General features: G+C 35.7%; 1 protein-coding gene across 2 annotated transcripts; it reads right to left on the bottom strand.

Moving 5' to 3' along the window:
• Positions 1 to 11,695: 11,695 nt before the first annotated feature.
• SEMA3D (semaphorin 3D) lies at positions 11,696 to 83,792 on the bottom strand. 2 transcript variants are annotated; one of them, XM_053461990.1, is made up of 18 exons: positions 83,451 to 83,792; positions 64,792 to 64,968; positions 55,178 to 55,341; positions 48,627 to 48,689; positions 47,602 to 47,721; positions 46,936 to 47,029; positions 42,883 to 43,011; positions 41,152 to 41,294; positions 32,857 to 32,971; positions 31,576 to 31,645; positions 29,956 to 30,100; positions 21,334 to 21,556; positions 20,094 to 20,182; positions 19,353 to 19,394; positions 18,982 to 19,139; positions 18,081 to 18,145; positions 17,630 to 17,769; positions 11,696 to 13,774 (listed from the first exon to the last, which is right to left on the bottom strand). In XM_053461990.1, exons 2-18 carry the CDS (start codon positions 64,934 to 64,936, stop codon positions 13,349 to 13,351), a joined length of 2,331 nt encoding a protein of 776 aa, XP_053317965.1. In that variant the 5' UTR covers positions 64,937 to 64,968; positions 83,451 to 83,792; the 3' UTR covers positions 11,696 to 13,348. The 2 variants fall into 2 exon arrangements, with proteins under 2 accessions (XP_053317965.1, XP_053317964.1); XM_053461989.1 differs by having other exon boundaries at positions 64,792 to 64,963; positions 83,445 to 83,792.
• Between the last annotated feature and the right edge of the window lie 60,387 nt (positions 83,793 to 144,179).

Genomic DNA, 144,179 nt, shown 5'->3' on the forward strand with positions numbered 1-144,179 from the left:
TTATATATATTCTATTATACTAGTGGTATTATGTTAAATGTATGCATGCATTTCTAAAGCAAAATTATTTACATTTATATATTTTTTTATATATATACAAGAGGTGGAAGTAATTAAAGAATATAATTCTGCATCCCTGATCATTTGCTCAGTGTTGCACGAACACTTTACTAAATTTAAGATATAATATTACGAGAGAAAATTGACAAGAACAATATTACAACATGAAATGCATTTTTCAAAAAGGAAAGTAAAATTTAGTTTTATTTATTATATATAATATATAATGTGTGTGTATATAACAGTATATAAGTATATATATATATATATATATATATATATATATATATAGTTATATTATGTAACTCCACTGGTAATAATACAGCATCTACATACTGTAGCCCTTGAGTCTATAAAAAATATGTCACTATCACTAATAGATATGCAACAGATGGTTGCTCGTTCATGCATTAGAGGCTTGGTCTGGATTTGATTTAAATATATTTAGTTAACCAAATAGTTTAATCACAAATGTACATATTAGAATCTAAAAAATATTTAAAAATATATTAAATTAAATATTAAAACCAAATTGCTACAAGATGTTAAAGAGAAAATTCCAAATGGATGGCCAAAAATGCAAGCATCTTAGCTAGTCCTGGACTGGCCATCAGAAAAAAACTGGGAAAATGCTTGGGTCTGGTGGGCCTGGTGCCCAGGGGAAAACCCACATAGCTTTTTTAAAGCTTGCATAGAAGTACTTGCCCTCTTACAGACATTGATGCCCAACCACTTCACTTTTACTGGTGGATCTAGCCTGTTCTTCCTACTCATTTGTATTGTAAATGATATGCTAATACTACCAAAGAACACATTTTTCCCCTACTCCCCACAATGTACACTCCTATAGTTAGAATCAGTGTTTCATAGGTATTTGTTTATTCAACTTTTTACTTTTACTTAACTATTATAACAGATGCTTCATGGGAAAATCTTTAAATTATTTAAAACATTTTTCAGATGAATGGAAGCCAGTGAATATATTGCTTTCTCTTTCTCGTATTTAGGATATTCTTTGACATGGATTCCTTAGTTTGTTATTATTCATGAGCATAACCATGAGAACAACATTGTTTGCATGAGTAATAGGACACACAATTATTTTTAACACTTTTTTGCATGGGGGAAGAACTTTGTAAATTACTTGATGCCAATTTAGAGGGCCCGTCTTTTGAGGACAAGGTGCAGCTTCAACAGTAAACATAAAAGCTGTTAAAAAAAGATTTCACGGGCTTCAGTTCCCACAGTGTTCTTTCTGCATCAAATTTGATGACCATTAAAAGCCATTAAAAACATTCACTGTAAAATATCCCTTGAGTTTCAGTAGTAGAAAGAATCAATTTTATAGAGGACATTTTGATGCAAGTTGGAATTGTTTCAAATCAATTTTCTGCCACTCTAAGAATCCTGTTTTGTTTAATTTGTGTATTGTGATTTGCTTTTTTGCTCCCTAACTCATCAGTGGTGCCGTTTCAACATTTTAACAGTAACAGAACAGAAATTAAGCTACGGCCTGAATTTCTTTTTACATTTTACATTTCTAAAAATCTATAGCTTTACAGAAAGAAGATCATTGAACTACAGATTATTTAAAGAAAAAACTGTTTTAGAAGCACAAAATTCTTGTCATGTCTTGATTAACCCTCGAAAGTTTTTAAACAATTACAAGTATACGTCTTTGAATATAAAAGCTGGATAATGTTGAGCTAAACAAGTTGCCAAAAGAACAAATAAAACCTATATGTTAATAGCTCAGTCTGTTATAAGTTAAAGCAATACATATATACAATTGTCTTTCTTTCCCATTGTATATTTTAGACGAGAAATTATTACAAAAATTCCTTATTGCATATGGAATCTCAGTATTATGCAAACGAGGAAGAAGAAGGCCATGCATTTGTTAGCCATGTAAGTGCTATCAAGATGTGATGATTTAATTTAGTTAAATATTGGGTTTGTCCAAGTTGTTAGTTGTTTTTGTTGTTTGTGAAAGGTTGATACTGCCTCTGGTGCTATAGAACAAGCATGCACAAAAATCATGCCAATGGTGGCAATATCATTTTAGACACAATGGAACAAAAGGCAAGTAAAACCCTGCTTTGGCAAGCTTACAGTTTGAAGATTGTCAAATAAAGAAATGTAACATCCGATGTTTAGGTTGGTGAAAATATAGCCTAAAATCTTATTTCTATCCATTTAAATTATTTTCTTTGTGTTTAATTTTTGGTAGTAAATCTAACAGTAGTCTTGGCACTGTGAAATCTTTTATGGAATGGGATTACACCAAAACAAAGAGAATTTTATGACTTTCAGCTCTATTAAACAGCAGGAACGCTTTTGATAAATTGGTGAAACAATAAGCTTAATGAGCACGGAATATTTAAAGTGAATGGTATATATTTCAATATATTTTTTTCTTCAACATTAAAGCATTCTATGGCAATATTTTGACAGAGGCAGTGCACCTTTTAGAGGGTATGCATCTTATATCTACTGTGAGCCATATAGGAAAAGGTACTAGTAATCATTATTTATTTATGTTTTTTTAAAGCATTTATTATTTTCATTTATTTCTTCTAACCAATAATACATTGGTTATGTTATTTGCAGTTCATTTCTATATGATCTTAAAAGTCTTAAGGCATTATTGTATCACACAAACTGCTCTACTGTACTACATTACCATTTGAAAGCATTAAACGCATAGCATGTTAATAACACAAAAGAATAAAATGTACATCTGTTATGAACTTTTAACAATGTGTTATAAAATTTTAAAAGCAGGTGTTTTTCCACATTTATTAATATATCCATGTCGTTTTATCTAAAACTTGCCATATGTATAATTTAATTTAATGACAAACCACTTGATGTTATTACTGTAAGGTGTACATTATTTAATTTTCCTTTTCTTCTCATATTTCACATATAGGTTTATATTTGTATATTGGAAACCTCATTACAGTCATGGGAAAATTTCTAAAACATTTGAAATGTAATAATAAAGTATATTGTTCCCTGATATTTGTTTTTAGTAACATTGTTTCACTTGAAGGAGATTATACTGAAGAGTATTGTACAGCACTTATGAAACCGTGTCAGATTGCATTATGCATGTCAGTGTAATCTAGTATAATATAAAACATAACAAATGTAGGCAGTGTTACACAATGTTATGCAATGATAGAACTGATATGTTTTATCATGCAAAATGTAGTTTTGGATATGATGCATTGTGTGATAAACAGAGATCACTAAAAGAGTCTGTATAACAGGCCCGGACTGATAATTAGGCACAATGCTGTTATATAATTTCTACAGAGAATAACTGAAAACAGAATATTAACACCTTCCTCGACAATTAACCCTTTATTTCCCACATGCATTCCAAAATCACTCTATTAACCCTTTCATATAACAATTTTCCACTGGTCACCTGTCAGGCCTCATCCAGGCGGAGCTGCATATCTCTAGTTTCCCCTGTCTGGCTATAGTTCCCCCTTTGCTGTGATCCATTCCTGGATTTCCTTGATCTCTGCTTTTTACTTCTCACACTTTGTTCGAGTTCTGCTCTTAGCTTCAACTCTGCTTCCTATAAGGTGTGCCACACCCATTTGTAATGTTTTTCTCAGTCTGCAGTCTAAAGGTATGTCCTTCTTGTTCTGTGTTTAGAGTCAATGTTTAGTTTCAGCTTATTGTTAATTCAGTAGGCAGGGTTAACGCTAGGACCCACCGAATATTGGAGTACTTTGGCATAGTGGTGGGCTAAGCATACAACGGAATGTGACTATGTTATCACATAGTCTTAGGCTAGTTCCTGTATACATGTTTGTCTATCTACATTTTCTCTCTTTTCCCTGAATCATCTGAGGATCTCAGTTCCTCTCTCCTCATGTCCTAGTTAAGATGTCCTATCCTTGCTTAAAGGAGAAGCGTCCGAGGATTCCGGCTCCTCACTCCAGCTCCTGTGTTCCTTGCCTTGTTCTCTGTCCTCTGTTGTGTCCTGTACCATGTATGTCTTGTCTGGCTATGTTCCTCGCTCGGTCTCCCTGTCCCTTGCTCTCTCTGTCCCTCTTTTTTTTCTGCTGTTACTCTGCTTAGCTTCCCTACTCCCAGCCTGCAGTATCCTGCATATTCATCTGTAGAGCTATGTCTCATGCCTGCTCCAAGGTGCCTGAAGGATATCTTCAAAATCTGCTTTGTTCTGGACTACATCCGCTGCTATGTCAGAGCCCTGGTATGTGTCCGCACAACCCTAGGTGCTCAACACACTGCAGAGTGCAGTCGCCTTGCACCAGGCCTTGTCCATCTTTGGGCACTCTGGGTCATTACAGTTGTCTGTATGGACCCAGTTTGTGACAAGACCCTACTAACATATGTTAAAACATACTGTTTTAGGATGAGAAAGGACCCTGCTCTTGACGAGACATTACAAGAGAATGGATTTGTTTCTTGTGAGAGAAAGTACAGATTCGAGAGATGTTTCTCAGGTGAATGTGGCATGATATGGTGAGTGACTGGATATGAGAGATGAATGAGAGAGCAGAGTTAAGGGTAATATCAAGGTAATGAACTTGGTCTGTTGGGTAGATTGTTGAATTGTCAACAGTGATTGACATGTTACTAAGTATGAGATGACAGAGTCTCAGTCTTGGAAACCAGAAGATTGAAAACTAGTAAATATTGTGCCCATTTACAAAAATAAAAGGTAGTGGGGAGTAATCGGGCATCTAAAATCACATTGAATTTAAGATCAAAATGACAGGTGTTCACTTCAGGAAGATTATATCCAACTAATCTAACTGATTTTTTGATTGGGTGACTAAAATAATCAATGCAGGTGGTGCAGAAGACATTGCCATCCATGCTTGCCTGCTTCAGCAGATACATGTAGTTATATGCACAGCATAATAATGTAAGTTGGCCAACGACCAGCTATTTCCAAAATTTGTTCTATTAATGTAATAGATTTCATATTTAGCAGGACTACATACATAGCTTATTTATAAAGTTTCCATGCACCAGAAACCATATATAACTATAATTACAGAGAGAGGATAAGGGAGAGATATACTGTAAGTGCATGAGGAATATTACATTTTTGCAACAACGTGGGGTCAGAAGCATTTTTTTAAATCTATCAGTGATTTCAGTTGAAAACTTACTGAAGAACAAGCACTTAAATCTTACAGGTTTATCTGAAAAATACATTTTCAGGGAAGCTTGGGTCATTTTATCAGATATGGCATGTGTGATGTATTGCACATTCTAGTCTTGAAAGCTTCATTTGTAGAATTGTGATATATTTATCCATTAAAATATATCACAACATACCAAGTGACTTGTTATGTTCTTCAATGAGATTCTCTTAGAGAGCTGGAAAAAACACAAGGACAATTTATTTTACAGAACAGGCCATAAGAACAGTATAACACGAAATAATATATAGTAAATCAAAGCCTAGATTGCCATATTATATCACTGAACAGACATACTGTAAATTAGCTCTGCACCTTATTCTAGAATAATAGCATCTCAAGGTCATCTACAGTGACTGCAAATCTTATTTTAATGGAGATGTTGCTGCAGATTCATTTTCCAGTAAGACACCATAACTATTGCCATGTGGTGTACACATCCTTTCTACCAGCCTTTCTATGAATATAAAGTATCTTGTGTGTAATAGTAGACATGTTTTCCTGACAAATTATATAATGCAACAATTTATTATACCATTTATTAAATATAGAGACCTTGAATGGAAATTAGCTATGGGTTTTCCCATGCAGTACTCTGAGTACATTTAATTTAAAAAAAGATGGTCTGATATTAAAAAGCTATATTTTTTTTTACAATATATATGTTTGTATATTTTATACCTTCCTGAATGAATTTTGCTTTATAGGAAAATTACATATTAAATTTCCTTCCATCATACAGTGTTTGACAATGGGGACATTGATCAATAAGCCAACACCAATATTATATTTAGATTTTGCTTAAATCCTCGAAATAAAAACATATATATAAAACTCCTTTGTTTTGTTAAGTTGCTTAATATGTGGTTGAGGCAGCCTTTGTTTTAAAGAGGACTGAGAAGATGCAAACAGAGCTCAACTTCTATGAATTAAATATTTAACCAACAATCACAATATATGGGGAGTTACGCTAAAAATGCAAAAGCTATAGTCTTTCTTTACATAGATTACATGAGTCCAGTGGTATAATAAAATATTTATTAACTGCTGATAAGCTATTGTTAATTGAATTTGAGTCAATCAAGAGAGGAGCTTGCAACATTAAGAACATTGAACTTCTTCTTTTGCTCTCTTAGCAGGGAGATATAGTTGAACGTGCCAAAGCTGAAATTGTGGGTTCTACTGTGTATAAAGAAAACTCTTAACTTGAGAATGTAAACCAGCTAATTAATCCTCACATGATTTAGATGATCACCTTATCTTCACAACAACTGTATTGGCAATGCCCATTACAATTAGATATCTAGGTTTAAAGGGGTTAATGAAAACAGTCTGCATAAGCAAATATAAATATATTATACACAATGGATTCAAACAGATGTTTCACTCATAAATTATTACCAGGACTCTGAGATCTTCTCATTGCTTTTCTTGATATTCACAAAATGAAGAAAGGTGAATGGCTTCACCTTTAGAAGAAGCTGGTATAGCTCAAGACTACGTTTGAGAATTTCTGATTCTCAGATATTCGTTGTAGAATTTGACTTGTTAACAATGTAAAAAATGAGTCTACTATGTAAAACAAAGCGGTATAAAATTGATATGTTATCATACCATTCAACATTTCTTTTCTTCACATCTGCAAGCATATGCTTTTGATATTGCGCTGGTATACTGTTTATAACATTTCCTCAACAAAAAAATATCATTAATCTATATTAACTACCTAGCCAAAAATATGTAACATCTACAAACGTTCTGAGAGATTTGCTTTAGGGCAAATGAAAGGGGCCTTTTAGATTTAATTTAGAGAATTCGCAACAATGTCTGGAAAATAGTTTGAATAGAGATTAACTATAATGCAATATGTCTGGTATGTTCCTGTTCTCAAATATTCAGTCTTAGCTGTGTTTATAGGAATTGTAATAGAACCGGTGTAATATTATTTGACAACACTGTAAAATGTAAATTACTTCATCGCTTTAAGCCTTAAAAACCCTTCATATCTTCCGTGGTGGGAAATATAGTTACTAGTAAATTACATCTATCTGAACTGATACAAAATTATTTAAGTTCGGGTTCATTGTGTGTGATGGACATTGATATTAATATAGACATATGTATTTCATGATTGCTTATTGATACTAATATAAACTTATAATACATGATCTATTCATAATACAGGGGAAAATATTCCAAGTGTATTGTGGATCTGATCCTGATGCTACGTTGTTTACAGATTGCATTCTCTGATGTTAACTAAATGGCACCTGTATCTGTCAATATTACAATCCTGTACTTTAATGTTGGCCAATGTCAAGCCCTGCTTGTTCTGAAAAAAACAATATATAATGTGTGTGGGTGCACAAAATAAAAAAGAAGAAAATAAAACAGCAACACTGGAAAAATGTTAAAAAAGCCTTTGTCCCAAAGTGTACTACGAGTAAGAAACAGTCTTGTCATTAAGGGGTTAAAAAAATACATTTGCAGGCATGGGCTCAATTGTAAACTTTAGACTTTTACTGGAACATCAGAATGCACACTAAGTATATACCCATCAGTAAGAAAAGGTCAGGTGTGTAGGGGTTGGAGCACGGCACAGAGAGACACCAGATAAAGTAGCAGATGCAAAACCAGGGTACGGTGCAACAGCAATGCTTTTATTCCACCGAGCAATAAGCGAAAGGCAGAAACAGTACAGCAATCCGTGGTCTGGGGTAGAGAGAATCAGCAGTCCGAAAGCAAGCCAAGGTCAAAGTCCATAGAATCCAAGAAACAAGTATCCAGCGAGGAGGATGGATCAGTGCTAGATGTTTAAATAGTCCACCAAAATCTGACTCCTCCCCCCAGCTTTCAGAGACCCTCCTTCTCCTATAAGTTACAGTCAGTGATGACCTGTCCGTCACTGCTTGCCCCTCCCCCACAGGTCTGCCATCCTGCATTGTCAGACTGCAGGATCTGGCGCGTGCCGTAACAGAGGCCGGGGATGCAGCCTGTTCTTCGTCTGTCAGAGAGAAATTGATGTTTAGCAGAGTATATAGGGACAAGAGCAGATATGTATGGTGGTGTAATTTTGGAAGGTACGGGGAGCCAAAGGAAGCACAGTCATAGTAAGACAGAAAGAGAGAAATAGTATAAAAAATAACCTTGCAGAGTTGTTCAGGGTGGGAAAGGAGAATTGAATAGGGAATTGAAATCACTAATAAATTAAATATCATTTTTAGTATTGTTTTTTTTTTGTGAGGAAAGTCAAATTTAAGATATTTTCTTGGGTTGGTTGGTATATTGTGGAATTCTCAACAGTAATGAGATGGGATTGAGGAGATGGGCTGAGCATGTGCAAGATGTATACATATGAATGATCCCTGCACAAACACAAACTCACTCTAACACCATATATTTACATATATACACATACACTATCTCACTAACCCTAGGCTCACCACCCTCCCTCTTTCCTTTGGAAATACTGTACAGTTGAACCAGGTTTTCCTTTTTTTATGGTACTTATGATTAAATATAAATTTAGGCTATTGAAACTCCATCCAACAGGGCTCTTCATCTGTGTGTGCATTGTAGGTCTACATGTTATATCCCTAAAACTCTTTTTTTTATGAAACACAAGCTTGTGCAAACTGTCATAAAAATCTAAACATGCTTTCTATTTTTTTTTACCACTGGTTTCCAGAACAAAAAAGTATTTAATAGTGGTTGAGTTTATGGAAAGAAGGTTGCATATAAAAGAATTTAGAGCACATCTTTTGACATTATTTAGTTTACAGATACATGGAATCTGAAGATCATTCAGCATTGTAAAGGGGTCAGATGCATGACTCTCATGATCTTCACAGAAATGTCAAGAGTGGAGTGATTGTTCTTTGGAAAAGGCAATGGCATGCAGGGACTCAATTTGTCTCTATATAACACTTGACAAAATGACGCTACCATAAATTTAAAAGTTCATGCAAAAATATTTCTTCATGATAAACTTCCTTTCAGTACATTTAGACTGCTGATGCATTCTCAATGGATCAAAAAAGGCTTAAAGAAACTGTTACACCAGTCTCCCAAATGCAGGTCTTCTGACTTCTGCTCAGCATCAAGACATGATAGAACAGTGGAGTGTTTCCAGAAACCTCAAGCATTTATACTCGATTCCAGTTATGAAACCAAAGTATAAACTGTCAGGTGACAATCAGCAGCAACTGCAGAGTGTTTCATTATGGTGAACCTTGTCTGTGACACCAACTCCTTTACAGAGTAACATTGCATTGCTATAAAAGACACATTGCCCATTCCAATTGTTCATATTAAATACTAGTTTAAAAACTATATGAATGGAGCATTTTATTGAAATATATTCAGGTCTTTTCCCTTTGGCTTATTTATAGTTTATATGGCATTTTAAATGTCCCCCTTTAAACTTAATGGGTATGTGGTATATCTGAAGAAAAGTTAGTAGCTCTTTATGTTTGGTGCCACATCAAAAGAAACTGTATTATGTTTCATATAGTTTATTTACAAATTGTTTGGCATTATTTGTTTATTCTGGAAATTCACCACTCATGGGTCTAATGTGGCCCTACAAACACAATTGTATGCAAAGAACATATTAAACTATTACAACATTTATTATTACATCGCTTCTTGAATATTGGCTGCATTTCAATCACCAATAAGGGCTATATATATGAATCAGCACACACGTTTAATATTAACTTTAAAGACAGTGTAAAAGTAGACACCAGCAAACATTTATTCATTTTAGGGTCTTCATTATATACATAGTCAGTGGAAAATACAAAAAATGCAGCTCCATATAGCATAATTATAGCAGAGATTCTTAAGAACTGCCCCTATTTTTTCAGTACTTGTTAATATGGATTGACTTTACACACAAAATAATCATGATACAAAACATCAAATACATGCTTCTGTTTAATAAAGTGGTAAAAACTGACAATGAACAATGACCCAGATTTTTATGAAAATGTATCTGGAAACAACTGCAAAGTAGAAAAGAGAATCAAATCTGCAAAGAAACGCATGTGTTATTTCCAAAACTGGAATACATACATTTGCACTTTCCACAACTTTCCACTGCCTAAGAATCCATATATTATTCCCTACATCTGCAGTTGGCAAGCAAAAGGTATTTTGAATCTCATCATGTTGACAGTGCCATGATAATACACACCAGCTGAAAGAGTTATGGATGAAATTCCGAACTACTCATCTTAGCACATGGCACTGTGGTCCTACCTTTTAATCATTCAAAATATTCAGAATTCAAGAGCTTTGTTATGGAACATCTGGAGACAATAAAGGATACGTTTGCTGTGTCTTTTTATAAAAAAAAAATCTGCAAACTGAGTCAAACTATTAAACACAAATTTTAATGTAATATGTTCTTATCATAGAAATCTTCTTTACATTTGGGTTGAAGTCAGAAATAGTGCACTAAGAGTAAGGAATGTACCTTATTTCCTTTCAATAATACATCATACAATTTTTTGGCTTCATTTAGGATCAATGAAAGTTTGTGTGTCCGCTTCTTTTATGATGCATAGTTTTATCTATCCCTAGCTAACTCTAAACAGTTAAAGTCAAATATATTTTGAGCACGTTTGGACCACCAGCTTTACATATTACAGATAGTGGATCCACGTAAGAGCCAGGGTGTACTGTCACAAAATATAACAGTTAAGTACACAATACATAGAATGTTCCTTTTTTCTTTTTGTAAAAAAATGTCTCTGTCCTCTATATGTCAAAATGATGTATTAATCTGAATTTCACCTATTGCCAGCACAATGGAGGGCAACTGGTAGCATTAGAGGCACCTTGGCCCAGTAGGCAGGATGTGGGTGTTAATGAAGTCAGGCATGTCTAGCTTACTTAGTAGGCAGTCAAGCATTGTAAGGATGTAAGAAATAACTATTACTACTATCAAGTAGCTATAAGACCACTCTAATCATGATACTGCAACTATTTTAAGTTAAAAACCAATGTCTCTAATTTTTGAATGTGATTCAATTGATGATACCTAACCAGTTTGGTTGCAACTGGATGCAGTTTATTAACGCCTGTCATTTTGTTGTCATTGCAAGTGACTTGTTTGTGGCCGATTCCTTTTATTTTACAAATATGTATATCCTCTCTGCTCATGAAAGCTCTAGTGTATGTATGTTTGTGTGTGTATATATATATATATATATATATATATATATATATAATTATACCTATGTTGACTATTGAGTAAAGGACTGCAAAGTGTGCATAATTTATATGTACCATACATATGGTAAGAGCGTTCAACAGTTAAAGGCTATCTGAATAATAGCAGCTTTATCTGAATGTGTGTCAAACAAAATATGTCAATAATGTTATTTGCAGACTTTTCCAGATCCAGAGCGCTGACATATTGTACATGAGTATTTTGAACTGGTCACTGGTGATTTTTATGCATCATTATAAATCATCCATAGAGTTAACAAAAGCACAGAGTCAGCATGTTAACATTTAATAGCAAGTTATCTATTTACAAACATTAAACCATCCAATTGTTTCCAAACTGTATTAAGACGAACGTAAACAATTCTTTAATTGTTAGGAAATCTTTTCTGTTCTCCTCTACGCAACATTAAAATAACTCAGTGTTTCAAAATGAGTTTAAACACAATTGTACTATTGTTTAGAAACAAAATATAAATTGATTGTCTTCGTAAAACAAAACATACATAGATTTAAAAGCTACCATCATATTTGGTTTGCGTTCTATGCTTTTCCGTAACACAATCATGGCCAATTTTAAAACAGTGCTTGGATTATTACTATTTGAAACTCTATTGAATCATGGCTTATACATTTTAAAAGATGATCCCTAGAATTGATCAATAGTGACCAGTAGGATCTCTTGAACTCCTGCCCCATAATACTTTGGACAGTCCAAAGCTACAATATTAAAAGCCCAAAGGTGGACTACTTGTTAACATGAGATTAGAAGCCGTATAATGTTTCTGGGGCTACATCATTTTTGTAATTTTGTCTCTATAAGAGTAATGTCCTCGTATCTTCGTTACAAAAATACCAGGATAAAAAAATCATTAATAATTTTATATCAATGCAAATTTAAACCCATCCACATATTGTGTGTAGCTTTGTAAACAGGTGTGAATATTTTTATAAAGAAAAGGATATAAGAGAAAAACTGATCACTTGCTAACAATATTACCATATTGACAAGGATACAATACTATGCCATGTTGTACGTCGATAAATTTGAATACTCTCCTTTTATATGTATATGTGATGTGCAACTATTAGATATGACATCTGACCGCTATATTCCATCTTTTGACACGGTAAGAAATGTTTAAATGCAGGCAAATGCCTTACAGTTTATCATAAGACAATGTAAACTTATCAAAAGCTTCTAACTCATTTCTACTACCCCTATTTCATAGCATTTGGAAATGCAACAAAATACACAAGTTGATTTGTGGCATTTAGGTACTATACTTTTTACTATTATCTTGTCCAGGTGTATTGAAATAACTTGTAACAAGTGTTTTAATATTCTGACTCATAAATAAGTTTGGAAATGTTCATTTGCACAAATGGTTGCCAAAGACTTTTTTCCAAATAGAAATTGTGCGCGTTATTCTAGTGTATAAGACTTAGAAATAATAAAAATAAGAAGAAAAAGTTCCAATACCTATTTATAACTTACAAAAAAAGAAATGAATGCAACACCTAAAATAGCTTAGTTTAATAAATAAAAAGAATGACCAATCATTAACTTAACCCAGGTAATGAAACTACATACAAAACATAACACTACACAAAAATAATATGTTTAAACCCCTCGTATCCAAAAGCTGTAATACAAACAAATGTGAACCGGATTCACTTTTTTATGGTATTCTTGGTACTACTTTGTCTTTTGAGTTTTCCACTCACATTTAGTAAAAAGAATTATTAATAGAAGAAGTGTCCAATATGCATATGTCCTTGGCAACAGATAGTCCTGTCTATGTAGATACCCTAGCGTGCTTCCGCCTATGCTTATGCCATGATGTCTTCTCCTTCTATGCAGACAGAATCCTTTCATGTTTTTCCCTTTGCTCATGGTGTCTTCTGTTTCGGTTCTTTTTAATCTCTTGGACATGTTTCCATTTGGCGCCACCTTTATTGCGTTGTCTCTTCTTTTCTTTGTGCCACATCTGCTCACAGTACTCATCCAAGCTGAAAGTGGGACTGCTAAGAAGCTGCAAATAATCTTTGTATCTCAGCCTTGACTCTGTTATTAAATCTTTGCCTTTTCCCTCATCCTCCTCCATTTTCTGTGTATTCTCCATCTGCTCGTTCTCTATCACTTTTACAACAAGCTTTACAATAGTGTGATTGAATGTATGTTCTTGTGCTTTGCAGTAGTATATTCCTGAGTCTTTTTTCTGTAAACTGCGTATCAGGAGTCCATATTCAGTTTTAATGATCCTTTCATCAGGTGTGATCTGCAAGATAAAAAAAACAAACATTAGCACACTCCCAGAAGATCTTGATCTAAAATAACAGAATTCATACAATGCCTGAAAACTGGAAATGTCCTGTGAAATCCAGGACTGTTTCCGAGGCATGTAGAGTTTCTTCTCACATTTGGTACTACAAATACATACCTAATACAACCTGGTAGACGGGGATTTTTTTAACAGCGGTCATTATGTATAAAAAGTAAAGGTTTTGCTATTTAACACCTTAGCAACCATGGATGCAGGAGATGTGTTTTAAAAAAAAAATAAAACATGAGAACCAAGGTCAAAGACCTATCTCCTTCTGCAAAGAATCACGGTGTATGCCGGATAGCGGATGGGCTGTGGCTGACCGCTCAGGGACATGAAGCCAATCTACAGCCAATCAATTTGCCGTACATTGCTCCATTCCTGTAGTTGAAAAAAACCTTGGTCCTTAAGGGGTTAAAAGCAAACAAACCCCATTACATTAGAAAAATATTTTTTCTGTTTTCATCTCCTGTCACTTCTGCTTCCCTGATGCTGTTCCCATTACCCTTGTAATGTTCATAGATTTCACAACAATTTTACTTTAACAGAGATGCTCCAAAAGCTAACTAACTACATTTTTATAACCACTTTTTAAATAATATTACAGGATAAAAATATTTGGTGTAAAGATAACCAACCCATTTTATTTTAAAAAAGCTACAATTATTAGCTTGTATTCATGAAATTGTTTGAAATAACTCAATAAATGATATTAAACCATAAATTAAAATTCCAAGTAGCCATACAAATAGATTTATTTTCTTGAAAGCATTTCAAAATTCTTTTGTGTAAGTAGTATATCTCTACTTCCAAAGTATATTGACCGTGTTGACAAAATATAATTTAATATAGTGAGACAAAAAATAAGGCAGCACATTTTGTTAAGTAAGCATCCAGCTTGCATAACCAAAAGGTCAAATGTTTGGAGTAAATATCTCCAAAGCATAGCTCTTAATCATCTTTAAGAGAATAAAGTTTACAAAGACTGAATGTCCCCCTGGGAAGTTGAAGGCATGTATGACATAACATTGTGATCCATCTGTATTTTTTTAAAGATTGATCCTAAGTCATCTGAGTACAACTGAGATTGTCTAGCTTGTAAGTAAATGTAGCTAAATTGTGCAAATTATAATTATAAATAAGGCATTTATTCACTAAAGAGAGAGTTTGTGGCGAAAATGTAGTTTTACCACCCCACTTCATTATTCATTATGAAGAGCCAATACTGGGAAGTTTCTCCAGAAGGAAGGGCCGAGTTAGCCTTGCATAATGTATGATAGGTAAAGAGACTGATGAAATCTCACTGGTTTTACTATACCTTATACAGGACCTTCACACTTTAGAAGCTCACTGGGGTTGGCTCATCTTATTATATAAGTGACTTCAAAAAGTTGAAACCACAACTCTACCACACAGTCTCCTGTCAACTCTCCCTTTAGTGAATAGACTCGCAATGTTTTGGCAAATTATTAAAATTAATAAATGACTGATGTACTCATTTCCAATTAGGGAAAAACACACTACTCATTATACAATGGCTACCACTATAAACCTAAAAACTATACAATTATAGAATTAGGACATACAGCGTATCCTTTGTCCAAAAAAATCACCTGATATATCACTTCCTGTGTGTTAAGATTATTAGGAAATGCATGGTTTATTTGTAAGTATGATACCAGCAAGTCATTTATTTTAGTAATGATAACTGTCATGCTAAATAATCACACATAGTGGAAGTAGACAAATAGCACAACATGTTCACATGAAACCGCTTACATCTCAGTTTGCTAGTGACCTCAGGGTAGTTCCAGTTCACATGAAGATCCTGACTCACCCACTAGTTCTAGAAATAAAAATAACCTTCTAAGCTTTGACCTTCGAGGTGAAAAGTGGGAGACATCCTGTAGACAGATGCGTTTCCAAGCCTTCCTTTGGTTTGTCTTCTCTAACAGAAAGCCATCCAGCATACTCGCTGCCAGTTCTTTCAACCAACCAAAATAATTATATAGCGTTTTGCCTAAGTTTATACATTTCTACAAAACTGTAAATGTTTATTTAAATTGATAGTCTTTATAAAATATTCTGACATTGAACAGATGGACTGAATTATTGTAATGTCTGCAAGAAATTCTGTGCACATTGAACAAGTAAATATTTTGAATAACTGTAACAAATATTAAAAGATATCCTCTAATGCTATGGTTCTTAGTCTCTTTATCTGTACTGGATGACAATACGTGCCAATTATATGTTTAATAAGTACAGCTTAAAAAAAACCAAACATTTAGAATATTAAATTATTAGTATATATTTATTGGTTGGATTTTAAATGTTTGGAATTGGAGTCTTTAGCTGAAGTTGGTATATTTTTATTCGGCCAATTAAAGAGAAAACCTCTAAGGTATTAAAGGCTTTTGTATTTTTAAATCTTTTTCTGCATTGACCCAATTAAAGTTGTCAGCTTTAACTAAAGACTCCATTTTTGTTATCAAGATACATTTGCTTAGGAGAATATTTAAATAATATGATATTGATTCCCTTGTTTAATTGTAGTTTGGCAATTAACATGTGTCCTGTCTTTTCACAAGTATGAGTAGTCTCCGTTAATGGGACTAATCTTTGCTGAGCATCAGCTGTTTGAATTTTGACACTGATTCAAATATCGATACCAATACATTTGGTGTTCCTACGCGTCTGATATTAAGGCGTAAGTTTAAATGCGTTTGGCATTCCCATGTTTACATTTATAGCAACATCAGGCCACCTCGTCTTTACCATATACTAATTTGAGGGAGTATTCTCAATATTATTAATCAATTTTCTCTTCTTTCATTCAAAATTATGAGGCACTAGGCATTTGTCACATAGCAATTGGAAGTCGGTTTTTAAATGAATTTTCATTGGTTGAAAGGAGGAGTTGGAATGAACTCTCCTCTGTGTGCGATTTCGGAATTCAATCAAACTAGTATGTAAGAAATGTATGTCACATTGTTGTTAGCTTATGACTAAGTAAGCACTAAGTTGCGAAACGCGCCAAGCAATTCTCTTTTGATTTCACGCTGCATGTTTATTTACTCCATGTGGAGTTCCCCCTTCAGTAAGGGATCAGTTACTCCTGTATAATGCACAGTTAGAAAGGCAAGGTGGCATTGCTCACATCCGTAATGCATTAAACAGCACAAGAATTTGTCTTTCATTCCTGACATAGTGCTATTAGAAAGCTGAAATCTTCATCTCTTTAATATTTGTGGCACATAAGGTTACTATATTTTCAACCTAATATTATCTAAAATGATCACATTTCGAAGGGGTTTAGGTCTGGACTTTTTGTAAACTGGTCTTCTCTGAAAGGGGGCAAATACAATTGTGGCCTCTGCCGAAATTAAATGTATGACACTAAGCAGTCAATTAGTACATGCCATATTTTTTTTATAATGATTCAGTGGGTTAAAAACACAGTTGAACAACTAGAGAACATTTCTAAACACGATAGGATAGAAGTTGCACTAAAAAAAAACCCCTAGATTTCCCAAAACCTTATCACAGTGCACAATTTCTCATCAGTTTAATGCCCTGCCAAGTGTTTTACTCCAAAATCAACCTTGTGAACTTGGCAAAAAAAGATATATGACAGGATTTTCCCTGATGTCACAAAATATAAAATAGGAAATCATACAGGATTGGGAGTGCTTTCCTCTCATAAAGATAAGTTTTATCATAACCGCCACAGAACATGGGGGAAAAAAAGGCACTGTAGTGATCTTTACATCTGATTCCTGTTGCGAAAATACTGTCAGGATAGCTTACCTCTTCCTGGTGTTCCTCTCCTGTGTGCTGAATAAACCACCTTATAGATGCTTGTTGGGATTTTGGAATACATTCCAGAAAAGTAGAATTGAACTCAATGCCAAAAATCACTTTTTCCTCTGAAGTTTCCCGGGTTGTACCTACAAACCAAACATTTCATAACTTAGCTTTAATGATCAGATATCAAGCATATTAAGGGGCTACACAAATTCCAATTAATGATAGTCTTAAACGCTTTTGTGAGTATTAAAGTGGAGACGGTGTTATTTGAGTGAAAGGTTTCCTTCCCATATAATGTATGGTATAATGTACATACTAGTACTTTATTAAACTGTGCAATTACATTATATCTGTAGCATAGGTTCTGAAACTTTTAGATACAGAGATGTAGGTAGAAATACTCTCATTCACATCCAAGGTTAAATACAGAGAATTAGGTAGAAACACTTACTGTCATCGACATCCCAGCATTGCGTTGATGGATCTCCATTTTTTACATCCTGTCTTCTTGCACGTCTTTGGAAAACAAAATAACGTATGGTAAGAATAATAAAATTAAGTAATCCTGTGTACCCATAGGTAGAGAAATTATCATTTTAACTAGCAATTTATTACCCTGTTGGGGGACTCTTAAATGATTTCACAAATTGGTAGTGTGCACCAATGGAATATACAACCTATCTGTATTATGCATATGATCAGGCTGGTATGTTTGTAAACTGCTGCCCTCTGTAATGCCAGATGTGTTATTCTCTGTTTTAAATGTTCACATGGAAGAATATTTCCATACCACAGTGAATTAATAATTCCCTTTTTAGGCTTCTTTTATACTTTTTTTCCCCCTAGTATATCAACCCATGCACATAAAAACAAGGCTTCACTATGACAGCATTGATTCAATGTTTGTCTCAAAAAAAAGCCAGAAATATATTCCCTCCTGGGGATCTGTATCCCTTTTTTGCGTATAATCATTTATTTGGCTATGTTGATATTTTTAAGCAAACCTTTAGTATGCAAACCTCTTTAAATTTGTTCAGTGTGCCTCCTTTTTGGTACTATCGTTTGATAAGTGCTATAAAGGTTTGATTAGAATTTGATAAGGGCTTTAAGATCATGGTACATTATGCATTGTGGTTAATTTTGGGTGATGACCATTTAGCTGGGCTGCCCCATGGGAAGAGATATCTCTGCTGGTACTAATAAGCTTAAGTGAAGTATATTTTAGATGTTGTACTGTTTTTCATACAACCTACTTGATCAGATTTGTGTCTGGCCAGAGAAGCAAAAGACTTGCTGGCAGTTAAGTATCATTTGGCCTACTTAGTGTGGCCGTTTTCTACAGACCGAGTTACCTTTTTGATGTTGGTATGTATCTTGAGCAGGCATTTCCATCCCAGGCACAGTATGGGTCTCTTGCAAGGCAGCAGTCTGTACATGCTTTACCATAGGTGTCACAACGGTGCAATGACAGCTGGACTAGGCCTTTCTTTGATGTAATGTATAACTGTTGCTGTAAAACAAAATAAACGTATTACATGCTGATATGCAAATATTGAGGTTTTTTTGCTGTATATATTCATTGTATTTCTAATTATAATTTATTATTAGTGATCATATGTACAACATAATTTGCCTTAATGCTGTATTCTTTCACCAGGGAAAGTCAGCTTTATGATGTGGCTTTTTATTTAATTTTGTAGTAATGTTTTCAATGTCCACTTACCTGTTTAAGTGATAACTCTATGTTTGTAATAGGAGATGGTTGCTGCCAAAAAACAGAAATATGTATTATTTTTTCATGCAGGTAGCCTTATATACAATAACCTAATATACAGGACAATCTGTAATAGTTCTGATTCTTACGTAGTACGAGGGGTAATGAACTTGGATGCACCATATATACTAAATGTATGCTGTTTTCAGGTACATTCCCAGCATATCACTACTATGGTACATAGTGTATGCCTTTTTGATATCATATCTGGGATATTAAAGCATCCCAGTAAAACATCATGGATTTACTGCAATCTTATAGCCAAAATCACTGTATCGGCAAGCCCTCTCTCTCGTAAGGAACGCCAATAACAGTTGCTGGCTGTAAGGCAATTAGTTTGGGTAGTTCTGTAAACATTCAATTGGCCCTTTGATTATGAAGAACGGATTAGAGCTTCCTGTAGCAGAGGATGCAACACCCAACTTATCTGCGTCCATTCGCCCATATTACGTATTATAGTTTAGAATGTGTTTATAAATAGCATGGTTAAAATGAGCTACAACAGACTAGTACACTGGGAAACCAAAAGGACTTAGATTCACAGTTTTTACTAATAAGTGTAAAAGGATAATAAAAGAAAAGAAAAATGCAAAGTAGTTGTATGGCTAAAACTGATCATAGAACCCACTGAAAGGCCCATGCATTTCACTTCAGTATGTCTTTATTTAAAAAAAAAACCACTAAAATTACCATAAATACTTGCAGTTCTTCCAGTAAAACTTCTTCCATGTTCCAAATATCTTTTGTAACACTAATAACTTTAAGGATTGTTCCAATATCTAAAAACACAACAGTGGGACAGGTCAGCATACCAGAATATCCAGAATACCCAAGCGTGAAACACATATGCCATAACTTCACCAGGAGCCGCAAGTCAATAGCACAAGCATGCTGCATACAATCCATCTGCATCCTTTCTATTCATTAAGTATAGAAATCTGTCAGCTCCGTCCAAAATGGAAAAGGCCAGGCACTATAAATAGAGATTCTTATACATTCCTTCCATACCTGGAATCGAAGGAAATTGAACAAAAGCAGGCTTTGGTTCTTTTATAATTTACAAGAACAATCTGGATGACTGCTCATTTAAGTAAAAAAACAAACAATAAACCCCCATGCTGTCAAGGGTTTTTGCTTTTCTGATGAATATCTTTCTATGAATTAAATTTACGAGAATAAAACAGTTTTCATGTGACTCATGCCTCTATGCCACAGAAATGATTACGTTAAATACAATGCTTTGGAAAGCATAATATATTACATGGAAAACATACTGCTCAATTGGCAATACTTAAAAATTACCTAAATGTATTGCTTTGTATTATATGTAAAGGAACAGTCCTTACTAAAGGCTTTGGCTCCCTCTGCTGGTGAGTCTGCAGGTTAGCATCAAAATTCACATACATTTAAATGTAAATTAATTCACAATACAAAAGAAACATCTGACAAAGCCTTTCAGATTGCATATTTATATTGAAAACATTATTTATGATGAGGCTGGTGAGCTGGCATGCACACAGCACAAGGCGACCCAGTTTGAAGCCCAATATCAGGGTTGCTTGGCAAACTGTGTTTGGGATAAACTGGCAAATGAAAGACTAAAATCCTGATGAGAGGAGGACTCCGAGTATTCTCAGATCAGGCTAGTGCTCCTCCTCAATAACCAGGAATAAGCCAAGTATTGTACTCAACCCCAACCTAAGCCAGCTATAATAATTAGGCATGCAACTGACTTGCCCTTTTCCATCTGCTACTAATTTTATATCTGTGTGATTTACTTTAAAAGTGATACAGAAGTTAGGAGTATAAATTCCAAAATGTTTGCCTAAAATAGCCCTATAATAAGAAGTAACAGGACTAAAATATAATACTAGAAAGTACACTGGAAAGGAAATAAGCTTATTGTTTGTGAATCTAAAAACTACTTTACCTGTCCCCAGAAACATAACATCATACTGTCCGTCTTCTGCTGCGACATGGTCAACTGCAATTTGTGTCAGTTTGTAGTCCACATTAAGCCTGGTAAACACAGGCCTACCGTGAAGGGGATATACCGATTTGTACATAAGGGGATGGCTCTTCACGAAACTAATGACGTCATCTGGAAAATCTTTAGTTGATTTTATCACAGGATCATAGGTTTTGCTTGGACACTGAAAGACAGATATATGCACAGTAAGAACCTTGCGGTGGTTTTATTGATAGGAGTATCAAAATGATACATTAGTACATGTACTAGCTGCAACTAAGCTTCTAATTGCTAGATCTTGGAAGGAAACTAAACCTATTCCTAAGATACAGTTGGTAAACCAAGTATTGTTTCAGATGCAAATGGAGAAAGGGTCAGTTCATCATATAAAGATATTCGTAAGGACTGGATCAAAAAGAATAAGGAACTTATGAATGAATTTAATTGGTACCTAGCCAATGCCCGGCTCCATACTTTTGATTTTTGACTCTTCGTTTGTTTTGTATGACAATTATTGAATAAATACTGCCTCTAGATGATCTCCATTCAATATTGACATTATAAGTATTATTGATGATACTAAGATATGTTGTATGATTTAAATATGTTTTTTTGTCTCTTTTGCTTTTTGTGTTTGGATTGTGATGCTTATTTGTATAATTTATGTAGAAAAATAATATAAATATTATTAAAGAAAAAAGATACATTGGACCCTGTAAAATACCTATAAATCATAATTATTAAAATAATAAATAAAACACAACAATACTACATATAATAAAAAGTGAATAATAAAAATCACATATTATTATCATCACTCATGCAGGCTTAGGTTGTTGCCTGTTGCTGAAAAATTAGTCTAACTGGGAAACTAATCTGTAGCAGACACATTCTATGGAAATATGCAGGCATTTGTTTAAGGCTCTACTCTAATTTGTTGTTCTATAAGAAAATACATGAATATATATATATTATATATATGTATATATCGCTAGATGTATATTTATATACTGAAACATTATCAAAGATGGGGTATGTTAATTTTGTATAATATTGCTTGGACTAGTCCTCCATCTAGTGGCCACAAAGTATATTTACAAAATATTTATTTCTACATGTACATGTTCAGACAAAAGTGTATGGGCTCACGTCCTGAAAATGTATTTGACTATGAAGAAATATACGTTTAATGCATTCTTATAATATACTATTTACTCCTAAAAAAATATTTTTAAAACTGAAAAAAATCACATATTTATCAAGTCTAGCTAAATTTTCAAACCATGGAAAAATGCCAGAAAGCTTATCTCCAAATAGCCAATATATTATGTACTAAAAGTATTGTTCTAAAGATATTAAATCCCAGACATTGTATATTGTTATTTGGCAAATATATACTGTAATACAAAATGGGGGCGTATACTACAGATATCCTAAAATTAGCAGATTACAGATTTGTATAAATTAAACATTGTACGCACAGCTATTTTTCTTGGAATCAGATTCCATCTCCTTATTATTTGTTCTTGAGAACATTATAAGCCACTTTAATCCAATTTCAAACAAAAGCCATCATGAAACACGTCCATAAACTCCATTAAACTAATAAAGTGCTTCAGAAAAGTAACAGTTTTTTTTTTTGGTTAGAAAAGAAGAAATTGGATCTTGAGACAAGCCGTCCTGTAAAAGAGAGATTATCAATTTGATAATTTCTCTTCAAAGGGGAGACATTGACATGGAAACACATTATGATGAGATTTTCCTGTGGATAAAATAAATTATAAAGGGGGTACATGCCTAAAAAATATATATAACGACCACTATATATTTAGCCTGGATGCAGTTGATTTTATCATTGAAAATGAAAATAATATAGTTTTTTTTAATTTGGAAATGTCCATAGTGATGTGCATTGCATCTAGAATCCCTCAAAGGCATGTTTGTGTTATAGTGTCTTCTGTAGGCATCACATTGAAATTAACATACCTAGGAGCTACGTGGTGCACAGAAGGAAAATTGTTACATAGTATGATAGATAAATAATTTGATTTATTTTCCCTTTAATTCACCAAGTATCAAGTAAGTAAGCAGCAATGCATTAGTAAAGTCAAATTACCAAAACCAATTAGATTGATATTTTTGGCAAAGTGGGTTCTGTGTTGGTTTATTATACTATATTAATATGTTGAAAGTTGACAGTTGCTGTGGCCTGTTTACTCCATGTTTTGTCTTGTGCTCAATTATGGGAGTTGGCATACCAAAACCAATTAATATTCACTAACAAGGATCCATAGGTGAACATCCCACTATGCATTAAGAGGGGTCAGGCCTGGTAAACTACTTCAGCAAGAGTAGCTGGGTAATCAGTGCACAATGCACAGTAAGATCAGTCAGTTTTTTTATACTGCCAAGGTGAGAAAGGAGGAGGAGGTGAACCGCACTACACAGTCCGTTCTTTTAGACTCAAATCCCTCAGTCCCTCTTAACTGGGAGCTCGGAATCTTTGCTGGGTATGAGCATATTGCAGTGCTCTACAGCCCAAAAAGTCTCAATAATATGTATAGAAACATCGAAAATATATAAAATACATAATATTCTATACAAGTTAGAGAGGAGGGCTGGCAACATTCACCCCAGGGAGCAAGTCCAGCTAAGTGGCCCAGTAATAAAGTGACTAAAACATTCTGACAGACCTGTGTACTATCCAGCCCTGTCCAAAACACATTTCTAGAAAGAAAATGTAGAAAAACTAAATGGGCAGAAAAAGGACCCAGGTATGACAGTACAAATGTAATCTCAATAAAACAATCAGAAAAGCCTAGAGGCCAATACCCCGTGCCAACCATGCACTCCACTAACCACACCACCTACAGCCAAAGTCTCGCTGATTGTGGAAATGAGGTATGTTTCATGGTGCCGGGCGTAAAAACGCTCTACAGGGCATGTGAAGGCAGTGTGAGTCTTTTATATCAAATGTAATAAATGACTCTTTAATGTAATAGATTTTTGGATACAATCTTAACCCACCTCTCTTTCCCACAAGCCAAACAGCAGTGCATATCTTCTAAACATACTGGAAGGATTATATCATATGATAAATGATTTCTGACAAAGCACAGACACTAATGTAAATCATAGCACATATTTACATGAGAGGCTGTTTACTGTTACTGACACAATTCTTTATTGTGTTATAAATTAACATCGCTTATCAGTCCCTTCAGGCTGGCAAAGTGAAAACCCTGTCAATGTCCAGTGCAGCATTAACTATTTATCACTTGAATAGACTATTAACCAATCTAAATTACTGGGCAAGCCTGGATTATATTTGTGTAGTTTCAAAGTACTGATATACCAGTGCTTATACCAGATATATATTTAACCTTTTGAGTACTGTGGTATGTTTAATTTCACGCCCGCTGGCAATTTGAATAACCAACATCAGTTACCTATTCTCTTACTGCCAAAGAGTGATTCAACATATTGAATGGTAAGAATCTGATGCTTTACTCCTCTATGGCACGCAATCACTGGATATTGGCTATGTTTTCAATTCATTGCTATGCTGACCCCGAAAAGGATTGTGTTACAGTCTGTCTGGAATGTTTTATTATTTTTCATATAGGGCCCCCTTTACTTGGCTGAGGAGCATCCCTTGACAATGATTGACATGCAAGTAAGGTCTGCAAGGAGTTGGGTTTTCCCCATCATAATAACAAACAGTTGGGGTTGTAGTGGATGTACATTATTCTCCCTGGCCTGGCACCTGGTATTCAAAGATTATTTGGGAAGGGTGGGTGGCCTAAGTTGAGTTAATTAGAAAAAATAGAGCTAGCTAGAGCTAGATAAAGAATGATTAAAAATAATAATAGTATTGCATAGGATCAGGGGGATGGATTTTTACAATTGCCCCCAAGGGACTGTTAATCTTGGTAACTTCTGATCCAGTGTGAATGTAGCGGGCAAGGGTTTGTTGTACCTCTTGGTGTTATATCAGCAGCTGTATCTTATTCCCCTTCTGTTTTTAATATTTTACATTGAAGTGATCATGCATCACTATCTAGTATGAAAAAAGAAAAAATGAAAATCTCCCAAGCGTCGTTGATTAGGTGAGACACAGAAAACCATTCTTCCTGGACGATTGTGTGACTTGTGTTTGTTTATATTAATGAGTAATGGTGCTAGCTATTAAGTATACTAGCACCAAAAGCACATAATTGCACTATAATTGCTCTACAAAGTAAATGCTTTAAAACTGCCATTTGTGATCTAGCGATAAAATAATTTCCTTAAAGAACAGGGTGGGTACTAATCTCAAGGCAATTAAATTGTATCGCGTTTCTAACAAGCGCAACTGAATTGGTCTACATACCTATACATTACACATGCAGGCTACAAATAAAGACCTTTAAACACTTTCTATTTCTGCTAGTTGAGGCAATGGCACCTCATTGTCTACATAAATCCCAGGGTTTTTGGGTGTTTAATGTCTGTCTGGTTGAGTTGTTGCACAGCTAGTTTCCTTTTGCTTCACCAGTTGATAAGCTCACAGCAACATAAACCATGATGGCAGGTAAGATCCATTTGAGATGAAATGTAAAGCAGATATGTCACTTTTTCCCAAATCCTACATTTTATTTTATTAATATGTTTTATTTATATAGTGTTAACAATTTATGCAGCACTTCTAACAATACATACATCCAAGGGGAATAACAACATTTGTGTTATAAATATATTTTGTGTTGAAGTTGATCTCTTTAGGATTTTTATTCCAAATACTGGTGTCTGGATAAATTAAGCATTAAATCTTGACAACCACAGTATAAATCCTCATACCTGGTTGCTCTCACTTTGTCTAGGCACGGGAGCAGGATTTGACCACCCAGGTAGCAGCAGCCTGTGGCAGAGCCAGTATTATATGGTCAATTTTCTGTCCTAAAGTTGTCACGCTTGCCTACCTTAAAAATGATGCCTAAATTAATCAAGAACAATAGCTGTGAAGTAACATAATAACAGGGAGGAATAATTATGCAGAGATTTACAATATAATTTAAGATAATGTAAATGGTTAATTTCCATGTATTCACCAAAGCACATTATTTTCTATTCCTTATAAATTATTTACTCCCTAAATGTAATGCCCACATTTATTATTGTAACTACCTTCTTCGTGTCTCCTCGTACCGGTTCAAAATAGTTTAGAAAGGGCCCTTCCAACGTGGACCACACTGATCCAGGTCAAATGGGCCCTTTCTAAACTATTTTGAAAAGGCACGATGAGACAGGAGCGTATAGCGGTCACGTGACCCAGTGGTGAAATCAAGGCTGCTTGCACAGTGTGTGAGCAGCCAGATAGCAAGCTGCAGGAGCTATGAGAGGTAAGCGGGGGGGGGGGGGTAGGTGGGATGTATGTATATGCGTTTGTGTGTGTGTATATATATGTATGTAAGCATGGATGTGTACTTGTCTGTGTGTGTGTGAGCATGGATGTGTACTTGTATGTGTGTATGTGTACTTGTGTTGGTGAACATGGACAAGTACTTTTGTGTGTGTGAGCATGGACATGTACTTTTGCGTGTGTGTGAGTATGGATGTGTGACTGTGTGTGTGTGTGAGCATGGATGTGTAACGGTGTGTGTGAGAGCATGAATGTGTACGTGGGGGGAGATGGTCTGAGTGTGTGTTACTGAGTATGAATAAGTGTGTGTAATTTGTGTGTTTACATATGTTGTATTTTGGAAGGGGAGGCAATGGGCAATGATGGCACAGACTAGCTGTTGAAGTTGGGGGCCCGGGGGGAATTTTGACGCCAGGTTTTGCCCCTGAGGAATAAGGTTTTCCCCTAATCACAAATAATAGAGACACTGATTTTTAAAAATAGTATCATGAGTATTATTATTACCCGTTCTGCACCACACAATCGCTGGCAGCACACTGAGGACCTAGTGATACTACGGATTACCAACTAATTCATGTATAACCTTCTAAACCGTAAACAATGGCGTACAAGTTAAAACAAGTTCAAACTAGAGACATTGTCAGAGTTCGCTTTCGACCTGAGGGTCATCTGAGGGACATGTCACTTGTAACCTAGTCAGTCAAATGATAGAGGAAGCCAGCACTTTGTATATTTATAGAGACAGAAAAAAAATGTTCCCAACTTGTTCTTTGCCTGTAACAGACATTTAGAAGAAATTAACCCTATAATTTATTAAACGCATTATAAGCTAGACTGTTTATTTTAACTTATTTATTTTAATTTACGTGTATATGGAGGATTAATTTAGAAAAAATAAACATCTTAATGTCCATATAAGTAACATTGAAGGTACATTGGGTCATCATCAATTCTTAACTATATTTATAACCAACGTTCTTATTTAAATAGATTAATTCTTATAAACACATTTAGATTGTCTGCTTGTTTGATTGAAATCATTAGCCGATTGCCCAGAAGAATTATTGCACTTAGGTTAATAGATTTAACTACTGTGTTCAAAGTTTTAGAAATTGTTTTAATGTATTATCTAAGGCCAACAGGATTTTTTATACCTCTATGGTTTACCTAGCTATAATGATCCTTAAGTCTTTCTATGTTTTGGTTTTTTTCCCACAATGTTTAACAGTTTATACGCAAATTTAATAACTGAGTGATTTGTTTTTTCTGTGCATTGCTTTCCCAAATCTTTGCCCTTCATTAAAAAAGCAGGATGTCAAGGAGCTCTTCACTATTACATTCACGGTTCATCCTTTGACCTTCCTTATTATTGTCAATAGCCATAGAAGTATGGTGGTGGATAGCTGCCTTTCCTATCTACTCTCATCATTTCAGTTCCTGTTATAAGATCTGGCCTTATGTATTCATATGGCCCCTCTTTATTACATTATAGACAATAAAAGTAATACACACCAATGTCCATATACATTTCATCGACTAAGTTATGTTAAGAATACTTTGTTGACTTTATTTTGTAATTTATTGTTATTTTAATATAACTTAAACTATTCTTAACTACAGAAAATCCCTTGTTCTAGCCTCCACATTTGTGAAAATCTTTAAACTATTTATTTAGAACTTGAACTTTATTCAAGGCAGAGATAATCAGAGATAGGTTATGCTAAGAATGGTGTTATGAAAAATACCAACTATTTTCATTTTTTCTATATCATTCCTAGTTTGTTTTGATGTCATCATAGTCACGTCAAATAATTTAATAATGTACACAACTTTTCAAAGAGTTTATGAGATGGTCTATCTGAGTAGATATGTTCCAATGCAGAAGACTTCATAATATACGCCAGCAGCCTCTTTAAATCATTTTTTAGTCATTGATTAGTTTACAAATTTGCAGAGGAAAGTGATTATGCAAAGGGTATGCTCCAGCTTGCCAAAGTCTTTGATACCTATTCAGTCTTACTCCCTACACCTGGCAAAGGGACTTCTTAAAAGTTAAATCTTAAGCAGCTGTCTCAATATTAACTCTCTTGGGCATTCAGATCCAGGCACAAATTGCTAGGGTCTCCAAATAATACACTCTAAACACTTAATGAGCTCTAAATACTTATATTTGAAAGTGATAAAATGATGAAAAGGATTTTGGAAGCCAGTTCTGAAGTCCTGACAGACATAACATAAACTGGTTGGACCGATAGGTAAAAGGTAATATAAAACAACAGATTATAGCATTTTGGGTTGATTTCTGTTGCTTACATATTGTCCTTGTATAACCTCAGAGCTCAAATTTACCAATTTAACACTTAAAGCGCCTGGTTGATAGGGGCCCCGAGATACATTAACAACAACACAATTTTTTTATTTATTTAATTTTTTTTAGGTAGAATTTCAATTTATTCAGAAATACAGAGATCTCTGTGTTTTCAGTGCCAAACTCAGCTCTCCTAAAACTAGGCACTGATCTGCAGGCTGGCAATATTTCAAAGTTCTGCACATTATTAAGACAGTGCAAGTAAAAAATGATACCAGGAATTAAAAGTGCTTACTTGGTGGTTAAAATTGAATAAATCCAATTAATCTATGAACCAATTGTACTATACCGTATTAAAATTATTCAATAAATTATACATTTATATATTGTGTGCAGTAATGTCACCTTATATTTTACCGTTTTACACTCGAATGCATAGAGAAATTCAGAAAAACCCTCTTCTTTTTTCCTGTGCCCAGTCTCTTGTATTGCGTTCTCCCAAATGCACCACCTGCATACCGGAGCTCATGTCCGATATATTCACTGCAAGCTGACTCCAATAAGAGTTCTAGGGGGTCTATTGAGACCACCCATCATGCATGTGCAGAAAACACCCCAATGCTTTCAGTGGGAGTGGGAGTGCTTTAGTGACTGGCTGCGTCTAGCCTTGGAGCATGTTTAACAGGTAAATCTATTCTATACATGCTGTACATATATATATATTTACACAAGCACAGGACTCATGTTAAAGTGTTTACCAAGTACTTTGCATTCTTCTTTGATGGGGCTATATGGGGTATTGAGGTATTTAATGCCAATTCACTTCTGCATATGAAAACAGATTTATGAAAAATATTCAAAAAAAGATACATACTGTACCAGGCCGTGGATAAGGCATCCGTCCTTCATATTGTACCCATCTATGATCTGGACTTTCCTTATGAGCATATGGACCATTGAACACACCTCTTATATCAGCCATACTATAGACACATACAGCAGATGCTTTAAATATTGAGCTAAAACAAAAAAAAAGAAAAAAAAAGTGTTTCCAGATGTTGACAAAGATTTTATAGAATTCAGAAAATATTCCTCCATATGTGTCTGCTGGTTAGGCTGGGAGAGAGATCAGTAGTCAGTGTAGGAGTTCAGTGGTAGAAGAGATAATAAATAATTCCCTCTACTGCGACTTAAAAATAAAAAGGATAATCATGCCCTACAGAAACAAATGGAAAATCCAGTTCATAAACACAACTGAGAAATCTTTGTTTTAGCATGTGGTCAGCCCTGTCAAGCATCAGGCTGAAAAAACATGAAGTAATAACTCAATTACGCTACTACCTGATGTTATAAAACGGTGGCCTATACCACAATGCCACTTTATTAAACCAAATGATTTCATTCCACATGAAAAGCATTTTGGTCTAGTCATCATAGGGGATTTGGGCCATATGCTAAGGCAATAATCCTGTATATTATTTAAAGGTCAGTTAAAATAAGTCAACTATTACCATTAACTATAGTTATCTTCTAATTATTTCCTAGTCTGGGTACCATTTTGTTGTGTATAAATGAAGGACAATTTCTGGTATGGAACCGTTTTGGAAATTTTGGCATTAGGACACAATTTCATGAACTGGACTAGGTAGTAAAACTATGCAGTATTTTATGAATCCCAAAACTACTTAAAATATACACAAATAGAGATAAATAAACTTAACAATCAGCATCTGAGCCGACTGGTTGCACTAGTTCTACTTGCTACAGAATACGAATGTAAATAGCACCTGCAATGGCAATGACCAATCCAGACAACAAATAATAGCTTGGCAAATATAAGTTAAGAGTTAATAGACCTGATTGTTCTGGTTCATCTGTTAAGGCAACATATTTGATGAATTTCTAATGAATGTTTTTTGTGGGACTACTAATGGGATCTTGATAGAATAGTGAATTACCAACTTCAAATAAGGCATTTTTTTCTGTAAGAACTATAATTATTTTTTTTTGTTTCACAATCGTCAGTGATAATTCTTAGTGGGGCAGAATGCTACATTAGACTATGGCTATAGACATCTTGTCTCTGCTGGTTCAATGGTACAATACAGTGGAGGTCAGTTCAGTTATAAAATGTTTTTAATGTAATTAGCAGGTTAGGTTAGGTTAGGTAAGTGCACCAATCTGCTAAATTGTTGGAATTTTGCTCAGCTTCGCTATAAAAAAAAGTTGAAAACTCTTATCTTGTCTCACTTGGAAGTATCACAATTTAAACTAAAAATGAATTAATTTAGGTTTGTTTTCTGTTAATGGTTTAAGTTGATTTGGTTTCCCCAGAACTCTTAAAAATGTAATTAGATGTAATAGGGGAACACGTGTAGAAGGGGATGCGTATCACAGCTGCCTCTAAGCTTACCCCTGAAAATCTGTAAATATGTTTGCAATGTACACATATGCACTACACTAACTGACCATTTGCACATAAGTGAAGTAATACCTTGTAGTAGTGAAGATGCCATAGACAACTGGGTTTCTTTCATCTTTAGTGGGAAGCAAGAATACATCTTCTGTAAAAAGTAAAATTAAACAATTTGAGAACTATACATGACAAACGGACCTCTTAAAACTTTTCTTTTGTTTAAAATTATCTAGGGGGCATAGTACTCTACAAGGGGTGGGTGCACAGCGGGGTCCCTAAGGACCCCTGCGAATGTATTCAGTGAGATTGGTTATGTTAGCCTTTTAACGCAAGGTTAATGGTGGTGAAATGATATTTTAAATCACATCTACAACTCGCCACAACCCAGCCCCACGGAGCATGTAATCTGTAATGGTTGTGCCCATCACAATTGTATATTAATCGTTTCTGTTCAAGTGGTTTTACTGTTCCATTAATCTATGGGATGTTTTCATGCACTCAGATAAGGAAAATATTTGAGTTTGTTCCGTCCCATCCCATCCCTGATACATAGAACTGCCAAAAGATTAAAAAAAAATTATTTGTAAAGAGGTTTCTGTCTTAAGTAGCTGGATCAACCTCAAATCTCTGATATCAGTTCAACAAAATAGTTGGCTTATTCCACATATTAACCATATTTCTAATGACAAATTACCAGTATGACTTTTGGAAGCTACTAAGATGGAAACATATATAGTAAATAATATAGTAAATAACTAATAGTAAATCTAACATAGTTTGAAGGAAATAAAACACTCTACCACTAAGTCAGCTATATTTAATGATCAGCAATGATTGCTTATTACCTTTTCACCTATTACCGTATATAAAGAAGGCTTAATTCTGGGGATACCGCTAGACTGTTTTTGTATGTAATCCACACCAGTAATTGGTCTTGTTTTAGTAAACATTCTAAAAGGAAGGCAAAAACTCAGTAGGCCGTGGTCTTGTATAGTTCACTTTGTACACCAATCAGTCTGTAATCCCCCTTACCATCTGTCTGTTCAGTGTATAGACAGGCAGTTATGTTAGCTATGCCTTGGGTCTAAGCACATGAAATATGTTTGTGCCGGAATCACATCATACAAATTCATTGCGTGCTTGATTTATTGGCTAGCTAGACTCCAAACAAAGTAAATGTGTTTTCGGGCAATTAATAAAATGCTTCTATGACAGTGTTTTATTGATATCAGCCTAAAGGGTTCTTCCCTTAAGCATCATACATTATTTTTATAGTGGCTGCTGCTGAAGAATCAGGTTGATGGAATCCAGTTTCATCTATACGTTCAACCTACGAAGGCATGATTGCAATCAACTTACGCAGTTCATCAAAATATGTGTCTCCTCCATCTGGTCCAGGAATTGAGCACACCAAACGCGCTTTAAGAAATGTCGTCCATTTATTAATCAAACTGCGCTGGCCTCCAATGTCATTCTGTTAAAAAAAAAAAAAGAAAGAAACAGGTTTTTATTGATTTAGTGCATTTTGACATTCCCTCTAGTAATTCTACTACATATATAAACAGCTAAGTTTTTTAGAGCCACATGTTTTAGTCTAAATGAGTATGATACAATGACAAAACTAAACATACATTGACTAAAACAATCTTTAAAAAGACTGTGTAATTTATATTTGTATGTATTTATCTTTTTTATAAGAAATATCAATTAAATATTTGTCAAAAAATATTAGGACTGTTGAAACTAAATATTTCATTTAAAATGTTGTTAATGTACTTTCATTATATATTTTAGGTGACCAGTACACCAATTAGCCTTGTCAACCATACACATGCTGTCACCTGTTACTCTAAGCAATCATATTGTACATTTCTATATTCAAAATAAAGCTTTACCCTGTAAAATCATCTAAACTAATGCATATCTTTAAGTGTCTATATTACGTGATTGTCCAGGGTGGAAGGCGTTTAGTGCAAATAATTAATATATTTTTTTTTAAAGATAACATAGATATGTCTTACTTGTAATTGCTATAATAAAACTATATATATATATATATATAATTTAAACTATTGATTTAGAAATGAAAAATAATTTCTAACATTTTTACTTAAATGTAAGCAAAAGAGGTTCATTTAATGGAGACAATATAAAATATATTATTATCTTGTTTGGCTTTAAAACGTCTTGCTCTGATATGTAAGAGAAATGTGGTTTTTTTTAGCTATAAGAATATGATTACTATGAGATCTTTGAGTGTGTCAAAGTTTTGACTTAAAACATTAGCTTTAACGATCCAATATATATGTTTATCTGTATTTCTCTCTGTTGCGCAAAGTTCCACATTCTGGGCAAGAAATGATAAGTCAAAGAAAGAAAGATTCTTGGGTGGGGATTTAAAGATATAATTCCACACATGCAGCAAGTAACAGATAAGGAACAGCTGCTAAAACCACTTTTTCAGAGTGTCATTCTTTAGGAAGCCTCGTGTAAAAACAGGTGACTTTCTATAAATATTTTCCTAACCAAAAAGAAAAAGTTAATGACATAAAATGTGTCAGCAATCAACTTATACTAAAGAGAAAGGCATCACTTCTTCTATAGTGATCATTGTCCGCCGCCAGAGGGGTAATAGAGCAATACATAGACATTAATAATATATTGGATTTTTATATTATTTAAAAAATGTGAGACCGCAAAGGTTTACTCAATCCTGGTGGTCCAAAGAAGTATGTGATACCTAAAGTCAAAGAATAGGATGCAGGGTAACATAAGCTTTGAAAGCCTCAGGGTCCCTTCTTCAAATGTAATCATCATGGAATGCAGCCTGTACTAGGAAACAATAGGGGTATTTACAATTGAAGAAGAAACCTATGAGGTCTTGAACGCTTATGCAACTCTTACTCTGTTAATACTGGTCCACCGAAAGTTATCTCAAACATCTTTCAACTATGCTCTTTAGGAATGATACATCAATATCTAGTTTTTGTCCCCTTTTTCAAAGTATGGCATCAATTTCAAGGCATTTTTTCTCCATAAGTATGTGAATGGTTCCATTTATTCCATCACTTTTGCCTATGATTCATAAGTGGATAACCATTTAATTATTTTCAGAACATCTAACACACAAACTTATAATGGAAGCAAACAGGACTAGGAGTATTTTTTTTTTCTGTGGTGATCAATCATAAGGCGTCTTTCAAAACATATTTAATGATTTCCAGAACAAATAATATATAAATTATACAAAATGTTACATTTTATTTCCCTAACACATAATACGTTGTTTCCTCTTCCTAGCTATAAGACTATTTGGCTCACTGGCCAGACATTGGCTTTATGGGAAAAATGAGCATGGTTAAGTGGAATAACTTGGCAGTATAAATATAAACTCGACTTGAGCACTAAGTGTACTTAGGCTTCACATTACAGAGGCATAATAACTATATAATTAAAATGGGTATTACCAAAATAAATGCATCTTTAGCAATAACAAATGCATCATAACATCATAAGTAAAATCCTTAGCAGTGGTATACAGCTGGCGTGGAGAAAAAGCAAGGGGAAAAGTTGGCAATTGATCTATAGTAGATTTCCAAGGTACAGTACAAAAAACTATGTACTGGTGCCTTGCAATAAAAGCTATTTATAATTCATAACTATTTGGGGGGGGCACTAACTATATGACTGATATGCATGTGTGTTACAGCACTTTAGGCCTTCTTTCTATAAACAGCATGGGACCTCAGAAAACCCCCTTATAATCATATCCACACTTAAATACGTGTGTTAAGGTAACCCTGATGAAGTTTGAATCAATATACAAGATTTTACTCTCCTTATGTTATATAATATATAAAAGACGTTCAGCCAAATGACTGCCTGAACTTGTCTGGAAAGTTGGGGCGGAGGGTTCTTATTGTCTCCTTTATAGATGTATGGCAGACAAAATAAGTTCTTACAGGTAACATCAAGAGCAGTATGGCATTAAAAGAATACAGATAGTTACATTTGCTACAACACTGATCTAAAATTCATTACAAACCTCTATGATAGATTCACTTTGGTGAAATGCTGATAGGATAAATCATAGCTCAAGGGTAAAGACATATTTCTGAGATGTATCATTGTTGTTGAACCACCATATCTGATCTTTTAGTTATCTGCATTGACTTTAGAGCCCCGAGGACATGTAACTCGGTCACATAAAATTTCCTAGTTTTACCGCAGATATTGAGCCAAAATAAGATAACTGGTTTTGAAAGCAATGTGTGGATATTAGGCCTCTCCCTTTTTATTTTTTTTTTTAGGAGGTTTTAAGATTTCTTAGTCCCGCTTTATTTGCATAATCCACGGCAGTCCACAGATGCCCATAATTGGTTTTCTTAAGCTTTCTCCTTAAATATGTCCCCTTGTGAGCTCATGGACAGCTTCAATAACAATTATTAAAATAAACATAGACGTGCAATTTTTGTTACAGCCGATTATTGTTAATCTATCATTTGCATGTTTTAATCCCTTGATATTATTAGTCCCCAGCCGCCTCCTTTTTTCTTTCTATAAAAAAAAGGGCCTTCCTAATAAACCACCCACTATGTTTATTGGCTCACGTCCTTTGTTGTTTAAAATGCCTCCAATACACAAAAAAGAGGAGATCTTTCTTAAGGTGAAATGTGCCAATCATGTACATAATTTAGACATCTAGCTATAAACTCCACTAAAATTTCTCCAAACCTTTGCTAGGCTAACACACAAACACACAGTAAATGGTTGGCAAAAATTAAGAGTTGTCCACCTAATTTCTCCACAAGCTTGGGTGGCAGGATACAGCAACATTTCAGATGATGACAGGCAGCTGGCAAATTCAATTTCCATCCCTGCTGTTAGTTCATTTTGAATTATGCTATGAAAACACACTGCAAAAACACTTCCCATGTTTTTTGTTTTCACAGTACTTTACAATATACTTCAATAGCATATTTTTATTCTTACTGAATACACGCGTGTGGTATAAATATAAATATGCATTGCAATCTCATAGGGCGTACAGGGTAGCATATTACATCTGCAGAAAAAAGAAACACAAACCTCATTCAATAGACTCCATTATGTCTGTATTTTTCCCCTTTTTGTGAATACACAGTTCAAGTATTATTTTTAGTGTGCCATGCTCTTCAAACGCACCCAGCTACCCCCCAGCCACCTACGTTGCCTGTTGCCTGGGGCTAAGAAAGAGCGGGAAGTCTGGTTTCTTCTGCCAAGTAAAACCTAGGAAGTGCAGAAACCAAGATTTTAACTCTAAGATCTCTAAATACTTTCCCATTTGGGTATCACTCCTCTGAATAATACGTACTGTATATGTTATAAAACTAGACTATCAATCTATGAGGCATAACAATAAACATAAAAGGGTGAGAATCAGGTTTAAGTACAAGTGTTTAGGTTTTTGTGACATGTGCTTTCATTCCTATAACTTATGAATCTCTATTGAAAAGGAATGAAAAAAAAGGAATGTTTACAGCAAGGACTAACCATGCCTTTAAAATGTACAATGAATACTTATTGCGGAATGGCTTGTTTTGTTATAAAGGAAATGTGTCATGGGTAATATGGTTATGTACCCTTTAATACAATACATGTGGTCCAATGCTAAACTTTCCCCTTCATTTTTAATGGAAAAAGTAGCAAGTAAGCATATATTCCCAGGGCTGTATATATCTGCCCCCTTTCTCATTCACTCGGTGTTTTTTAAAGGCTATACATGCACTTATTGCTTATTCTCAATTCTAGTCAAAGCTATGCTTCTTTGTGGATAATCAGTAACAGCTCTGTTTTTTCATTAATTTAGAATACAAGTTTACTTGTAATGCCTCTAAATCTAGTTTAAACAGTATATTTCCAAGCATAAGATAGCTGACCCTTGGTAATAAAAATAAACTTGGGTTATGAGCTAATATTTGCAGAATATATATATATATATATATATATATATATATATATATATATATATATATATATATATATCTACATCTATATATATATATATATATATATATATATATATATATATATATATCTATATATATATCTACATCTATATATATATATCTACATCTATATATATATATATATATATATATATATATATATATATATATATATATATATATATATATATAGTTCATTGTTGGTGCATGGATCATTGTTGTGCAATAGTTCATTGTTGGAATGGATACAGCTACAAAGACAATGTTTCCTCTTGGTAATTACTAGATACAATATTTTGATTTTCAGGATAAATTTCAGCATACAATATATTGTTTAATTTAGCTTTGGATTTGACTTTACGATGATTCAATTTACTTTTAAAGGATTTGCCACGAGTACACACAGTGCCTCTAATCATCTTCCAGTCTGAAGAGTATGTACACTCTAGGCTTATCTAGGACATCCAGATGTGTTTTTCTAGAAGATTAAGTGGTAGTTTTTCATGTTTAGTAGTTGGAGACTTGAGGAAAATAAATCAACAGCATTTATAGTTAGAAAAGTCATGCAAGAGAAAAAAACAAAAGCAAGACGTATTAGGTGCATTCAAAGTTTACAAACATATAAGATTTTCTGAACTTTAAATGGAAATTGTACAAATTTCCATTTATAATTCCATATTTTATATAAAATATTACACCAAAAAAGTCATACTGTGCTTCATACTTACTAAGTGCTACAGATTTATTGAGTATCAAAAAACATTTTAAACCTTGAAATAGTGAAATAACGTCACTCTATAAAAAGGCATACAAATTAAAACATTTTAATACTAAGTGAACAAACCAGAGATTAAAATTGGCCCACCAGAAACGAGAAGGAAATGATGTACTAAGAAAAGTCAAAGATTATCGTCCCTTTTGAAATGTTTGAGGACTTGGCTTAAAAAAAATCAAATCTAATTAAAAAGTTTATTTCACAAATAAACATACAAGGTCAAAAATGAGACATTGTTTGATTGTAAAAACACACTGATGAACTTTTTTCATGCATTTTAAAAGTACAAAGGAAGTTGTGTACTAAATATCTGCTTTAAGACTATTTAATGTTCTGGGTGGAGGTTTTCAACATAATAGGCCCAAAGTAATTGTGATACATTAGCAGCTACTTTTCAGGAAAATGCAGTCCCTTTAGTTAAATATTTACATTACGTAAATACTGAACAATTTTCACATTTTTAACAACCACAAGCAGCTTTTTTTTGTCTGATGTCTTCAAGCACAAACACCCATAGACCATAATATTGAAAAAAGAATAAAATAAATTATATTTAAAATGTAAAGTGAACCTACTGGTTTACCCATAGTCTTACTAATGTTCTCAGGTACAAAGTATCTCTCAATGATGAGTTTTCCAATTTGTATGGGATATATAGGAAAAATATATGTGATACTGGGCTGTGTTACAAAAAATAAAAGATGAATAACTTCAGGACATTTTCTTTAGTTACATGACATCGAATGTCAAAATAATTCACTGCTTTTAATACAATATATTTTCTCTTGGGTCTATTGCAAAGAGAAAAGAAGATCTTCAATTATCCTTTGTATTAAAGACATTTTATAGCTAAAGAATATATGTGAAGATGATTTTGTACAGGATACAACTCTTCAATAGAACATCTAACAGATGTTTGTCTCTAGGCAAATTATTGCAGCTACAATTTCTATAATTTTTAGGCCTTAAACCAAAAAGGAAGCAGACTATTTTATGCAACAGCTGTCCCCTTAGGGAATGGGATCAGAAGAACAGAAAACTGGGCCAGTATATACTGGTAGAGACATCACTGTAATATAGGATTAAAGGTTACATAAATAATCTTTCCATACTTTTGCTGTTGTGGAATGAAGATTCGGTTAATCTTTGTGTCACAGTAAATTGTGTGGTGACCTAAATATTAAAAAGGTTAAGCACACAATATGTGCTGTATTATATCAATTATATATAAACCACCCACAATCCAGTTTCCAGTAACATATCTGATATTAAGAAATATAAGATTTTCAAAGGGGATTATAAAGAACAGTTCCATTGTCCTTGTTTGCTGCAGATTATAGATTATATTTTAATGTAGATGATATTAAATTATATTTAATCTAACAGGATTACGCTCTCGGAATGTCTCCCTACCTTCTCTGCCAACCACATATTTTGCAACTCCACTTATTCAGTAGCATCTCCTTCATCTTGTTCTTCCCTCTTCTGTCTTCCATCTTTTTTTCACATCTCTGCAGACTTGGCCTCCAAGTAAACGTCCTAAAAAATTACGACGCTTCCAGTCACATCCTCCCCCATGATGGGAGGATCAGGAGAGAGAGAGTGTGGCCGGAAGCTCCACCATTTTGCCCAAAGATAAGCTCCTGTGAACCTCCGCAAAAATGGCATTGCTTCCTTTGACATCCTTCCCCGATTGAATGATCTTGGGAGGGGGTGTTCCCAGAAGCTCTGCCATTTCGCCTGAAGATAACTTCCAGTGGACTTCTACAAAAATGGCAAAGCTTCTGGTGACATCCTCTCCCTGACTGGAGCATGTCACCAGAAGCGCCACCATTTTTGCTGAAGTTCACCATGAGCTCATGTCCATGCTAGACAAAGAAGCTGTCAGCGGAGAACGAACGGAGACATAATGTGTAAGAGTGAATGTGGGCCATGGACAATGAATTTTGAACGATTGTCTTTTTTTCTTGACTTTGTATTTGCTTTAATTGCAAGTTTCATTGACATGTTATGACTGTTATGTTTGAGATAAAACACATCTTTCTTGTAGCATTTGCATTGTTTGATTTCCATTTAAATGGCTTGAAATGCTAAATCCTAACCACACTTAAATTCCAATAAAAGTCTAAATAGATTCTAAAATACGTTTTCATAAATAGACTGGATGAAAAGGCCTTAACCAAGTTACATACATTATGCGTATAACTCTGTAGCACACATTACATTAATAACAAATAACAAAATAATAATAATAATTAAGAAATAAGGGGAAAGATCTATGTACTTTACACTTCCAGAGACGTAAATATATTTGTTAGGCGAATGTAGTCCTATAGAAACCAAAGTCATATTTTGGTCTTCTTAACATAATGCGCTTTCCACAAATGTACTTTTGTATATTACTCTGGTGTTTGCATTAGGTTGGTATCAAACTATTTTTTTAAAGTTCATGTTTAGTGATGATCTTATTTTTTAAGTGCCAATCCACATACTATTTAAAGCTGTATTGATATGACATAATCACAAATTATTATTTAATGTTTGCAAACATATTGACCAAGGAAACGTGCCAGGGGAGCTTCAAGACGAACATTATCTGGTCTCCCCAATGATAATGGCCTACTGTATTGAACAGTATTAATGGGATTTTTTGTCTGTACTACATCATTTCAAAATTGAATTTCTACACATGACACAGTTGGGGGAATTATAACTTTAAATTACTTTATATTATAAATATACTATAAACAAGTATATCATTTCCCTTGTATGTACTGGAAAATTAGGTCAGGACAAATAAAATTACACTGCTGGAATGTATAACAAATTTAAGTTTGGTTATTTTGATGAACCGTATTGTATTATTCAGCAATCTATTACTGTTGTTTTTACCTTACAGACTCTTCCGACTCGAGAAAATATTGTTTTTTCAGAAGAACTGCCCTCAGGAGACACTTCTCGGAAAAAGAAGTATATCTTGTCGTCATCTGGATTGTATGTGTCAGGAATAGAATAGGCCCCAAAGAACTTTGCCCCTTAAACAGAAATTAAAATAATAAGAGTATGCAGGCACTGATAAATAAATTGTTATAACTACATTAGGTTTATTAATATGTTTCTGCATTATAAAGTACATATTATTTTGTTTATATAGCAATGTATTACATTATTACGTAATAAAATATGTTTCCTTAGATATAGTAAGAATCTTAGTCTGTGCTTCATGCACTCCACGTTCCCCAAAGTACCACTATCGGTTTGTTTAGTTGACTGTTTACCTATGTTTTACATAGAAACTGATGAGCGAACTGCAACTGAACTATTACATCAGAGAGAGAATAATCATAAACATAACAAAATGTTGTAGCTATGCTGATGCACCATAAAAAATCAATGACTTGATTGCATCCAAATACGTCTCATAAAGGCCACTGCAAAAATCATTACATGTTAGGAGATATAAATACTTAATTCAGGCACTTGGACTCAAAAGCATTGATTTGGGATGCTTCGGTATAATTAACTATGCGTAGACTATGAAGGAGTTAGCTCCAGAATTTGTGACCCCTAAAATCTGCCTGAGGAGCAAAATGAAAAAAAAAAATGTTTTATGTTTCAAGCTATGCTACACAGACTACAAAGAATCTCTTTGATAAAGGCTGGATTAAAGTGACAATTAGTCCCCAGTATATATGTTCGCAATGTAGGATTCAATTTGATTTTTTTTATCGAATATCACAAATTTGGGTTGTCTTATTAACATCTACTGGAGTTCAGTTGGGGAAGTGTTCATACACAGATCTAGCACTGGAATAGGTTAATTTTACTTAATTCATATAGCCGATTTCGAAACTAGTCACTTTGTCAGTGCCAACAGAGTGCTCAAATATATGAGGGCACTAACCTACAGTGAATAACACTGGTAATCTTGTTATCATGGCACCTGTCAGTGAGTGGGATATTTTAGGCAGCAAGTGAACATTTTGTCCTCAAAGTGATCAAAATTGGTCCAAAGGGCTGGTTCTGATAGAATGGTGTCAGAACACACAATGCATCACAATTTGTAGCGTATTGGGCTGACCCCTGTCCACTGGTGAAAGTGCCACCAAAGGTCACGTGAGAATAAAAACTGGACTATGGAGCAGTGGAAGAAGGTGGCCTGGTGGATCACATGGATGGCCGGGTGCGTTGCTTATCTGGAGAACACATGGCACCAGAATGCATCCATGGAGGCCCTAGCTCGCAGTGTACAGGACTTAAAGGATTTGCTGCTAACATCTTGGTTCTGGATACCACAGCACCCCTTCAAGGGTCTAGTGGAGTCTCGATGGGTCAGGGATGTTCTGGGTGCAAAATGGGGACCTACACAATATTAGCCAGGCGGTCATAATGTTATGGCTGATCAGGGTAAAGTCTTTTTCAACTGAAAAAAGTATTTGATGCTTTTCAGAAACTTATACTTCCACCATGCACCCCAAAGCCTATCCATTTTATATGACCTGTATCCAGGATTGCGAAGAATCACTAGAGGCCCCTATTTCAAATTGATCAAAGCAAAATACTTTTTAGTTAACACCAGTTACATAAGGTACTGCAGTAGAAATGTTTAGTGTAACTACCTACCATTAAGCCAATAGTGATCAGAGATATCTGTTCTGATGAAGTGATGGTGATGCGGTGGTCCTAAGGAACGAGTGAATGTTGTTTCTTTTCCAAGGAAATCTGAAGACGTTCCAGCAAACAGATATTCATCTGCAAACAGTCAAGAATAGGTCTATAATTATCATGTTTTTTGTGAATAAGCATGTATGTATATTGTGAATGATAACATACATGTATACATAAAATGTATACATAAACAAAGGTACTCTGTACCTATACTTTTAATGCAGAGATTGTTATGAATTTAATTTCAGTATTATTTGATCTCTCATAGACACACCTAGATTTTTTTTAATTCCATAGTATGGTGCAGCATATTAATTGATGCCTTGTTAAAATACCTATTACCTTTCGCAAACACATTTACCATTAGTAACTCCCTCAAAGGATATTCAGAGGTAAAGAATTTTAATAATTACGTCCATTAGAAAACTTAGAGCTGTTGAATAAGGATCAGCTGTCAAGGTATGAAAAGTAAATGTCACAGTGAAGAATTGGTGATGTTTGTTTTAGCCAGATTAGAAGATCTCGTGGCTGTAGCTCGGTCATTGACTAACCTTTGTTGACATGGGAGTTCTCGAGACATCAACTGTGCAACATGACACAATGATACATTTGTATCCATTCAGAGCACATACTGCTTCAACTATTTTATCTGGTTTATCTTTCACCTAATCACTTTATCAAGTGCACATGTAGCATAACATTGTTGTTTGTATTGCATTCATCTTACTTCAATTGTTATCTTTGGTGACTGTGAACTTTCCACTTCATGGAATTATATAGAAAAACAATTAGTTAAGTTTGTTTTACAAATCAATATCTTTCCACAGAACCTCAGTTTTCCATGGATGAAAGTAGACGTTCACCCAGAATGTCCTCCTTCACATATGTTGCTGTCAAAACTGATGTCAAATAAATATTCATGTTTCTTGCTTAAGAAGCTACTTTATCTTTATAATATCGAAATGGTACCCAATAATTCACAAGGTAGGTTTCCGACCGCACCCTTGCCCTTGCATTGTACAACCTAGGTAAAACTCCTTGAAGGATAGGTTTGGCATTTAAGAAATGTCACAATGTCACTCATTGAACCTTGATGTATGTTCAGTAGATACTTTGTGATGTTCAATATAATTAAACCTGTCATAACAGGGAGTATATGATTTCACATTCTGCATTTGCCTGCACAGAAAGGTCAAGGGATATCCCACACCAAACTGCACTAGCCAAGTATGAGACACCCACTGTCTCAACAGCATACATGGGAAATTGATAGCGACATTTTTTCAGTGTTTTATTTAACTCTATCCACATGTTCAATAAGTATAGTAACAATAATTTATAGATGAAGCACTAATTTCAGTTACCATATGAACAACTGCTGAATGTTTCATGAATTCAGACATTGCAAAAACTTTCCTAAAATTAGAACTGCATTCTGTTTAGCTTTATTCTAATTGCTGTATATCATTAGGTAGTATATTTGCTGGTTACCAAAGAACTGAAACATACAAAAACATACTGGTGACAAAAGAGGCTTTCACCATTCTTTTAGTAGAAGGGTCAAATAGATCTTGAATGTCACCAGATGCGAGACCACACAAGTCAGCTTATGGGGCATATATACAACAAGCCTTCTTATGGAAGAAATAGTACCTATATCAGGTGCTCTTTAACAAGGAAAAGGCAGATAATTTTATTGTGATTACCAATCATCTACACATTCAAGTAATTCATAACCTTCTTAAATTGAACCAAGATGTGTTTTCCTAACAAGTCCTTTATCTGTATCCTATGCATGAGTGACATTGAACATTTATATAATTAATGCCATGTAACATATGTTTTAGAGTACTGAAGTATACTTGATGTAGCAAGTGACCATACACAATATCTTTATTTACTAAGTGTTACTATATTGTTGGGTCAAGTATTGGCAACAAAGTCTTGTTGGCCAGCCTTCCCAAGTTCTTATCTGCCAATATGCACAATAATGAAACTTTTTATGTTACCAACGTATTAAGGAGACCTTTCCTGAACTCATTAATCCCATCTATAATTGATTATTTATACGAAAAGGCATGCCCATTGTCACTCGATATATGACAGAGCCAAATATCTTGGGAAATAGCTCTATTTTGGCATATTACTCCTATGTTTGTATATACATGTGCCATTATGGTACAAAACCTATCTTACGTGTTTCAGGGTTTGCTACAATGAAATCTCAATTTCCTATCACTCATGAATTTTACATTTGGATTCACGTATTTGATTTCAATAATAAATAGTTAATAATATTGAATGACTTTTTGGCATCTACATATTGAGTATATTCAAACAGAAATCCATATTTGGAATGGATTAGAGGTTCAAACAAACAAAAATTGTTAACATATGTATTCATATTATTAAACAGTTTATGTACAGAAAATTACTTTAAAAAATGTTAAGTAAAAACAAAGGTTAGATATGCCAATGATTCGATTCAGCTCATAAATTCCAAACCCTTAAAGGAAAATGTAATTGTATTTAATATAGAGGCAGAACTGTTGAACAAACAAATGTTGATAAATCTATGCACGTTGCTCTACCTTTATGTTAGATGACTTGGTATTGAAGACAATACTAGGCATGCATGGATCTTAAATCATGCCAGGGAACTTAAAAGAGTTGTGTAACACCATCAATAGACCTTTGTTAGGTATTAGCTGTTGAAGAACTACAAATACCAATTGCTCAACTGCATTTCACCAAGTATAGGAGTACAATAATTATGGAATATGAGCATATGTACCATCTCTACATGGTATTGTATTTCTCCATTACATGGAGATACTTGTGATGCAAAGACAAGATCCCCTTTTCTGAAACTCCTCTCATTCTTTCCTATATCCAAAATAGCTATTTGCCTTTTTTTTAAGTTTTTCATGTACGTTATATCCTCTTTCTGTATTTTTTGCAGAAGCTGCAGAAAATGTACTAGATAAACATATGGCAAGTCTTATTTAATTAAGATAATTGCTGTGTAAGATACCACAAATCCTTACTTTATAGTCAAATTTTTGTTGGAATCATATAGCATTCATTGGCCTGCAGTATAAGATATTCTGCACCAACGAAAATGTCCTCATAAAATGAAATATTACTTTTATTGAAGACTTCCATAAAAAGCCAGGGAATATCAATTTTAATCTGATTTTAAAATACAGAGTTGTTGTATTCTTGGAAGTCTTAAGTGTGTCTTAAACATCTGACTTATCCTTCTGTTTTTTTTTTGTTATATTTTATGTGATATATAATGCTTTGTGTCTATGCTGTAAAAGTGTGTTTTTTATAGATGGTGAAGATATGTTTAAGAGATTAACTCATGTTGATGTTCATAAGATTGGGTTTGGGAAGTAATACTTATTCACACCAAATGTCTCTAAAACAATTATATAGTTATTGAAAAAAGTCAATGTAATTATGTTTGTACGGGTAAGTGATGTAGCTCAAGTCTGATTTTGGAAGTTGTGCTGAATTTGCCCTACGGTTAAAAACTGCATCTATCCACGTATAAGAGTATAACATAATTTGTTCCAAGCTAGAAGTAAATTTCAACATCTCCGAAGAACTTTCAACCCAGAAGGAATAAAGAAACCTCTTCAAAGTGCCATTAGTTGCATACACAATAAGCTACTATTGTTTAAAATAAACTGTAGATCAATTAAAATCATATAGGCATTGTGTAACACTTGATCATTAATTACAAAACACATTTTGATGTTGCATACAATGAAACTTTAACAAGAAATATGAATTATGAAATGGATTATAAATACAAAGTAAATTCCTCTGTGTCCAAGAAACCGTCATCAATCGTTGCTTTCATATCTCCATGTAAGAGGCACATTCTTTATCTAGTCCTTATTGAAAACTTCATGCTGTGAATGGATCTGTTGTTTTTTTTTTGGTTCTCTAAACTAAATAAGGTGTTTCATGTTCTCTGGTGTGTCAGTTTTTTTTTACCTGTCATTATTGAAGCGAATGGTGGTTCAGGATCAAAGGGACATTTCAGCCTTCCAGACTCCAGGTATTGCGTGTCTAGCTTGAAGATTATTTCCTGTGTATAGATTTTCATGTTAAAATGTAAAAATATTTTTTTCGATCTGAAAGATGGACTTAAAATCAATCAATATAGATTGGAGGACTACAATAGTCATTTTATTCAACGACAGGTGACCAATACTACACATATTAACCGCTTATATTAACCTATGGATCATTAATACAAATATATAAAATACAAAATCTGGTTGTCTTTATAGTTTTGCAGATATTTTCAACAAAACATTTCACATCCAATGGGTTGTGTGCTTAAAACAAAATCAACATCCCCCTGACCTCATCCTGCTCACTCTTTCACAGAAGGCATAATTAAAATAGAAGCCCTTCTTAAATAACACCATATTAATCTTCTTTCCCTGCCTCACACTTGGTTAAAGGTGCTGATGGCCCATAAAGTGTGAAACATCTATATGTGAAATGTGTGAACAAATGTATTTCTACGTTTTTTTTCTAATACACTTGACATGTTGATTCATCATATGCCAAAGCATTTTTTTTAAAAAACCAAAATATAATGAACCGCATGATGGATGATGTTATGCCGTTTCATGTTGCAGATAATATTACCTCTTTAGGACTTCCAAGCTCAACAAATCCACACAGAGGGTGAAACGCTCCAGTACCACAAGTATAAGCATGTGTCCTGTTATAGTGATGAAGTACTTTGATGAAATTTGCACATTCTGTCTAAAATGAGAAAAACAGAAGTTGGAATAGTATAATAATGAATCAGAATGTCAGTACCTTTAAAATATTCAGTCTTTAGCTTTTGGTATTAAAAATGTACTTTAGGTTGCAATCCTACTCCATGCTTTAGGTATCCAAGTGATCATTTGACTCTTCAGTCTAGTGCATTCAACATTGACTCATTTGGTGTTGGTTGCTTAATGTTGAACTATCAATTCATGATTCTTTTTTTACAGAATAAAATAAATGTATATGTATTCTGAACCACGTTACATTTATATAGCCTTTGAAGCAACAATGTTACCTTTGTATGGTTATTTATTTCTATAACGTTCCTAATTTTCCCCACCGTTTGGGGTAAAATAGCCCCTTACTTAAACCATATATAACTTAAATCATTGAAATAATTAAACAGTTACACTGTTAGGCAGTTTTGAAAAAAATAATAATTTAGCTATGTTAAAAGTGACAGGTCTCCTTTAAGAATGGTGTATTATTATTATTATTATTATTATTATTATTATTATTATTATTATTATGCATTGTTTTATATAGCACCATCACCTTCTGTAGCACTGTACAATGGGTACTAATCAAGCAAGAAAATATAATCATGTGTACTTTGGCTTTACTCAGGAACATAATCCCAGGATTACTTGTATGGAATTGCAAGAACTATTTTTTATAGACCACCTGCTTACCCTAGGTACATACAAAACAAGCTAAAATATACCTACCCATAGACATTCTAGATGATTATTTTAGTTTCCCAATTGCAAATTATAATTTGTATTTATAAGATAGATAGATAGATAGATAGATAGATAGATAGATAGATAGACAGTCTTTCATTAATACAAATAGTTATAATGCAACAGCAATGAAAAAACCCCTTTCCTACTTACATTGACATCTTTCCCAGCAAGTTTGCAAAATTCTACTCTTTCTTTAGCGGCAGGCCAGTAAATCTGAAAAAGATTTAGAATTGTTATTATTGTTGAAGCACAGTTAAAATGAATTGCATTGGCTTGCTAACATATGAAGAATGTAACTAAATACACACCTTTCCTTTATAAATCTTGGTAACTCAACACGGGACTGCATTTTGCTTCTTAATTAACACCAGTTTAAGATAGTTTTCTGCATTGCTAGCAGGTGGCATGGGGGTTTGATGGCTTCAGAGGAAAATATGTAATCTAAACTAATTAATTCCTACTGATGGGAATAACTGATTTCTTTACATACAAATTAAGCAATGCAATGCACATATGTTTAAAAGTGTAATAAATCTGTGTGACACCAGCATAAGTATCGCTACTCTCGAAACTACATTCTATCATGCGTGCCTAGTCAGCAATGCATGTGCAGTACAGATCGGTAAGTAGTTAACCCCTTAATGACAAAGCCCATACATGTACGGGCTCAAAATTCATTGTTTTCAATGGGTTTAGGGACCGCCCATTGTCCTTAAGGGGTTAAAAGGGAAAGAGCATTTTAACAAAGAGAAAAAATATCCCAGACATAAAATCCACTGACATAAAATGCTGTGAGATTCTAGCTATACATTAGGATCATAAACACAGTCTTAGTGTGGAATTAATATACTGGTCAAAGTTAATACAGCCCCTCTCAGGGGGTCCCTCACTTCATCAGATCTGAATGAGCCCTACTTAAAATTCCGCAACCACAATGCTCCCTTGAGTTGCGATAGCGTTTCATCCTAATTTGGGGATTTTTATTTAAATTTACAGAAGTTAGTTTAGCCTAAGCTTCCATGAAGATAATTATGCCATGCGAATTTTTAAAAAAATATCAGTAATTGTAGATTATTAAATTAACGTAAAGCCTTGCACAATGTCTCTATATGACGTGCCATTGTTATTCAAATTAAATTTGCTGACGTTACTTGCATTCCCTGAGCTAAACATCATTAGCGATTTCTTTTTGTCTGCTCATAATGAAGAACATCTGTTTCCTGATCTAGTTATGCCAATGTTAACTTATCAATGCGAGGACACCGTTATTAAAAAGTAATCCATCTATCTGTTTTTCGACCAATAAAGGCTTTATTTTTCTTGTTGTGGAGCAATAACATAGTAATATGGATTGCTTAAGGATGCTTAAGTGAAAGAAGACACTGGGTCAAACCAGTTCAGTCATTTTCTCATGTAAGGTTTCTGTCATTATGAAGATAATTCAGAGAAAGGTTACCCTTCTCCAGCAGCCCACCAATATAGAAAAACGTCTTTACGAGATGGACTCTTCAGATATGTGAAGTGCCCTTTTATTAAACTATTCTGGAAAACAAACATTCTCTTCATTTATTGGATCAGAATATGCAAGTAAAAACAATATTGTAAAGCCCTGCAAAATGATGAATACCAGCAATAAATAAATAAAAGGGGTAGCGAAATTTGTTCCAATGCTGGCAAATATAATTTAATTAAGAAAGGATTTTAATAAGAAGAAATGTATATACAATGTTTACAATTTGTATACAAATGCTATATTTTTTAATTATTACCATCTACTTAGGATATTGTGCTATTCAGTTAGTAGAAATATTAACATACTTTATAAGATGCAGAAAATTAATAATAATATTATTTGGGAGCGCTGGTGTTGTTATGACAATTTCTGAAGCATCACTAACAAATTAGATGGTTTTATTTGTATAGAACATCATAGATTACACAATGAATAAAAGCTTTGTCTGGTACTCAGTAAATAGTTGTGTCTGTTTATTAAGCAACTTGTAAATTACGTCATATACGCGCTTTACAACCACAGAGTTGGAATATTTACTCTAAGATCAATGGACGGTTGACACTAAAATAAACATTTCCATTTAAAACAAAATCATTGAGTGTGTTCTTTTTTTTTTTCTACAAATGACGGTGTTTATATGCAATGCGAACCTCAGAATAAAACATTAAATATTTATCCTTTAAACACACTTTCACCTTTACCAAACAAATCAAATTTGTAGTGTAATATATTAGTCAGAGGGCACACCAGCCAATGGGTAGCAAACACAGCAAGTAAAAGGATATTTATGATAAAACAAAGACAATATATACACTGCACATATAGCCTTTGAAAGTGTCTTAACAACATCAGCTGCAAGTCAAAGTTGAAATATATGCTGGAATTAACATGGCATAAATTAACATGCCAGGTGTTAAAATGTTTCCATGTAGCATGTAAAAAAAATAGTGCATATATACTATATGGACAAAAGTATTGGGACATTTGACCATTATACCACCAAATACATAGACATTAATATGTAGTTGGTGCTCCCTTTGCAGGTTCCACTCTTCTGGGAAGGCTTTCCACAGGTTTTTGAAGTGTTTCAATAATTAAGAGGTGTGTCCCAATACTTTTGTTCATATAGTGGTCCATAAAGACATGGTTGGATGAATTTGGTGTGGAAGAACTTGACTACCTTGCACAGAGCCCTGACCTAAACTCCATCGAACACCTTTTGGGATGAACTGCAACAAAGATTGTGGGCCTTCTTATTCAACATTAGTGCCTGACCTCACAAATGTTCTACTGGATGAATGGGCAAAAAGTTCCACAGAAACACTCCAAAATCTTATGGAATGGCTTCCCAGAAGAATGGAAGATGTTATAGCTGAAAAGGGGGGACCAACTTCATATTAAGATCTATATTCTAAGAGTGCAATGTCATCAAAGTCCCTGTTGGCATAATGGTCAGGTGTCCCATTACTTTTGTCCATAGAAGATATTGGCCTGTGGGATCTGCAGGATCTAGTGGTGGCTGCTACAGGAAGGTCCCACTACACATCTTTGCCATGGGCCCTACATGGCACCAGTCCACTTCTGGTATAAGTCTTAGGTTACCAAGCTTTGCCAACTATACCGACTGGATACATTTTGTTAGCATAACATCAGGCTCTGATTTTTTTTTGTGGAAACACCATTCCTATTGTTCTCTGTTTGAGCTCCAACATTAACTCCTCTAGATCAAATTACTTGAGCTAGAAATGTAATTAAATTGCGCTCACTCATCAGTAGTGTATACCTAAGGCTTTGGTTGATCATATACCTATATGGATAATCTGATGACAAAATGGCTGGTTTATTGACAGGTTTCCATATATATTATTTAATTATTGATGGTTCAGCCAAAACATGCTTGTGGTACTTAAAGGCGGTGTTCCATTTTATTAACTGCAATTTCAAGTATGATAATAAGATAAACCTTAGCAGGTCTATAATTTTATTATTTCCCCTGAAGGTTTATCATTTAACAACACATCAACTTTGACAAATGTATTTCTTTATATAGCAATGTGTTATATATATGAATAAGGTATCATTTTACAATTTAAAAATTATATGTGAGAACGGTTTGGGTATTCAACAGTACTAGGACTTATTTTTTTTGAGTTATAATAAATTATTTAAATGTATTCTAAAGGGATACTCTAGACAACATATGCACTCCAGTGTCATTTCAACTTGCATGGCATTCCCCCTACAATTTGCCATCCCTCTCATCCCCATGTTGCCCTGACACATGATTAAAATCCATTGCAAATTTATCTGAAAAGCGAAGTTATGGAAATTAAATTGTACTTAATCCTGATATTCCATGTTTACATGGCCATTTTGTGTGAGTTGTTAGAATTAAATAACTTGGTTATCACCCTCCTTGGTTCTCCACTTGTGAAGGATACATAATTACAGGATTTATACCAGATTTAGACCAAGAGATAGGTACAGAGATGGCCATTTAACGTTAATTTACAGTATGTAAAAAATCTTTTTTACTGCAAATATTCAGGTATAAGTGGAATTTCATTTTTGTAAGTAATAAAGATTATATGTGTACTACATGCACTCATGCACTGTATTCAATAATTAAATACTGTATGAAAAACATGATTTTATAATCCTTATTATAATTAATATTACTGAAAATATGTAGGCATCGATAACAATGTTATATCCAGACACTTGCATTGTTCCAGAATAACAAATTCCCTGATTGTTCATTGAAATGTGGGAAGGAATAGAACCATAAGGAGTTGTCCAGAGGGCCAGCAATAGTTTTAGCCAGCAATAGTTTTAGCAATTAGATTTAAGTATTATAATATTAGTTTTGCTATAGGGCAAAACAAGGTAAATATATATATATATATATATATATATATATATATATACACACACATATAAGGTTTGTCATTTTAGAATTACTATGTTGCTATGTATTAGTTTGTTAGAAAGAAGAAAGTTTCTTTCACATACTTAATCATACCATAACAGACACAGCAAAGTCACATTTGAAAGATTTTCTGTTTTTTTTCACGTGCGTCAAGTTGCAAATGGCTTCTGATTTACCATCTTTGAAAATATAACATTGACGTCACTTCTACATGTATAAAAAAAAGTGATTTGAGGAATGATGGCACTAGGCCAACATAAACACTATAGACTAGATATTGTGACAGAAATGGGTTCATTCTGCCACGGTCTGTTACCTTTTGGCATGAGCATCTTTTAAGTCATCTTGATGTGTTTATACATGTAAATATGTCATGACAAACCATGTTAAATTCGGAGAAAGTGATGTAATCCAGACTCTTACCTAACAAAATTGTAAGAAGATACTAGTGTGTATCCCTTTTAAAAAAAATTAAGGTTCATCTATTAGAATATAAAAGTAACTCTTCAGTCCAATGAACTTAAAAGACAATAAAACATCAGGTCTCATCAGACTATTAATATAGCTAAGGCTGAATCAAAGAAAATACTTTCAAAATGATATGCAGATAGTAACTTTGGATGACCATTTTCACACATGTGTCAATGGACAAGAGACCTGCTTAGCTTTCAGTAATTAAACAATAGATCTTTATATGATTGTTTCTTTACCTTTAATCAATGGATGCCTTAGTGAATAAACCCTCTTATGAATGGAGTTTGACAGCCATACCAAAAGCTGGAAACATTCTCTGAGCATTTTGGGAGTGCCCTGGTGAGTGAGTTGGTTCTTTGAGTTGCCATAATATGCAACACAAGAAGTCCACCATCATATTTTCCTTTGTGGTAGATGAAGAGACAGCTATATAATAAGACATCTGGTACCATACCCATTGATACTAATAGGAAAAAAGACGGTGCTCTTTAAAAGGTAACTAAGTCTCTAGACAGCAAACAATGGATCACTGAAGGTCTCCTAAATCTATATTACCTAGATGCTAGACTAGTCTGGTCATAAAGAAATGCTAGGGAATATGTGTTCTATAACTATTGTTAGAGCAGAACAACTTAACATAGCTTTATGAAGATGTAATGCCAGACTTACTATATAGAATAAACTATTGAGTGTTTCCCACTGACAAATGCAGTAAAGCAGTGTTTGGTGCTCTGCCTATTGTATAAACGAGAGGAATTATTTCTGACTCACTGACATTTACAAGATTTTGTGATCAGCATGATGTCGTCAAACAGCTCTGACATGGTTTATAGCCACTGCTAAAACTGACATACTTATAAAACAAATTACCCTAGCGTGTAAGAATGTAATGCACATTTACAATGTATATTTGTAGCAGAAGCTTCCTAAATGCAATGCGCATCATATGGCTTTATAATAATTATCCACTGACATCACAGTCAAGAACATTATACACATTGTATACAATAGAAGCTTGGAAGACAGGATTGTCTGTACCATCACGTAAATAAGTGGCACTCCATACATGACCATATAATTCATTTTGTACATATGTGTTGATAGATAAGCAAAGTTCTCATTTTCAAGTAATGTTGCCCATGACCCCATGCTTAGAAAAAGAGTAAAGAAGAAAGCTGGGATATGATAAAAAATCCAAGCACTTAGCTCCTCTCAGATCTACAAATATCGTAGACGTAAGGAAGAGTGGGAGCCCTGCCTATCCCTTCCTAAGGACCAAAGAGCTTTGTAAGTTCTTCTTGCACCGGGCACCTTAAATCCTAAAGTAACCCTGAATATATATCAGTCATTAGGCATTGGTACACAAAACAAATCTGTGTAAAATGCTTAGTTTAGAATTAACAGCCCCTGGGGATATTTTATATGAATGTGATAGATCTGGGAAATATATTTGGAGCACTTGGTTAGAACAAAGCACAATTAAGTAAGCTCTGATTCATACATATTACATAAGAAAATGTTGTGTTTTCTAAAAACATATGACTTATTTTTTTGCTTGGAGAAAAATGCCTTGCATTCCAAATGTATCTAAGTAGCTGGCAAATTAATTGCTTCTCTGCTTTTTAAATTTAGTCACATCCTACTTTTAAAAAAGTGATAAGCAATTCATAGCTAATGTTACATAGACCAGTAACCAGGAAAGTGTTAAATGTGAAGTCATAACATGCTGCAACCAATGCTTACAAGTCATTTATCATAAAGACCAATGGCTTAAAACTAACTGACCTTCCTTATATTTTTGTTTAAATCAACCAGATTGAGTAGATAGATGTGATCTTTAGCTCCAACTAGCAGCCTTCCCCTCTCTTCATCAAGCAGCAAAGTTTGTGACTCCAGACCTTCGGTGGCAGAATCCACCAATGGAATACAGCTGTTGGACAGGAGTAGATCTGTGGGAAAATGAAGACACTCTTTAGAATGAAAAATGTTTACTTATGAGTCACTTGTGTCTTTTGCAAATATGTTAAGCCAGCATGAAGACTGTAGTTCAACTAGCGCAGCATATCACAAAATCTTAAAGCAGCCATGGATTTATAAACAATGAAAATTTCAGTTAATATAAGCGGAATTGAACCATGATAGAACATGCAATTTTTTATGTTTTGTTTTGCATCTTTAAAAATCATTCTAACAACAATGTTTGTAGAAAGTATACAAATACAATACACACATAAAGTTGTGTGTGGTTTTTTATGTTGTTTGATAGTTGGGGTGCACTGCAATCATTACAATCTCCAATGGCGTGTTACCAATGAATATTTCTAAACCAAAAACTAAATAAAGACCTTATAAATAATTCCCTATTTTTTGTTAAGTTCATATTAAATTTATTTAGCAGTGCCTTCTTTTTTGTCACATTTGTGTCAAATATGCAGGAGACAAACTTTTACATGGTTAAAGAATTATATTGTACAGTATTTAGTCACAAAAGTGTTACATTCAGCAAGAAAAAGAAAAATACAATCAACTCGACTTGTATGTATCAGATAAATAAAATACTTATACTCTATGCACCAAATGCAAAGCAATTAAAATATACTGTTTTCCAAATGTATTTTTGTAAAATAACATCACGTAATGTAGCATGTCAAAATTCAATAAATACTTTTAAACCAATGGAAACTTCTGCAAGCTCTCCGACAAGTCATAAATAAATAACTTGCATGAGAACATTGCTTGAATAAGCCACAACTAAATCAATGAAATAAATTTTAGTTTGATAGCAAAACATTCACATACGTAGAAAAACCGAAGCTTGAGCAGTGATGGTTGGCTGTATATCAAGTCATACTACTGAACACAGTAACCTAAAGCACGTTTATTAAACCATTTTTAACAAAACAATGACGCAATATGCTAGGTTACTGGTCCATTTCTAGAGTTAAGTGGACCTGAGAACTGGACTTGCACTGAAAAGGTTACCAAATATCATAATAAAATAGCACAGAATATATATATATATATATATATATATATATATATATATATATATATATAATATTACACGAATATGAACCTAGAGTAATAATTTTTTATGTTGTTTTACACCATGTATACCCAGTATATATTATTCTATATGTAAAATGTTTGTAAAATGTTTATTTCCTTGAGCATAGAATACAGAGTTGTATATAAAAAATGTAGGTTAGCATTCGTAGAAAACTGTTTGTATTTCATTTTGGTCCAATAAACTTTCTTAATCTGTGAACTTGATATTTTGGGTGGTCTAAAATTACATTGAGCTGATTCTATGGCAATGTGAGTTAAGTCAAATTGTTTCCTCCGTAGACTTTCATTTTAATATTTAAAAAATATTTGTGAATTATTCCACATATAAATAATTGTTCTCCAACGTGATGTGCAAATATCTAACAGATACTCAAATGGTTACTATAGTGAAATAATTGAAACCTGCGGGTGGTACAGCTATGAAGCTGTGTCACATTTACTGGATTAAATATAATTTTCCTTTTTAACTGTGTATTTTCTTAGTTCTTGTGGAAGGCAGGATTAAGTCAAGCATTCCATTCTCCCATTCTTAGTGCTCCTGTGTCCTGTAATCAGCTATTTATATGAAGTTGAGATCTCAGCGTTGTCCTTTTGGGACTTCCCATATGGACTTCTGGCAGCTGTTCAGTAGCGTCACAGACAAACCTCAACACTCCCACTTTTACAAACCCAAAAGTAAAGGAAAAAGGTGCAGCTACAATCTAGGTTATATGGGTCTCTCCCAAAATTATCTCTGATTAAATGCCCCATGCATCTATACTTGCAATGGAAAATAAAAATATTTAAAACTAAATGTTATTGTGTGTATGTGTGTATATATATATATATACAGATAGATATAGATATATACACACACACACACACACAAAGAATGCTAGCATTATTACATGTGTGTTTGAACCTGTCTAAGGTAAATTTGAACTGGTATCAAATGAAGTTACTTATTTGTATATCAGTAAAGACCATTAATTACATGAATGTGTGATCTCTCTCTATAAGTGGAAAATACAAGAAAAAATGTTTACTTGAGGGTTTAGTAGATAAGAGGCAACCGCAGATATGATTAAATACTATGGGAGAAATAAACACTCTACAGAGCAAAGGGCGGCTGGGGTTAATGATAGATCCTATATAAAGAACAGAAAATAACATCATCACTTATGTCAGTAGTTCCTAAAAAAGCTTGCAATGTGTTCCTGAGCCTAATGTCTGTATTCAAGTGCTGGCAAACTTTATCAAGTTTTATCAAGTGTTCCTACCCTGCATAATTGCAGATTAGTCCAATTTCTCCATTATCCCAGATATCTGATTCAAATTGGATGTGTTGTTTAACATTTGTAAAGTTAAAATTACAGATCTTTCCAAGTAATTTTTCTGACCATGAGGTATTTATTAGGTTACGGACAGCACGTTCCTATTGGGGTTTTAGACATCAAGCTGTACTTTGTTAGCACCATCAAATCAATAAGTCAAAAAGTCTTTCCGAGCAATGCATATGAATTATTTTATTTCATTCACACTTTTAAGTATATATTAAACATTTTATACAATGATCAAAGTCAGAATTAAACTGACTAATAAGATTACTTGTCATAAAAAGTAGAGACAACCATGACTTTATTTTTAAATGATTTTATATTCAATATCAGTTAATTATCCCAAATGCTTTCCTTACAGAGCTAAACCAAATAAATGTACTCAATTTAGATGCAATGATATGGTGTATGTTAAATAATAAGCATATCTGAGATCTCGTTGGATTTGACCAGGTGTCCCCAGGTAAAGCTCTGCTTCTCTGGGTCTCTGGGTCATTTTATTTATTTTTCGGGGAGCAGCATTTCCTAACTGCATTTGGCCTACTCCCCATCCACTTTTCTTGGCTCCCTGTCCAGTTCCCTCGTACTACCACGGAAATTACCACAACCTTACAGTAACACAAGTTAGATAATAAGTACCACAGAATGCGTTCCAAAACTTGGAATGCAAACCAACTAATTACAGTTACTCCTAAGGGATCCCTAAACACTTCCTAATGGCCTTGCTGGTTATGTAAATATAATTTGAGGAAATATTCTATAATTTTATTTTCCTGTGCTCCCTACCATCTAATAAACAAGTTGGTTAAAAATAATGATACCCAGCAATTTGATGGTTCCTTGCTATGCTTTCATAGCTGAAACACAAAAAAATACTCTGCCTCCTGAAACAATCATCAATAAGGTCAGTAGTCTAACTGAGTAGAGACAACATAAAATCGCAACCTAATTCCAATTAAGTTAACACAGCTTATAAGGAAAATAATTACCTTTAATGTTTCACTAGATATACATGTTACATAACCAATCTGATTGTTATTTAGACCAATGTGGAAGTCAGCTGGACAATTTTGAAGGACTGTTTTCCCTTAGCTTCTTTCCATAAGGTAACAATTTTAACCTACTCTGGTTGCAGCCTCAGGGGTCATTCTCTTAAGATCTGTATGCGATAGAAATTTGATGTGGTTGGCCCTGGGTAATTCGTAGTTTCAACTCTTTTATACTTTTTCCATTTGGGAATAAACTATGTATCACATTATATTGGTATCTAGCAATTCTGTATTAAACAATTAAACCTGTGACATAGTACCTACGTTTAAGAACTGTAGATATCCTGTAGTAGCAGGACCTTAATAATATTTGACCCCTGGCAAGCATATCTAACTGTCCCACTCCAAGACCAGTTGTGCCTGCCACAGTATCATGTAGTTGGAGGACTGTGCAGCAGCTGGTACAGACCTCTAACATAACTGCTTCTTCACAATCTGTGAGGTACCTGGTTCCTGGGCCTCAGAACACTATGCCATATCAGGGTGTTCTCCACACACAGTTAGGTAATTCTTACACTGTTATTGGGAATTGCTACATAGACCTTAACCTGCACCAAAGTATTACCACATCCCTTGTGGCTGTTGACGGGACCCAAAGGGACATCTCTAATTGCATTCTATTACAGATGTATCAAACAGTATACATTTCTTGGTGTGAAGCATTAAGCTAATCAACTATTTTAATTAAAGGAGTAACATAGCAACTTTTCACACAGTTTGTCTTATCCAGATGTGTTGAACTGGTTAACAGCTGCTTAAACATCAGCTTAGACATGATAGTTTAATATTTATTTAGTTATAGTTAGCGTTTATAAAAATGTTTCTCATTCTGTGACACTACCAAAAGCTTTTTTGGTTTATTTTACTTGTCTACATCAACAGTGATGTTATGTAACATTTACTTGTGTTTTTTTTGAGCAACTTTTATGGAACCTCTATTCTATGCTGGCCATTTTAACGGTTTCAAGTAGAATCTCTTATATGGGCCATCTGGTTAGGTTTCTCCAGATGATGCCGGCCCTACCTTAAGTTGAGTCCTCATGAAGTTATTCACTTGTCATCCCACTACATTGTTCATGCATTAGAGGAACATAAAGCATTGTACAAAATGTCTTGGTATGCTGAAAAGGACATACCAAGACATTTTGGAAAATGCTATGCTTCCAACTTTGTGGGGACAGTTTGGAGAAAGCCCTTTTCTGTTCCAGCATTACTGTGCCCCAGCGCACAAAGCAAGGTCCATAAAGACATGGTAGGAAGAGTTTGGTGTGGAAGAACTTGACTGGCCCGCACAGAGCCCTGACCTCAACCTCATTGAACACATTTGGGATGAACTGGAACAGAGATTGCGAGCCAGGCCTTCTCGTCCAACATGAGTGCCTGACCTCACAAACGGATGAATGGGCAAAAATCCCCACAAAAAACACTGTAAAATCTTGCGGAAAGCCTCTCCAGATGAGTGAAAGCTGTTATAGCTGCAAAGGGAGGACCAAGCAACAATGGTGCGAAACTCGTAAAACGCTTAGCCTGGTCCTTTTGCAATGTGAATAAAGGATGTGAATAAAGTCTATTTGCTTTTATATGCACATTGTTTCATCTCTTCATTTCAGAGTTCAAGCTGGCGTTTTCTGTGCGCTACCACACATTTAACCCTACAAAGAAGTCATTAGACAATGCTTTATTTAGCAATCTGATTAAGCCCCCCAGCATTTGTGGAATTTCCCTGATTTTGCTTCTTCCTGTAATTAAATTATTTCATCAGGAAGATTTTTCTTTAATCTGCCTTGCATGGAAATTATATTTAGCTTTGTTATGTGAATGACATACAACAAAGGCAATTAAATGTTTTGATACATAATTTAATATACCGAAATAGCTGCAATGTTACGCATGTATGAAATATAAAAAAATAAAATCTGTAAGGCTCAGCATTTTAGTTTTTAAACCCAACAGATCAAAAAAAGTTTTTTGGAGAGGCAAAATTATAAATCTTGATCTGCAGAAAACATTTTTGAAGTCACTATGTTTAAATATATGCACAATATGCTCTTATAAGAGCAATAGGAATTATGTTGTTGCAACATTAGAGCACCCCTGGTTCCATTTATGTAAAAGTGACAACTGTAACACCTTTGAAAATAGCGAGAAATACAATTTTAAAAAAGTAGAGAGAAAAATAGCGATGCGCACTGTGGTGGCAAGGACACATTGCATTCTCGATTGCTATAGCCTTTTTAAAGTAGGACAGATTCAGAAATTAAATAACAAGGTCTTTGAATGTTAACATTGGTATCTGTGTGTGTTGTTAAAGTGTGTTAGCGTCCAGTTGCGTTAATGTGTTTGCGTGAGTGTCTGTGTGTCTGAGTATGTTAGTGTGTGTGGGTGTGTGTGCATGTTAGTGTGAGTGTCTTGATGTGTGTGTTAGTGTGAATTTCTGGATGAGTGTGTTAGCATTCTATTTGCGTATTTCTGTATGCATGTGTGTTAGTGTGGGTGTCTGGGTGTGGCCGTTAGTATCTGTGTGTGCTAATGTGGGTGACACATAATGTATGTAGATGTAGTTTTGGTGGGCATGGTTTTGTTGGGGGGGGCAGCATTTAATTCTTGGGCACAGGCCGAATAATGTCTTTGACCGGCGTTGGCATTTGGTAACAATACTTTTTTCGAGAAGGAGGTGCTGAGGGAGGGAAAGCACACTTCCCTTGAATTTGATATCATGGTTTTATCATCTTTGCAAAACTGAAATAAAATCCAGTAATGGACAGCTGCTTTAAATGCCTAGATTATCACAAAGTGATATCACAAAGCACAGATGCATGTACAGTGTTTGACTAAATCTGTAACATGTTTTTAGATTGTACAATATTTTTTGTTTATCCCATAAAAATAGTTTAAAAAGATTTTAGTCTTACAAAGGGATTTTGAACAAGTCTTGGTCATAATAAATGATGCATCGGTTCTAGTGTGCATTAAAATCAAACAAATCACACAAAAATGTTGATTTCAGAGATCTTTACGATTTTATTTTAATATATATAGCAGTGCCTCACAAAACTATTGCATCATTTATTTGGATTCTTGCATTGTAAAAGCACGCTTTGAGGAAACATTCCATGCTCGTAAAATCCTAATTGACCTTTTGCAATAGGAACACAAGGAATTGGAACACGAGAAAATGCTTCATCTACGAATTGTAACTGAACTTTGCCATTCTGGGAAGATCAACAAAATAAACTGAAATTTGAACACAATGAAAAGTGGACTCAATACATAAAGCATATGGTGTCATTTTTTTTTACAAAAAAAATGTGCCACAATCTACTTTTTTATTTCACTGTGCTCCTTGTTTTTTCCCCTTTGTTTGCATGTATGCATTGTTATATTTTGTCCTCCACTCCATATTAAATTGTACACTGACTGCACTGGTAAGAGAGCTACTGAAGGAAGACATATGATTAATACATCCTGTGCTGACCACTTTACAGCACAAAGCTATGTAGATAAAGAGATAATCAAGGTTACATCAGCCTACACAAGCATGAGGAAAGGAAATCACGGATCAGGAAAATCTATGATTTATGGTGAACGAAGAGGTGGGGTGGAGAAATATGAGAAACAAAGATAATGAAAATGTATTAGTTTATTTTCTTAATATATATATACAGCCCACGAAACATATGCAAAGTAATAAGAGAACACATTTGTAATAATTGCAAATAAGGGTGATGACACCAATCATAGGGTGTTGTCCTGTTACCACAGTATGAGCATGTTAAACCTATTCCTTTTGGACATTCTAAGTTCAAACAATGAACTTTCAGTGATTATTACATATGTCCAGGAAACGACATATCCTTCAGTTCCAGATCAAACATTTAATAGTTCAACTTTGTCTGTTTTTCACACATTTTTGCTGGATGACTCAGTGCCTCGCATGCTAAACAATCAATTCACAGTTTTATGGGTGTAACTTTTTATGTTTATTCACCTACACATTCTTTTCAGTTTACTATAAAATTCTGGCTTACTTTCAGAAAACCTCAAAACTACCTCATTCTATCACATATATGACTGTGTTTGTTGGTGAATAAAAATATGTTCATAATGTTTTAACTATTCCTGTAACGTCCTCATAGAATGAACACTGATGATACGTTAAAACGTAGCCTTACGGTGAATGTAAACATTTGCATCAGTTTCTCATTTAACAAAATTATGTTTTCATTGTTTATAATTGTTAAAGTGCCCTAAAAAAACTCTTGAGGGAATAAAGCGACTTTACTCGTCACATAAGAATTAACTGAAAGTAAATGGATTAAATGAAGCAATATGGCAGATATCAATGGGGCAGCCTGGATCAATGGGAAAGGGGGATATGACTGCTGGCCTATACAGGAATGTTGTGTCCTTCTCCTTCATTGGTCATATTTACAATTTTATATCAAGCAGGAATACCAGGATCAGACAGGGAGAAGATCTTGAACTTTCTTACCCTCCCGCTTGCAATAGATTGCTAAGAAGACTAACTGGCAACAGAAGAAACTGGAAGCGGACGAGCCAGTGGTGGCCAATGCAACTGGCTGGAAGCTCTTGGTGTATAAGATGGGTGTATTTTCCTGATGTGCTGACATGGTTGTCAGCTGGCAGTGGTTAATTGCCCACATATTTGTGTCTGGTGCCTTATTGGGGAAGAGTAAAGGTATTCTACTGATATGTAAGGGTACAATTGGCCTAAGCAGTCATGTGTTTACTGGGTAAATTATTTCATATTCTACTACCATAGTAGAAATAGCTTCAGATAACGTTCTATTATTAAGCCAGGCCAGGTTTGTCACTTTGTGTAGCATAACAAAGATGTTATCACAAGGATTTAGCGAAGACACATATAGACATAATGATGAAATTTCACGGCAGGATAAGGTATACAAGGAATACACCCACATTATTCAGAGGGAACCCTAGGGAGGTGCAATCCCAAATATTTTTGCCAGATTTATGCAAAATGTATATTCTTAAAATGTAAAATGAAAACAATAGGTCTACATTAGCATTGTTCTTCAAGTATACAGGGACTGAAAATAAGGGATAGTATACAGATGCTTAGAATCTTTTGTTGATGTCATGAATAGAGTTGAGTTCCACCTCATGGAAACTCTCATGAGAGAAATCTTGTTCTCGCATTGTGTCAACCAGCATACATGTTACAACCATTGTTATGTATATGTTACATTGAGTTTTAGGAAATGTCATATGTCTATTTCTGCCAACTTACTTGCTTATCAATGTTTTCTGCAGCCTGCTTTTCATTGTAACTTCAGCAAACTAATTTCATTACTATGCCCAGTTGAAGCCATGAAATCACCTTTCTATTCACCGAAGCAGCTTCAGACATAAGTGATGCATCTCTTTTCTAATACACTTCATAGACTTCACTTCATAGACTTCATAGACTTCACACATTTAAATGCTTACTTTTTTAAGCACATCATAATTATTATAATCCCACAGAGGCAGACTGGAGGCAAGTCTATTACATCCCTCAAAACAGTCTATGCCCTAAATACAATTTTTATTAAAAAAGCCATGTTCTCCTTGAGTATGTCATAACACAAAATATGAAACGAGCCATGTATGTATCTACAATGCTGCTGCCAATTTTTGTAAAATAATCTGCTCTGGTACCTTCAAGTACCAGCCACAAAATAATGACATATTTGGTATAAAGGCAATGTCCTTTAATTTATACTTAAAAAAAAATTTTGCAGTGTTAAGACAAAGTACTCCATTATGTCATTACACATCATAATCGGTATGCAGACATTCAGGTAAATAATACTTTTTACAGAACGCCTTATGGGGGAAAATGTTTGCAGTGCAAGATCTCTTGATACCACAGTAAATAAAGACATTATAAATTCCAACAAGGCCCATGAAATGTATCGTGCATTTGTGAAAGACTTTTTACCTTTGTAGGAGAGCTTAAGTCGCGGAATATTCTGTTTCAAGCTGTCAGTTGCTGGCAGGAGCATTAGTAAAAGCACTGATAGCATTGCGGAAGAATGCTGTGGTTTAACCCATCTGCCGGGACATTTGTGATGTTTCCCTTTCATGGTAGGTTATATGGCACTTTCTTGAAACTTCCCTATAAGCAAAAATATAAGTATATTATAATACATTTAAGGAAGATGATACAAAGCAGTTAGAGTAATTCTAAATACTCCTAAAATTCTTAAAACAGTTTTATCATATGTCCAAAACATTGATCACAAAAAGTAGAAACATAACATTTATTTGTTGTATGTTGTTTTTCATCCTTATTAGCATTTTATCTATAAACATCCTGAATTATACATAAATATCAATTATGAAATGCATTACAGCGCCAAGTAGAGCTTTTATGTCATATGTTCTCCTGCATTGGAATATTGGGAGTTGTAACATAACCAAAACAAGAAACAGTAAATAATGCAAATATACCATAGCAGACTCATTTGACATTGTGAAGTCGGTTGAGTATTCTAAGAAACTAAACATTGCACTTACCAATGCATTATCCACATTTCCAAGAAAAAAACCCAGTGGTTAATTAAATGCAGCAAAACCATATGCTCTCACTAAAACACAATGCGTAGCTTCTTGGACTCCAGCTGAGAACTCAGATTTTTTCTGTGCAATAGTCATAAACACATTTTTGGGAGCAAATATAGATGTGTGGGTACTGTGTGTCCAAGAAAGCTCCCTAATTATATAAGAGAATCTTATTTGAATGTTTCCGTTAAACTTCAGTTGAAGGCAAGTTTGTTTTTTTTACTGCCCAATTTATTAGCGTGTAAAATGTTTCTTTATTGGTATGAGAAAATAGACATTTCACATTTCAGTGAATTTTTCAGGGGGCTTCTTTCACTTGAAGGCTATCAAGGTAGGGGAGGGGTAGGAGACAATTGCCCCTCTGTTGTACATATTTAAAGATTCTTGTAGGAGAGTTTGGGTTTTTTACTCTCTCTCTCTCTTCACTAATGAAGGGCTAACAATGGCAAGTTTCTCTAATGTGAAGGGTTGTACTGGCCCTGCACAATGCATAATTCAATGTGTAAGAAGCCCTTTAAGAAATCTTAGTGATTTCACTACACAATTTACAAGGCCAGCCAAGTTCAATGTAAAGTGAAGTCAATGAAACACAACTGTCCTGACAACTCTCCCATTGGTGACAGACCCCAATAACTTTGGTCACCATTTACTTACTACCTGTATTCTTTCTGGTTATGGATTTTTATATGTTTTGGACAGGACTGGAAAGTGCACAATGTGTTTTGGAGCTGCTTTATAACTTGGCCACTTGGCTGAGTGAACTGCTTTATAACTCACCCTGTTATAAGGCAGTTATGGAGTGAATGCATTCCTGTAGGAGCTGACATCTGCTAGACCTGGGCTCTGGTGGTGGCTACCCTGAAAGCAATTGGATTAGTTGATTTTAATTATACCAATGCATTGCTGCTTATAGACATATCTATGCAACAGGTGACTTTTAAAGTTAAAAAATGTAGGTGACAAATATTTTGTTATGGAACCACATGCCAATAAGTGTATTACAATTATACTTTACAGAACGGCATAGAATTTCAGTTCTTAGGTGGGATCTTTTGATGTAAAACACAGCTTAATGCTCAGAATCCCATAGCAATCCCTCCCAGCTGCTTCTATCTGCAGCTGCATTTCAAAGGCCAGTGTCATCAGTGTAATTTACATTCCCACAAGAATTAAATGTTCCTTAAAAAAAACTTTCACTTTCTACATTTTGTTTTGCATAAAGGACAGCAAAGGCTTGTGTGTACTAAAAAAAAAAACATAGAATGATATTACTTATCTGCTTATTTTCCAGTGAACAACACTAACACTTGGATTGTTCTTATAAAATATCCCTAGAATGCTGACCTAAAGCCAATTTCATTTGTTGAACCGTGATGTTATAAATACAAGCACTTTTATAAGGAATGGTTCTGATTATAACTAAGTATTCAACAATAAGATGACATAAAACAGTCAAACTTCTCAAATAAATGCCATACATGGTAGAATTTGGAGTACATGGAGAGTGACTGTTATGCATTGTTAATTGTGTTGTGCAATCAAAAAGCCTTAACTTTCAGACCGAACTCTCATTTTTGTTTACTTTCTCTCTCATGCTCTCAAAATGTTTGCCTTCCTCCTCTGCTGATCATTTCTGCTTCTGATGACCACTTCTGCTACCCCATCATCTTCTTCATCTACTATGTTTTATGAAAAAAAATATAGCTGAGACAGAACCAAAGAAACTCTTAATGACTCTGAAATGAAGAGTATTAAAGAACTATAATTTGAGATGGTGTTCTGAGCTACTGGGGAAAGGTGAATTTATCCAATATGTGTACATCGGATGACTGGTATAAACTGTGATACAACATGGATTAGAACGGAGTGTCATGTCCATTTTTTTCAGAAGTCTACATAGAGGTGTTCCTTGGCTGGAAGCTGTCCTATGTTTGACATAAAGCAACACCCCAGCAGCCACCACCAATTACCTCTGAGGCTGCAATGCCAGTGCACTGCATCTTAAGCATGTGTGACTAGGCACGTAGTGTTTATGGGTTGATTACAAAAGGAGATCTCTGATCAGAGAGAGGAGCTCCTAACAGGCTGAACGTGGCATCCTAGGCCTAAGACAGAACATGCCACTGAGTCTAGGTACTGCAAAACTCTCCAGAATAACACCTTAGTAGATGTGTCAATGTATCCCTCGATACATGCTTATGCTTATACATTTTATATTTTACAGAAATGTAGCAACCTTTTTTCTTACTTCACTTACTTCATCAACAACAAAGAAGCATTTTGTTTAAGGGAACCCAAACACCATATGTAAAGTGTATGTTTTAAATCCATTTTTACAATATTATTTCTTTATCATGTTTCAGTAAAATATGCAAGCGGACTTAAGTCAATGCTTATAAATTTTTAAGAAAACGTGTGATTTTGCAATTAAACTTGCTCATGGAACAAAGGCGTACTTGTAACGCGCACAGCAGTAAAACTTTGGTTATAGTAGGAAAGCCAATCCGCTGAAAGTTCACAGACTTTTTACACTGAGCCTGTATAACCTGGAATAGTTGAAACATTGTCAGGCTGATTTTGGCATGCGCTCTCTATTGTAGATCTTGGGACAAATGCTTGGCAGTAACGGCAGCATAGGAAGGACATTCTATGTATACTCTAATACTAATCTACCACAGATCTAATTTCAGGTATAACCCATAACTATTTTCAGTTGTCACTTGTTTGTGCAACTACCTAATGATACAGTTGTTTTGGCAAGTTGCTACCATCTGCTAGAAAATAATAAAGATGCTGTATTTGTAATAAAATATATTCTAGTCACTGTCCATATACCTTTTATGCAACCTAATTCACATTAATATTTAGCTCCTCAAACAAAATGCCAGTGATGCAATCAGTCCTAGATGACTCAAAGTGAAAGCTGGTAAAACTAAAACTATGAACATGAAAAAAAATGGATTGGTTGATTCTTTTCTGATGTCTGTCCATCATCCATTGTTCTTTTTTTGCATGGTTTTTATTATTTTACTGTATTTTGCAACATAAGACTTTAGTAAATAACACCCTCAGGGGTCAGGTCAATGAACTTCCTAAAGAAACCCGAGTCACAGATGGAAAGGAAAAAGGAAACACTGCTAACAATATAACAGTAAGGAAGGGATAGCATATCCCCAGTGCATGTAGTTACTCCTTCTTATATTAAAAAGATGATAGATAGATAGATAGATAGATAGATAGATAGATGGAACATGGAACCTAAAGTGTAGTTTTTATGTAATCATTTAAATTAATATCAATTGACCAACATATGAGTCAAACAAAAAACACACATAATATAATAATAGAATAATAAAACAGGAAATAGTGGACAAAATAGTACCTTGGTCCAGAATTCCCTTTGGGATTCTAACTGTGTATTGTTATAGTTGCATATGTGTGCTATTAAATATACATGTGCATATGTGCCATTTTCTAGAAATATCCACTAAATGTATCAGTCTTGTAGTTAGTGAGTTGGATGATGGAAGGTATGTTCAAGCTTCATGACCCATCTTGGGGAAAGCACTAAATAATGACCCTTTATGTCATGGCTATATATATATATATATATATATATATATATATATATATATATATATATATATATATATATATATATATATATATATTTACGCATGCTTAGGTTTGATGGCTTCTGCATTTAAAAAGCAAACTAATATATGGTTATTTGTCTTTTAATCTTTTCTTCTAAGTTTCATGTTACCGCCTTCCAAAATTACAAATCATTTATAAAAAAAAAAACAGCAAGCCATGAAACTAAGCTTTTACATTAATTCTGCATTTTACATTAATTCTACAACGATGAATGCTTCATTGGTTAGTTTGTCATTTTGTTAAGCTAAATATTGATTCAACTAGCCTTGGATTTATAGATATGGAATCGGCATATTCCCAATGGACAAGTGAAAGTAGACTAGACTATTAATTATTCATGAATACGGATGCTGAGCTCAACAGGCCAGGGTCTCAATATACACTGCAATGCCAAGACTTTTACTAGCAAAACCATAGCACAGTATTTGTTTAAGATATAAATGTGCTTTATTTTAGACACAAATGTAATCTCATTGAACCTAGTGTGGTTGTAAGGTCCATTGAAAATATCATAACATTCTGTTTATAATATCCGGAATTATCAGAGATTTGGGGCAAAAATGAAAACATTGTTTCTTATAACTATTAATTCGGTAAGACCAGAATACAGTGCAGCTCAGTATAATAATGCATAAAGTAATACATTTTATATAGGCTGTACTATGTGACTGGAGAAGGTATGGGTTGAGAACAGGGATAGGAAACAGAGGTTAGAGGGCATATAACCATTGTAACTTGTATGATGTACTGCTGAGCTTATGAGCACGTAGATTGGGTGTAGCATCTATAGTTAACAGTTTCTAAAAGTGTAATGAAATTACTAACCATATGGGCTTGCCTTGTCAATAAGTCATTGACCTTCTATTTAACTGTAGCTAAGATTGAAAGATGACCAATGTGATTTATTTCCATTACTATGCAGGTTGCAACCCCTATGATTACCCCTTTAAAAGCCGCTAGCTGTGGGTAACATCTGCATTAAGCGGCGCAGAGAGTGTAGATATTAAATAATCATGAATCTCCTTGCTTGTCCCTTAGTATAGTTTATACCATTGTCCAGTCTATTCATACACAACCAGTGGGCCTGAAAGGATAACGCCCAGATTAAAACCCAAACCATAAATTTAAGTGTTTATCAATGCAAGTTAGGGTGCATTACACGTGGCCTCATCCAAGTAGGTATATTGCATTACTACTATTTATTTGGCTGGACTAATGGGCAACTATTATCAGACATTATCTGATATTGCCCATGCAGCTGACGTCTAGACATTTACTTTCTTTAGTGAAATTGTTTCTGGTTAAATATCCACAGATATAATCTTTCACTTGTTTACTCAATGGAATAACATTTCCAGTCTAAAATCGTAAAACAATTTGTATTATTCAAACAATACATACTTCATTTGGAGACAGTTTAAGCACTAGATAATTAAAGAATTGCATGCTTATTGTAAATCATGTAATTTGTTTTTCATCATATAAGCTAAATACTTTCTAATAAATGTAACATACACTACAAAAAGCACTCTGTATCATTTTTGGAAAGGTAACTACAGCAGAATTTGTCCCATTCCTTTATTTATTGAAGGCCTCAGTCAAAGTAATGTACAATTTTAGTATATTTTGGAGTGAGGTGGCCAGAAGGTAGTTCTCTCTATGTATGACCACATTACATCTCTTATCCCAGCATCTTACATCTCCTATGTCAACAGCTGCTTGCATCGGTTTTAGATATTTGTGTATCAAACAAGCAAAAGAGAAACACAATAAATTTTCTCTATTTAATATATGTAATATGAATTAAGATTCTGGCATTCTAATAAGGGCTTTAATGTAATAATAATATTAATAATAAAACATCATGGGATCAAAAGTAGTCTAAGTGTATATTATTAGATAGGGATATATATGCATATGATTTGAGGTAAAACAGTCAAAAATATCTATGTAAATGTTAAATGTAAAAGACCCTGGAGGTAGGGACTTGAGGACTAAGATAGATGGAGGAGGGAGCTCAGCCATATCAGGGTAAAGAAAAAGCATACGGTGACATTTGCAGCAAGTTATCATTAATTAAATGTGATCACCAAAAATGTTACAAACTTATTTTTTTCTGTTTTTGTGTATATTTGATTATGATATTCCACCAGAACAAGATACACTTATGCTCATGCAGGCATGATTTATTAATAAGCATTAAGGGCCGGATTATATGGGATATAATTATTGATTTTAGAAATATACATGTTTGTATCTGAGCAGCCATGATTACCCCATTATCTCTTACTGATGTAGATTGTCTGCTACATTATTTAGAAACAAAGGATAAATATTGCATGTGATGTGCATAATATACCATTCTGTTCACTTTTTCAACATGGAAGTGTTTCTCAAAAAGGTTTGGAGCCCTAGGTTTGAAACTCAACAAGTTTCAACTGTATCTAGTTACTGAAATAAATATTAATATTAATTGTGTTTTGCTTAGTAATAAACTAAAGCTATACTCTTTGTACCAAAAAAAACAACAACCTGCCATTCTGATAATTATAGTGTCAAGTCTTATGTCTGTGTTGTCAGTTGTGCTTTTAAAGATGATTTGCAGAATGGTATACATAATAACACATATCAAAGGACTGACACTTCTTAATATGTATAGCTTCGAGCTGAGAGTGGATATTACATAACCTGCTAATATATTGTGTCATTTAAAACAGGTACAGACTAGAACAAGGGGGCATGCTATGAAGGTTGAGTAGAAGTGTTCATAAATTTGCTTAGGAAAATATGCTGTGGATTCGTGGAATGGTGCACCAGCAGAGGTGTGAGGAACTATTACAATGGAGATATTTCATGTCACACACACTAAATATTAACACTTGTAGAATCCATGATACAGCAGAGTGAAATCTGCTCTTAATTTGTATTGGAAAATCACTGCCATTTCTTTTGTGGTGAGATTCTCCCCAACACAGCAAGTCAGCAGTCATTCAGAATAGAACTCAGATACAACCGTATATGTTTAAATGTGACGCACTCTGCGGACTGATGATATGTTAACATGCTAACATGATATTGGCATGGATGGGTTCTGGCAGAGCTAAGGGACAATGCGTTAGGAATGTGCCATTGCCTAACCAACCCACAGCTATCCAGAAACAATGGCGTGTGGGGATTTTGTAATGGGACAGGGAGTACATTACAGGAAAGATGGATGGATTAAGAACATGCAACAAAAAAAAAGTATCAAGAGTATGTATGTATAAGTGTAATATACATACACACACACACACACATATATATATATATATATATATATATATATATATATATATATATGCTCTGTTCAGATAAATAATATATACATACTGGATGCTCCGACACTAACATTTGGCTTAACTTAAACCACATACCAGACTAAGTCAATTTCTTCCAGATCTATGGAAAACTTTAACGAATGACGGTGAGGTCACACTTAGCAATTCAAATAATAAATGTGTGCACATCTCTGAGCTGAAAGGCTAAAAAATGGTTGCAGCTGATTTGATCAAATCTTCCAGTAATAATGTGGAAAACAGGACGTGTTTTTTTTTTACTTTTTATTATGATCTCTTTGCTTCTTTTGGAGCGGCTACTGTTTCAGTTTTCCATTTCTAAATCCTGAGGCAGTTTGGAATATTTGAACGTTGCACTCTGGGTCATTCTCTATGGAATCATGAGCAGGGAGGCTTAGTAATTATACATCGCAATTGCTGCACAGGCAACACCCATGCGCCGTGAATCATGCATTTAATAAACACATAAACATAGTGTAGGTCGGTTGTGCTTTGCATATGCTATACCATGTGTTCTATCATGTTCCAAAGAATATATAAACCCAGAGAAAATTGCATTGGCTCAGCCCAGCTTGGGTGGAGGAGTGTACAAGCTAAGGTTGTGTCAGTTCAAAGTCTTCTTTAGTATTTTGGTATGGATGCTAGTGAGGAATTTCCCTAAGCCTGAGCTGGCTCGTCCATCTCTAATAAGTATATATTATATACTGTATATTGCATACATAAATATACCCACAAACAAATGCAAATGTTCTTTCCAGAAAGGGTTAACAACTTCTTCATTAATGTTTATCCTCCCTGTTAAATTTCTCTTGGTATCAGGACGCAAGGGGTTTATAGTACTTGTGCAGATACATCTTCTTACCAGACTTGTAAAGAACCTTAAGTGTTTCTTTGAGAGATGAAACAAGCCACAATCTGGGGAAGGGTGAAGATTTAAAAACTCAATAGTAACTTGCAGTTCATCTTAGCAGTAGATAGGGGGTGAGAGACAGAGAAAAGAGAAAAACAAACACATTTCGCACTACAAGCTTTTTAAGTGTGTTATAAAACAAAGCTAAACATCCAATAGTCTCACATTGTTAGCACGAGGTACACAAAGACATCATACATTTTGCATGAGACAGTGCTTAATGAGAGGCATGTTTTTGGTATATATATATTTAACGATAGAGTGTGTGTAAGTGTAGTTAGATGTGTGGCCGGGCGGAGTTTAACTGATACTTTTTGGGGGATTTTATTGGACATTTATGTGAGTGCAGCTTTAAGAAGAAAGGGGTCTTTTATTTACACATTTTAATTTATTGCTATACACATCATTGTGAATTTCAGGCTGTAAAACCCTGTGATACCGTCACATGTGGCAGACATTCTGAATTCTTAGAAAACAAGCACGTCAGAGGACTAAAAAGGGGTAGAGGAATTTGGGTCACCAAGGGGGACCGCTTACACATAGATAAGGTGAAGGCTGGAGCATAGGTGGAAGGGTAGCATAACCTGGCATGGGTAGAAGTCCCAACTCACTGTGTTGGGTGGCTTACAGCCGGTAGTATTTGGTGGGGTACTGACACATTACTGTTTGTGGGTGTTTCAGAATCAATGATTACCTTACCCTTACTTCATCCACTACCATATGGAGGTAGTGATTTGAACTGTTTTATTCTATGTTATATTATGGTTATTGTAACAATCTTATATTTGCCTTGTACACTATATCACAGTGTTTTAGCATGGGCAAATTTGTTACTCTGAAATATTATTCAATCACTTTTTTACTTCAAAACCTAGATAAATGGAGATACATCCAATAAAAATGCAGCTGCTGTGGACAGATTTTAACAAATTATCTCCCTTTCACAAGTCTGCTGTTCTCTTTAAATGATATTTGATACAGGATGTTGATTACCTTCTTTGAAGTCAGATGAAAGATGTAACGGCGGTTAAACCCATTTTAATTAATCCTAGTTTGACCACGGATAAATGGGGGATTAAAGTAAAATGCATACCAACGGTAGAGGTTGTATATCTCCTTGTGTATTTATATGCTACAATTTAAAAATGGCTGTCGAATCAAGCGAGGGATTATATAATTCATGAACACAATAAACCTCCAAAACAAAAGAGAGTGAGGGTTTAATTAAATAAATATATGAGATTAGACACGATTGAGAGTCAAATGTATAGAAACATTGATACGGCTGTATTTGTTTCCTTACACTGGCCTAATCCCTTTTTTTTCCTATGCATTGTGGTCTACAATTCACTTTTTTAATTTTTTATATTTACACTAACTGTAAACACACAATGTATTTCCTTGTGAGTTGTAATAAATCTTACCTCGGTGTTTAGCTAAGCATTTGATCTGGCCATGTGGTCAGCATGGACTATATTTCTATTTCCCAATCATATAAACCACTGTTATTCAGTCAGACCAGAATTAAGGAAGCAAAATTATTTTAAAAAGGCAAATAACTAAACTTGCTGGCACGCAAACCTGTGTAGGTACATGAAAAAAATGAATATATTCCATCTGGCAAACAGTGCAAGTGAGAAAAATAGTAATTTGTGATTCTTGCTTCAAATGTCAGGTTACCCGAATAGGAGTGTGTTGATTTTGGCAGTAAGGATTATCGTGCTTTGCTTAAAAACGATATATTTTAACAGTTGTGCTTCATTAGTGCTTTTTCTGTTTAGGCTGCTAATGAATTTCATCATTAAAATATTATACATTTTCAAGGGTATTTATATATAATTACTCGACCTTTTAAATGGTTGTGTATTACAGTTTGTAGTGTCAATATGGAAAACTGACTGTAAGGAAACAAGCCAGAATCGCCAGACATGGTGTAAATGAATACTTTCACATTTATTAAACATTATGTATTTGGGTGAGTCATCCAGACATTAAATTCAGAGCGCTAATCAACTGAGCCCAGAGACTAAGCTCACTGATGGAATGTACACTCATTTCCCTTATAACTGATCCAGAAAAAAAAGGCGCTGAACACATTTTAGTGATAAATAGCATATAAGATTCCTTTTTATAACATTGGCTTGATAAGATAATGTGGTGACTTGTTGAAATTAATCTTACATTTTTATTTTTATTATTATTAGTTATTGTTTTACATAGCGCCATCAAATTCCGGAGCATCAATAAGCTATTATTCTTTCATGCAATGTTAGCAGTATGGACACAACAGCTTTATAATAAAAAATAAAGGAATGTTCTGGTTGCAAAACCCCCGCATTTCTTTAAATATCAATTCCTACTGAAGGGAATAGAAATGTATCTCTAGGTGTCCAAAAATTGTTGAGCAAGTACACAAAAGATACTTCCCAGAAAAAAAGCCTTCCATTGATATGCTTTGGAACAATTATTGTCACAGGGCCGCTGTGAACATCAACACCTGCTTTTTTTTATATTCCCACTTTGATCCCAGTTTTGTGACAAAGAAGGCCAGATCAAAATGACAGTATCGCTATATATTTTTTTTCTATTTTTATTATTTATCTATTTTTACATTTTCTCTTGAACAGATTCCCTTCGCAATTGTATCATATATTCATTTAGCAGACATGTGTAAACAAATCATGCTTTAAGAAGCAACAATTGCCAGGAGCCTCAACAGATCAAAATATGGTCATATATATATATATATATATATATATATGTCAGCAAGGTATTTAAGAGTCAATATGAATTCATATATGGAAAGATAGTTCTCACCGTTGCCCAGAGGCGCTAACAATTCTCTACCTAGCCCGATTATTCCTTTTTTTATTTTCTCAAACCACTTTGTTTGAACCTTTGCCAATGATTCTTCTTGCATAAGCCAATCAAAATGAAGCCACTATTCTTTTTTAAGAGGTTTATTGAGACATTTGCTGACGATGCTTTTACCTTTGTGGAAACTTTATAGACTGTTAAAGTGCTCCAACCTTATCTCTGTAAATATTCCTGTCTAATAACCAATACGAATGATACGGAAACGAGTGCAGGATTTTTATGATTTCCCTTTCAATGCTACACAACTCAAACCTTTGAAACACTAATGACAGGAATGTTATATTGTGCGAAGGTGAATATATCTTCATTTTAGACACTTCAAAGCTATTTTCAAAATAGGACAGCTCTGATCTTGCATTTTGATCATAAGATGACCTTAAATTCTCTTCAGGTCAATGTGATGGATATGGTCTAGCAAAAAATATGTAAAAAAATAAATAAAATAGAATGCTATGGAAAGAAAGAAATTACATTTACACACCCATTTACTAAAAACTGTTAAAATAAAATAATTAAAAAATAACTTGAAACGCGTAAAGGCAAATGACGTGCAATCTAAACAGTTATACAAAAAATATTTAAAGAAGAATACCAGATCACAAATTATATTCCATAGAAATGTACTACAAAAAGTCACCTGTTAATTTAGCAGAACACACTTTAAGCCAAGTTTTTACTTTCCATATTTTCTACTTTGAGGTCATGCATGTGGAAAGTTATATCTTGTTAATGTTTTACAAATAGTAAATCAGTCACCAACATAATTGTTTTTAAGAAACTCCCTGTCTGAAGACAGGGATATTCTAACAACCGTCCCTTTTATTGACATATGGGTGCTGAGAAAAACCCTTGGATTATGATTCACTCTATAGCCCTTTGAAGTCATAATAACCTGTACATCGTGTTATCACTTTTACTTATGTGTATTATTTGTTCACTTATCTATTTGAAGACAAACGCTACGTTATTACGTGTAGGATTTTTATCTGATAAAGGGAATCTCATTAACGATTATTTTTTTGATAATGAGTCGTAAGTACAAACTATGTAATGGCACAATAAAGCAATTAACAATATATTCCAGTAGTGATAATAAGCTAACATGAGATTCTCCTTCAAAACGATGCAATGAGAAACAGGGGCACTGCGCATGGTAAAAAGAGAGGAGATATAACATGGAAGAGCAACAAAAACATGTGTTGTGAATGGATCTGTCTGTGATGGGAAACATGCACCTACGTCTCAGCATGGAGCATTGGAAACCATTAGTAAATATCTAAATCATTTTATCAGATCAAAAACAGTTTAATGCAAATTCTTAAATACAAGCAGATGTTTACAACAGTTCCAGGAAAATGACAATTCATTAAATAATAGAATTATTCAAACTTTCTTGATTTGTTATTTTAAATAAATTAGTGATCCCTTAATCTTAGTGGAATTCCATCCTGTAATATATTGAATGACATCAATAAAATACAAAAATAATGCTTTCTTATCTGATAATTAAGATAAATGCTGTCTCCATTGTAATTAGCAGGTTCAAGCTTTTTTTGGATGATATGCTTTTCATTCCAAGCCGCTAAGTCAATGGACTTTTATAGTGACTCATTTAAAGTGTTATCTGTCTTTCATAAACATCATGTTGTCTCCGCTGCCTTTGTTCCATCTCGCCCAGGAATGAATCCCCTCTGGCTACTTCCTCATGTTCTTCGTCTACGTCTATTGTGATTTGAATTGAAAATGGCATGACTCTTTTATGATAGACTTGTGTCCTTTGAAAAGGAATTTGACAGGATCATAGTTCGATGGTATACAACAGCAATTATACACGGCTTTCTAAAAACCAGATATGCTTATATAAGAGTCTTTGCAAACTGAAAGGAGGGGTTTAACGCAAATCATTGGCAGTCATCTGCTGCTACAACCTAAAAGGATTCCGTTTGTGCCTTCACATACAAAACAAGGATGTCTACTAAGTTGCACATATGGAGAAGATAACAGATACAATTATTACATATAATAAATCTAATAATCACTTATTGATTTCACGGACTAGGAGCCACAGTGTTAGAAGAATAAGCCTATATGTTTTAAACGATTCTCACGACTTATTTTTGTCATGGAGTTGCCATGGAAATGCAACCAAGATTGTATTGCACAAAGACCACCAACACATTGTACCATATTGACTTTCACTACTAGCACTAAACCATTGGGGTAGAGATGGGAGGGCATTAAAATGATACGAGATGATTGTTTTGTTGAGACATTTACAAAACAATCCTTGGTTAAAGTTATAATAAAAAAAAATAACTAATCTTATACTTGTTATGTTTGCGTATAATTATACAAAAAGGGGCTTATTAACTAGGCTTTCAAGCAAAACTTTACTATGTGTTATAGGTGGGCAGGGGGCACAAATAGAATATGCTGAATGATACTACAAGACGCTGCAAATATACGCTACACATACTAAAATGCTCACATGATATTTTCCATGGAATTTCCAATGAGCCATTACATTCTAGAGGACTGTGCTCCCTAGCGTTCCATAGGTATTTAAAGGTTTCTGTCATGTCTTTTCTCTCACATCATCCATCATATTACTTTTGTGTGCGATAATATACATATACCCTCAATAAAATGTACGGCCATAATCCTTTAAAGTTAAAGCAGTAACCTCCCACACTAATTTTATAATGTGATGTTTGAGTCAAAGTCATTAATGTTCCACTTTATTCATCTTTGACCGATGGGGGCAAGAGATTACATATAGCTACATGTATGAAGGAGTAGATAATATATTGCAATTCCAAAATGTGTAGGAGGCTGTATTAACAACTCTTTGGATGATCAGATTATAAAATAAGACCATATAATGATCTATTGTTTAGGGAAAGGCGTTAACACTTTCTCCAGATGCATCAATGTTCAATAATTAGGATTCATTCTTAAATTACAGTTTAATGTTATGATAACATAACTATGTTTGCAAGAAGGGCTGGGTTGGCCCTGCATATATAGTTACAGAGATGGAAGGAAACATTACAAAAAAAAACGTACTATGCGTCATACAAGGACAACTTGGTCTTTTATTGCAGAAGAAGAGTCAGGGTTGGCTCTTCATGATATATAGTTAAGTCAGCGAATTGAAATGTTGCAAACAACATTTACCACATAGAGGGAAACTTTACCCGCAATTTAATGCATCAATACTTATTTTTTTGAAACTCTACCTTGTTAAGACCATCTGCATGTCATATAAAAAGGTCAATCTCAGTGAGAATAAAGTGTTTCACAATAGCAATACAACTGCAACTAATTTACATTCAAATGTTTGTTCATGCTACAAATATGAAGCATCCCTATGAGTCTGCCAGAAATTATCAGAGGGTTTTCTCAGAAGGGACAAACTATTGACATATTTGAAGCACAGATATGAAGTAAGTAGATTTTACTTTATAGAGAGGGTGGTAGATGCGTGGAACTGCCTCTCAGCAGAAGTGGTAGCGGCGAAGACAAGGAGGGACTTTAAACATTTTTAAAATAAAGAAAAACTTGAGAAAATGGGCCGAATGGTTCTTTTCTGCCATTAAATTCAGCTTCTGTTTTGCCCCAAAGTTAGTGGGGTGACTTTAGCCTCCTACAGTTACCACTATAAATTATTTAGAGAATCAGTAAATTGGATAATTTGTCTGCATTTTGTGCTTTGTGTAACTGTGCTTTCGCCCTGACAGTTATTGGTCTTCGAACTCTGATTCTATGCGGCAGGCCTGACATAATACACACCTGCATTTTGTCTCATTGTTCCCTGCTGTGCAACAACTCAACAGGTCTTCTGGCACAATTTCAGTAGTAATCAACGACCACTATAGGAATTTAAGGAATAAGTGAACCGCTCTGTGAAAAGCCAGCACCACTTGCCTGAGTTAGTGATCCTGTCCTTTGTAGTACATATTGGAGATGGGTGAGGTTACGGTTAAGTAGATAACATTATCTTTCTGCAAATTGTGCATTACCTATTTAAAAATGCTGGGGCGTTGATGGAGTTGTGTGATAAATATACAGGCCAAAGTGACTAGAGAAAGTTTCTTCTGGCCAGCATTAATATGCTTCCTGATATTTCTGTTATAAGCCCTCCAGCCCTCACATGCACTTAAATGCAAGTGATAGCCAAGTGTAACCTTCAAATTAGCATTTTTAATGCAAAATGTAAATGCATACAGATATACACCAGAATCCCCTCTATGGATTTGCTCTTTTCATTCCATACTTTACTTTCCAATGTTGCGTTCCTCTGCAGGACTCCCTATTGGCTTATAGGAGCGTTCCATCGGGTCTAATAAGACCCGCAACCCACTCATGCACAGAAAGCGCTCTCATTGATTTCAATGGGGCTCTTTCCTGACAGCAATTTACTGTGCGAACTGTGGAACACAGAAGAGGCTTTATGATGCAGCATCTTCAAAAGGTATGTCATAAATGTATTAATATTATTATCTTTTATTTATATAGGAAACAATTTACACAGCTCTTCTTACAATACATATTTTCAAGCGGAATGAAACAATTAGAATTAACAGACTAAGACAAACCGATACGCTACGTAAAGATGGACCTGCCCGCAAGCTTACATTCCTGAGGATATTACAATTATGCATATTAAATAGTAAACTAAGTATTTTAATATGCATTTATGTTTTGTGAAGCTGTGTGGAGCATTAAACTGCCCCTTTAAGAATACCTAATACACAGAAGGTTGCTCTAACAAATGAAATCTTTGAACTGGTCCACTGGTGTAACATGTTATTACAAGAATTGAAAGCAGAGAACAATTGTTGTTTGTTAACTTCTGTGTGAAGGCTGCATGAAGATGATAAGGAAGCATTAGAACAGCAGGGACCGTAAAAGTGTTGCGAAAATAATCTACACTACTGGAATGAATAAGGTAATGCTGGAAGATATAAATGCATGTGTTTTTACTGCCCCTCTGTTACTAAACCCTTTAATGCCAGAGAAGTGGAGTTTCATACCAAACACCATGGCTAAAGGGTTAATTTTTCTCTGGAACTGTTGTGTTATATGGTTACAAACAAGGATACTTAGTAAAACATCACAAATCCCTTTGGAAGGAAGCAGCTCTGTTATAGATCAAATCTCATGAATTGTTTATAAAAAGTAACACCAAAAGCAAGGCCATATTTTTCAAGACTCTTCCTCAAATTACTAGCAAATCTCCAAGAGATTAAAATGTGTCTGAAGTGAGAATGGAGTATGGGCCTTAGAAGAAGTGAAATCTCACAGATATCAAACCTATCACTAAATGGCAATGTGTCACAAACATCTTATGCAGCAGGTACACTTAGTAAATATAAGAATAAAAAAATAACAAAAAAAATCATCAATATATCATAAACATGAAATGTCCAAAGTATAGGTTTACTGTTGTTTTTGTGGCCGGCTGTCATCACCATACTCACACTTGTATTAAACAGAACCCCATAGTGGTATTACTGTTGCAAGCATTACAGATCTGTTGTAGCTTGTCAACCTAACACACCAAGTGTGTGAACGCAACTTTTTAAATAAACAGGTGTCTAGTTCTTGTGTATTAGCACAGTAAAGCGATGACATAAGACAGAAACTGAAGAATCCCATCTAACTAACAAGCAATATCCTGTTTGAGCTTTACCTGACTTCCAGGATTCAAGCTATGTTTGTGAAAGCAACACAGTCCCACATAGATTGCCATTGGTATTACTATAATGTGGATGTGTATTCTCATAAACCATAGTAAACTGCATTAAATATGTTCTTTAACAGAATATAGAATGGAACCCACAGGATACACAGAGAAGGCAAAAGTGCTTCCCTTGCACTATAAAGCAGATATTTGTTAAACATACCAATATACTGAGGATTACAATTATCACACCTTAAGTAATAGCATTACAGTTTATAGGGGTAATAAAAAGGTGCAAATCATTGTATTAATCTTAAAACAGAACAAGTGTTTTCCAGGTTTAAACATAAAACTGATTCAAGTAATAACTGTGTCCAGATAAAACTTGATGACCCCCCTTTAAATGAAGGGCAGTTGGCAGTAATGCTAAATTACAATTAAATGTTATTAAAATTCCTTTCTTGTTATGTTTTCACTAGCCTGTTGAAAATATTATCACATGTTACAACCAAAGTTAAAAGTGTTAAAATTCAGACTATTCACCATGGTCATCAATTATAACTGGCTGCCAATCCTACTGAATCATCAGAGAATGTTTCCAGGGACATAAATAAATGCATAGATTGTACTAAAATATTCATGGTATACAATTAAAGACTATGCTTCTCCAAAAACTGAGGAAGTCTGGAGTGACATTAAGCAGTGTATAAAATAACAGCAAGATACTTTAAAGATATTTTCCCCAGGAGGCTATTACAGTACTTTCCAAACCACCAGTCTTGTATATACTTGTCTATAATACATTTCAGAATAAAAATATGGGCTGCTAAAGGTTTAGACAGACAGACAGACAGACAGACAGATAGATAGATAGATAGATAGATAGATAGATAGATAGATAGATAGATAGATAGATAGATCAGTGCCTACACATAAATAACACTTTGATATATATATATATATATATATAGTTAAAGTAACATGTTTAAAGTCAACTGGCACAAACTTTTAGGAAGCTGAATACATTACTGTCCCATTGGGATTAAAACTACAAATAAGTTTAAATTCTAAGTATATACTATTGGTATAGTGTAATTATAGGGTGTGTGTCTCATTACAGTAATTTATAACATATATGTAGTATACACGTTAACATTGTACCTCTCAAAGGAAACTGGCACAGGACAAGAAACCAAAGACAGGACAAGTTGCTGTTGTATTGAAGGTTGTGCAATCCCAAAGATTTAGTATCGGTAGAAACCCCCTCGTCCTTAATAAATATCATAGTATTTCCTATTGCCAGGATCATTGCATCATATCCAACAATCCCTGAGCAGATGGTTGCTTTCAATGTAGCAATGCTAATAAGATTGTGAGTTTAGGTAATACTCATATCCCTCGCATATATAATAATATAGAAATAGCGATGTAAAAGGCTATTGTGCAGGTGTACGCTACTCACTCAATCCATTACACTGTCTGCAGGCATCCAGTTCTAAAATTACTTTTTCTATCATCATTATTCTAGTAGCCTGATGACTGTTAAGGAAACTGTAAGAAAATACACTAACCTGTTATGTCAGCTGAAAATGAAATCAAGGGAGACAAAAGTTGTCTTCTAGATAAGAAGAGGAGTCGTCCAGTACACATCCAGGAGATGATCAGCAGCTCTGTAGAAAGCTATGAGTGTTATGGCATTACAGACAGGGAGTGCTGTCACGCCTGATCAATCCCATCCAATGATCCCCGGGATGGACCTGCTAAGTTAAAAGGTCCTGTGGAGGTGTATGAAGTGCCGTGTCGTCTACAAGGCATCCAGCACTGTCTTCTTCCGATAGTAGGAGTTCATTCACTCATGTCTACACTTTGTCAACAAAATGATCCACGGCTCAGAGTGTACAACTGTACCGAGCAGCAGAGTGGGAGGAGTGAGCCAGACCCACACACGCATACACACACACACACACTCCCCCACACACGCATACACACACACACACTCCCCCACACACACAGACAGACGCACACTCACCACTTGCTCCACTGGCAGAGCTTCTGACAGCCCCGGCTCCCAAAAGCTTAATAGAATGGTTTTAAAAGCCACACCGTGAGCCGGGGAGTTGAACACTGGCTGATTGTGCACGGCACTTGTCGGTCACACAGTTCTCTTAAAGAGTAATGGCTGTAATGTTATCCCCGCTGACCCATTTGCATCAGCGTTCACATCACAAACCGTTAACAGCCTTAAGTGGACTTTAAGTCTGGTTAGAAGACTGATCTGCACTACTTGGAAACATACAATTGTACCGCGGATGAGAACCATTAAGCCCATCTAGTCTGCCCTTTTTTGCTGTTGTAAAAACTGAGAGTTTAATCCTTGGTCTTCTCTTAGATTCTGGATAGCATTATGCTTTAAATTCCAACACTGAATTAGTCTCTACCACTTCCGCAGGGAGATGGCTCCACGTATCTAATACCCTCTTAGTAAAGTAAAACTCCCTTACATTACATCCAAGACTCTAGTTTTAGATTAAACAAACAGAAGATTTCATAAAGGAAGACTTCCGAAAGTATGTGTTTGTGTGTGTCTCTGTCTGTTTTCCATACGTTACATGGAATTACTATCTTAACAGAAGGTGTATTAATTATAAATTCATACTAGTCTGCAACAAATGCATCTAGTGTTCTTTTTTTGGTGCTGAACTAGTTAAATCTGTTGGCTGATCTCTTGTCCCTTGGGGAGTTCTTCAGGACTAAATGCCATGACCCCTTGGTGACAGACTCTCCTAGCATGTTTATGCAATAGCTGAGTTCGATTTCACTTGCAGTGAAAGAGTTACCCTCATCCTTGCATTAATGTAATACTGAATATTTAACTAAACCCCCACTGCATGCTATGATATGCATTGTTTTGTGATTATTATTATACGCTTGTAGAATTCCTATGTCATTAAACATATTCTATACAAATGTTACAATAAATTATACATACTCAAGTTTTCATTACAAAGCAGTACTTAAAATAAGACTTTTGATTAATTTCATTACAGATGCAGCTTCCTGCTGGCTGTGCATTGTAACCCTTTCCTCTCACCAGCAATGCTCTACCTCTCTATATATCTCTCTCTCTATAAATACAGAGTATGCGGTGATACCTTTTTTTAATGGACTAACATAATATTTAAAAGACAGGCTTTCGAAATGTATCCTCTCTTCATCAGGTCTGAAGCAATACAATATCTATCATCTATCTATCTATCTATCTATCTATCTATCTATCTATCTATCTATCTATCTATCTATTTATCTATCTATTATATATATATATATATATATATATAACATAGATAAATATATAAATATAATAGATATATAATATAAATTATATATATATTTATCTGATATACAGACAGACACAGACAGACAGACAGACAGACAGATAGATAGATAGATAGATAGATAGATAGATATAGATATAGATATAGATATAGATATAGATATATAGCAGTTAGCACCAGACCAACATGCATTTCAGCCGAAACCTGCCATTTTTGTTTAGCACCAGCAGGAGTGCTGTGTGATTTGGCAATTCTATTTATGTGGCTGTGCTAGCCCAAATTACACACTAATCCCTTGGTGACAGGAACTGTTTCTCCTTTTTTCTCTTGTCATGAAAAGCACTGAGACCTCAATCCTTTGATAGTATATTTTATTGTGTGGTATATAATTTGTCTCTTCATGGTTCAGGTGCTAACAAAAACACTTTGATTTATTGTGCTGTGTTCAAAACACAGAAATTCTTTTCTATACCAGGCAGTTCCTTTTTTTTGGCTGCAATTGACTTAAAGAATGTAAGGAGTTACTCATCATAAACTAGTTGGTGCCATTCACTTGAAGCTCTGTTATCTTTAATTACAGCTTCACTACACGTCTGTATTCATCACCCCCCCCCCTTTTTAGACCTCATGTAAACTACCAAACAAGAGGAAACACACCTGATGTATCTGGGACCTCCAGGTTCAAAAAAGTCATTGTTCAAAATATTTCTTAGACTTTCAAATGTAAAGCGTATGTGCTGTTATTTGTATATCAAAATGTCTCTAATTAGCACGTATAATATATGTATATACAATCATTAAATATAAATATACACAAGTACTCCCGTTCAAAAGTTTGGGGTCGCTAAGCTGTGCTAACATAATTGCAAAAGGGGTTTCTAATGATTACCCCTTTAAACTTCGATTAGCCAACACAACTTGTCATTGTAACACATTAGTGATGGTTGCTGATAAATGGCTTTTATGAGTGGTTGTGCTACCCCATAAACAGATTCAGCAGGTACTTTGGGCCATTTAATATAATTTTGAGATCCTTGTTTATATGTGAATAATGTTGTTGTGACTTTTGTTAAGATTAGGGCCCTTATAAGCTGCAGCAACCTCCGATCTTGCTTTATTTTATTAGATGAAATAACGGACCTCTTTTTGATGTTCTACAGGCAACAAGAGGCCTGGTAATTTTGAGCCGGTTCTGCAAAACAACCAATTTTAATTATTGTTAGCAAAACTAACTTGGACTTTATGTCAACAGATGCCCAAGCTTTCCAGTTTCACCATGTCCAGTAAATGTGGTTTACTTACAAAGGCGTTTGGATTTCTTGGTTTATGTGCAATATGCTTTAGTAAGAAGTTATCAGTCTATAGAATCGTAGGTTTAATAAAGACTTTAATGGATGGATTCCATTTCAGATTTCCTTTACTTAAATGAAAAATGCTTCGCGAAATCTAAATCTTTTAGCATACCATTTGTCTGTTAAATCTAGATTCACACTTTTAAATGCGATCATGTGAATTTTGAATGCCTACCTCTGGCACCTTTTTAATTAGCATAACATTTATATTTAGATATTTTCTAATCTTGGGTACATGTTTTTGCATGCACTTGTAACAGCTTTTGTATGGTGTTCCCTTTTTGAAAGAGGATACAATAGATGGCTTTGCCAACTTGCTGTTAATGATGTCATCATGAATTAATCATAATTTGGTAAATCTTGCTTTTTGTTTGTGGTGGCACACCTCTCTTTTCCTCCCTCATGTAGTTTAGGTATAGAGGAAAGAGACTCTGGGGGTGATGGGGGAAGGGCCCAGCCGTGGGTGGCCTCCACAGGGTGCCTGAACACCTAAAGCCACCCTGATCATGACTTGCACCATTTCTGAGTGTTTGGCGTGATTGCTTTCTAGGGAGCAGGGGGGATTAATCTTAAATACAGCCTGCTTTCTTTAATTACCTCTTTAATGACATCCTCTACATCTTTAACCCTTTCCTCATTTCTCCTCTTTTTGCCCCCCCCCTTCTCCATAACATTTTCTACCTCTCACTCATATGTGGTCCTCTGTTCAGTTCCATAGTCAATTAAGGCTTTATTCACATTAAAATGATGATATCCCTATATCCTCAAGTTCACGTTTGGATCCCTTCCCACTCTTTTGGGCCTAAGGCTCAGCATTGACTGCACGAAAACTAGAAAAGTGAAACATTCTGGTTTTTTGTTTTTTTTAAGTTACAGTTTTTTTAAAGTTTCCAATGCACTGGATTGCTGTTTTGCTGATGGATACAGTTGCTAAATGGATAAAATGTGCTGCTTAACCTTAGAATCTGCCATGCTATTTCGGTACGGTGGTAGGGATCTTTTCACCTCACATGCCCTACATCAACAGTTTCACATTCACTTAAATTACACAATCACAAGCACAAAATACAGAAGAGATATACTTGAGATTTCCATGCTAATGAACTAGGTATCATGCCCTTGCTATGCATACGTAATTCTTCGAACATCTAACTAGTAATTCCACATCTTGCTTGTGAATTTTAGTTCATGTAGGTCACAGGGAGATAAACAGACTGTCTGTTCTATAAGTGTTGAGATGTGGGTTCAACTAGAAGACACGCAAAAAGAATCAGCAGCTTTCTTATTTTATAAAGTTGCCAAAAGTCCACTTTATTTAGCAATCAATTAAAAAAACACACTGATTTGTCAGCTGCACATAGCATATTTAGGTTTACATAAAACCCCTCTCTCTAGATCTCCCTTCTATGTGAGCAGGTGCTTTATATACCTGGCTCCAGACAGACAATGTCCTTAAAGACCTAGGCTTATGCAAAAAACACTTTTAAACAAAATAAACAACTTTATAATCACATTAAACAAACAATTGTTATACATAACATGTTCCGCCTTAAGGATTTTGCAATTAGCAAGAGGGTAAAATACACATAAATGCTGAAATATTATTTCAAGCATAACTAGCTAAAAAAGTGTGCGCCTGTCCCAATATGATAAGTTTAGGCTTTTTAGCTCAGCCACACTCCTGGTTCTACAACAAATGCATATACAGTACCAGGGGAGGGCTAGCAGCCTAAGGCCTGGGGGGCAAGTCAAGTGAAGTGGCTCCGCCCCCTCGCACTCGCCTTTCACCCCTCACGCTGCTCCTATCACTATGCGGCCATCAGGCTGCTGGAAAACTTATCTAAACGTCCGCTGGATGCTGATGCCACCGGCCGGAGCTACTTTAATCCTTTTTTTTATTTATTTAATATGCCGGATCGGCTTGCCATGGGTGCTGATGCCGCCGGCCGGCGCTGCTTTAATACTATTTTTTTTTTCATTTAATAGCCGATCCGACTTTCCATATTAAATTTTTTTTAAAAAAGTATTAAAGTAGCGCCGGCCGGCGGCATCAGCACCCAACGGCTGTTTAGATTAGATTTCGGACGGCCTGGGGGGCAATTGCCCCCCTGCCCCCCGGCCCAGCCCGCCCCTGTACAGTACACATACTGGAGTTTTTCAAACAATAATTATTAACCATGTCCTCACAACAAGCCATTTAGATTAGACATCCTCTATAGCCACAAAGTTATCTGTGATTAATTATCACGGTAATAACAATTTAAAAAAATAATACAAAAATGTAATTGTATGTTCCATTTTCAAAAAAACTCCTGGGCAAAATAACATGGTGGAACAATCAGCGCACTTTATTGGGAAAAATAAATACGAAAACTTGTGGAAATATAGAAGGACTTCAAAGCGGGGGAAGGAACAGATTTATCAGATTTGATCTTGGCCTTGCAAGACATGGGAGTTGCAGTTTGACAACAGCTGTTGTCCGCCCTAGCCTAACAGACTATAAGGGAAATGATTCTCTGTTTTCCTCCCTCCCATAGAGCCATACCATTAGCCTTGCTCTTCTCTGCCATTTACCCTCTCTTTATTCTGAACAGCCGTAACACCATTAAGTCTCTTTGCTTCACTGGTGTTAGGTGACCCAGTTAGATTCTCTCCTATTTACAATAGCCTCAAGCCATTTGGTCTCCCACTTTGGAAACATATCCAACTATTCAGGAGGTAAAACTACCCAAAGCAAGCAAAAAAAAAATACTGTTGTTTATGTTGTCCTGTGGATATCTTCTACTGTCTTCAATATTTTGTTAACACAAGCTTCCTGAATGGGAACAAAAACACTTCCTCAGATCTCTAGAAATTCCAGTGACTCTAACCCCTTCATTGTAAAAGGTTTCAGATGTCTAAGTGAGTTGGAAGAATGGCTCATTTTACAATAAAGTGACAAATATTCACAAATTCCATTTTTTTTAACTAAATTTTAAACTTTGAGTGTTTCACCTTTTTTTAACCCTTTATGAATGAGCTCTATATTGAATTATAAAAGTTGTATTCCTGACCACATTTAGAAGTTCTATTGGAGGTTTGGTATAGTCATCATTGGGCTATGAAAAATACCAACGATAAAAACATATGAATTAAAGTTTGATTGCTTCTTTATTGAAAACAATAGTAAGTTAAAAAAAAGGGGAAACTGTTTAATTGCTGTTCTTAAAAGACAGAATACATACACAAGTGTTTTGAAGTGGCTGATCCATATTGTTTTAGAAAAATAATTTTACACAACCACTTCTGATTAAGAGTAAACATACAAGCTTAAATACGGAAACACTTGGCTTCTGAATCAGGCTTGACAGGTGTATGCTTTGTCTTTTTTATGTTTCAGACATCTAAATACTAGATCAAAGAGGACAGGAACAATTATTGTAAGCAGAGTTGTACTAAAAAAAACAAAGCGGGGGTTTTGGCATTACAAACACAAAGCGGTAACAGTGAGGACTTGTTTCTTAGATCAAATTGTGCTAATGGAATTGACTTAGAAATTAATTTAGATGTTAGGAACTGATATGTCTATTGCCATTTTGTCTCACATGGTTTAGAACTTTTAGATGTCTTTTAAAGTGGGAGGTTTGAACTTTTTTTTTAAAAGATAAACCAGATAGTCACACAACATTACTCTAAGTGCCCAGACGTCATGGTTGATGTTTGATCATGATGTTAGGCAGTTGTGGAGATAGAGCACTTTTAAAATTTATGTTTTATACATGGATTAAAACAATTAAGATGTGCAAACATTTTCTGAGTAATTAGCTGGGTTTTCAGCTTGGGAAATTATGGTTCAAGAAAGACATTGCAAAAAAAAATGAACATTGCTTTTGTCCTGATGTTGCCTTTGTTAACGAGCAAGTGCATGATTTAGTAAAGTGCTTAAGACATAGTTCACCAAGAGAGCTAGAAACTGTTAGGCCAACCATGACCACAGTGAGAAGGTTAGGCACAGTTCTAAACTTTAGGTTTCACTATATATTTCTGCTTTAACATTCATGGAATTATTTCTTGTTCAAAGTTTACTTCCCTAAACTTTAATCACTACGGAAAAGGGCACCATTCTTATAATTTTCCATAAAACTCTATTATGTGTAGTGAGAGGCAGTAAGATCTTTTTTCACTGAGACAGTAAATTGACTCTAAATACTCTGTTATATTCATTTGGAGCTCATCTTGTTCTTCCCATATGTTCTTGTTATATTGTAATCACAATTGTTATGTGTGATTCTGCATGAACATAGCTAAATACTCTGGCATTCATATTGTTAAGTAGCATATTGAAAAAAACAATAGCTTGCAAACAAAGAATTTGAGATTTTAAAAAATAATAATTATGAAACAATTTCTTGTTTCCTGATATTTCTTGCTTTATATTTCAATTACTGTTAACTTTCACAGTTATATAACTTGACAGAGATGATATATTTCTTGTGATGTGGTTCTGCAAGGTATATACTTGTGGAAGTAAAAGGTTAAGATAAAACCAAAATAAAGTTAATAAAATTGCTGTTCGGTGCATTGTCTAAGCAAAGACAAATTCCTTTAAATGTTACTGACCTTGTGTAACAATGTGATATAGGATATCAAATATTTCATACAATTGTTTCAATCTGTTTATACTGTGGCAACATAAACTATTTCCTTAAGTTAGCTGTTTTCATTTTGTTCTTTTCTTTTTTTTGATCACTCAGAATTTTTCCCTCACTTGCATTTAAAGAACACGTGTAGGGTTTGGACATGTGTTCAAATGAGACGTGTGGGTGCGCCTGCAATGTCAAACAGCCAAAAATTGGGATTAAGCTCTGAACACTTGCAGAATATAATGAATGTTGTTTGAAGAAGCAGGATGTTTCTTTCCTGTATTGACGATCTTTAGACTTAGAAATAATTCTTGCTGGTCTGATGACGAACATAAAACACTATACAGGGAATATTAGAGGAAATTGGTTTTGTTACGGATCAAGGTTGTTTTTTTTTTTAATCTTTTTGAGGTAACCAAAAAAGATTTCCATCTAATTTTCCATCCCACAGTTTAAATAGCCCAATCATTACTCCACTCCTTTCCCCATGTCAGGGCATGCTAACAGTAAAACAAAAATACTTCTGTAATAGGAATCTATATATTTAAGTAATTATTCAAGATTTTGTTTTCTATGCACCTAAGTTGGCCCCAACAAGTCCAAACTCATTCACATTCTAATTCTCATTCTAATTAAGATTCTGTAAACTAATAGGAAGGGTACATGATGAGGTCAATATAGGTATGGCCTTGTAGACAGGATACCATGTCCATGATTATACAACATAAGGAAACAAAAAAGCACTTTGTAGCCACTACTAGGTCTACCCAGCATTTCCCTGCTGTGCCAAATAACCTGGTAGAAATTCAAATCCAGGAACAAGTAATTTACTGTAACTGTGACCTTCCACCTATAGTATTGAGTGTGTGTAGGTTTATGGTTGCTATGGTTCTAGAAAACTTATGTTGTTTCCAAGTAATCCAGCTATACAAAAATGCCTATTATTATGTTTCCTGAAAATCACATTTGGCCTTGAGCTTTTGCTACAGGATTAATGCACGTCAGCAGTGACTGTCACACCAACCGGTGTAGTACGTACACGGACTGGCTACCCGGTAGAGATGGCACAGCCAATTTCAGTATGTGAGGGGTTAATTCGATTGTATAGGCATGTGGCGCCAAAAGGTCTTTTTAGATAAATTGGTCTTTTGAAGCTGGGACTCCAACCAAGGCCCTCTGCAAGGTGTGAAATTTCACAGGGAGGCAGTGCCTTTAAGTCTGCTAGCCGAGTCCTTCACCATATGCCTGTATCCCCTCATATATAATGGATTCTTTGATATGCTAAGTGACCACTAGCAGTCAGGAAAACCATTTCATATCCAGGTCATAACAAACACATATCAATAATAACTTATATATTCATTATCATACCTCCTTGTGTGCATACCTAGAACGGGGAAAGCGCACCCTACAAAAAGAGTACAAACATGGCAGGGCCACTTAACCAGTTTGGAAGGAATTGTGAAGTCTATGATGGTCAGTCATAAGTAGCTAGTGTGACATATCTATGGACTTCACAATTTACAGGAAATTCATAAATGTATGAATTATGGCTGTGGCGAGCACAGGAGGGACGATAAAATGAATATAAGTTATTTGGACTGATATGTTTCCACCACACAAGGGGGAGGTCACTTATGGTACACCTTCCCTCCGCTTATACCACCTCTGGGCCGGCTTGGAAACTCGAGATGAACTGGGAAAGTGTATAAAATTAACGAGCGAAGATGGGTCATTGTGCTTACTAGGGGCCAAGATCTAATTTTGAGTAAGTCGCCATCTTTCCTTGCCGGAGCCCTACGGACAGAAAAACTGTTACTTGACCATTCAGTGAGTAGGTTTTCTGTAATTTTCTCCTTTTTATTTTATCTGTTTGGTGTAAATCTGTTTATCATCTTTTTTGTATGCACTGTGATTTTTTTTGTTCATAATAAATATTCCTTTATTAAGTTCTGCCTTTGTCTGGTAAAGACTCACGTTACCTGAAGAGACCGTTTTATTGGTAATTTTAAATCACATAATTATTGTGTTAAAATATACTGTGTGGGTTTTTTTAGTCTGGTTCGCTTGGGGTACCAAGGCACCCCATTTCTAAATTGTCTTGGTGGTGGCAGCGTTATTTTGATATTTGTTATATCATTATAGTTAAGTGCGGGTGGTAGTAAGGGTGGATATTTGTATTTTTATCACTATTTTCGGTCTAGTGCAGACAGATAGTGAATTTTTAACCCTTTTACCACCAAAACTAAGTCACGCGCACGCTTGGAGTAGAGTGCGTTCGTGACAAATTGGTGGCATAGCGGTGGGATAGTTAAAGATTTTTTCCATCTTTTTCGGTACCAGATTTCAGTGTTGCTGGATTTGCTAATCCAGACACTAAAAAGAAATTGTCTCTCAATTTCCAAAGGCTGAACTCAGTGCATACTTAGTATATTTACACCTCAACAGTCCCCCCCCCCTTTTTGTTTTCTTTTCTTTTGCTATCATTTGTTTGGGCTGGTGTGATAAATGGAATACCAAACACAGTCCAAGAGTGCTCTGGAGCAACGTTGCCGTGAGCAATGTATTCCCATCCGGGGAAAATCAAAGGACGAACTTATTCAAGCGCTTGTGGACTATGATATGCAACGGGCAGCGCAAAGTGATGCCGCAAACGCTTCTGAGGGAGGCATGGTCATACGGGAGATACCTGCAGCTGATGTCGGTGACGTGCCAAGATCTGGAGATCCCTTGGACTCTTATCTACAAACTGTTTTCAAATACGTGGACCCAGCAGATGCAAACCTCAGACTGCAGCTTATCCTTAAATATCAAGAGAGGGAAGCTGCAGAACGCCAGGCTGAGAGAGAGACTGCAGAGCGCCTGGCCGAGAGAGAGAGGGAAGCTGCAGAGCGCCAGGCGGCAAGAGAGCATGAACTAAAACTGGCAGAGTTGGAGAGGTTAAGTGCCTCACCTATCAGTGTGGTTTCAAGAGACTCTTCTGCACCCAAACCACGTGCAGAGAATTTTCCCACTTTGGACAAAGATGGGGATCTGGATGTTTTTCTGCGCAGTTTTGAAAAGGTTTGCAGGCAGTACCAATTGCCAAAGGACCAGTGGGCAAAGTACCTCACCCCTGGTCTCCGAGGTCCTGCGCTGGAAGCATTTGCAGAGCTACCAGCAGAATCTGACCAGGACTATGAGGCAATTAAGGCTGCACTGCAGAGACGGTACAACCTTACCCCTGAGGTGTACCGAAAGAAATTCCGGACTTTGCAAAAGCGTTCCACCGAGAGCTACACTGCAGTTGTGGGACACCTGACGACGGCATTCCGGCAGTGGATTAGAGGGCTGGAGATTACAACCTTAGAAAGCTTGGAAGATCTGATCATCAAGGAACAGTTTTTGCAGCTGTGCCCAGCCAATGTACAAGAATGGCTGCTTGACCGGAAGCCCAAAACAGCATTGGAAGCGGGTGAGCTGGCTGATTTCCACACCGCCAACCGAGCACAATCGGACCGGAGCAGAGGTCTTACTACGGGAGCATCCAGCTGGAAGACCACTACACCACGGCTTCCCACCACCCAGTCTACAATACCCTCTTCTGCGCCGGCTTCTACCTCAGGGAGAGGGGGAGCTAATGTCACTTCTACGCGTGGGGATATCCGCAGATGTTTCATTTGTAACAAAGTGGGGCACCTTAGTAATACGTGTCCTGATAAGAGGAAGCCTGCATCCCCATCTGGAGGGAGTCGCCCCTCGGGGTCACCATCTTCGGTGTTGTTCGTCTCCAGTACTGAGAACATCTCCAATGTGAATCTGCAACCTGTCACTGTGGGAAACAAGGTAACTGTGGGGCTCAGAGACACAGGGGCAGAGGTGACTCTTGTGCGTCCAGAGCTAGTGAGCTCTGAGGACTTTATTCCTGGCAAGACCTTAACAGTGCGGGGAATTGGGGGAGTACGTCCGGCGGTGCCAATGGCACGAGTATTTTTGGATTGGGGAGCAGGGAAGGGTGTAAGAGATGTGGGGGTATCAGATAACATTCCTACTAATGTGTTACTGGGTACTGATTTGGGTAGGCTGTTGTCAAAATATATGCCGGAGGATGATACTTGTGATTTATCCAGATCTTCTAGGAGCCCTACCATAGAAAGGGCAGTGTGTAACAATATAGCAGCGCAACCTCATGGGGAGAGTGGGCAGAAGGGTTGTGTGTGTCCGTCTGTGCTAGAACCCGGAATGTCTGAGGTGTTGTGTGAAAATGTGAGAGGGCCACCTGGCAGTGAAGAAGGGCAGAGAGCGAGTGAATGTCTGTCTGTGTCAGAAACCAGGTCCCAGAATCCAGCATGTTTGTGGGCAAAGAGTGGGAGTGCGACAGATGGAGTAACTGTAGCCGTGGTAACCCGTCAACAGTCTGCCCAAAATAAAGGACAGGAGCTGACTCAGCCTGCGGAACCAGAAGGGATGTCCGCAGGGGCTCCTCACCCCTCTTTACACTCCTCCCTAGTAGCTCTGGAGCCGGAGTCTGAATCGGAGCCCATTATTGGCTCTGAGGGACAGACCCTGGAATTCCAGCAGGCCCAGCAGACAGATCCCACATTAGAGAAACTGAGGGACCGTGCTATGCAGCCGCCCACAGACCTTAATAAGGAGCTGGTGTACTGGGATAAAGGGAGGTTATATAGGGAAACTATTCCCGCAGAAGGGCAAGAGCCCTTGGAAACAGAAAGACAGCTGGTGGTGCCCCAGAGGTATAGGGACCAGCTGCTGAAGGTGGCTCATGCCATCCCCATGGCTGGGCACCTGGGTGTGCTGCGGACTAAGTCGCGCTTGTCTCATCATTTTTATTGGCCTGGTATGGGCACGAATGTGGCAAATTACTGCCGCTCCTGCCCTGAGTGTCAGAGGGTAGGAAAGCCTGGGGAGGTGGGTAAGGCTCCCTTAATTCCTCTTCCCATAGTTGGGGAACCGTTTGAGAGGATAGCTGTTGATATTGTGGGACCCCTTGCTATTCCCAGTAGTTCAGGCAAGCAGTATATTCTAACCGTAGTAGATTATGCCACTCGCTACCCAGAGGCTGTAGCGCTGTCGTCTATCAGGGCTGACAAGGTGGCCGATGCTCTGTTAGGCATATTCTCCCGTGTGGGATTTCCCAGAGAAATGCTGACCGATCAGGGCCCCCAGTTCACTTCTGATCTGATGCAGTCTCTCTGTAAGAGGGTGCAAGTAGAGCATTTAATGACCAGCCCCTACCACCCCCAGACGAATGGCGTGTGAAAGGTTTAATGGGACCCTAAAACAGATGCTGAGGACATTTGTAGAGTCACAGGGGAGGGATTGGGAGCGATACCTGCCACATCTCCTGTTTGCTTATAGGGAGGTGCCGCAGGAATCCACAGGCTTTTCCCCATTTGAGCTCCTCTATGGACGTAGAGTGCGCGGTCCCCTAGCTCTGATTCGCGAGGGATGGGAAGGAGACTTGGGGGCCCCAACGACATCTGTTGTGGACTACGTAATGCGGTTTAGGGAAAAAATGCAGACCTTAATGGGGGAGGTGTGTGAGAATCTGAGGGCTGCCCAATCCAAGCAGAAGCACTGGTATGATCGTAATGCCAGAGAAAGAGTGTATGAAGTGGGGCAAAAGGTGCTTGTACTGATACCCACGAGGCAGAACAAGTTGCAGGCGGCATGGGAAGGTCCGTTTACTGTGCTACAGCGGGTCAATGATGTAAACTATGTGGTGTCTTTGGATGAGAGGGGGAAAAGGAAAAAGGTATACCACGTAAACATGATGAAAGCATATTATGACCGGGAGCCTACTGTGTTAACTGTATGTAGTTTGCCTGCAGATGAGCAAGAACCTGACCCCCTTGTTGATTTGTTGGCTTCAACCAGGGATTTAGAGGGCATTGAGATAGCCCAGGTTAATACCCACCTAACAGAGACTCAGAAAGGTCAGCTACATGAGGCACTTAGACCTTACCATAAGGTCTTCACGGGGAAGCCTGGCAGGACACACCTAGTGTCACATCATGTTGACACCGGGGATCACCACCCCCTCAGACAGGCTGCCTACAGAGTATCCTTGGAGGTGAAGGCTGACATTAGGAGGGAGATCGAGGAAATGCTGGAGCTGGGTGTAATTCGGAAGTCTCACAGCCCCTGGGCCTCCCCAGTAGTATTAGTCCCCAAGAAGGATAAGACCACAAGATTCTGTGTGGACTACCGGCGGTTGAATCTGGTAACTGCATTTGATGCTTATCCTATGCCTCGCATTGATGCGTTATTAGACCAACTAGCTGGGGCCAAATTCCTGAGTATTATGGATCTCAGCCGCGGGTACTGGCAGATCCCACTGACCCCTGAAGCCCAAGAGAGGTCTGCCTTTATCACCCCTTTTGGGTTATATGAGTTCCAGGTGATGCCCTTTGGGATGAAAAATGCCCCTGCCACATTTCAGCGGCTCGTTAATCACCTGCTAGAGGGGCAGGAGGGGCATGCGGTAGCATATCTGGATGACATTGCGGTGTTCAGTGATACTTGGGAGGAACATTTGATTCATTTAACAAAGGTTCTAGACCGCATAGCAGTGGCTGGGCTCACTATAAAACCAGATAAGTGCCAGCTGGGCATGGCAGAAGTTCAGTACCTGGGGCACAGAGTAGGAGGAGGGATCCTACGCCCAGAGCCCAGTAAAATAGAGGCTATAATGGCCTGGCCTGTCCCACAGACTAAAAAGCAGGTGATGTCATTCCTGGGTACTGCAGGATATTACAGGAAATTCGTACCACATTATAGTACCCTGGCCAAACCCCTAACCGATCTCACTAAGAAGGCACTTCCGCGAGTGATTAAGTGGACCCCGGAGTGTGAAGGGGCCTTCAATGCCTTAAAACAGGTCCTTACCGACTCCCCTGTACTACAGGCCCCTAATTTTCACAGACGGTTCCTAGTACAGACCGATGCCTCTAATTATGGGCTGGGAGCTGTGTTGAGTCAGGTGGATGAGAAGGGGGATGAGCACCCGGTGGTATATCTCAGTAGGAAGCTGCTGCCAAGGGAAGTGGCCTATGCCACCGTAGAAAAGGAGTGTCTTGCTATCGTTTGGGCCTTGCAAAAACTACAGCCATACCTATATGGACGCCAGTTTACTGTGATTACTGATCATAACCCCCTACACTGGTTACACAGGGTGGCTGGGACAAATGGGAAACTTCTCAGATGGAGCCTAGTTCTCCAGCAATATGAGTTTACAATACAGCACAAAAAGGGGAGTACACATGGTAACGCCGATGGTCTGTCACGCCAAGGGGAGGATCCCACCTAATACGCAAGGTAGAGGCATGTGAGCCTCCTCCCACTGCGTCTCTTATTTGGGGGAGGTGTCACACCAACCGGTGTAGTACGTACACGGACTGGCTACCCGGTAGAGATGGCACAGCCAATTTCAGTATGTGAGGGGTTAATTCGATTGTATAGGCATGTGGCGCCAAAAGGTCTTTTTAGATAAATTGGTCTTTTGAAGCTGGGACTCCAACCAAGGCCCTCTGCAAGGTGTGAAATTTCACAGGGAGGCAGTGCCTTTAAGTCTGCTAGCCGAGTCCTTCACCATATGCCTGTATCCCCTCATATATAATGGATTCTTTGATATGCTAAGTGACCACTAGCAGTCAGGAAAACCATTTCATATCCAGGTCATAACAAACACATATCAATAATAACTTATATATTCATTATCATACCTCCTTGTGTGCATACCTAGAACGGGGAAAGCGCACCCTACAAAAAGAGTACAAACATGGCAGGGCCACTTAACCAGTTTGGAAGGAATTGTGAAGTCTATGATGGTCAGTCATAAGTAGCTAGTGTGACATATCTATGGACTTCACAATTTACAGGAAATTCATAAATGTATGAATTATGGCTGTGGCGAGCACAGGAGGGACGATAAAATGAATATAAGTTATTTGGACTGATATGTTTCCACCACACAAGGGGGAGGTCACTTATGGTACACCTTCCCTCCGCTTATACCACCTCTGGGCCGGCTTGGAAACTCGAGATGAACTGGGAAAGTGTATAAAATTAACGAGCGAAGATGGGTCATTGTGCTTACTAGGGGCCAAGATCTAATTTTGAGTAAGTCGCCATCTTTCCTTGCCGGAGCCCTACGGACAGAAAAACTGTTACTTGACCATTCAGTGAGTAGGTTTTCTGTAATTTTCTCCTTTTTATTTTATCTGTTTGGTGTAAATCTGTTTATCATCTTTTTTGTATGCACTGTGATTTTTTTTGTTCATAATAAATATTCCTTTATTAAGTTCTGCCTTTGTCTGGTAAAGACTCACGTTACCTGAAGAGACCGTTTTATTGGTAATTTTAAATCACATAATTATTGTGTTAAAATATACTGTGTGGGTTTTTTTAGTCTGGTTCGCTTGGGGTACCAAGGCACCCCATTTCTAAATTGTCTTGGTGGTGGCAGCGTTATTTTGATATTTGTTATATCATTATAGTTAAGTGCGGGTGGTAGTAAGGGTGGATATTTGTATTTTTATCACTATTTTCGGTCTAGTGCAGACAGATAGTGAATTTTTAACCCTTTTACCACCAAAACTAAGTCACGCGCACGCTTGGAGTAGAGTGCGTTCGTGACAGTGACATCTAAAAAAAGAACAAAAATAGAAGGACTAATAAGCCTGATAAAGGTATGGGATCTCCATAAAATTACAGTTTGAATTACGCAACATTACACGTGCACAGTCTGTAAACACTGCCACAGTTGCAACATTTTGGATTTAAAATAATTTGCTTACCATTAATATGTTAATATATGGCAAAAGGGAAACACACATGTTTAAAATTAATAAAAATGATAGGTAAATAAGTAGATAAGTAATTCCAATTTCAGACACATAATTCTAACAATATGTAAAATTAGATCTTACATTTCATTTTAGACAGAGCAGCTTAGCGGATAGACTTTTCCTCTTTACAAGTATGATTTGTTTAATCTTAAATTCAGAATAGTTGCAGCACATCTAATGCAAGATAATTTAGGTTGCCATGTATGATGGGCTTAAAGCTTGTGTTATCCAAGTTATGCACATGACTTGATTATTTTTCCACATGTATTCTACTTGGAGGTCATTACAGATGAGGGACAATAATTCAAAATTATTTTACTGGACAACACAATCAAGGTCATGTACTGAGAACAGAGTCTTACTATATGAGATGAAATAATCTATATAATATAACGTTCTTAGCTGCACATTAGAAATCTGAGGGACTTAAAACAATATTTTTTTTAAATATATATAGTTTTTAAATATGCGCTCTCCTAGGTATCTATTTACTATTTCCTTTAAAAATCCTGTTGCAGAAGATTAATTGCAGTACAATATTAATGCCACTAGTTAAGGAAATCTGTAATGCTCTGTTGTTTCCTGTTAAGAAACTAAATCTACAAGCAGTATAAAAAGTGTCTCTGCCCAGAGCCAAACCACTGTTTGTTAGAGACCTACTGTCTTCTTTGTATGGACCTCTGACTATTTGGGATATCAATCACATTGAGCAGGACAGGTACAAATATATATAAGAAATAACCTATAATAACATATAATGTAGTTGCGTCTATAGCTCCATTGTATAATTAAATATATTAACTTAAATTAGATTTTTCTTGCAAAACACACTTTTACCTTTGTAGTTTTTACAGCAAGGGGGAATACGTGTTCTAACTTTTCTGGAATGGTGCAAACTAGAAAATGTCACATTTTTCTAAAGAAAAATGTATATTTATAGTGACAACACAAGTTCAACAAAGCCATATAATCTGAAAAGCCAGAAAATTACTTATGGTTGCATAACACTTCTTTGACCTGGAGCAAGTCTAGGAGCTCACTGGCACCTACTGTAACTAAACCCAATGTTTCAGCTTTTATAAAAATCAATCATGCGGAAGTGAACCATACACTGCAGCTTACATTTTAGTAGGACATGTTGACTAGGATACAAATTAATACTGATTATTTCCTAGGGCTTACTCATTTAAATGGTAATAAGTATTTTAAAAAGTTAATTGGAAAATCATATATTCCTTGATTTGGGAAAAAGAATGTTTCTTACATAACTAACTTTCATTATGTGTTCGGTTGTTTTTAAATATATGTTTGTCAGTACAAGCAAAGCCAATTATACATGCTTGTCTTATTTTCAGGAAAGGAACAAATAATGTCAAAGTTCATTGCTTAAGGTAGATGTGCAAGAAGTTAAAACGAAATCAGAGAATTTAACAGCAGGGCTGAACTGGTGATCATGGAGCAGCATGGTTGGGCATATCCAGGCACTGGCTGCATGCTGCAGATGGCTGTAGATGAGGTGAGTATGTATACTTTAGTCCCAGAGTCTCCATTCGGGGCTATGGACCTGTTGAGGAGATCATAGATCTCCCTATAACCGGCTCTTAATAAAGAGAGTACGAGGTCTGTCTCTATACTGACCTCTGTCTCCATGCTCCCACTTGAAGCACCGGCTATTAAGGCAGAGCGCAGGGATATTATGTCATATGCCAGTGTTCATTACCAGTGGTGTGCATGGGGGGTTCCCCCGGGTGCCCCAATTGCCTCCCATGCCGGTCCAAAGCAAATTTGTATGGACTTGTATGTGTGTATGTGTGGGCACAAATGTGTGTGTGCGTGAGCACAGGCATCATGTATGTGCGGGTGAGCATGACTGTGTATGTGTAACTGCGTGTTAGTGAGTATGAGTGCACGTGTGTAGGCGTGAGTGTGTAAGCAAATGTGAGCATGTGTGTAAAAAAAAAGAGACAAATAGGGAGAAATAAGAGTGGCAATGAGACGGAGGAAAAATTAAGACAAAGGGGATGAGATAAAGAAAAAAGATATATTGAGATAAAGAGGAGGAGAAAGATAATGAACGATGAGGAGAAAGGAGAGATGGAGAGAAAGGAAGTGATAATGAGGAGGAGAAGGGATAATAGAAAGGGGAGGGAGAAAAGGGAGATATAAGTAAAATAGGAAGAGTGAAATATAAAGAAAAAAAGAAAAAGCAGAGGAGAGATAGAGAGCAAAGGGAGAGCTGAGATAAAAAGAAATAGAAAGGGAGGGTAAAAAAGAAAGGGAACAATAAAGTGGGGTAACGAGAAAGGGAAGAGATAATGAGAGAAGGGAGAGAGAAAAAGTATGTTCGTGTTTAGAAAGTGTTTATATGTGTGTGCATGCAAGGCCGAGTGTAAGCCGGGATATTTATGTGTAAAGGCAATCATGAATGTGCATGTGTTTATGCATGTGCTTATGGGCAAGTAAGTGTGTTTATGGGCACACATTTGTAAGAATAGAGTATATGTATGTATTTTGATATAGTCCATCTATTAGTGTTTTGGGCCTATGGGATATAGAATGTATAAATGTTGCGCCTGAGTCAGACTGAGAGGAGCCCTGACTAAGAGCGCACCTGAAACTCTGATAGGAGACCACCGTGGGTGCAATCTGGGTGTGGGGTAAGTCCTGTGGATACAATCAGGGAAAGTCATGTGGGTGCAATCTGGGTGTGGGGTAAGTCCTGTTGATACAATCAGGGCAAGTCACGTGAAAGCAATCTGGGTGCTGGGGCAAATCCCATTGAATGCAATTTGGGTGTTGGGGGAAGTCCTTATGTACATATAATAGTTATAAGTAGTTAAAATGGAGTGTCTAAAGCAGGTAGACTTGATTGCATATTTCACAGAATTTCATTAATTTGAAAATGCCTCGCAGATATTTGTATGTATGTATATCTATCTATCTATCTATCTATGTATGTATGTATGTATGTATGTATGTATGAACAGTTTGCGCACCACACCCAAGTCTTTTGGAGACCTAGCAATGACCCTGGTTACTTGTATTTCCTGATCAATCACACCTTGATGGGTCAATGCACAATGCCTCTCACCATCATTTACTCAAGTGTGCTTGGTAGACATTCATGAAGACCCTATGACTTTTGTACAGATTATTGAATAGCTGCTGCATAACATCTCCTTAAGGGCTTTGGGTATTAGGATAAGAGAATGTTAATACTTTTAAGCCTTGTTTGTCAATATTCTTTCAGGGTTATCTGACCATAAATGGATATTTAAACACGGGAAATACTATATATATAATGAGGCAGACATGCTAATAGCACACCTAAGATTAATGTATGTGCTGTTCACTATATATATATATATATATATATATATATATATATATATATATATATATATATATATATATATAAAACGCTATATATATATATATATATAAAACGCTTTCTCAGCATTCATTATGTTTTGCTATATTGGACTTTTTTCAGTTATCTGCTTATGTAAAAGGATATTGCACTCTTGTTTTAGCAGACTTGTTGTATAACAAAATGTTTCTTAGAGGACTCATAAGTATAAAAATAGAAGACTGTGTCAAAAGACACATCCTGATGACATCAATTTTTAAATGGGTCACTGTTTTTCTCAAATACAGATCTTTCACATTACTACTTCCTTGCTTTCTACCATTGTTCTTTTCCAAGACCAGGGTAATAGAAGGTAAAAGGCATTCTCTACGAAACATTCCAGTGTGGTGCTTTGTCAACCGTATTGAAACAATATAATAAAATGAAACCACAAATGTTACAATTTCTTTTGTAATAAGAAGTTCAGCTTTTATGTTTGTTCAGAAATCATGATGTAAAGGAAGTATTTACAAAGCTATACTTAAATGATATCACTGTTAAAATTCTTACATTTTATGTAAAGGACTTAATATCTAACAAAATCAACAAAACTGACTGCTTTAAAAAAAATGAAACCTATTTTGCACAGTTTTGATTATGTTGCATTTTTGAGTTTTATTTCCTAAAATGAATTTACTTTGCTTCTATTATCATATCTATTTGCATAGATACTTCAAAGAATCAAACTGAAAGAATTAAAAGTTCAGAAATTTTTTTATAAATTGAAAATATTTTGAGCATTTAGGCATCAGCCGCCATGTGGAATGACTGAAACATGTTTTTCCTAGTAGCTTGGTTGTCACTTTTAAGCAGAAGAAAATTGCTTTAATCTTTTCGATGCCTTAAACCCTTGACCTTTGCTTTGAGATATCAGTTTATGTCTACCACACTAACTGCAAAAAATTGGGACAATGCCAGCTTTATTTTTAAACGTTGGTCTTGCATACTTTGCAAATTAACCTAAAAATTGTCAAGTATGCCGGACTACTTCCTTAACCAAATCCACATGTTATTGCTGTCTTATATAATGAGTAACTTGCTTTGCTTAATAAAAGAATGCATTGCAGATGAATCACATTGCGGTGTATAAAATGAAATCAGAACCTGCCAAGTTTTCTAGTATTTGCCAACAAACCAGTATGTTTTGTATTTGCGAGGATTCTTTTTATTTATTACTGACTATAAATGTTCCAGTTTTCATATCACACTATGAAGTGTTGAGATGAATTTGCAGGTGCAGGCTCTAATAACATTGATTTTATGCAATTGCGCAAAAAACGATGGAAGAAAAGTATGGAGAAATGAATTACACTTACTTGCATATATAAATCATGTGTTTGTATGAAAATATACATATACACATCGGTGTGTATGTAAATATATAGATATAATACTTTTAACAATGAATTGATTAGCATCACCCTTGTACAGTCCAGTGGGAAAAGGAGATAAAAGAACCAGAAATATATTGGCTCTGATTAATTAACTGGAATAAAATGTTTTAGCGCTTTTATGTCAATCTTTGGGAGGTTGGGACTGCTTTTCCAAATACAGTGAATGCAGACCCATAACTTGGATGAGGATAAAACCAGATGGGGTAAATGGTAGAAGACGATCTCTGATGGTATTGCTTTTCGCCTAGTCTTTTCACACCATATTCATGACATTCAGCCATCGCGTTTCATGGATTTACTTATCTATACCAGATGTTAACTAATATTACAACATCTTTTTAAACTACTGTAAGCACATTGTACACCATGGACATCTTTATCACATTAATTAGCATGCAATATTTGATGGTACTTTACAGCTTTTTACAGAATGTTTAATTGTGAGGATCTGATCCTATTAATTTTTACTCAAATATAAAGATGTCTACCTTTTCAGTACTTCCTCTCAAAGCACGTGCTTGCAGTGTGGACCTGTGGATGATAGATCTTGGGCCATGCTCTGGATACATTTGCTTAGACTTTTTAGAGAGGATGTATATTTGCTGCTGCGGTTCCTATAACTTTGTGAACTGTAAAAGAGAAACCTGTGAAAAAGGAGGTTATCGAGGTGGGCAATTGCTGTGGTGACTGGTTGTTGTTGCACCATCTGGAACCCATAGTAAACCAGTAGTATAAAACAGATATACTATATTTGGGTTTGTTCACTAAAGGTCGAGTGAAAGCATGCTGGAAGATGCAGACGTGCACAAGTTGTACTAAAAGTCCAACTTAAACATTTAAATTTAAACTCACAGTACAGGGAGAATTGTTGAGTTTCAAAAACTGAAATGTTGTAGTGTCTGCTAAATATTGAAATATTAACTACAAAAATAATATGGTGAAGTCTTTTAAGAAGAGATGTCAAAGGACTTGGTAAGCAGCTTGTTAGCTGCTAGATGGCATATTTAACACAATTATGTTAGATGGCACATATAACACAATTATAGGAGAACCTGAGCATCTGTATTTTGCAAGCAAACCAACAATTAGCAGAAAGCTAGACAGTAAACACAGGGGTCATTTTACACCATTTCTAAGTTCAAATTTGCGAAACAGACAATATGTTATGCAAGGCAGAGCCGTGGCTTGATAAATCTAATTAGTATGTTTTCTTTTTGAGAAAGCAACAGGTATCAGTAACATGCATTGCATCAAAAGAAAAAGGAAAAAAGTCGTGGAACATGTGGACTTTAGATAAGCAGTCGTTTCAAAAAGTTCTTGCTCATATGATCCTGCAATAGAAATATATATATATATATATATATATATATATATATATATATATATATATATATATATATAAAACTAAGTTTATATCAGTTACTGTGAAGATCAAGTTTGCCCTGTGGCATTGTCAGTCCTAGGATACCTGATCTTAGCTATTAAATGAAATGGAATAACTGCTTATATAATAAATTTGGGTCTGGATTCCATTACCTGTAATGCATCTATCACTGGTTTTATCTCCAAAATTGTCTATGATAGAAATCTTCAAGATGAAAACCAGATACACTTTTTCAGGTAATAGAATCCAGCCCTGGGGTGTATTGTTTATCAGGCGGGACACTTTGATACATAACCTCATCACTTTTAAATACATGTATGCATGGAATCCACGTAAGGCTAATAAATAAGCTCAAGCCAAATGCTCACATGGACAATATGGTCTGCCATGTAGTTAGAAGATCCCACAATTTCTTTCACAGATGGTACTTTCACTATTGTAAATAAGGGTAGTCTTTTAATGAGTGTACCTTTTGCCAAACGTCGCCTAGTTAAAATCTTGCTCCTTTAAAAAATATTTAGAACTACAGTGATTTTAAATGTATCTATTTGCCAGAGGTCACACACAGACAAGTCATAAATTAGCTGCATGTTTCAAGACAAAGTTTGCATGGGCTTGTTCTGCTTGTTCACATTTAACTATTTAATAGCATGTGCTCTCACGCCTATACCTTTTTATAAGAACAAGCTTGCTAAACATGAAGATTCTTTGCGTCACATAAGTGAATGTTTTGGTGTATATTTTATATTGCATTATTTTCTACCTACTAATTGTTATCTTGTGAGATAATTTTATGTTTGTTTTCTTCTTGTTTTAAATTGATATCAAATAAACATTGTAATATTAACTATAATACCAACACTATCAATGTCACATTAACTAGAGGGTTACCCCCTCAGGTATAGCCCTAATATTTAATTAGTCACTTCTCAATTATCTAGATGATTATTATTAGACAGAAGCAAGGTCAAATTTTATAGGGAAAGACACTTTATTTATTGCTTGAATAGTGCAAAATAGGTATAGCATTCATGGAAACCAATATTCAGATTTTGTTTATATTTGGGAGAAACCTACAACAGATGCCTATTAAAATTAAATCAAATACTTTATAATACTCAAGGGTTACTTAAGAAACAGCTAATTCAGCAAACTGTGTTGTCGAATATGGCTCCATATCCACATGTCAGTTTGATTGGTATAACTATACCTTTGTTTCTGGGTACTATAGAACTTTTACATGCATTTGTTTAGCATGGGGCCACTCTGGTAGAAGGGCTATCTCTAGAACGTGGACACCATTATCATGAATGCATGTGCATCTGACTTCCTCCAGGTTTTAGTGCTAAGCAGTAAGCACCTATATTTGGTGTTAGGGCTTAATAATTTACAATATAGATAAAGTATGTATTTAGCTATCACCACATTACAATCGTCTAGACAGCCTTGATGTCTTGATATGAGTTGTGTGCTTTTGTGACCTGGTTGGTAAATGGTCTCAAAGATAGTATTGCATTTGAAAGATATTCATGAGAAACATGCATATAACTTAGCCCATTGTTTGGTTAAAGATTACCATTTTATAGGCATATAGTCATCTTAGTTTACTTTGGTATCCTGTGTTCAGTTGATATATAGCTGTGGTTTCACTTTGACCTGTATAAATAATGTTAGTGGTTCCTATATGACAGTTCGAACATATTATGGATCTACACTTTTCTTTAAATTATGCTTTCATGGAAGATATCATTAGGAATCTCATTCGTAATAGTACCCGAGACCGTAATAGCTGCTTATGTTAAAGGCAATTTGCTGTCAAGGCATGGGTGTAAACTCAATGAAAAAGAGCAAGATGGGGGAGCGACCTGTTCAAATGTCAGAACCAAATGCATCTCATACTACTAGAAAGAAGCAGGTGTGTTCCAAGTGGGGAAGAGCGAACAGGGACCATGGTTCCTAAATTTTTGTGTGGCTATCTGTATGGATCAAAATGTGTATTAAGCGTTAAATTAAGCGTTAAAGTCCTTCTTTGAGCTGAAGGAGTCTTTTCAGTGCCATGCGATTAATCTTTTTGCTGATGTGAGGATACAAAGGACCAGCTTCCAAGTATGTGATTTGAAGCCCTTGGAAAGCATGTCTAATAAAGCCACTGTGAGAGAGGGTTGGAGGGGAGTCTCTAAGAAAGAAGTGATGAGACTAAATCTGTCCGTAATGAGCTTTGACAAGGGCAGCACCACCAAATGTGGCCCATGATGCCCACATCCTCTGAACATCTTCAACAGAGGTTGCTGCAGCAAGGGAATATTGCTGCCAGTTTAGATGGAAACATGTATCATCTAAAGAGGACCTTCGGTAATTACTGCATTTGGAGGCTCCCAAGCAGTCCAGATAATTCAGAGGCAAGTTCATTGTTTGTTGTGAGTGATCAAGGCTTCCTTGCATGTAGAGATAGATGTACTAGGGGATCTGTAGATTTGTCAAAACCTTATAGGGTTGCATGGAGTTTGTATAGTTGAGCATAGTATTTGGCAAAGTGTTTTGCAATGTGTTTGTGGTTTCTGACTAAATCACCAGTATCTGAGGTAAGGTACGGAATCCTTTACCACATTGTTTGTGACTGAATTGCCTCAGTTGGGGACGGAGTGTGGAAGTTTGATGGTAATTGAGGCATGGTCCGAACAAGTGATTAGTCCTGTTGTGGATTCCAAAATTAGTCTGTCCATTAAGAAAAGGTTGATTCTAGTGTATACGTTATGTACGGATGAGTGAAAAGTTAAGTCTTTATCGTTTTGATGTTGGATTCTCCATGTATTGTATGAGTCAACTTCTCATATATTTAGGTTCCTGTCAGGTGGGAGGTTGAGGTCACCACAGATGAATAGTTTTCCTATTTTCATGGCGCAGTACTTTTCTAGACTTTTCCTCAGTAAAGTGCTGAGTTGGGGTGCATAACCGTGATAGGTTCACCATTAAGGGAGCTAGAAATAATTAGTAGTCTGGCGTTCAGGACTAAATATTTTGTGAAGCACCAAATGAGCAGTCGCTGCTTATTAAGATAGGAACACCCTTAGTTTTGGTTTCTGTCATCACAGAGTAGGGTATGAAGTATGGCTTAGAATAAAAGTTCAGTACTTTCAATTTTGCAAAGTGTGTTTCCTGGAAACAGACAAACATGGCCTTGGATCTCACTGCCTCCTGTAGAGCTAATCTCCTCTTATGGGGTGACTTCAGCCCCTTGACATTGAGTGATAAAATAGTTATTGACATTGAGGTTTGGCCGGGGTAGCTGCTGGCCAGTTAAAGTGTGTGAGAAAGTGGATTCGTAGGTACAGATGGGCCTACCTTCTTGTTGTGTTCATCTGTTAAATTACCAGTCTTGGTAATAAGGTTAAGTAGATGATGGTTAGCGTTTGTGAAGACTCCGGACTTTGAGGTTCTAAGGCAGTGTAATATGTCTGTCATAATGCTTCCTAACTGGAGGCATGGTGGGTTCCTCCTTCAATCATCTTCTCTCCACAAAGTTTGATTTGGTTTGAGGCACTGGGTCCCCTTCTCTTCTCTAGAATGACCACATGGACGAAAGTCTCATTTGATTTTAGAAAACAGAGAATTCCTCAGATGGACAGGCTTCATCCAGGTGACTGCAGAACCATGTTACTGTTGTGATGATTTGGATCTATTCATTTGGATTAAAAGTTTGGTGGGCAATCCCCAACAGTAGACTATGTTGACTGGTCTGGGAACAGATGTAATCAGCTGCAGTGCTTTTCTCTTGGAAAGTGTGTAAGCAGAAAGGTATGTCCTTTTTCGGCTGCAGAAAGGTATGTCCTGTTTCGGCTGCAGACGTGATCTTTCTTTTTTTGGAAAAAGAGGATTGGTGTAATCATTGCACGCAGTATGTGGAAGGGGGTTCTTTGGCTTGCGGATTCTAAGGGTGCGATCTAGGGTAAGCTTCTAGTCAGAGAGGTCCAGGACCAGGGCTTTGAAGTAGGTTAGAAGGAATTCTGGCAGTTGTAGGGTACCAATGGAGTCTTCAATAGCTCTGGCATGCAGGTTATTGGAGCGATTACAACTCTTTCATGGATGCAAACTTTGCTTTAAGTTTTTCGTGATCTTCTTGGAGGGCCTTCTTGCAGTCCATTTGATTGTTGTGGGCCTCACTGAATTTGTCCATTTTATCTTTGAGGATTACAGTGCATTCTCCCAGCTTTTGAATGTACCTTCTAATTTCTTTAGCAAGTTCCTTAAAGTATTTCAATCTCTTCTCTTTTACAGGTGGAGCAGAATTGTCCTCCTCCATTAGCTGGTCGGATGCTGGTGGAGAGCCTCAAAATCTAGACACTTACCACGCTTTTTCTGCCATCTTGTTTCGCAAGGTTGAAGAAGGCATCTGTCCTCTTCTGTCTCTGGGCCTCTCTTAGACTCCGTCTTGGATCTACAATGCATCCCAGGTAAAGTACACGGTTATTATCGTGTTGTAGGGATATTTTTTGTCCCACAAAGTTTTGGACGTTTATTATTATTATCTTTTATATAGCGCCAACAGTTTACGCAGCGCTTAATACAATACATATATTCAAGGGATATGACAAGACAAGAATTGACAGACTAAGACAAACCGATACATTCGGTGGAGAGAGCCCTGCTTGCAAGTTTACAATCTAGAGGGAATATGTGGCGGAGCTACTCTAACATGCGAGCATATGCAATCGCTGCTAGACCACGCCCTCCCACTCCACACTATTTGATGGTTATCTCCAGAAATTTACTTTGTTCTAAAGTCTTTTTATTGATATTTGATTATTTATTCAATAAAGAATTAATAAATTACAAAACACTTTTACATTTTCTCACATAGATAAGAATAAAATATACATTTTTATCTGAATGAACCAAGTGAGAGGATAAAACTTTGGAGGTTTTCTGTATAAATAAAAATGTTAATATTTTGAATTTCACAAAGTCTTTTGTTTTATCAACTGCTGTTTCACCTCATGGCTGTCATCTTCAAATCTTTGTAAACAACTCCTCACCTGTTGTTTCTGTAAGTTAAATTGTTATGTTACATACTACTTGTTATGTCCTGTCTACCCATTGTACAGCGCTATGAAATTTGATGGTGCTATTTAAAACAATAAATAATAATGACAATGTGGGTTTATTTGATAGATCTAGGTTAGCTATTGTCTTTATCTTTTGCTTGAATTCTTAGGTAATGTTCCTTTATATATGTTTTATTCTACAGTCAGACTTTGTTCCCTGTTTTATTTATTGTGTTCAGCTCCTGTTAGACAAAGCATTTCTTAGTTATTATAGATTTTCCTTCAATACCTTGCCTTGTGCTTTTATGTGCCTCTGTGACCTGATCTTTTGACCTCTGACCCCTGTTTTGTCCATTGTATTCTGTTTGACTGCAGACTGCCTCAAGCTTTGGTCTCCTTTCACATGTATCCTTCAGTATCCACCTAATTATAAGCATGTCCTTCTCTACCCAGGTTCTTTTCTTGGACAACTGAAAATGATCATACAGAATCATATTTCTCTAACAACTCAATATCAGTATTCTAAATTATTTTGCCTTGTTAGGATACAAAATCTCTGTAACTGTTTTGCATGTATGTTAAGGTGCTCCCTGCTTTAGCCGTTTTGACACGTCTCCTTAACTGCAATGAGAAAAATTCCTTAAACACTACACTATAAACATATGGTAAAGCTTTAATGAAAATATATAGGAAATAATTTTTTGTAGCTCCCAAGCTCCCCATATAGAATGCTGGACACATCCATATTGCATAAAATATCGATCAGATGCTCATCCCTATCTGTATGTGGCGGCTCCCGGGTGAGCGGTGAGCTAACACATGCACACAAGACACAGCATCTTTGGTTGCCTCTGACCAATATTTTATGCAATATGGATGCACCCAGCATGCTAGATGGGGAATGTTGGAGTTGAAAAAAGCTATTTCCTACAATAATGTAATTATTAGCATTTATGGAATTTATAGAAGCATTTTTTCTCACTATGTTTGTCCTTTAAAAGTAGCTTTTTTGTAACTATTATTTAATATTATGTAATTAATAAGCAGTGATGATGTAAGTAGGTTAGATTATCCATTTAATCTACCAAAACATGATAAACCAGACTAACAACACAATGACCAGCCCTCCTTTGTGGAAAGCGGGCAGAGAGTCGCATTGACACCGGTGTGGATGGGAGGTGGTTCAGGAATTCCTGCAACCCCAGAGTTTTCTGGTGGGACCCGGAGAGACCTAGAGAACTGGGGCTTCTCCCAGAGTCTCCAGGTGAAACTCAGAAAGTTCCCAGGTATGTTCACGTGTAATCCTGTGTAATCATAAACATGCATGAAACAGCCAACCTAAGGCTATGTAGTGATGGTAGCCCAAGATAATAAACATAAAAAATAAAGTTAATTTGGTGTGGTTGACATGGAGTTCATACCCCAGTACAGGGGTACTATCCTACGTCTACCCTTAAATCATATATGATAAGCAATACACTTGCCATAATGCCACATTATATATACATTCTAACATTGCATTTTGGACCTGTCATATACATGAAAAACCATGCAGTTCTTAAGCAAAATTTAAATAAACTAATTTAACAAATTATATTGATTTCAGTGGATATTTTACTATTAATATTATTATAACTATATTTTATTTATGTAGTTCTTCTAACACACTAGTCAATATGTGTCACCAGGTACATTTAAATCTTGTGCGGAGTGAATAATGGTGGTTAATTATTTTGTATACATACTGAGAAGGGTTATCTGATTGTCATTGCTGCTAGAATAAAAAAAATGGACCTGCAGTCAGGAGGAATGTCCTAATTGACCTAGTAGATATGGTGCATATCCTTTGTAATTTCAGCTGTCTGAAAGTGATTTGAACTGCGTGTCTCTTTGAGTATCTCTTTTTTTCTTTGTGTACCTCTGTTTTCATAGTTTGCACCTGTGTTATGTTTGGCACCACTTTCCTCATTACCACCCGAATCCTTACACACTAGAATTATATATATATATATATATATATATGGCACTTGTACATTTTAAACAACTTTTCCATAATGACACTGATAAATAAATGTAAAGCTGTGAAAAAAGGAACATTTTATCGCAGAGTAGATTTAAGAATTGTTTTTTTTAAGTTTATTTACTACAAATGTGAGACAGAAATAAATAACATAAATACTCCAGATTCCTTGATTGCTATGATGTCCTCTACCATCAGATTCAACCAGACCTGGACCAGTCAGGCAGACCAGGGAAATGTCTAATGGGACAGTGCTCAATAAACCTTCCCACCCCTCCAATACCTTGGAGGCCACTCACATTGTGAAAGTAATGTTGTAGCATCTGTCTATATGTCTTTATCATCTGTTGGCCCTAAAGTGCCCTGGGTGATTTGTGGTCCCTGTCTTGTCATTAGTGTAACCAAGGACGTGGATGCTTGCTTCTTTGAGACATGCTCTCATTAACTTTCTTCCTCCTTGATAAATGGTCAAGGTTTTTCACCTTAATTTTTAAGGTATAAATGTTTACCGATCTCATTGAAGACCCAAGATATTAGAAACCCCTTTAAATGTGGTGTTTATATTTGTAAAAGTAAAGACGCAATATATAATTGTGTATTGATGCATTTTTTTTATTTTTTTTTATTTTTTATATGCAGCGTGTCCTTAACTTGATTTGTTAGACTGGTAAGTTAAACTACTTTAAAAATTGAATGCAAACATTAGCCTCAGAGTTTGGTTAAGTTAATTCCTGTGTTTGCCGTCTAAACAAATACAGTTCATTTGGACGACTTATTTTGCTTTTGCTTTTTTGTAAACTGATTATGAAAGATTTTTCTGTTCAGACGTCGATGCCAATGGTGTCCTGTAACTGGCCAGACATTGTTCTGAAATGCCATTTGACTTGAACTGGCCTAACAAATGCAAAGATAAAACCACTTAAAAGCTACAAAATTCTTCAGACGGCTTAAAATGTTTAAACAAACTGTGATTTAAAAGTAACAGTAATTTTAGAAAAGAATGTTTACCTTCTTCTTAGCTTTCTTAAAACAGTTTTAGCCCAGGGATTTCCATTTCTATTAATGAATTGCAATTTGAGCCATCTTGATTTTGCTCAAAGGTTACACGCTAATTCAAAACAACTATTTGCAGAGAGAATTATTATGTTTAAGCCCTGTGTCTGTTTTTTATTCTTAAACAATTAGTAGATTTCAATGCTTGTAGTTGGGTAAAGCTTAATCAGTTTTTAATGTATTTTAACAAACTCATTTAATGAAAAATAATTAATTAAATAAAAATTATAATAAAACTCAATAGTACGTTAGTTGATATTATATAGTAATTTTGGATAATATTTCCAAAATTGTATCCTGCTAATAGTGCTAATTTGTTCATTCCTTCCCTTTGTCAAATAAATAAGCCAAATAAAACACAACATTAAATCAAGAAAGAAAAAAGCAGTGATTAGAACACGGATTCTGGAAACCCTAGTTTCTTTTTATATATCTATTTTTATAATTTTAACATTTTACATATTGATGTGCTTTGTTTTTTACGGCAAGTTGAGCTGTTTGTGCCAACTCATGCTGTATTCATATAAAAAAAATAATAATATGGTCTACACATGATCACATAGATCTGAGTGTGATGCCACGTTAAAGTAAAATCCGTTATAACTGGTTTTATCCAATGTAGGAGTTATTAATTCGTATGAAGTGCACTTGTAAACAGTCCAAAATAAAACTGGCAGGATCAGAAGCCCAAGTAATCATTCTTAGAATGAGATAAGAATTTGCTTTGCATGTTCTGAAACCAGTGTTGGTTGACATGGTTCAATAGGAACGGAGAAAACAAAAATGGTGTCCAAAATGACACTGAATAAAATAAAATACTTATCATCATGGTTCATCCCTGGAATGCTTGATCATAGCCTTGTTAACACCATAAGGTATGGTATAAAGTATATTGGTGACACTGCCTGCTAAAGGTTTTCTACCTCAGTTAACTTAGGGAAAAAATTTGGTTTGTTCCACATAGCTCTGTACCAAGAAAATGTCCTAAATGTTATCATGTAACTGCACAAAGCAAGCAAATCCTATGTAAGCACACTGGAGCAGTTTTTCGAACATTTCTTACAAAACATATTGTTAGGCAGGGTCCATGATCCATGAGCTCTGTCTTTATTAATTGGCATAACACAACTTCTCTTTTTGCCATATTTTTATAATAATATTTGACTCCGACGAATTAAGTAATTTGCTTCCATTGAACATACATAATTTCACATACACCCATCCATGAAAACGCAACAAAATGTCATGTAGAGAATAAAAGATAATCTAACAAAAAAAAAAGAATTAAAAAAATAAAATTATTTCTATTTTGGATTTAATCCCAGAAATATCTGAGACGCCAGGGGACAATTAATCTTATTTTCATGGCTATAATGTAACTCAGCACATATTTGAATTTGAGATATTTCTTGCATTAGCTAATCTATTCTTACTTAAAGTTCATATATCAATGAAGAATGATGATATATATTCAAACGATAGCTTATAAAAAAATCTATTTTATAAACAGATATAAATTTAATGAATTATGAATTCTTTATTTTACATGTCCACTAAACATGCATGCTTTTTCCAATAAATCTGTTTTGTTTGCAAGGATGAATTAAGATTTCCCAGGAGTCTTTATGTAAACGGAATTATGCACTAATATATGGGAACAGGTCTCTATTTGTCTTAAATAACACAAAGGGGGTTTGGTAAGTGATTAATTTGTTTTGGCAAAGGCTGCTTCAGTAAAAACTTGATTTACTGGCAGAGGAAAAAAGACACACCAAATAACAATGAAAGATAATTCTGTTAATTAACACATATGGAAACAAAGGATTTTTTATAAAGATACAGTCAGTCTAACGACCACAGTATTCCTACATGACCTGTCTTTAAAAAAATCCTTTGTTAATGAATCTTGCCAAAACAACAGTTTTTCACTGGGAATAGGAATGAATAATAAAAAGAACATTCTCCCAGGGTGTGCTCTGGAAATCAGTATATGCACATCCACAGTTCAGGTGCAGTACCATTAGTAATCAGATAGCTCTAGTTTTCATATGTTCTTGTACATGCTACATAGCAAATACTGATAAAAGGAACACTCCAGTTAAGGCCGAATGTTTTGATACACCTAGGGTAAAGACATTTAAACTCACGTTTTTACAACGCCACAAATAGAGGGGGGTCCGATAGAGGTGGTGTCAAAATATAGATACTGCCCCGGGTGCCATATACTCTAGGTATGCCCCTGGTTGGAGGCATCAGTTAACAGATTATCTACATACACCATTAAGAGACTCCTAGAACACCATGGCCTGAAAGGCTGTCACATCATTTGTACAAGCTTTAGCATGAGGAAAATGAATGCACGATAAAGATGCACTCATTTGAGTTTTCAAGATAAGAAGAAGAAGAAGATCTTGAATGTTTGTGAAACTATGCGTTATCACATTATATTTAGAGATCAAAACCCTGATGACTAGATAAAATAGGACATTTTTGGTACTTTCTCCCCTTATGAGACAGGAAATCTGTAAACACTTATGCTTTATACTGAGATAAACTAGATATCACTTTCTTGGGAGGCTAGTTAAATGTTTTTAAAACTAAACAAATGTATGCAACCCAATTCTAGTTATTCATTAGCTGACTTATTTTAGTAAACTGCCTGTAGATGATTATGGCCATGTGTGTCACAAAAAAGTAAAAAATAAAAAACCTTTCCATGGTCAAATTGAATAATGATGTGCTGTTTTAGGGGGTTCCAAATTCCCATTCTCTCTTATTTTGAATCTTTACAATTAACTCCTAAACCAAGCGAAAAGAAGGGTGACTAGATTTTCCTCTAGATTGCTCCTAAATTGACTTTCATGGCTGGAAAAATGAAATATATTTCTTAACTTTAAAACTTCTGAGCCACTGTGAAAATTAACAAAGCATTGTTGTTTTTTTTCTACTATTCCTTAAAATAATGTTTTGCCACCAGATCTGATTAAATAGGGGGTCTGGTCTTAATTTTGTATAAATTGACTTTTTATACATGCCAAATTATAACTTTGTTGAATGAGTAGCATTCATTGTTAGCAATTGGTGTTTACTGCAGGGCAGAAATTCTCCATTTATGTTAATTATTCATTTTACATTAAACATTGTATGGGGGGCTTTGTAAAAGGGCAATCAGCTGTGGAATATTTCCTTCATTAACAGCTTACCAGGTTCATTTCTAAAATCTGTACAAGAATACCAGAGCTGACTACAGCAATTATGGTGACCATTTTCCCGGTCTATAATCCACCTTACTCCGCACAAAAGACTACACACAGTCCTAGCTCCCAGTTTCTGTGGGGACACCATTCAATTAGTGAATCCCTCTTACAATCAAGTGAGGTAATGGCTACATTGCTTTAGCAGTTTACGGATTATATGCAATTGAGGGTATCGTTTTTATGGCCACATGAACAAATCTGCAAAGGTCATGGTTAATGAGCACAGCGACAGTACCATTAGTTAAGAAACCACACACAGTTTGAGAGAAGGTTTTCATTTTCTCCTTTATACGTATCATGTGTGGAGAGTTTCTCATAATGTTTATAGGGAAAAAAAGTATTTTGTCTACATATTTCATCACTTTTTGAATAAACAGATGAACATCTCTCTAGTGCTTTTTCAATATTGAATTCATTTACCTTTCATCAAGTTGGAAAGCAGCACTATAATGAATATATGTATATAAGATAAATGATTGAGAAGGGCTTTTTAAAATGTAAAAACTTAGATATATTTTTCTGTGGCACAATCTTTAAGTATTGAATACTTTCTACAGGTTTCTATTACTTCCAAGCTTCTAACCTAGAATGTATATTGCATTCACTAATTTTTCCAAATGCAGATTTAGAGGGAAACTCAAAATTGTATTTCTATTATTATGTGAAAAGTATTTTTTTTTGTTAAACTTTGTGGTGTTTTGTGTTTTAAAATAATTCTGGTTTTTGCATGATATCCTGTACTGTTTTTCTAACTTCTAAACAAACAAGCTACCTTCTCATCAACCCCCCCTATAGTAAAGAATAGCTCAGAGTTTTTTTTAACTTGAACCCACTGACTCATGAATAGAGCAAAGGACGTAATTAGTATTAATGGTGACCTTCCAAGCCTACAATTAAAGTTTATTGAAACAAAATTATATAACATATATCTCCTTCAGTGCTAACCATTACTATTTTTGAATGGCTTAGGCAGTGGCTGAGTGACAGATAACAGAGGGTTGTTGTCAATGGCGTATATTCGAAGCAAGGTCTTGCTACCAGTGTGGTACTGCAGGGATCTGTACTTGGACCCATTCTCTTTAATATTTTCATTAGAAATATTGCAGAAGGTCTTGATGGTAAGGTATGTCGTTTTGCTGATGACACAAAGATTTGCAACAGGGTTGATGTTCCTGGAGGGAGAAGCCAAATGGCAAATGATTTAGGTAAACTGGAAAACTGACATTTAATGTGGATAAATGCAAAGTAATGCATCTAGGGCAGAGTATAGAATATTTGATACTGTCCTAACCTCAACGTGTGAGGAAATTATTTCAGAAGGTTTAAAGGTTTAAAGGTAGGTAGACAATGCAATAGAGCAGCAGGTAATGCTAGCAGAATGCTTGGTTGTATAATGCTTGGAGGTATTAGCAGTAGAAAGAGGGAAGTGCTCATGCCGTTGTACAGATCACTGGTGAGACCTCACTTGGAGTATTGCGTACAGTACTGGAGACGCTATCTCCAGAAGGATATAGATATGTTGGAGAAAGTCCAGAGAGGGGCTTCGAAAATAGTTCATATAACTTGCCAGGAAATGTTAGAGGATCTTCACATATATAGCCTGGAAGAGAGATGTGAGAGGGGGATATGATAGAATAATTTACATATGTAAAGGGAGCTAGAGGGGCAAATGTTTAAAAGCAACATCAGGAAATATTACTTTACTGAAGGGGTAGTGGATACATGGAATAGCATGTAAAGCAAACATGGGATAGGCATAAGGGTAAGCTAGATGTAAGATAAGGCCAAGGACTAAGCAATGTATTCAGAGGTTGGGCAGACCGGATGGGCCAAATGGTTCTCATCTGCCGTCACTTTCTATGTTTCTATATGCATCAGTATATTTAATGTTCAAAGAAAAACATTTTGTTCTATGGCATACTGCTTACCAATATGCATGTGCATTAACACCCAGCAAGCAACAGTACTGGCTTGTGAAAAATTAGTGCTTTTTTACGTAGGTAAACAATTAATTCTGAAGTAGTTACAAAGTACTTTAATGTGCATTACTCATCGGCAAGGCTGTATTGAACGTTGAAGTTTTAACATTTAACATTAGTCACTGTAAACGCTTATATTTATAATTATTATTTTTATAAGACAAATACTCTCACTATGTGTTTCAATTTGATTTTATTTTTTCTTCTTAATACTCACTAGTGCATTAATTTTTGAGTATTGCATTCATATCTGGTGCTTTAACTTGCACTATGTACACAATAAGTCCATTTCATCATAAGCTTGTGACCCTATCACTGCTCCCATTTAAAACATAGAATGGATCTCTGGGGAAAACAAAACACTCATTATTGCCATAAGACTTTCCTAAATTGCATGCTCACCATTTAAATACCCTGGAAAAAAAATAAAAATACATTGACCCAAGCTAAATTAACTTCTGCCTCACTGGAGTGAGCTAATTATACCCACATAACACTCTGTAATAATTTTTAGGCAAAGATGCTTGCCTGAGGAGAACTGAAAGTATAACTAATTAAAACACTATCCATTTACAATAACACTAGCTATACAAAGTATAATAAGTAACACCGAGAAGGACAGATTAGTGGTAGCTTAGTCAAATCTCAAGTTCCCATCACTATACCAGAAACACTGGTATAAATTTGCACTGAAAAGCAATGTCAATAAGTTTCCATTGCCATGATGCTTTTTCAGCATGGACAATAATATGCTTCCAACTTTGTGGGAACAGTTTGGGGAAGGCTCTTTCTATTTAAGCATGACTGTGCCCCAGTGCACAAATCAAAGTCCATAAAGACAAAGTTGGATACGTTTGGTGACTGGCCTGCACAGAGCCCCGATCGCAACCCATTTGAAAACCTTTGGTATGAACTGGAACAGAGATTGCAAGCCAGGTCTTTTTGTCCAACATCAGTTCCTGACCTCACAAATATTCTACTGGATGAATGGGCAGAAATTCCCACAGAAACACTCCTGTGTAAAGCCTTCCCAGAATAATTGAAGCTATTACAGCTACATAAGGGTGGACCAACTACATATGAATGTCTATGTATTTAAAATGCAAAAGTCCCTGTTGGTATAATGGCCAGGTGTCCCAATAGTATTCTCCATATAGTGTATATTACTATGAAAACAATAAAATAAAAATGTAATCAGGGCCTACTTATCATACACAAAGTGTATATTATTTAAAAAAAATGGGCAGATTTGCTAGTTTAACTATCAGGCAACCCAAAAAGCATAAGTTATAAGAATCTACTAATATAAAATACAACTTACATAAAAAGTCCATATCGGTTAAGATATTTCTACAAATAACTCAATACAAATTAAAGAGTGATCATATAGCATTTACAATGTATATTTGGAACTACTTCTAATTGTTGGTACAGATAATGCAAAAAACAGTGATTTTAGCACATTAAAATAGCGATGCTTTTTTGCCTTTATTAGGTTTTTACATTTCAGTTTAAATATTACCCTCCAGGTTACTCTGTCTCTTAATCCATAATATAATATGATGGGCTTTTTGATGAAAAGTCATTTTAATTTTCTTAAAATTCTGATACTTTGTTTCTATCTTGACATTTGCTTCCCAAGACTTAAACTGCTGATGTGTCTCTAATGTTCTTTGCACCTTGTGCTAGAATACCTGAGGGCTTTTCTTTCATCATATTAGATTATCTGTCACCAACCTTGTTCTGAACAAGTAGACTATGATGCATGTTTTACCGAATGATTTACATTCATTTTTTTGGATTGGAAGAAAATAAAGAGCATGTTAAAATTGGTTAATTAGACTTAGTTACATGTTTTTGTTTTTGTAGTTGCAGAATCCATAATATATTTCCACAGGAAAGAGTGGTTAAAACATTGTAAATTGAAAAGGTTACTATAAAAGAAAATAATTTGCTTAGTAAAACAAACCTCCCAAGTGTTACTATTTTTTGAGAAATAGACTCATCTTGGTACCAGACAATATGTCCCTCTCTCTTTCCAGGTAGTTTATTTTCTCCCTGAGCTCAAGATGTTGGTATGCATGCACGAATCACAACAATCATCTTAGTAAGAATGTTTATTTAAACTAGAGAAAATGCGTTTATAAATTATGCCATATAATCACAATACTATGATTGTGTTCAGATTGACTCACATATTTATGTAAATAAATAACTATATGTAGGTAATTAAGTCTCAACTGTTACATAGGGCAATTTTTGATGGGACATTTTTGGATTAACCCTTGGCTTGATATTTGGATTGAATATCTGGTCTGACTCCTGGCTTGTTCCTGGTTTACAGCTCGGTCTACTAATCTGTTTGTGGCTACCCTGTTGGTCTGAGCTGGTCTCCTTTCCACTGTCTCTGCCTCCTGTATTGGTTCCTCTGTTCATATCTGACTTCATGAGGCTGGTAAATTCTGCAAATGTTGTAAAGCAGGGTATTACTAGGGGTGGACTAAGGGGGCTGAAGCCTTGAGTGTTTTGGTGGGAAGCTCTAAAATGGAAGTTTGAGGTCTAATTTTACACGGATCTCTGGAGCTCCCCAGTGATTCCTCCTCCAGCCCACTTATAGGCACCTGTGATCCCACCTGGTCAGCTGTCAGAGTCCCAGCGGGTAATAAGGGTGCCCAGCATGGTCAAGCAACACATGTTACATGACCCCGCAGTAGTGGGAATGGCAGCTTGCTTAGAGACTTCGAGTTGCACTGAAGACAGGGCTACACACAAGGTAACTGGAAAAGGAAGATAAGCTGTGAGAGTGGATTGTGAGTGGGTGTAAATACTGTATGTGTTAGAATCCGTGACCATATGGTGTTAATGTGTGCATGTTACTATATGTAATTAGTGTATAGTGTGTGCGTGCATGTTACTGTATAGCGTTAGAGTGTATGTGTGTTAGTATACAGTGTTAGCTTGAGTTTTTGTTTGTCTACACATGCTGTTATAACATGTACATGTTAGTGTATGGTGTTGGTATGAGTGCTATTTAAAAACATAACCATCTCAAGTATAAATATTGGTGTGACGGGACCGACCTGTACCCTGACTGGGTACTTCCGCCAATCGTTGCTTCCTCCTGCCGGGACACCAGAGATTAACCCCCTCACCGCCTGTGACTAGCGAAGCTGAGCTACACAGGGTGGCTATTGTCCTGAAAAGGACAATAAGTGATCATAGCAGAGGACACAGCTCTTTGGGAACCTAGGCAGCACCGTAGTATACAGAAGTATAGCAATACAGCACTCTACCGCCCTGATAAACGGCAGCGCCGAGGCTTACCTCAATAACAAGACAGGACTCGTAGTGATGTAAAACAGGGACTCTTTATTTGGGAAACACATTGGCTTATGTACAGGTTAGGTGATAAAAAAGGTCATAAATCAGGGACAAATCTTCCCGCCCTGCCCAGACAGTCCAGCCCCACACTTAGGCCACCGAGCCCCACAATGTCCATATACTTTGGTCATCATTCTCGGGGTGATCCCGAAAGAAGCGGTGGCAATCTCTGGGGGTGCTGAGGGGGCACTCGGGGTCCAGGAACATCTGGTCCAAAAAGCGACGTGATCGGTCGAAGGGACCCCAAGCGCCAGTAATTCAAAGTTCCGCCCAAACGAGCCCCAAGGTAGCCGGGCATGTGCTCCAAAACCACGCGGGCTAACCCCTGCTCTCCTGGAACTCCCATCGGCTGGGAATCTACAAGCGGCTCCGTCCCCGGACCACGCCTGGTCGGCACCCCCACCACCGTGGGGTATCTCCATATGATAGTGCTATGGTCGGGCCGATGGTGTCTGGGTTATACAGGGTTAGGGGTCTGGGGGCAGGACATGTGGCTCATGGACAGGGTAGCACATGAAGGGAACAAAAACACACACAATAATTACAACATATACTGGGAAATGCAGGTATCACAAACAATAACTATTATAGACGACACCGATTAACCCAGGGCCGTCACAGTGGCACCCCTTACCAGGGCCCATAGTCTGTAGGGAAGAGGCTGGCACTAAGGCCCCTCCAGCAGCCCATGGCACGGAGGCTTCTGTGACAATTGGGGATTCAGTTTATGGGCATATATTGCTTACCTCCCAGCATGTGAAAGTACTTACTACTTTGGAGATAAATAAGTGATACTCGATTACCTTTAAACCTACTGAGACTCTGCTGCAAAATATAACTCTCCTTCAATTCCATTAATAAGGCACTTATGTGCAAAACATTTAAGCATGCAACTAGAGATTTTGTCATGCTGCTGAAATGACCAATATGTACATCCAGCAAACATGGAATCAATTCTATGCTCATTGCCACCTACAGTGCCAAACTCTGTTCATCTTCAGACAATTGAAATGTTAAAATATATATTAACATATACATAATAAACATATGTTCCTTACCTATTTTATTATTTTTCCATGTCACACTGGTGACAAAAATGTATCCCTTTCAACATATAGTTTACTAATGTAACTGGCAAGAATACATGCGACTGTTACATAGATCAAATATTGTTCTACTTTTTAGCCCCATTTGTTCATTATGTGAAATTTAGCCACCAAGCACAATTTGCCTTTATGGCACGAGAAAATACATCCTTATGCTGAGCATTTTTTTCTAAGCTTACTTGTACATATCTGTTATTTAAAACTTAGTCCATTAGATTACCTTTTCCATTACACTGACTCTTATTTCATGAAAGAGTCCAGAATTATGCAAAACAAAAACTAATGTTCTTGTAGGTGCAGTCAATTTAGGGTTAGACAACAAATGATACAATACACATCCAATGTATTCTTTACAGAATGACTTTTACCATGTGTCTCAAACTTGACTCTTTATGTCCTGGAAAATAGAAGTGGAGAAGGGGCTCAGCGGGATCACGTAATGTGATGTCAGTGTCTGGCTGCATGTGAGTGTGTGTTTAGTTCCTAGGTATGTCTGCGTTACTGTATGTTAGTGTGAGTGTCAAGGTATGTAGTGGTGTCAGTGCCAGTGGCTGACTGTGTGTGACTGTCAGTGTCTGTTGGTGTGAATGTCTCGGTGTTTGAATGTCTGGGTGTGTGGGTTAGTCGCTGGGTTTGTGTGTTTGTGTGTGAGTGTCAGGGTACAGTTGCATATCTGCATATTAGTGTAAGTGAGTGTTAGTGTAAGTATTTGTATGCCTGTCATAGTGTGAGTGTCAGGCATGTTTGTAGGTTGGTGTGTCAGTGTTTATTAGTGTCAGTGTTTGTGTCTTAGCATCAGCGGAATCCACAACACTCATGCTGATTTCCTCAGCTGTTAGACTATCCTCCCGGGAGAATGGAGTTTTTTCCTATGTTTGCAGGAACTACAGTTGTGGATGTGATGGTCACCAAGGGGAATGTCAAAGCAGACAGTTTTTTTCTCCCTATCCCCTTGAGACAATCTCTCAGGAATAGATGCCTTCACGAGAGCTTGGGACTTGGTCCAAGCATTATTTTATTCCCATCTCCTTCATTACAAAGGTTTTCAGAAAAACCAAGGAGGATCAAACATCTGTCATTTTGGTTACTTCGGAGTGGCTAAGAAGGATGTGGTTTTTCCGACCTTCTCCAACTAGCTTCGGACCGCATCAGGTTATCCTTATGAGACGATCTTCATCAGGGACCAATCTTGTATCCCAGTCACTAAGATGGAGACTGGAGACTGAGCACAGACTACTTCAGGCCAAGGGTCTTACCTCCCTGAAATATATGAAGACATGGAAACATTTTTCCCCTTAGTGGAGGATTCCTGCCTGATTTGTGCCTCCTGGCTAGCATATTGGGCTTTTTTAGCACACGACCCTAAGACCTTATTGATCAGAATCAATGGCCTACTGAGCATGTACCAGAATTACTGACAAATGCTTAGTATTGGCAGCTGGGGAGTAGTTATATGAGTAGTTTCATTTTCTAGCTTCTGTAACAAAAGAATGCACTGGAGTTAATGCAAAATGGATTTCAATATGTGTTTAACATAAAAATAGGGCTGGAGGGCACCTTTAGATGGTTGGCGTACTGTAAGAAATTGCTCCCTAAATATAGTCAGATGATGTCATATATTGAGAACTTGTACATGGTTGATGAGGCGTGTCTGATTTTAAGAGACTCAATTTGCCTGGTATTAACTACTTTAATAATGCAGATTGATATCATTTGTTGTTGGAACTCCATGTCACATCTTTCATTACCTGTTAAAAGTCTACATTTGGACATCTGGTTGCCATAGGTTAGCAGTAAATAAATGAACTGTCTTTAGACTGTCATCACTGATCTACTGAAATTCCAATCACTACTTGCACCATGGTGGGTCTGCAAAGGTTATCTTGTGTACTTGCTCCATCATGCTTATTGCTTGTGCAAATAAACATGGAGCTGAGATACTCCTATGCAATATCTGAAGTTTGTTTATTTGGATTTACACTCTTTATATAACAGTGTTTGGCAACAGTTGAGAGTTACTGTCATGGTTTTGTAAGCATTGTCAATTGACATAATCTGTTTTTGCCATAAGAAAAGGATTCTACAAGTACTTTTGTATCAATTGGGTGGAAATTATTTGTAATTTCTTATAAAGAATTAGAAGGAACCTTGTGGCAATATTCACTTTATATAAACCAATAAAGCACTAACAAAACTGTTTCAGTTTTGTGCTCAGTTTTGAAATGGTTGAAAAGTCTTTAAGCTCTACTCACCAAAGAGAGAGTTGACAAGAGAGTTTGCATGAGAGGTGTGTTTCAATTCCTGTGGCTTCCCTATACATTATATTGGACCATCCCTAGTGCTCTTCTGCTGCACATGGAACTTGGATGACCATGTATAATGAACAGTTGAATCAGTGAAATCTCTTTAAAGTCTTCCCACTCATATTACATAGTTATATTGGCTGAAAAAAGACATGCGTCCATCAAGTTCAGCCTTTCCTATATCTGTTAATTTGTTGCTGTTGATCCAAAAGAAGGCAAAAAAACTAATTGAACTTACATTATGCACGGTCAGTTCAGTCTTTCTTGGATTTACGTGCCAGTATTGGCCCTTCATAATGAACATCGAGTTAGAAACACAACGATCCAGCCTTTTTCCCTTTAATGAATAAACCCTATCAAGATATATTTAATACAAAAATCACTCTGCTCATAGCTGTATGTCCTTCCAAAGTTTAAACATATTAGATATTTATAAAACCAATAGTTTTTTTTTTAGATCTCATTATATATTGGCTCAGGCAAAGAGCAGCATTTCCTACTTATATGGGGACATTAATAAGACTAATTATCAATTATCATATATTTGTTTAAATGCAGTTTTGGCTATATTTATGGAATGCAAATGCAGTACTGCCATGATGACCTTGTTATTTTTTACTTTGTTTGAAATAATCAAGTTAATTGAATACGTAAATCAACCTAAATTAACTAAAAACAATGAGATGCGTTGCAGCTTAGCAATGAAGGAAGCATGACTAATTTCATTGAACTGTTAAGAGAAGTGTGTGTGACGATGGTACTAATGTGAACCAGACAATAAGAAGATCTACATCTTCTCAAGTATTAAAAATGTTACTGATCTGCAATCAATTCATCCACTGCAGATGCTAGTGTGTGCCTGAAATTTATATTTAAGGGCAACTCTGCTTCCAATTATGGATATAAGAAGAATGTGATATCAATGCTCTTCAAGACGCTCCAGTGTCCTATGTTAACACATTTTAGCATGGTACATTTTTAAATTAAATATTTCAACTTGAACATTTTGTATCAATGAAGATAGCCATCGATGATATATGTAGCTGATTTAAAATCTAACATACAATTTATGACTACTTAAGTTAAATCAAAGACTTCAGAAGAGGTTATGATACATGTTTTGTGACTTCATTCAATTAAGAAAAAAAACTTCTTTGTGGGGGTACAACACATGGTCCTACTTTTGACACCCAATAAAAAAGAACAATGTTTCAAGGACTATGACAGTCTATGTTTTTTAATAAATGTTAAACATTTTGAATAATAGACCTTGTTAACCTTCGATAATAGTATTACTCAATCCTGTTATTTTTATTTAAACATTTTGCTTCTAAATAAAGTACTGCATGCCTTATTTCCATGATTGTTGTAAACAAGCAGTGGTAACATTTAATGGTAACTTTTCACCCAGAAGTAATCATTAGATCTGCTTTATTTTATGTTTTATTTTATGTTTTGTCCATAGGACTAAATAAACATTGTGACTTAAAGATAAACCACTTGTAGACAATGATTATCTTGTATATTATACTATGCCTTTAATGTCTGTAAACATCTGTAAATAGCCTGAAATTAGTATTTGGCTAACCATGGTAAAACAGGAAAGTATGGTCTTGCATCCAAGCTAACAAAACAGACTAGTGCAGGAATAGTCAGATTTTGCCAAGACTAGCATTCTTATAATCCTTAGCCAACAAAGTGATTACTGGCCATGATATGCACCATAGTCTACTGGAAGTACATGACTGGCCTAATGTTTTTTCTTTTCAAAATCACAAAATGTTTTAATTGCTGTAGGTGGATAATATACCTTATTACACATATTGAATATGTAATAGTACTTTGGGTACTAATTCATAAAAAAAAACATGAAGTATTTGTAAAAAGTTCAGAGACTGGTACCAAAATGTATTTAATGAATGGAAGATTTCACTATGAAGTCAGACTTTCCAAATTGGGCATGTTTACTTTGGAGAAGAGAGCCTACTTGAGGATTGCTAAATACATGTATACACCTGTCTGAGGGTCTGATAAGCAAACAAAATATTATTTTTACATTTAGGGCAGTTAATATTTGGAATGTACTTTTAAGTGAAGTGGTTTTGGCAGGTCATTTAGGAAGTTCAAAAAAGGATGAATATAGGCATTCAAGATTCTAGTGAAATAACAATTCCCTTTTTTTTCCCTTGGGACAGTATTGGATAAAAGATTCACTGGAAATATTTGGCTTCTATAAGTAATGTTTATGGCTTTTCCGATCCACTTAGCAATATTGTTAGCTGAACATCATGGAAGTTGCAGTTAAGAAACATTAATGTAGTGTAGTATAGCCCTGTGATGCGCAGATAAGGAAGAGAGCAGACTAAACCACTCTGACAACAGGGAGTTAACAAAATCAAATGAAAGCTTTTTTTTGTTGGACTACCTGACTACCAGGTGTTTTTTATGCTCTTGACTACTCTAAACAGCCTACTGATTCTCCCTTCCCTGCTGCTCCAGTTGGGGACAAGTGCCCCCCCCTTGCCTCACCCTTCTGATGCCCATGACCATTGGCAGAATAATGTCTATTTATATCCTTCTACATTTCTAAAATCCACATTAGACCTGTTTATTACTGACCATCTGTTCAGTAGTCTGACCTTAATCAGTAAAGTGACACATTTAAATGAAAAAACAAAACAAGGAACCTTCTCATAATACTTATGTAAACATAGTTTGGCGATAAACCGGATTGAATTTCAGAGAAAATGCTTCTAATAATAGTTGCCCCAGTAAAGGTCACCTGTGATTTTTTTTTCTAGTCAGCTATTTTTGAATCCTAATTATGTTATGATGTCTTCATATTCACTTGACAGTTTACTGTTGCTTTTTCTTTTAGCTGTAACACATAAAACACAACATTTGTGGGATCTATGTGATAATTACTAATAATTATATACACCTGAATTGGCAGTGGATATACAAAGGCCAGGGCTAGCCTTTTGTTTTCTTGATGACATATGCCGCTGCATGCTTTTGATTTATAATGCAGGACAGAACCTCATGGTGGTGCACCCCAACAGCACAGTACCCAAGGCAGCCACCTACTTTACCTATAAGACAGGGCCAGCCTTCTCAAAATGCGACATTAAAGTTAAAACATTAACTTTACTTTACTTTAATTAGTATGATCACGGTGTGATCACTCTTGCAAATGTATGGGGGGGATTATACTTTTGTTCTAAAAGTTTACCTCGCAAATGGAAAAATTAATAAAATTATGTAATACCTCAATATTAAAATTATGTTTTTAATTCTTTGGGCAATTACATATATATATGTGTTACACTTATCTTCTCTTGTATTTCACATGTCCTTTTAAACTTTTGTTGCTTTTTTGTCTATAATATTCTTTGACTAATTTCTGTAATTGGTGACCCTAATTTTAATATTTCAGCTTTTCACTTTTAATACATTGCATCTTGGTTTTGCCAATTTGATGATCAATGTACTCTCCCCTATTTTTTCTTTATTAATTAAAAGCTAGCAAAAATTGCATACCTCAAAATAAAAACATTCAAAACACTTTGTATATATCACTAGTCAAAATTAGTGTCAACTAAATAACTTCACACCATTTTACCTCTCACCATTTAATATAACTATAATTCTAATACAGCTATATTGTCAAAGCTAATCTCTCTTTTTTTATGCCCATGGTAGGGTCAATAGGACAGGCTATTTTTTCACCTTCTATCACTGAATGCCATGGAATGGCAGAATTTTCATTTTGTTTATATACCTGTTGCATTTTGTAGGGACATATTATTACCGTGTAAGGGATATGTGCAGCCCAAAGGAGCCTTGTGTCAGGCAGATCACATGTTTTTCTTCCTTCTGACCCTCAAGAAGAAAGAGGGGGGGGACATTAGTTCCACCAGAATTGCTCATGCAGTCTAGGCAGTATAGCACCCATTGTGATGGTCCCAGGAGCCATCTGACTGACTGGCCTTAAGGTAGCATGGGACCTGAGCAATAGTAAACTATGAAACCTAAGTCTAGGATGCGTATCTGTCCTCATATCACCTTACTCATTTCATGACCAGAGAAACGTGGTTAAAAAGAAATTTATAGCCTTGTCATACCTATGTTGACATGTTATCTTTCCAGCATTACTCACTTATCTTATTGTAACTGAGAATTCAGATTTATGGTTCAGTGAATGAGAACACTTAGGCATCTGCATAGACCTTGCGGGTTTCAGCACAAAAGACCACTTGATACAGTACAGTTATTCATAATAACATACCCCCTACCTGTCTGCCTTTATATCTCATAGAAATGATTTAGATTTAAAATCCAAACAAGTATAAACTTGTTCGACCTTTGATCACCAAGAACTGTACTTTATACCGCTGTATGAATACAGAAAAGTACGCAACTGAGGTAAGGGAACTGAATATTGTAGATCTATTATACAGTTTCACCATCATTTTTACTTACCTGAAAAATTATGGGAAAAGCATGAAATGGTTTAGTAAAATGGTATATTATGGAAATGGTTACCTGGAGGTTATTACCAGTCAAACATCGAGAATAATGTATAATATATATTAATAAAAGTTCAGACCACAATACATTTAGTTGAATCCGTAGACAAAAGACAAAGGGTTTTTTTGGCGGGGGGGGCAGGATATACCTAATGCATCACAAAGTGAATACAACTATTACAAATATTTCTACAGGTATTCTTTGATTTTAGAATTAGATTTTGTTTATAATATTGCACTTAAAACATTGGCCTTTCACTGTACATTGAAAGAAATAAATTTATTTCACAAGATGAAGGATTGCATGTTACATAACCGCAACACAGACATATTCTTGTTCTTTGAAGTACCATATGATTATATTATAAAATATAACCTACAACAGAAATGTGAGACATTTGAACTGCCCTCTCCTCTAAATAATTGAGTACTAAAACCTCAAGGTTCATCCAGTGGCTACAGTAGAAGTAATATAAAAATAACCCTGACACAGCACGACTCTTTGGCTGGGAGGTCATAAAGTTCTTTGATAATCATTCAGACTCAAGGAATTCCAGAAACATTGCAGATTTTTCATGGCTATTACATGCAGGGAATTACTTATGTTTTATGAGGAGCATAATCGCTTTCTTTATGTGACAATGTTATAGATTACCCTTGAATCCTTCAGATTTAATACTTTCCTACATGTCTAAGGCACATACAGAAAAGAATTGTGATATTGACTGAAAACGTGACAAATGAAAGGCAAAATCCAAGGAATTATTTTTTTTAATAGATAAATTGATACATTTTGTTGTCCAAATGGCAATTAGATCAAATTTTTTTTGTCATTTACTGATATACACACGGTGGGATATTTAGGCCCCTCACAAAAATATCCAAAACACAAAGGAATAAAAGATAAATAAATTTAAGAGAAGGTTTTAATGAAAATAACAGAAATTATTTAATGTTCCAAGTTGTGACGCCCTGCTTCTATGGAAACGTCTATTTTTTTTTTTTTATTTTTTTTTTACAGAAGCTGCAAAACTGTATACATCACGGCGGTACAATACTTACCCATTTCCCCATTATAGTATTTCTGTGCTCAAACAATAACATGCAATAATAATAATATATTAATATTATTGTGAACAGTTTCATGTTAGAAATAACACAAATCTGGCTTACGTGTAATAAATCAAAGTAGAGGTGAACAAAACATATGTTGCAGTAGCTGAAGGTCTTCTCAGATAGAAACTACATTTTTTTGATTTACCTGTTCAGGATTGGTGAACATCAATGAATACATTTTGTTTGCACCCAGTTTTTCCCCCCTCAAAATAAGGTTGTACACCTTCCTATGAATGATGGAATATATCTCAATGTGAATAGGACAGTTCCGTTAAATTTCAATGTATCAAATAACTCTTATGCAATATTAAAATATGTATTTGCTGGAAAATGGTTCAGTAACTACGGGGGTTCTAACTGAGTCAGCATGTGACTCACAACTGTTTGCTGCTGTCTCCAGGGAGGCATTACTAGGGAAAGATCATTATCCAGTTTTTCTGGAAATTCTCTGCAGACCATGATAATTAACATACACGTAGGCAATGATCTAATTACTAACCAATTTAATAAAATATTTCCTATGTTTCTCTCCTAGCTTGTTGACCCTTTATAGAATGAAACAAGGGCCCTGATTCTTTGCTGTTTATTTTGCTATCTGTGACCCCTTGATTACATAACAGTTCCCTTGCTTTGGCTCCAGCACTTTGCAATCTATAGCTTGTTATGACCTTGCTGATTGCTTGTTGTCTGTCTTTTGGCCCAAGTTGACCACAGTTTTCACACTGTTTTGATGTCTTATTTAGATTGACTTCACATGTGCTATGGCTTTTAGCTAATCAAGCATCTTTACCTCTAAGCACAGACCAATGAGTTTTTACCTTAATCGTAGGAGGTCTGTTCCATTGTCAATACATCTGCTTGCTATATATTACTGAACATCGGAGCACAATACTACCACAAATGTTTTTGTTTTTGGCAGGACATACAACCAGTTTTTGCATTGCATTGTCCATACCAGTTCTTCCATATCCTCTGGCAGCTATAAAAAGGTAAGGATATTAGTTAATGAATTAGGATTGTTTTGGATATTACATGTCTATGCAGGTGCACCCTGAGATAGTGCCTGGGCGGTTGGCATCTAACACAATGCAGGGATGGTCTGAAAGATCAGAAATCACCCACAGACCAGCCTCCATTGTAGTAGAGGGAAAGCAACATCTTACTGATATGTAAATATTTTAGACCTTGTCAGAAATTAGTATATCATGGATGGGTGAACAGGTATGGTCTTGAGCCAGACGTGAGCCTAATGGAGCAAGGGAAGTATGAGACAAAAATGAGACAACCATTAGTTGCCGTTGGAAGGACAGAACCAATGGCATGTGTCATGGGAGTTGAGTCATCACAGCTCATGCATGGGCTTGGCAGGCCATGCAATGGGAAGCTTATTAACCTTTAGAGTATGTTCCGCTTTCAGTAGTAAAGGTTAGTTTTTTTTACTAATGTCAGCTTGAATGCCTTTCCTAATAAGCATGTCACTTTATTCAATGGTTGGTATTTCTATGGTTGGTGGTCATAATTGTTTGCTGGTATCTGCTAGTATAATGTTATATGCCTAAACAGGGCAATCACAGCACAAATCACAGCACAAATGTTCCCAATGCTGAATACCAAAGACTGAAATGAGCAAAACTTCAGCTCTTCGTTTTACCAACACTATTTCCAAACAACTAATAGATGTATTAATTGTATGCCTATACAAAAAAAGGGCTTGAAGCAACATCAATTAAATTGAATTTAATTGTAGCCAAATACGTTTTTTTTAGTATTACAGGGTTATTACTTTTGTTTATATATTGTCAGCTGTTAAGATATAACTATATAGTTATTATGTTATTCTAGGTTTAATTACAAAATCAAGACATAGACATAATGGGTAAATCAGATATTGCGGTGCCTTAGAATATCTGATATATTTTCCAATTACAGCTTTAGGAAAGAACAGAGTACTGTTAAAGTTATATAGAGACATACCAGAGATCAGAAGGAAGAGATTTTGTGCTAGTTAAGCCTAATTTTAAGTATTTGTAAGCATATGCTGAAAACAAAATACTTCTTAAGTTCACGAACTTGATTTAATCACTGTTTCTGACTCCAGTAAGAACATTCCAGCTCTCCTGCTGAAATATTTGGGGAAACTCTAAGACAAATGACCCTTTCTGAGGTGAAACAGGTCAAATGAACCACTGACACACAGTGTAATCCAAAAAGTAGGACTAGACCCCAGGACAGTAATATCTTAGTGGATATGTTTGCATTTTAATGTGTTTTTTAACATAAACAGTGGAAACCATGCTGTGATGATGAATTTCACTGAGCATGAAGATAACCACACAGCTGGTAAATTATTTCAGGAACCAGCTAATTTTACACTTAGATCCATTCACATAGTTTGCTGCGTAGATATGCTGCCTTGATTGAGCATTCAAATCATTCCTTTTTAAACATAGCAAAGTTGCCTGTCTGCAAACCTTGTTTTTATTTAATTTATGTTCAAGGAAAAACATTAATGGTCAGATGCAAAAACAGTACATAGCTGCAGAATATGATGGTGATATATAAAACCATACATAATAATAATAACTGCTCAGTAGTTGGTATACTGTTTTGTATTGTATATGTATTCCACATTCCATGTGTACAGTAGAAAGAAAATATTGCTTGATATATTTATGGCCAAGAAATGTTCCCTTGGTATTCCATAATACTTTAAACACTTATACAGATACATTTGCTGGCCTCCTAAGATGTTCATCTGTAGCTATAGTATCTGATTTTGTTATTTGGTAGCCTATGTCGTGTGAGGTGTCTAAAGAGACTGACTCTCATCCTCTTAAACGTAAGATGTCATGCCTTACATAGTTAGTTAGGAAAATACATACTTTAGTTTCTATGGTTTTCTATGGTTTTCTCGTACACACGTACACACATAAATATAAGAAAATAAACAAAATATACCATACGTGTGCTTAGGTGAAAGAAATCTAAAACATATACCGATATACTGCCTGATCAAAGGCTTATAGGCCGGAAAACGTTGTGATATTGGAGCTGTGCAATATTTTAACTTTTTATAGATTTATGAGGATCTTTTCAGATGTAAGATACCGTATTTATGAAAATGTTTTCAAAGAAACTTGATATTACTCTTGGTTTTGCATTTTTTTATCCAATTGAAAGGAAACTATTCCTGCTGATGTTGAAGCTGGGCAAACCTCCCTGGTGATAACCTACTACTACACCTGTAATATGACTACACCATTTGAGGAATATGTGAGTGCATAGAAAAAGCACAACCGTTAATATTCAGCCTTGATTTTTCTTTTTTTGCCATGTCCAAAAATGTCCATAAACAAGAGAAATTGAAATGGTTATTTTTTTATATATGTTTTAGATTTCCTGCACCTAAGTGCACATTTGGTATATTTTGTTTATCATGTTAAGACTGTTTGAAGATGTTACAGCATGGCATTTAGATTTATGATATTATCTGGTGTTATTAAAGCACAACAGTGGTTACGCAATAAAATTAAAACTGGATAAAGCATTACTGAACAGGTATGACACTTTTTTCTTCAAAATAAACCTGTGAACCGTTTGAGACATCCTGCATGAACTCCTGCCTATGTGGGGACAGCTATTGAAAATGGAAAATTAAACCAAAATAGCAGGCAGCACTGTTGTTTAGAAGAATACTCTCTAGATTGTAAGCTCGTATGAGCAGGGCCCTCATCACCTGTTGTCTCTGTAAGTCAAATTGTTATGTCCTGTCTACCCATTGTACAGCGCTACGGAATTTGATGGCACTATATAAAACAATAAATAATAATAATAAGAAGAATACTGTTAACTGGAAAAATAGAATACAATGCTAGTTTATATTTCATAAACAAAACTATAAATAGTTCAAATGTTTTTTTTAAAAAAAAAAAACATATGGTAGAAGATGTATATGATAACGACACATACAAAATGTAACTGCTTAAGAAAAAATATGGTATCTCAAATAATCCATCAGGTGCTAGGGCAAATTCCATAGCAATGTTCCTAATGTTTTAATATGCATTCAGCCACCCGTTACAAAATCTGAACTTTCTATATAGGGTAAGGGCAGACTGCAGTAGCTCAAATTCTGTATGTCTACAGATTAACGTGTTCATACATAGTAGCAAGATTAAAACAACAGAAACATTTAAAATAAAAATACATATGTAACATACGTTTTTAATTTTAAATGTAACAATTATGGGTTTTTCTTCCAAAAAATATTTCTGCTAAAGCAATCAATGTGTAACATTAGTAAATTCCACCATTTCCTTACCCTCAGTTTAATGTACCATTTGGTGGAGGTAAAAGGCATTATCACTAAACCCAGTGGGTAACCTTGCATTTATTGGTCCCCTCACACTATTAAAGGCACAGTTGTCAAAATTGTAACCTATTGGTGTGAAAAATAGGTCACACTTAAATCCTGGAACTGATGTTTAAAAAGAGTTCAATGGGGAGTGTTATTCAACAGATTATTGACCACCAACAAGTATGTTTCTTTTCTTAGCTGAATAACCAAAAAAGTCACAATGCTTGTTGTAAAGAGTTCACAGGGCAGCTCCTGCTGTTTAAAGTCTGTTCATACAGACATCAAAGCGTTATAGTGAAGAAATTGGGTCCTCTAGTGATTACTAGTGTGTAAGAAGCCAGTGACATCAGCTAAGAAATATTGGTAGTCATATTCATTTCCATAATGTCCTTGTCTTAGAAATGCACACAAATAATGAAACAAACAGGTGGTAGTAGGAAATATTTTTTGTTAAAAATATAAAACTCTATTGTTAGACTGTACAGACAATGACAATAAATCAGAATATATTATGCAAAATTCTCAAAGATGCATATTTTTTGTAAGGCAAATTAAATGTAAGCATTAAATCAGGAAAAAAAAACCTCTAGATGTAGCATTATAACCAAATTTATTTAATTTGTGAAAATAATAAATGTCTCAATCATGTAGTAGTTAAAAATATTTTCCTTTCTATCCTCACATTATAATCCCAATGGCTATGAGGTGGTTAAGATAAGGAGAATGTAATTTCTCCATGGAGCCTAGCACACATATTTCTAGCTATCACCTCATATTTTCCACCTTTCCATGGAAATATTGACTCTTTTCAGGATGTCCATCGCGGTTGGAGATTTTTAAGTCCTCTGGGTTCTAACTCTGATTACCTCGTTTCTCAGATGATGTCAGTAAAAGGAGAGACTCTATAATTAAATATTAATTCACCAGGCTCTCTGTTTTATCATTTATATGTCCATATTTTAATTTTCACTTTTTCTTATACTTTTGAGACAAAAGCAATATATTTAATATAAATAATCATTACACAACTAATATTTTAAGTCTATATTTTAGACAATGAATAGAGTTTAATTTCAAATATGAATAAGTAAGTTGGCTTTGAACAGTGCAACATTTTCCCTTTTTATAGTTATATATATACAGTTTAATGTGAACTAAATTAAAAAAAGTTGTGTGTAGCCCTTGCAACCTACAAAATTGGGTATGAATTATTTTTTAGATGAGATGCCTTGGACAAGCTAAGAAATCCAAAAATTAGTATCTAATTCCTATTGTCTGGAACTGGATAATTAGATTATTTTTGGATTGATTCCTTATAACTACTGCCAAGTATAGCGGACAACACTGATTGACAGTTTATGGAGCCAATAAATTTGCTAATTTCACACAGATGATTTGGACATTTAAACATAGAAGGTTTAGTGTCTTTGGTCATTGACTGTGTTGCCTATTTGACTAACTATACATGCATAATATGTCTCATGAGGTCATTGGGGTATCTTCTTTACTCCTGTCTACATATACTGTCTCCTTCAAGTAATACACAAAATACGCTGAGGATAGTAATGACCCATCTATACTGCATTCATTTAGTTGGTTAGAATAAGTTTTTTAATTTAATATTTTTTAGTGGTATAATTATGTTTTTAGTTATCTTCAATAACATTTTATTTGGAATAGGGAATAATACTGGACTGAACAATATAGTTATATGTATGTGTGCCTAGCTGGGCAAACACAGACATTTTCCTTTGAGCAATTATGAACAACTGATATTTATTGCAAGATGTAACGATGTAAGATGAAAATATTGGGCTGTGCATTGAATGCTCATATGCTGTAAAATCTAATTTTGGTCTAATTTATAGCTAAATGTCAAAGATTAACAGTGCTATTTCTAGTTCCAACATGTGGTTGCATAAACAATATTAACAAGTGGAATTTTCCTTTTTTTATCCTTCCTGCCACATCATACTAACAGCAGCTTTCAATATAATTGTTAATAAAGGCTTAAAGAGAAACCAATATCAAAGTATGCACATTAATCCTTTTGCATGTAGAAATGTCCAGGCCATCCAACCAGCTGCCTGGTTTAAGGTAAGTAGTAGTCTAACCTTACAAAAATGTACTCTTCTTTATACAATACTCTGCAGTTTCAGGATTAGGGAGGTAAAGAAGTGAAAAAATAATACATAGTTACAGTTTTATGACTATTGCATTCACAATGAAGCCTATTTATATCATGGTTTAGGTTTTGGATCATCTAAATTGAGAATCCCCAATTCAGGTTAAACATGGGTCAGTCCCAGAGGGTGACAGAGGTTAGCAATAAGTGGTCTGGGGTTCAGTGTAGAGAACTATCATTCAATTAATTATTCCCTAACCCTGTTTGAATGATTGTCACTGAGTAAGAATAAATTACCTGAGTTCTTTGCCTTTGAGGGTGCTTAGCATTTTCAGATTACCTACCTAGTATATATTACCTACTTCTGTGTATCATATTGCACAATTTCACCTAATAGAATAATAAAAAGTTCCAGTTTAGTCAATAGTTTAAAATAATACCTAAAATGTTGTATTCAAACTTAAAATGAGTCTGTATATCCGATGGCCGAGGAGATGCGCACTAATGCCAAGGAAATTATTTTGATAGGAGACAATAAGGTTCATACAATATTTCATGAATTATTTTAAAAATATATAGTTCCATAAGGAAGATATAGTTGTATTAACATGGCCTATTTCTCTTTGATCTTTTTTCTAACATAAGCTAAAACAAAATAGTTAGGAGACTGCACATTCCGGCCCCAGCATGCAAGACCTGCTCTTGCTATGGCTCTATTGTAAAAATGAATTTCTTATATTCAGAACATGTCTTCAAATATAAAGCAGGTTACAGCCAAACTGTTCTCTCTTCCGCTAGAGAATTCCCTAATCTACTGTATATCTGCTTGTAAACGTGCAATTGTCTAAAATCATGCTACATTAATTTTGGTTTCATATTATTCAAAATAAATATTTTTTTTGGATCCATTTTCAAGACAAGGTTAGTCTCATTTTTTAAAGCTGTTGCAACTGTCCCTTTTAATCATCATTATGACCATCTGTGTCACTTGACCACTAGCTGATACTGACCCGTGAGAAACACCACAGATATCAAAGAAGAATCCCATACATACATGTTCCATATTTTAGAATTATTTAAATTAGATTAATTGCTATGAAATATAACTTCACTGCAAATGCAAAACTTCATATGAGTTAAATGAGCTTTGTTTTTTTTTTAAAAAAAAAGGTTCAGTCTATCTACTTGAAAGATAAACATCTGATAAAAGAGTGACAATAAAATCCAAAACATTAACCAGTAATTTATGCTGATAGAATAAGATTTCTTTTATTTATACAGAGTCATCAGATTCCATAGCCTCAGTACAATGGTTTTTACAAATGATAAATGTAGCCAATAAGATTTAATGGGTGCCAGATTGCCCTGTGCTTAAAAAAGGTAGCCTCCCACGTTTTTTTGAGATCAAGTTTATAATCTGTTACCAACGCTGTCTGTTGTTAGATGGCAAAACTGTATAAACACACCACTTGTATATAATCCCTTTTAGTAATATTGAAAGGAGATAGTGACAAAAGAGAGAAGGAGGGGAGATTAGGGGAACAGAGATAGAGAAGGGAGAAAAGTTGTGGAGATAAGAGGGGGGACAGGGAGAGAGAAAATGGGAAATAGATTTTTATCACATAATTTCAATGATAGCCACATACATTAGTTAATAATAATAACAATAGTTCCATTTACTTTTTATTTTATCATAACGCCTTGTATGGAGAGCGTAAGCATTATGATAAAAGCATTGCCAGAGAATAATTTGTGAGGCCTATGGTCAAACCACCTGGATTCATGTCCAAATTCAATGTTTCTGTCCTTTTAATATGAAGGGCTCTATCCAGGCCCAGACTGGCCATCTGTCACACTGAGCAAATGCCCTGTGGGCTGCTGCATGACATTGATCCATATTGATCCTTATGGCAGATTGTCTACAACCACTGGTTGGATATGACCAGCAACACGAGACGTGAGATTACAAATGTAACATGTGGCCTGTTATATCCAGCCACGCTTACGTAATTGCCATCCCTGGGAACTCTCCAGGTTTGACCCGCTTCTCCGGTTCTCCAGGTCAACACCCGAATCCTCTGGGTCATGAGAGCGGGGTCTTGAGATGCCCTCACTCCCCACCCATTTCCCCCAAATGGGGGTGTTTCCTGCGATGTCAGTGGGAAAGCCCACTGACGTTGGCTGGACAACCCACCGTCGTCAGTGGGAACACCCACCGATGTCAGTGGGTAGTCCTGGCAGCTTTCCCTAAGGGTGGGCTCCGGCCCACAAATTCCCAGGTATGGTCATTGCCAGGACCATTTTATTATAACCAACCTGGCCTTGGCTGTATGACATTTAGAATCATGGTGCAGGGCAGCACAAATTGCTGAATTAACTGTGGAATAAGAGTATAATAAAATAATTATAAGGTAGGGCCACAGAGGCAACCTTATATTTTTATAGTAAATGCATGCTCTGGAGTGCGGGGAAGAATTAGAGGAAAGACAGCATTGAGCAATATATGTTCAGAATAAGCTACAATCTATAAACTAGCAACTAAAGTAAATTTGCTATAATAACAGGCATCTCTAAATACACTCCTAACCGGTCTCTCCGCTCATCCAATAAGCTCCTTCTGTCCTCTCCTCTGAATTCTAGCTCTCATGCACACTTGCAAGATTTCTCAAGGGCTGCCTTCATCCTCTGAAAAGCCCTCTCCCAGCCTAATCGACTTTCCTCCTTCCTTAAATCCCTCAAGACCCACTTCTTTAAGTACACTTATGAGAGGAAGTGTGTTAACTTACACGTTAACATACTTCCTCTCATATTCCTTATCTCACCTTTCCTAGTCCCTGTTCTGCAATACTAGTGTAGCTGGTCTTTCCCTAACAGTAGCATTTTTACCCTAACGCCCTCCTCATCTGTTGTTACTGTGAGTCAAATTGTTATGATATATACTGCTTGTTGTGTACCGTCTACGCATTGTGCAGTGTTACGAAATATGATGGTGCTATATAAAATGATAAATAATAATAATGTTTACTGGAACTATTGTTGCAGCAAACTCAAAAAGTAGTTTCAAAAGGGGGAAAAGAACTGACAATGATCTTGCCTCTTTTTACTGTTCATATACATCCAAGCAGCAACGTAAAAAATTAAATTTCAAAAAGGCAATTAAGCTTCAAAGAAATGGCATGGTGTGCAATAGTTCAAAGTTCATTGTACTGGCAATGCACTAAATACACGATCTCAGATCGTTAACAGCAGCAAGGTAAATTGATCTGTAAGGAATGACATCAGCTGGCTAAAAAGGTAATGCTTAATAAGTTTTAGATATTGCACAGGCTGTGGTTCACAACTGAAGAGTATCATTTTCTTAAAATTTTAAAGGTCCAGTGACAAGACTAACAATTGGGTCAAAAACATTATGGGCAATGCTGTTTGAAAAGGAAGTAATTTAGATGGTTCTATAAATTTGTTTTAAGTGGCTAGAAGATTCCAAAAACATTGTTTAAATGTGGTTTAGTTAAGACAGGTGTCCAGCTATATAACGTATCGTATGTTAAAACGAAATTACACTAGTTCTACTGTTATAATGCTAAATGCTCCAAAAACGTAACAATTATTCGCAAGTAGATGTTCCACAATTTAATCATGAAATGTATATATTTACATTGGGTTATCATGGTCTTTTCAATAAGGACATGATACTTTACCTCCCTGTTATGTGTTCTCAGACCGAGGCTTTTACGAATAACATAGTCCATAACTCCATACAGGGACGTAACTAGAAACCACTGTTGCTAAAATTGCCCCAGGGACCCCAACTTCACCAAGCAACATGTCCCACATGCCACCTTTGTCCCAAACAGTTTGTGAGTGCCTTTGTTCCAGGTAGCTCATCAGTGCCATGCTAACTCCAGCTTGTCAGTGCCCCCAAATAGCTTATCTGTGCCATCTTCACCCCCAACAGCTTGTCTATGCCTTCTTTGCCCCTACTACCCCTTCCAACCTACATGCTGGCACACATATGTAAGCACACTTACACAAATTACACACACTTACTTATACTCACAAACACAAATGTACACATTTATTCTAACACCCACTCCACCACACCCCACTTACACATCCATGCTCACACACAAACACCTACACATCCATGCACACACACAATTACACATCCATCCTCACAATTAGACATCCATGCTCACACACCCATAATTACACATCCATCCTCACACACACACACACACACAATTAGACATCCATGCTCACACACACAAACAGTTACATATCCATGCTTACACACATAACAAGACATCCACGCTCACACACACAATTAGACATTCATGCTCACATACATATAGTACATACATACAAACTGTCAGGACCCGGGCAAGCAGGTCGGTTAGGAGCCCAGTTGCAGGGGATACCAAGGGCTCGGTCAGTACCGCTAGATGCATCATGACTGGTAGGTAGGTACAGACAGGCGAATATAGACACAGGAGTCTGTAGATTATATATATATATATATATATATATATATATATATATATATATATATATATATATATACACACAAATAAGTCTATATTAGAGTGTGCTGGCAGAACAGGAGAAACAGGTCACTAAGCGTGATAAAAGCAGATGCAACACGGCAGAATATGGACTTCGGATAGGGGACCACGTAGTGGACTTCGGATAGGGGACCACATAGCAGACTTCGGACAGGGGACCACGGAGCGGACTTTGGATAGTGACCACAGAGCGGACTTTGAATAGGAGACCACGGAGCAGACTTCGGATAGGGAACCACGGGGCAGACTTTGGATAGGGACCACAGAGCGGACTTCAGATAGGGGACCACAGAGCGGACTTCGGATAGGGGACCACAGAGCAGACTTCAGATAGGGGACCACAGAGCAGACTTCAACACTGGAACTCCTCAGATGAGGAACACGGCCAGCACATGGCTGGCACAAGGCAGACAGCCCGCAGGCAGGGCACACATAGTCAGGCAGCCCTCAGGCAGGCCACACATAGGCATCAAAAGCCGAATCAGAAGCCAAGATCAAGGTCAGGGCAAGCCGGGTCAAAACGGGTAGAATCCAACAGAGAATTGCTGGGAACAGCACAGGACCAGGAAGCAGAGAAACAGCAAAGCTGAATACACTTCAATGCAAAGGCCCACACTGAAGGGCAGAGCATATATATATATGGGCAGGCCTAACATCCGGATAATGTGGCTCAGCTGTCCCAAATAATTAGAAAAGGGTGCTCCTGAGAGGGAAGGGTGACCACTAGTGGCTGCGTTGACAATGAATAAGTAATACATAGTCCAGGCTGGCAGGGTGGAATCCTGACGCAAACAAACAAACATCCAAACCCCCATCTTGCCCACCACTGCTTACCTCTCATTTCTCCAGCAGCTTTCTCTCCAGCCTTGGTTTTTACTGTGGGGTCACATGACACCAGTGTGGTCCAGGTCGAAAGGACCTTTCTTAAACAATTTTAAACCGGTACAGGAGATAGGAGCAACTGCAACCCCTGAAGTTACGCCACTGACTCATATCATAATCCATACCTAATTTCTATGAGCATTTTGCAGATACAACTTATCCAAACATATTTATTTAACACAGGTATAAAAGGAATATTTATACTTTAAGAAATAGAAAATGGATAACTAATACATTTGTGTT

This window comes from Spea bombifrons, chromosome 4 (assembly GCF_027358695.1).
Source record: "Spea bombifrons isolate aSpeBom1 chromosome 4, aSpeBom1.2.pri, whole genome shotgun sequence".
Lineage (NCBI taxonomy): Eukaryota > Metazoa > Chordata > Amphibia > Anura > Pelobatidae > Spea > Spea bombifrons.

Coding starts and splice junctions, on each gene's coding strand:
- SEMA3D (XM_053461990.1), bottom strand. CDS start 64,936: ATGAAAGGGAAACATCACAAATGTCCCGGCAGATGGGTTAAACCACAG. Junction 43,012..46,935: donor ATTCGCTTCAATAATGACAG/GTAAAAAAAAAC, acceptor GACTGTTTGCAG/ATGAATATCTGTTTGCTGGA. Junction 19,395..20,093: donor AAGAACTGCAAGTATTTATG/GTAATTTTAGTG, acceptor GTTTTTTGGCAG/CAACCATCTCCTATTACAAA.